Source organism: Colossoma macropomum, unplaced genomic scaffold, assembly GCF_904425465.1.
Source record: "Colossoma macropomum unplaced genomic scaffold, Colossoma_macropomum, whole genome shotgun sequence".
In the NCBI taxonomy this organism is placed as follows: domain Eukaryota; kingdom Metazoa; phylum Chordata; class Actinopteri; order Characiformes; family Serrasalmidae; genus Colossoma; species Colossoma macropomum.
In genome coordinates, this window is record NW_023494795.1 from 16,662,604 (window position 1) to 16,784,720 (window position 122,117).

The window sequence follows — 122,117 nt, forward strand, 5'->3', positions numbered from 1 at the left end:
TTTGGGATTAGGATGTGCACATGCAGGTCCTTTCAGGACACAGGTTCATTCACATTCATGACAGATTTGAGTGACATGCCTACACTAATGTGAACCATCAAATTAGAAAGATCAGATCTGAGCAAAAAATCTGAATTGAGCAATGAGGTTTATAATGTGAGCATAGCCAAAGTAGGTCAAATCTGAATGAAAAAAAATCAGATTTTTGTGTTCACACTGCACTGAAAAAATCAGATCTCTGTCACAACTAGGCCAAAAAATTAAAAGTTTGTCCTTTTGATGTGAATGTAAGCTAAGAAAAGCACGACCAGTTGGCTGTGTAGGTTTTGGACAGCCTGCTACTATGAACAGTCATACCTGCTTTGCAGGCAATGTCTTTGTTAAGCCAGAAAAGACAAGCACTTAACATTTTCTAAACTATTTAATGTTTTCTCATTGCAGTATAACTCTCAGTTCCTTCTTCCTTTCCAATCTCTCTACTGCCCCCTGCAGGTGAATGCTGGTATCTCCACTGGCCATGCCCTGGTGATTGAACTCCTTATTACCTTTGAGCTGGTCTTCACTGTCTTTGCCACCTGTGACCCTAAGCGCAGTGACCTGAAGGGTTCAGCAGCGCTGGCTATCGGCTTGTCTGTGTGCATCGGTCACCTATTCGCAGTGAGTCACTTTCCCATTTAGTTTCTACCTCAGCTAACAGGATCAGCAAACACAGAGAGAATTACAATTAATAATCTAATGAATTACAGTCCCAGCAACTCCAGACGTAGCCAACACTGCAGAACATGGCTGGTTTCCTGAGTCTAATCACTTTAGAAAGATTTGTTATGTAAAACTTTTGTGTGAACAAATGGTTTGATTAAAGCATGTCAGGTGGATTAGCTGCCATATCACTTCATCCAATTACATTAAGACCTTCCAGACACAGGGGAATGAGCCTCAGCAGGTGTGATATTCAGGTCTCGGAGAAGGGCGACCTAGCTATGGTGCCAAGTGATGATGTCAGGTTTATGCCAACAGCCCCCGCCGTCTACAGGGTGTTTTTGGAGCTGCTCTCCTGTTGCTAAGGAAGTAAAGTGTCCTCATTTTGCCCTTCGTGCTGTTTAGACAGCATTAGAGACTTCACAAAAGACTCTTCTCTTCTCTTCTCTTGCCATACCATTTTGCTTATGCATGCTTGTCCATGTGTTTGAGAAAAGCTCTACATAAATCAAAAATTCAAACATTTAACTTCTGTTATGTGTGTCTTCTAACAGATCCCATATACTGGAGCCAGCATGAATCCTGCTCGCTCATTTGGGCCTGCGGTCATCATGGGACACTGGGAAAACCACTGGGTCTGTCAAATATTTGCATTTCCTATTCCTGTCAGCATGAGGTCATTCACAACACCAGGGAGTAATAAAATAGAAAGACTTGAGTTAAACATATGTGCAAACTTTGAGCACAAATTTTGAGTTCATAGCTGTTTGTGCTTGGATGTTTTTATGTATGATTACAGTGGCAGTGGAACTGAGGCCTTGAGTGTTTAAAGAATAACCACTTGACCTTATTCCACTATTATGTAAGGATGTCTACAGCAGCAGTAGCCTTTCATGACCACCCTTTTGGTGCTGAGGATCAGTAATACTAAAGACTTGATGACTCACTTCCCCAAACAGATTCATGCTTTATAAATGTTCTAGAGCAGGGGTCATCAGTTCTGCTCCTGTAGAGTCCTGCAGAGTTTTGTGATTTCTCTGCTCTAACTTACTTAAACCTGGTATCTGACTGCTGGCAACTAATACTGCTTACTCACCTAGTTCCGTTGCTAAAAATCACAGAATATTCCTTTTCCTATGTTGGATCCCTTATGAGTGCACTTGTTCAGAATATCTCATAGTGAGTGATATACAGTCATGTGAAGAAGTAAGTATACTCCATGAAATGTTTCATTTTTCTTCTTTCATTTCTTCTTTTTACATACCAGTATTTGATCTTGAGTTAAACAGTATGTATAGATAAATGTTATGTAAAAGAAACAAAAACAATGGAAATTTGACTTTGTCATCATTTGTTTTAAAATAAAATACTAAGATGCCATTTTAGTCTGTTGAAAAAGTAATTACACCCCTGGCTTTAGTAACTAGTACTGCTCCCTTTGGGCATTTTATGTAGGCTTTTCCTATAACTGTCTACCAGTTTATGACATCTACAGGGAGAAAATTTTGCACATTCCTCAAAAATCTTTCAACTGTGCAATGTTTGAGGAGTTTTATGCATGTACAGCCATGTAAACCTATACTTGTAGATGATCTTTTGGAAAGTGTAGTCCAATATTTTGGATATCTTCTTAAACCCCTTCTCAGACGCATAGACATCTACAACTGAGACAAATTCCTCCAAGATATTCTCTAAGGGTGCCCCTGATTTCAAATTGACATGTTTGAAGTAGTGATTTATACAGGGGTGTACTTACTTTTTCCACATAAGAAATCTTAATAGCTGTTTAATTAAATAAAGGTTGATAAAAACGTTTACATCACTTGTTAAATTATATCACATTTATCTATCAACACTGTTTAAATGAAGAATTGATATCTGTATCTCCAATTATGTTGAAAAAGTCGAAACTTTGCATGGGATGTTCCTCACATGACTGTCTACACACATGTTGCTGTAGGATGTAGGACATAATGCTAGTATGGCCGCAACCTGTTTGTGACCTTTCATGACAGAATGTGTGTGTGTTCTTGTATTGTTACACTTGTGAGGACATGTCCTCGCTATGATATTAAATTTTTGCTCAAGTGAGGACATTTTGCTGGTCCTCATTTGAGCATGTGTTGTTTTCACCACAATTACTTTTTTTATTTGAAAACTAAAAGAGCAGAAAAATTGCCATTTGGATACTGAGGGTTAAGGTTAGAGTTAGGTTTAGGTGTAGTATTATTTAGCTACGGTAACACAAAAATCAATAGAAACCTACGGACATCCTCATATGTATAGCAAGACAAACGTGTGTGTGTGCGAAGGTGGGTGTGGGACAAATTTTACTGCAAAAGTTTTCCTGTTTGTCAGGATCACTTTGTGGACACAAATGACCTTTTCAGAGTAATAACAGAGCACCACTTACCACTCGAAACTCAAACTCTCAATAAAAGAGTCTCTCTCTATCTCTCTATCTCTCTCGCTCTCTCTCTCTCTCTCTCTCTCTTCTCGCTCTCTCTCAGGTGTACTGGTTGGGTCCTCTAATAGGCGCTGTTATAGCTGCAGCTCTGTATGAGTACCTGTTCTGTCCTGACCTTGACCTGAAGAGACGCTACACCAGCGTTCTATCCAAAAGCTCCTTCCCCCGAGGCCAGTACGAAGGCATGGAGCCGGCCGCTTTCCCTAGTGAGCAAGCTCAGCTGGTGGTCAAGCAGCCGGCCTTTACTGTGCTGGACGTGGAGCGGGCGGAGAGGAAGGAGAGGGAGGCGGCTGGTGAGGTGCTGTCCTCTGTATGACTAGTGAGGAGCACTGAGGAGGAAGAACAAAGATCTGGACACTACTCCAGAGCCCAGCTTAAAGAGACTGACCTGATCTAGAGGTGTAGTTTGTGTGTTTGTGGGTGTTTAAGAACTCGTGAGTGATTTCGGTATCAGCTGTCTAGGACATAGACTGACTTTACATTCAGACAAATCTAGAAGGTTGTAGGTTGCAGACTGGGACGATGCTTTAACCTTTAGAAGTTGAGAGTTATTACTATTGTTTTGCTAGATTATTCAAAGAAAATTAACTAACTACATATTTAACTACATATTGACGTGTTGTTCTGTTTTAACGTCAAGAACTGACAAATAAGGCAGAAACATAAAGGTGTATTTTCTTTCCAACAATAACAACTTTTCATCTAAATATCATAATTTCCTATTCTGCTTATGAACACAAATATGGTGTCGAAGGTCTGAACTCACACTGAACTTCACAGAATGTTTCACTTGTTTTCAGTAGTGAGTAATATATTACAACATGCTTTGTCGCTGGCAATAATCACGACTTCTAAAGGTTAATTTGATTGTCTTTACCTACAGCTAAACAGAACTTCTCAAATGACATCACAACAGACATACACAACCACCAACAAATTTCACTGTTTTCTGTTTGCAGATGTATAGGATTTGCTGGTAAAGGTTGTACAGCCCCATTTCCAAAGAGGTTGGGATGCTGTGCAGAATGTAAATAAAAATAAAATGCAATCATGTAAACCATATTTTTAAAGGAAAATACTACAAAGACAACAAATCAAATGTTTTTAGAAAAATATATGCCCATTTTAAATTTCATGCAAACAACACGTTCCAAAAAAGTTGGGACGGGGGCATATTTACTGCTGTGTTTCATCACCTCTTCTTTTAGCAACACTCTGTAAGCGTTTGGGAACTGAGGAGACACTGCTGTAGTTTTGAAAGTGATATGTTTTCCCATTCTTGTTTGATACAAGATTTCAGCTCAACAGCAGGCAGGCCAGTTTAGCACCCAGACTCTTTTGATACGGAGCACTGCTGTTGTAATATATGCAGAATGTGGTTTGACATTGTCTTGCCTAAATAATCAAGGCCTTCCCTGAAAAAGACATCGTCTGGATGGCAGCATATGTTGCCTAAATATGTATATATCGTTCAGCACTAATGGTGCCTTCACGGATGTGCACGTCACCCATGCCATGTGCACTAATGCACCCCTATACCATCATGAATACTGGCTTTTAAACAGTGCGCCGATAACAAGCTGAGTGGTCTATAGCACAGTGTCCATAATTTCCAAAAAGAATATCAAATGTTGATTTGGTGGCCCACTTCACCTCAGTCCATTTTAAATGAGCTCGAGCCCAGAGAAGGTGGCAGATTTCTTCTTTCCATTTGTGGATGCAGCGACAAACTGTGTTTACAGACAGTGTTTTTCAGAAGTCTTTCTGAGCCCATGCAGTGATTTCCATTACAGAACCATGTCTGTTTTTATGTAGTGCCACCTTAGGGCCTGAAGATCAAGGCCAGCAAATCCTGTTTTTTTGGCCTTGTCCCTTGCATACAGAGATTTCTCTAGATTCTCAGAATCTTTTAATGATATGATGTACTGTAGATGATTAAAAGCAAAAGTTCTTTGCTATTTTATGTTGAGAAACTTTATTCTTGAATTGTTGCACTGTTTGATCTGTCTTTCACAGAGTGGTGAACCCCTACCCATCTTAACTTCTGAAAGACTCAGGCTTTCTGGGATGCTCTTTTTATACACAGGTCATGTTACTGACCTGTTGCCAATCAACCACCATGTGTTTTTTTAGCATTACACAACTTTACCAGTCTTTTGTTGCCCCCGTCCCAACTTTTTTGGAATGTGATGTTGGCATCAAATTCAAAATGGGCATATATTTTTCAAAACACAATCAAATTTCTCAGTTTCAACATTTGATATGTTGTCTTCGTACTATTTTCAATTAAATATAGGGTTTAAATGATCTGCACATTATTGCATTTTGTTTTCATTTATATTTTGCACAGCGTCACAACTTCTTTGGAAAAAAAGTTTCCATTTTTTGGGAAATGGGGTAGTATATATACATACACCGATCAGGCATAACATTATGACCACCTCCTTGTTTCTATGCTCATTGTCCATTTTATCAGCTCCACTTACTATATAGGTGCACTTTGTAGTTCTACAATTACAGACTGTAGTCCATCTGTTTCTCTGCATACCTTATTAGCCCCCTTTTACCCTGTTCTTCAGTGGTCAGGACCCCCTGGACAATGAGCGTAGAAACAAGGAGGTGGTCATAATGTTATGCCTGATCGGTGTATATTGTTGCTGTCAGAACAAAACTTTGTATCTCCATTTTTGTCATTTTTTTAGTTTTTGACACAATTTGAAAATGTGAAATGAAACTTTTACCCTTTACATTGTGTGTAAATTTCATGATGAAAGGAGATACAAGGTTTTGCCCTGACAGTGACGATATGTATAATGCCTTGCTGCTCCTCTTCCACTCAGATTTAGATTCACCTTAGAGTCAGTGCTAGGAAAGGCAGACTGATGTTGACTGTTATAAGCTGGGACAGACTTGCAGAGTAGACACACACACACACACACACACACACACACACACACACAGACCAAGCGCTCTGTAAAACAACAGACCTTTATACCAGTATCTGACCATAGAGAGCACCTATTAAACAGCACCTATGCTCTTTTTTTGTACAGTATTACACTGTACTGCAATATTGCACCACTGAGCAATTGTGTAAAAGACATAACAGATTTCCACCAGTGTTTGTGTAAATTAGATTTTCCAGTGGACTATTCCTTTAGTTTTTTGATGAACATCAAATATACATCAGAGTTAAATCAAATAACAGGAAATAATGTGGCATTTATGTTTTAAAAACTTTAGTGTTATAGAAAAGTGTTTTAAACCTAAATATTTGGACTTCCAGTGTACTGGAATTCACTTAAAGGTGATTTTTTACTAAATCTGTTCAGTCTCTCACTGGTGAATGTGTTTGGTCATGGGGTCAAAAGGTAACACTGATAGTACTTATTACTTGATTTTCTTCCTCAGTGCACCATCTCTGAAATACCTCCTACCTCTCTTTCCCTCTTTATCTCTTTCTGACTCCACCACCTCTCTGTGGTAGAGATTTTAAGTTGTTGATGTGAAGACTGTGTGTAGCTTTGTTGGAGGAGTTTACAGGAACTCTGGACCGTTCTCTCTGCTGGTTTGTGCTGACTGTCAGTGACTGATGGCTGGTAACTGAAAGCAGGTGAAGGTCAGGAGAGCTATGTTAGTGAAGAGCTGACAGATGTATACATCACAGCTGTCTAACTGTACATCAACAGCTCTATTTGGACCAAAATGTCAAGTGTATGGAAGATTATGTATTATAACATTATAACCTTGAAATCTTTAAAGTACACATAAACAATGATTCATTGTACTATTTATTAGTGTTATGCTTAAATCAATGTTTAATATATATATACAAATGAAATAACTTGTGTAAACTTAAATTATTTTTACTGTTCACATGTTCCCAGTTCACAGATAAGATATTATCTTTTATTTGTAGTTTTTGTTATGTTTTCTTTTCTTTTTTTCCTTTCTTTCTTTTTTGAGCATAAGCTATTGATATCAATGTGGTTAGTACCTCACAACCTAATATATTTCTCAGTTACGATTAATAAACCTATGAAACCTTGTCTTTGACTCCTTGTCAGATACCTTAATTCTTGTCATGTCTAGATAATTTCATTCAGTACTGACACAGTGTGTGTGTGTGTGTGTGTGTGTGTGTGTGTGTGTGTGTGTGTGTGTGCTTGTCTTGCTATCCTTTTGAGGACTACATGTCCTCATAATGATAGGACAACATGACATTTTGCTGGTCCTCACTTGAGCATGTTGTTTTCACCAAAGAGCACAAAAAATACTTTTTGGATACTGAGGTTAAGGTTAGGGTTAGTTTTAGGTTTAGGTTTAGGTGTAGGTGTACTATTACTTGGCTACAGTAATACAAAAATCAATAGAAATCAATGGAGGTCCTCACTAATACTATAAAATAAACCAGTGTGTGTGTGTGTGTGTGTGTGTGTGTGTGTGTGAGCGGGCGCTTTTCTCTGCATTGCTGTTGCAATTTACCATGTTTACCAGCAGAGGGCAGACATTACTAACCCATGTATTATTATGGTGCCATATTTTTTCCAAAAAAATAAAATGCAAAATGCGGTCTAATCACATTTATCTTTTTTCCTTTCCTTTCTTAACAAATCTTTTTTTGAATTTGTCTACATGTCATTTTCACCTTTCAGGCCTGACTGCCTGTTTGTGTATGTGTGTGTGTTTAGTCCCAAGGCCCTCCTCAGCCATGGTGGTGGCCTCCGCTCTTCATTCTCTCCCTCAGCTACTTATTAAAATTTAAATCTTAATTGCTCCATTTAAATTAATTGGAAAGAAAAAAAACTCAGCAGTTAGTCTGCTGAAATATTCATTTTCCCTCTTGACTACAGAAGAAATTCTTCACCGCAGTGCACAAAGAAAGCTGTCCAGCTGTCCAAAAGAAGCTGTTCAAACTACAGACAGAATACAAACTACAGACAGTGTGTGTGAGTGTATGTGCATACAGACAGTGGCATTTATAAATATATATATATATATATATATATATATATAGAGAGAGAGAGGAGAGAGAGAGAGAGAGAGAGTTGGAGATAGTTATAGTGATAGTTGGAGGCAGAGCCTGGAGCAAAGCCTCTGAGCAAAGCCACTATGAACAATCTCATTCAGGTGAAATGAATATTCATACAAGCTCATACTGTGGTTTTATTTAATATTAAGCAGCTCAATGAATATTCGTTGAGACAAATCAAAGAGAGCGTGTGGGAGAAGGCTGAATCTACAGGCTTGCATATGCCTATTCACAATACAGTTCTCAAGGACTCTTGAAAATTCCACAGTTATTTCAAGTTCCAGCACACCTGACCAAGCTAATCACCTTTTGAGTCAGTAGACACAGTAGAGACAATAAATAACTAACTGAGAAAAGCATTGCAAGGCCTGAAATCTTTGTTCTGTGGTGATGAGTCAGAAAGATGGCACTTAGCATACAAAGTGAAAAAAAAAAAAACTTTTATTAAATGAACTTATGCTATGATATTGCATTCTGCTTTGAATGCTGGGTGCCAATATCCATTCTTTACACTATATACTCTCTATCAATCAACCTTTATTTACAGAACATTGTATCCATCGATCAACCTTTATTTACAGTACATTGTATCCATCCAACTTTGTCATTCTTTTAGTGCACATTAAAAGCACAATCAATCAACCTTTATTTACAGTACATTGTACACTGCACTGTAAATAATAGTTACATTCAAGGGTCTCCTATTTGCAATGCAGTCAAGCACAACAACACAAATCAATGGAAAAATTTCTGAAATCTCTATAAAAGTTATTTGGGAAAACTATAGACTTTGTTTTAAATTCTACAAAAATAACACATGCAACGTTAACACAATGCAACGTTTAATAAAAAAAAAGATTTAATGTACAAGTAAATGCATTAGACAAAATGCATGATACTATCCCTGAAATGGTCAATATATGAGTCTGAGTCAGTGAGCTGGCAGGTTGCTGTTGCGAGTTGAGCCAGTATTTTAGTATCTGTGAAGTGTAGATAGTACAGTGTAACCCTGCAAGTCAGGGTTAGTGATGCACAGGCCCTGATGCACCGTAGCTCTTCCACCGATGAGTAAATGTGACCTGTGGTTGTGTACATTGACTTTCACAGCAATAACTACAATGTGTTAGAATTACAGTTATGTATATAGTTTACTACAGCTTCACACTTTCTGTATTGTATAGCTATTAAAAAAAGATATATAGGAGCACAAGAATGACACTTAAAGCTTGGTCTTAAGCCTGACATTGTGGCATGTGGCATGCTAATTCATCATTAGCATCATCATTAGCAATGCAATTAAGTCCAAGACTAGACTTAGTCCATGACTGGGAAATGCATTCTAGCCTGTAATTTGTGACAGACAGCCCAACATACCATGTAACTCTCTTTTTTTAAGATCAACTTCTTGTTTGAGATGAAAGCATCAAAGTCATGGAAACTAACTTTGTCATTCTTTTAGTGCACATTAAAAGCTCAGCTCCTCAGAGTAACATACATCCTGTACTGACTGGGAGAAAAGAAGCTGGGAAGCTGTTATTTTTAGGAAAGTTCTTGTACCACTGGGCTACGTGTATGGCATACTGTATGTACACAACTGTTTTACTGTATCACATCTGAAGTGTTCAACCCCTTAGCAAACCACGGGCCCCAAAGTTTTATTACACACTTCTATAACCTAAGAATAGCTCCATTAGTTTGCAGTGAAATCCCTGTAGTTACTAAATAATAAGCCTTTGTATTAAATAAACCTGGATTGTTAAGGGGTTAATGCCTCTCCAGCTAACAGAAAAACATGAAATGGCAGAAAACATGAAGTGGCTATGACAGCACATGGCTATGTTGTTGGCGATAAGGTTTTAAGATAAGATTTGGCTTTTTCATCCATTCACACCAAAGAGATACAAGCAGGGCACTGTACGGCAAAAAGTTCTTTTTTTTAAACCATTATTTTAGCTATATCAACATTATATATAAAGACCCATGTAGGCTGACTGGTGATTTAGGATAATAAATATAACATAAATATGCAGCGAGCGTGACCCCTGGTTCCTATCACCTCCACTGTAAAGAAATCTGAGCTGGTAATTTTCTCTGCAATGAACCATTTTGCCGTCACTGTCCAAAACATGTACATCCATTTCTGTCAATTTTTATTTTTCTATATCATCTGAACACAGTGACCGCCCTTTACATTGCGTGAAAATGTCATAATGAAATGACCAACAGAAAGTCTCTTGAAATAAAATCTCTTTTCTTTAGCTTACGTTAAAAATGAAGAATGTTTTGCCTTCTACTGTCAAGTTATTCTTCTGGAGACACAGGTTTCAGTGATGACATGTTCCCTTATAATTGGCAATATTGATACCATTTTATATTCAATATAATCAATAGTTTTTTCCTCAGTGGTTGGCAGGTAAGGCATTTGGCTTTGAATGATCACAGAGTAAACCAATGTGTTGGTGGCATACTGAGAGTAGTCAATGTCTCATCAACACTTCAGTGATTCCTCTAACGTAACATTACTTTGACCTCATGATACCAAAATTCTTCACCTGATAGCCTCCAAGCAATCAGCTTATACAGCAGTTTTCATTAAGAATATTCAACTATTACAGAGTTCAGAGCTAGAATAAACAAAAATGTGGCTAGTTGAGAGTCTGTTAGGATTGGATTGAAACGTCTACCATGAAATGTTACATCAACGCAGATTAGTCTTTCAGTACACTGACTGCTAGCAATGATGGTGCTGATGTAACATATTTCGCTATTACAGAAAACACTTTTAATGCGACATCTAAATCAAGTCAATCCAATGGAATACTTGGTTTTATCAGTGCACACGTATATATATTCAGGCATATACATATTTAGGGAATTGTGTATTGTGTATAAAGAGGAACGTGAGCATTTAACACTTTTACCCCTCCAATAATTTATACAATAAACAGGAGCCTAAGTCACTTCCTTAATAATTTAGATGTAAGCTAATGTTGATTTATTCAGGAGGGCTAGAGCCGGCAGGCAGCCCCACGGAGCTGAAATGTGTATTAAAGTAGGACAGAAGCAGCCGGCGCCGTAATAACATTTGGATAATTTTATTATGGCTCACGGCTCAGTTCATTTCCTCCTCCACTCGCTGCATGAAATTGTTTGATTCTCGGAGTGCCTTGAGTGAGCCGAGAAGGTGACACAAACACATGTGCACACACACTTGCAGCAGACACACACGATTCACGTTCACACACAAGCATGCAAATTTACCCTCTCCTCACACTTTCTGTCTGTTACACGTGCCAAAACACATATACAGTAATATGGCAGTTTAAAACATGCACAAACACTCAAAGCAACACTTGATGCATCGCACACAGGAGGAGGTGATGCATCTCGTTATTGACGAATGTTTTAAATCTGACACTCAGAATGGAGCCTGACTGTGATTAATGCCCTCAATCATTCCTTCTACTGTCAGACTGACAGAGAGAGAGAGAGATAGAGAGAGCTGTAAGACTGAAAAGAAAAGCTTTCTGGCTTGTTTAAATGCTTGTAAAGTGACAATGGTGGATCATTCTATCACTGCAGTGGCAAATGGTGTCCAACAACTTTAAAGCCATTACAATAAGAATAAACCATTAATGTAACGTTTGGTGGAGGAGGAATAATAGTCTGGTATCATTTTTCATGGTTTGGGCTGGACGTTTAGTTCCAGTGGAGGGAAATCTTAATGCTCTGGCATACCGTCACATTTTAGAGAAATTTGTGCAAGCTCCATAAAGAAATGCTGTGCTGAGATTGGTGTGGACGAACTTGACTGACCTGCACAGAGCCCTGACCCTCAACCCCATCAAACACATTTGAGATCAACTGGAACGCCGATTGCAAGCCAGGCCTCACTAATGCTCTTGTTGCTGAATAGAAGTGAATCCCTACAGCCATGTTGTGAATTTTTCATATTTCAGACACTGTTGTAGTTCTTAGCATTATATATATTCACTGGTTATGCCTGTGTGCCTATGCTGACAGGGGGACCTTTATTCTCTCATGTTGCGGTGGTAGCCTGGTGGTACTTGTGAAGATGATTTAGTTTATATTCTATATTTAAGCTGTTAATGTGAGAAGTAAAGTTAATCATTCAAGGCTGATTCAGTCCTGACCTCCCCGGGGGCCTTAAGCAAAATTTTGCAAAGGGGCCCTCCTACTTGACCCATGAGCGACGTAAACCTTTTGCAATTGTCACAAAGTCACACCTGACACCCCAGTGCTCCCACTACAATTCTCCCTAGATAATCACTGTCTTGTTTTAAAATGATGGATTTTAAAACTGAAGAGTGTGCTATCCTGCCAACGTATTGTCTGGACTAGGCTGGTCTCCACAGAGGTTGCTGCTGCAAAGCAACGTTTAAGTGCGACATGGTCTTTTCCAAGTAGCATTTTTGAAACACTGTTGCCCGTTGGCATTCATCAAATATAATAAACAGTTAAATAGTAAGTAGAAAGTACTTCACTCTCACTTTTGTCAGGCATAAAGTCAAAAACACAGCCCTGGAAGTGCTTGGCAAGCGAACACGACACAAACAGACCAAGAGATGCACTGCCCAGCATCAACTTTTATTTGTGAAACTTTACTATTCTTTGCTGACATCAAACTTGAAGAGAACACAAGTTTACCTGGTTGCTGTCCTGCAATTCACTCTCTTTCTTTTCATGAGCAGATGGATTGTTCTATTTTGTCATATTATAATTTGCAGGGCCCTACGCAATGTGCCAAATGAACATGAAGGGCCGATCAGCTCTGCTTTGAGGCTTCGGTAAATGGAGACAGGAACTAAATGTTATGTGTGTTTTTGAGGATTATTTCATATGGAAATATATTTTTGCACATGCTGGTTGGTGAGCTGATCTCCCGAGTGTAATACTGTTTAGCTGGCTAGTCCTGCAGCAGCCACTACCAATTTAGTAGTACCAGTTCAGTTGGTCAAATCAAAACAAGTCAAAATCTATCAGAGAGCCTTTAGAGAAGAGAGTGGAGGCTGTTCTAGCAGCAAAGAGGGACCAAGTCCAAGGTAGAATGAGATGTTCAACAAGCATATACATGTGCTGTCCACATACTTTTGGCCATGTAGTGTACATTCATATAGAAGTCAATTGAAACACACCACAAAGACAGGAATACAAACTCGACTGTGTGCGCGCGCGTGTGTATGTGTGTGTGTGTGTGTGTGTACTGTAATATCTTCGCGCATCACATATAATCAACCATCTCTGTTTATTCATTTATTTTCTTCGCTAATAATGAACATAAATCACACCAAACTCCCAGCACAGCGACATGCCGAGTGTGTGCGTGTGAGGAATAAAAGCCTCCCTCTCGATGCCTCCCTTTCGCTGTGCGCGCTCCCTCCCGCGCGCCCCCGGTCCATCCATTTGCAGGAAGCGCCCGGGGCAGCGCTCCATTCGCGCGCTAAAATCACAGCGATCATCAGCGGCTCCACAGCAGCTCAGAGCCAGCGGAGCCTCAGCGGAGCCTAAGCGGAAACAGCGCGCGCAGGCTGGCCGCACGAGCAGCAGCTGCAGCTTCGCCGCTCTCATCGCTTCGTTCCGCGGCACGGGTGCTGAGAGCCGAGTGCGACGGAGGCGGCAGGGCGCGCGGATACCCGGCGGCCCACACACACACACACACACACACACATATATATATATATACACACACACACATAAACCCCGGAGCTGAAGCACTCAGCGCTGGAGCGGAGCGAGGAGAAGAAGAAAGAGGAGAGAGGAGAGAGGGGGCGCGTGGTCCAGGTGAGGGGTGCGAGATTTGGGCGCGCGCGCGTTTGTGTGTGTGTGTGTGTGTGTGTGTGTGTGTACGTGTTTACTCCTATCACCCACCCAAACAAGCAGGCAGTGACTTGGACAGCTGCGTTTGCGCATGTGCCTGAAAACGGGTGGGTTTGGGGGAACAAACATCGATTCGGTCCGTGCTGGTGTGTGTTTAAGGGCAGGACGCAACTAGGCGAGAGAGAGAGAGAGAGAGAGAGAGAGAGAGAGAGACAGAGAGATCGTGCTCTATCCACAAATGACACTATGTCACTGTAGCCCGTTCAGCCATCTCTTCCAAAAGTAATGGCACTCCAGCACTCGACCTCGAGACTGAGGAGCAGAAACGCGGTCAATGAACTGGACGCTTGAGCGGGCTGCTCTGCTGGAATTGCTGTGATAGTCTAGCTGTTAGGTACTGAGTTGCCGCTGGGGCTTTTTATACCCGAGATAGAATAACATTTAGTTATTTCGTTCAGCGTTTTCCTCGTGGTTTTACTGTATTGTTTGTGCCTGCTGTCCGGTTAATGTGCTTTATTAACTGGACATCTATCTCTCAGCACTCCAGCACCAACGACAGACAGGAGCTGCTCATATTAGACAGATTACTGCTTTGTTATTTAGCCTGCTAATGTTTTCACAGGGCACTAGTATTTCCATATATTTTGATATCTTTTTTTAATTGTATTATTTATTTTATGCTAATTAACTCATTAATTCCTTTTTTCAGTAGTGTAATGTGCACCTACTGATCTGGTAAATTTATGTCAACATGAGCCAAAATTCATTTGCAAAGCCCCAGACTGGCCAAGGTCAGCACCTGGAATCTAAACCAGGATGATAGATTTGTGGTTTCTGCTGCAGAACAATTCATACTGAAGAACAAAGATGTGCTAATGCTTGTGGCTTTTTAGATGGATGTGTTGTTCATGCTATTGATTATCAACCCTTAATTCTCAGTCTCATAACTCAAATGGTGCACATTTTTGTAGGGTGCGTGTGTAGTGGTGCCACACTAGCGTGAGTGGGTCACACACATGTCGTAGTCTTCTGGCATCTGTGACTGAGTCTCTGGTCGCCATGCCAGCTGGCCGAGCGCGGGCCACTGTAGTGAAGCAGAGTGTTCACCAGAGGCTGCTTTTCCGGCTCTGTGAATAGCACTCATGTTGTAGCATATTGTTCTCTGGCACTGTGCTCAGCCTGATGGGTGCTGTTATCTGGCCTGAGCATCAGACTCTGTGTTTAGCAGCTTTACGCTCTTAAAAATAGGATGGTTCTTTAAAGAGACATTTTTACCTTAATGGTTCTATCACAATTAAAGGTTTTTACTAGGCTCATAAAAATGAAGGTTTCTAAATAGTTGTTGGCTTGGACGCCTGGTTCCAGGGGAAAAAAATTCATGTGAAAATAGGTGAGAACCTTTACATTGTCTGGAGATTCTTTATCTTTTAAAAAGGTTCTTCACACCCTCACATCTGATTTACAGAAATGGCTCTTTAAGGACCAGAGGTTCTTTTAAAGAACCAAAAGGTTGTTATTGTATGGCATCACTCCAATATAAGGGTGATAAGAAACCTCTCACTCTGAAATACATCAGGTGTTTAATACTGGGTGATTCAAAAAGATTCATCCAATTTCAAAATGATTTATTTTACTTGTTAATCATTACAGAGCAATGCAGTAAATTGTAAATGGTTTAAGTGAGCATAAAGTTTATTATGTAATTTTACAAGTGCTCAATATGAACCTCCTCCAGCTGTACGGACAACATCAACACGATGGTCAAACTCATCCCATACTCGATTGAGCATGTCGGGTGTCACTGTACTCACAGTTCTTTCAGTGTGATTTAGGAGATCATCCAGTGTTGTGGAACCAACGACGAATGCTCTGAGTTGTTGGAGGTTCACTGCCCAAGAAAATCACGTTGCACAGTTAGGACGGATTCACTCTTATTGAAGTGGAGAATGCAAAATGCTTTGTGCTCAGGGGTCTCCATCCCCTCACAGACTGAAGGGAGCCATCTTCCAGTGACAGAAACTCTATGACCCCCTCTTTCAATTGGTATGTGATTGGTTCCTAGGCACCTCACTGCCACTTTGAAATCAGATGAATCTTTTTGAATCACACTGTACATGGTCTTGAAATGTTAAGAAAAAGCATCACAGTCCTCCAACTAGGATGATTTTGATTCAAGTATTTTGGTTCTCCTAACATTTTCAGATGGTAAAATTTAGACCACTGGTTCAGTGGTTCCCAAACAGATCCTGGAGGCCCACTGCTCTGCACATCTTAGAGCTTTTTCCTGCTCTGTCACTGGCTGCAGTGCAGGAAGAGCTTGTTAATAAGCAGATCAGTTGGATTAGGTGTATGGAGGTAGGGCTCCTGCAGGACCAGGGTTAGGAAACACTGCATTAGTTCATTACTTTGCTGTGCTCAACACGCTGTCCTTTGTAACGCTACCATTGCAGTAAAAGTGTTCGTCACGGCTCTTACCAGAGCGGTCAGTGACCTGGCTAAGCTGACATGCATGTGTTAGTGGCTGTGTGGAATAAGATGAAGGAGAAAAAGCTAAAGCTCACCCACTGTCTTCTCTCCAGGTCAGTGCATAAAAGGCTACAATAATGACCTCAAAAGCATGTTTACTGCATGATGTATCATAGGTGTTGATAATAATGCATGTTCATTTGGATACAAAGTTTGAACATCCTCTGTCAAAATGTTTGGTTGATTTCATAAGAGCGAATAGGTTAACACATCCTTTACATTAAATATGCAATTTCTCAGCAAATGTTGAAAACATACGATGTAAATTGTGCCATAACTTTGGCAAATAACTTTTAATGTTTCACAGTATGTTAAATGTAACAAATAAACAGTAATTGTGTATGAAAATGTGCAGACGTGTTTTCTGTAGAGGATATGTTAACTTAATTCACTTAGAAAATCAACAAAAAGTATAATCTGACCACAAACTTTTACATTTAACTGTGTGTGTGTGTGTGTGTGTGTGTGTGTGTGTGTTTGTATGGGTGGGCTTGTGTTTGTGACTGCAGCCTGTGGCTGATGATCCATTTGTTTGATGTGTTATTAATATTGTATCATACACTCATTAAGGAAAGAGTGACAGGCTGTTCCTTACCTGAGGAAACAAACTTCTATTGAGATGGGTATCTGTATCCTGTTTTAAAGTGTGTGTGTGTGTGTATGTGCGTGTGTGTGTGTGTGTGTGTGTGTGTGGTAGGAGAGAATGTAACAGAGTATCAACTCAATTTTCTTTTTCTGTTTGGAGATACAAAATTCTCTTTACTAAACTATAAAGGAAAACTCCAGCATTTTCAACCCCATCTCCATCTGCCGCATCTGCAGTGCAGTCAATTACCACAGAGGATAATTGACCATTTGCAAAACTCTTACACGCCGCGGCTCCCTTAGTTATTGTTGCTAAGTCCATCAAACATCCAGCTCAGACTGCCTTGTAGTAGATTTGCACCGATCATGAATGTTAATGGCTGATTCCAATTTCTTTATAGCCAAATTATCCCACTGTGTGGGGCAAATGAACACATGAAAAACACTAGCACATTTCCAGTACTATTTTATTAGCCAAACTTGCAATATAAACAGCTTTAGTTGCTATTTAATGGGCCAAACTGGCTTTTTTTCTAATTTAAATAACATGAATCAAATAAAGCCACTTTTAGCCACTAGGTGTTAAAATGTTTAATAAGGAGGAGGTTTGAGTGAAGCAAGCTACCCCTTTAGATGAGCCAGTGCTAACATCAAAGCTAATGCAGGAGATAGCTGAGGAGGACATCAGATGATGAAGAGGACTCTTGTACCATGTTTTTTTTAGCAAACTTTTTTAAACTTTACAGAGTATTTTAATCACAAATGTGCTGTAGTCCGGTATAATCTGACTCAGACTCAGCTAATTGTCAGCAGCTAAGGAAAGAAGGCATAACTCAGCTAGCTTACTAGCTTCACAATGTTAGCTAGCTAGCTTCACATTGCTGTGCAACGTTATTTATCATTAGACAACATATTAAAATTATGTTTAGCAACCTACAGTAACCTGGATAAAGGTTAGTTTACCTGTTGACATTAAGCTGTGGTTTTCCACTTACACCAAGTGGCCACTTCATTAAGTACATCTACCTTGTATCTACACTCACTGTCCATTTTATCAGCTCCAGTTACCATATAGGTGCTGCTGAAACTGTGTCCATTTACTGTCCACTCTTTTAGACACACCTACCTTGTTGAGCCACCTTGTAGATGCACAGTCACCTGTTGCTTCACAGGTTGTATTAATCATTCTCTATTCACTGTTGGCTTGATAATTTTGTTTGGTGGACTATTTTCAGTCCAGCAGTGACACTGCTGTGTCTGATCTACTCGTACCAGCGTAACACACACTAACACGTCACCACCATGTTAATGTCACTGCGGTGCTAAGAATAATCCACCACCCAGATAATACCTGCTCTGTGGTGATCCTGTGGGGGTCCTGACTGTTGAAGAACAGAGTGAAAGAGAGCTAACAAAGTATGCAGAGAAACAGATGGACTACAGTCTGTAATTGTAGAACTACAGAGTGCATCTATATAGTAAGTGGAGCTGATAAAATGGACAATGAGTGTAGAAACAGAAGAAGGTGTACTCAATGAAGTGGCCAGGCAGTGTATAGTTTGATCCATCTTCAATAATGAATCAAAAAGTTACAACCATCCAAATGATCAGGATAGTGTCCGTCAGAATGATATGCTTTCATAACTCTTTAAAAAATGATAAAGCTTAATAATTCTGACTAATTTACTGGCACCGCCGTTCTCACTGCAGGTTTGTTCCTTTTGTTTTTCCTTAGCTTGAAGGAGGAAGTAGTGCTTAGTGACAGATGTGACTGGTCGAGAGGCGCGTCAAACATTATTTTGCAAACAGTCAACTTTGATGTGTTTCTCTCTACTATAAAAGAACAGAAAGAGTGTTCATTCAAGACAACTAAACAAAGTGCCCATAGACTTCTATTATAAGTATGTTTTGAGACATTGGATTCTGTGCTTTTCTGCTCTGTATCCATGTCATTGCATATGGTAGTTAACCATGTACTACAGATGTGCTAAATGCTGAAGAATTTCTTTTAACTGAACTAGAATTCTCTTAGCTGAACCATACGCTCTGAATCTTCTTGCAGAGGGCACAAGCTTACCTGCTCAATTAAAACCACCCACCCACACACACACACACAATGTTTTTTCAGAGCCGGCTCCTCATCCTCCATACACACTCCGTTTTAAGTATCGTTCAGTGAGGAGTAGTTGTTGAAGTGCTTCCCACAGTCTGGGCTTTAGTTGCTGAGTTTTCTGACTCACACATCTAGAATATTCAACGTGTTGATGTGAGCTTGGAAACATCTCAAACCCAGGTTACTAATCTCCCTCTCTCTTTCTACCTTTTTTTCACACTAGCACTCATACATATGCATCCATATGAATATGTATAAGATTAAGTTTTAGAAAGCGTAAGATGTCAAGAGTGCTTTTCTGTGTTCCTATCTTCTTTAACTCTTTATGGCTTATAAGTGGGATATGCGTAGTTATGGCAGGTTTAAACGAGCAGGTCAGATATTCATGTTGAGTGAAGCCGAATGAAGCGCAGGACAGCTGTGGCAGTGTGTGTTGCGTTCCGTAAAGGGCTGTGAAGTTGCTCATTAAAGCTCAAAAGCCTGAGAAAGCCTGGCTCTATCAGTAATGAGATGGGATCATGAGCTGTGGGCAGTTACAGTGGACGGCGATATGGCAGAAGCAAGAGGTCGACATTATCCTCTTTCATCCACTATGTCGCTGTTGTAAAAAAACTCATATCTCAAAATTGCTAACTTTATAGTAGAAGGAAATAACTTTAAAACTTTATTGTAGACTACAGTGCAAAAGTCAGAGACCACACTTCATTAATTTAACTTCCAGTCAAAAAGGCCATTAAGTTTTTAATTTTACATGGTCAGAAAAAAAAAACAAAAAACATTTAACAGAATCTCACAGAAATGTCTAAACAAGTAAATATAATATCAGGTTATTCAGTATTTAGTGTGTCCAGCCTTTGTCTTATTACAACTTCCTTTCATTTCAGGCCAGATATTTCAAAGAAATCTGCAGGGATAATTATAGACTTCCAGTTCAGTCTTAGAAGTTGGTTGCATTTTCAGCTTTTTCCATTTATTTTCCTTCGACTTTCTCCTTTCTTATCTTACATCTAATTGTCTCAGAAACATTTCCTGAAAAACAAATAACTCGTACTTAATGGCCACTTTTGACTGGAAATCAAATAAATTAAAGATGGCCTCTGACTGTACTGTATGAAATAATCTTGGACCATTTCTATCATCCATCATAAAATGTTCTTACTTCTTCTGTCAACATGCAGAGATTTACACACTTCTGTGACAACTACCATCATCTACCATGCCAGTTAAAATTTTAATGCAGTTTTAATACAAATGAGCATGTTTTATAGGTTGGTTTGCAGTAATGTAACATATAAATGACTTATTAGGTATAAGTATCAAAACAAATATCGGATGTGTCAAAAAAAAAAGACAATATTTATGAAAGTGCTAACTTTGGGATAGTGGCAAAACTGAAGCCCTTGTTTTGGTGTCAGCACCCATCAGCACCCAAACCGGTCAAGTGTTTAAATCACCTTTGAGCCAATAGATTTCAAATATGTCGTTTTAACAATAGTGTGGGTAGTGAAAAACGGTCATATTATGATTTATACCACTATGAAGACATTTTGAAGACTGTAAAGCTGATGGTGCATTCAGACCTCGTCATCAGATTGTAAAGTCAGAAACTTGTCTTGTAACTACCAATTGATTGTGTTTGAGTGATCATCAGGAAGTAGGTCAAAAAATACTGCAAGAAAAAAGACTGTTGGCTGATAAGTGATGGGGCCTGGCAATGCACCACAGGTACACTTAAGATTATAATAATTTAAAACCCGTTATGATGTAGGTTATTATGATTATGGTTTGAAAGAATATGGAAGAGAATAGAAATATATGGAGTAGGCTAGATGAAGAATGATGTGTCATCAGTATCAGTGTCTTACTGATGACTTGTTCTGTTATGATGCCATAAATATAGCACTGAAACCAATCCACTGCTTATACTTGGGCTGAGGGCAGAGTGAAACTCCAGGGTGCCAATGCTTACTCCAGTCCCCTACTAGTGAAATCAAATTTCAAAAGACAGCAAGGTGTCCCTAAACTTTCGGCAGGCCATGCAGGCCTGTGTTTTTCATGCGCGTCCTCTACAGTCTCTCTGTCGCCCTTTTCCACACACATACACGTACACATACACACTTAAGTGTTACCCTTTCATGATAGCCCAGGGCTCTGGCAGTGGCTGCAGCTCTATCGCACCTTGGTGTTCATTTCCGCAGTGCTCGGCGCCGGGCCTCGGAGGGAGAGGCGATTTGTGACGCTGCGCTCTGCTATGTGCTTTTTTTTTTTTTTTAAGTGCTTCTTCTGAACTTCTCTATCACTGCAGATTAGTCAGGGAACACATTACCTGCCTGAGCATAAAAAAAAGCCTCCTCCAATCCTCCACACAGCCATGTAACGAGCCTGATGTGCCTTTTGAAGAGCGGGCATGTTATTTTCCCTCATGCCCGCGGGCCACCCTGCCATGCAAATGATTATGAAATTAAATTTAAAACTATACATGTATTCTGCCTCGCTCCCTTATCACCATCTGCACAAAGCGCATACAAATCAGGCCCGGATCAGGGCCCCGGCTCAGGACTGCACTTTAAAGCTCGGCTAATTGCTAATTGGGTATCTAGGTGTGAAATGGGCTCCACTAACGAGAATTTCTAATGTGTGGAAGAGGAGTTCTTTTTTTCCCTTTTCCCTCTGCCTCTCTGTCTTCTCTTTCCTTTGAGAGATGTCATAGCCGTTTCTGGTGACATGCCTGCGGGCAGAAACGACAGAACGAGACAAAAGAAAAGAGGCTTCCATTTTAAAATGGAAGCTCATCCACACAGGAAGATCTCTGTATTACAGAGGAGTCAAATGAGAGTCTACTGCTACTCTGCTTAAGGTGCGAGAGGAAGGGAGAGCGAGTGAGGTAGACATATACAAGGACCCCACATGTATGTGCTTCATAAACACAGAGCCTTGTGGAGGCATTCAGAGCCCTTCAAAGTTGTCAGCTTTTTTGGATCATGAATGATAACTTGGATGTATTTCTCCAATCGGTGTTTGATTGTGAACTCATACGTTCTAACACAGAAGGCAAAATATGTTACGTGTCTTCAAAAATTAAAGGTTGAAGGGCCAGAAGATGGCACATATTGTTTATGGGCTATAGTCTCTAACTGTACACCTACAAGGTAACAGCAAAGCCCTATATGCCCGTCACCCTCATATCAGCACAATCAGTGTCACTGCAGCGTTTAGTATGGCCACCGCCCAAAAAATACCTTCTCAACGGAAGTCCTGTGGTGGTCTTTTCCTCTTATTGATAGGGTGAAAAGTGGCTATGACCTATGCAGCAAGCAGAGTACACCTGATAAAATGGCCAATAAATTAGGTCCAAATGGCAATGCAGCTTACTTTAAAGCAGCATTATGTTAGATTTTTGGTTAAAATTGAAAGAAATAGTATTACTAAATAGGAGGGAGAAAATGCTAAAATACGGACTTCGCAGCAGTTTTTTGGACTACGTCCAGGGGCATAGCCAAGAGGTGGCCAGTGCCACCTTAGCATGACATGTGGCCACCCTTCTGGCCACACCAGTTTTGCAAGGTGAGACAGCTATCAATAAAGCAGTCACCATAGAAATTTGCTACCTGCTCTGTTTGCCATCAAATGTGTCATCATGGCAGTTACCGATAAGCTAAAAGAGTCGGATGAAGGTGCCTGCAATAATCGGCTTGTTATTGCTCTGACAGGCTACTTTACTGAGCAAACAGATAAGTGAACGCTGGTCAAAACCTTAACGTTAGCCTTGTTCATTTTGCTTAAAGAAGCAGTTAATAGTGGACAGATTATGGAAACAGTTGAAGGCACCTAAATAAATTTCAACATCAATACAGTGCAGTATTTTTGTGGATTTTCTGTGGATCACAATTATAACCAGTGATACAGTATCAGGCAGTAAACAAAACAACCAATATTTTTCACTGAATCTGGTCAAAAACAGGAACAAAATCGGTTTCAGCTGTTTTTAAAAATGTTAACCAGTTTATTTAAAAAAAGCTATTTTAGTAATGTAGCCCTAACATAACTGTGGAAGAATGTTATTAACTGCTATTTCATTTTATTGATACCAAAAGGTGACGTGGAAAAACTGCAGACTACTGATTGGTCAGAAAGAATTGTCACTATCGCCCTAAACACATATGCTAAAGTTAGTTACCGGGTACCCTCATGCGGCGCCTTTGAGCAATAAAAATCATCTCGTCATCTGATTTAGTATTTCCCAAACTTTTCTGTTTTGTCTACTGTCTTGCTGCCGTCAGCCTCTTCTGAACAAAATTAGTCTCCTTCACGTCACAGCAGTTTCATGTGATGTTGCTATGACAACCAAATACATTAAGGGAGTACTATACCTGCAGTGAAAAACGAAGTAACCGGTACCAAAAGCGAGTAGAGTCAAGTCGAGTTGAGCCGTACCATGTGGTGGAAAAGCATCATAAGGTCACCACGCCCAATACCAAGCGTCAGCTAGAGGGGAATAAAGCTCCCCAGCACTGGGCTGTGAAACAGTGGAACTGTGTTCTCTGGGGTGATGGAGCACTTATGTGGCTGAATGCAATCAAATCCTCACAGATTCTCTTGTAAGAATCTGTTGTCCTTCAGCAATAAGCAATTCTTAGGGAATGCCCTCCAAGAATGCTTAGAGACACAGAGAAAGCAAGAAAGAAGATCACTTTGTAGACACATTATACTCTTAAAGTTACTGGCACTGTACCTGTTGTAATCTGACTGCAGTAATCTTCAGAGCTGCAATCGTTCACTTAAAGAGGATTATTTCAGAATTTCTGCATAAATCAATGGCTGAGAAGTACACAAAGTCATTCAGAGTGGTTTGATGTGAAATGCACAATTCTAGAGAAACTTAACAACTCAGATTTTCTTTACAGTGGTGGTGATTTTTGTTTTTGTATGTAGCAGTGATCATGATATACATGATCTACATGAATTTATAAAAAGTCCTCTTTAACAGAAAGCATAGCCTCTCTTTGACACTTAACACTTGAATGTCCAGTGGGTCATGGCAGGACAATTCAGTGTCAATACACTCTTCTATTGGACAACATAAATTATAGCAAAAGAGGTTTCAGAAGAGATTCAGTTTTTTTCCAGTGTAAGCCATCTGAACAGGTCACTACTGTACACAAAAGAGAATGATGAAGCATGATATTGTTATGCACAGTAGAAAGATAAAGCAAGCACTAATAACCGAGCCCAAGCAATATAAACTTACGCATGGAAGACTGATGTAGAGTTTGACCAATGCGTTTACCGAGACCTCTACTGCTGCTGGAAACCTCTGATCTACTCAGGCTGTATAAGAGCGCTTTAGTAATAAACAGCCATGTTCGTGTGTACGTTTATGTTCACTCAAAAAAATTAAATGTTGGATTTACTTAAAAATGTTATGTCAGGTGGTTCCATGCAACTAAGTCACTTTTGCTCAGTTTAATGATGTGATATTGTTAAAGTAGACAACAGAACAAAGTTCATAGGTTTAAGCTAGACTTGGATAGTTTTGTCATTACTGTGATATTAAGCTATTATAAAACCATATTCCACTGAAAGTTATATGGTAACGTACACTTACAACCAACAAAATTGTGAAGAATATAATGTACATATGCACAATAAAAGGTAGGCCAGCGGGAAAGACAACACGAGGAGGGTGACTAAAACAGGTTAAACAGTATGCAAATAGAGGATGCCAGGAGCCAATGGGAAATACGCTGAGTTTTACTCGAGAAGATTTCACTGACCAAACAAACACATATGAAGTAAATCTCTTCATTTCGTTGTAACAGCACAACTGTCTTGGTGTTGCTGACTTACATGCAAGTGATATCAAAAGAAAACTGATTAAAACCAACATGTTCGTACTCATTTTGAGTGTAGGTTTCCGTCAGTGTGTGCGTATACGTGTATCAGTGTTTGCTGTCTAAATATGAAGCGGTCCGATACAGACGCGAGCCCCCTTTCTTCATCTCTCTGGCATTGTGTATTCAAGTGTGCGCGTGTGTAGGGGGAGGGGGGTGGATTTAATTTTGGGAATACTCACTCACTTCTCTCTGCACCTTTAAGAGCGCGTGCCTGAGCTCGTAGCTGAAGGTCACTAAAACACACACACACACACAAAAGCTCTCAGCTCTGCGGTCCAATATAGCGCATGCGCAGTGCCCCGGGACTCATACAGTCTCAGACTGCAATATGGCGAGAATGCCTGGCAGCGGGGAGCGCTGCTCGAGCGACGGGGAGAGAGAGAGGGACGGAGGCGACGGAGAGGAGGAAGAGGAGGAGGAGGGAGAGAAGGGGGAGATCCGGGCCATCCGCATCACAGCGGCGGGAGAGTGCGAGGAAGAGGAGGACGCCGAGGAGCTCGCGTGGGGGCAGCGCGCGGAGCCGCGGGACGCGCGGACCGAGCTGGAGCCCGAGCCGGACTCAGATCCCGAGGGGGAGGCGCGCTCCCGCTCCCCGTCCGCGCGCTGCAGGCTGAGCGAGAACACGCGTCTGGCCACGCGCTACGCCGTGCGCATCTTCCGCGAGTACCTGAGCGAGCGGGCGCAGAGCACGGACTTCGAGAGCATGGACAAGCACGCGCTGTGCCGCGCGCTGCGCTCCTTCTACGCCGAGGCGCGCTCCAAGAGCGGCCAGCTGTACAGCAAGTCGTCGCTCATCAGCATCCGCAGCTCGCTCAACCGCTACCTGAACGAGCCGCCCTTCTGCCGCGCGCTCGACCTCACCAAGGACCCGGAGCTGCGCGCTGCCAATCTGGCGCTCGCGGCCGCGCTACGCCGCCTCGAGGAACAGGGTGCCGGGCCCGTGGTGCAGAAGCAGGCGATCGCGCGCGCCGACCTGCGGCGCCTGTACGCGTCGGCGGCGCTGAGCGCGAGTTCCCCGTTCGGCCTGCTCAACAAAGTGTGGTTCGAGACGTGCATGTACTTCTGCACGCGCGGCCGCGAGAACCAGCGCGAGCTCGAGGAGGACTCGTTCGGGCTGGCGGCTGACGAGGACGGCCGCCGCTTCGTTTACTTCAAGGCGCTCGGCGGCCCCTACCACCGGTCGCGTGGCACCAGCGGCGGCGGCGGCGGCGGCGGCACCACGTGGGGCAAGAGGCGTGCGGACGCGGACGACGAGGAGAGCGCGCCGCGCATGTACGAGACGGGCACGGCGCTCTGCCCGTACGCGAGCTTCGTCAAGTACCTGGCCAAGCGCAACCCGGCGTGCCGCGCCTTCTTCCAGCGGCCGCGCGAGCACTGCGGCGAGGCGGACGCCACGTGGTACGAGAATAAGGCCGTGGGCAAGAACCTGCTGGGCACGCGCATGCAGATGCTGTCGCGTGCCGCGCAGCTCTCCAAGACCTATACCAACCACTGCATCGGCGCCGTCTCCATAGCGACGCTGCACAGCGTCGCGGGCTTCGGCTCCAAAGCTCCGCCGCCGCCTCAACAGCCGCAGTCGCCGCCGCTAGCGCGCGACCGCGACCACGTGCAGCTAGAGACGCGCAAAGTGGGAAAACGGCCGCCGCGCGCTCCCGTCCCAGGCCCAGAGCTCGGCTCTCCCGCCAAAAGACTCTGCGCCGAGCCTCCGGCGATCATCGCGGTCAGCGCGCGCGAGCACAACGGAGAGGCCACGCACGTGCCACCAGCGCAGGTAAAAAAAAAAAGAAGGCAAAACCTCTTTAAATCTGACGGGCTATTGATGTCACGTCACGTCTCTGTCACGGCTCGCTCGCGCCCACGTCCATCAGCAGTTTCTCAGCGTGGCCTTGCTCTCCATCAAACTTCGCGACACCAGTCGAGTCATCATAAATCCACTTTCTCACGCTCAACTCAATAAAGCAAACACTTCTGCCGCTGTGTCCTGTTTGACTCATCTCTGCACATCATCTAAAATATTTGTCTGCTGGCAAATATTTTCAAGCCTCCATTTGGTTAGGGGCTTCACTGTGTGGCTTTGGACGGTGTTCCAGTCCGGCTTCAGATTAAACCCTGAGCTGGACCGATCAGAGCTCACCTGGACCTACAGGTCATTAATGTTATGTAGCTAAAGGTGGGCCGTGTCCCAAACCACATACTACAGCACTAAATAATGTGTAAAAAAAAAATAGTGCATTCATTAGAGTATATAAAGTACAGAAGTGTGTGGAAGCTGAGGTTTCTGATAGGTTAAGGTAGAAGGTATGGTTGCTCATGTTCTCCTGAAATGAGGGAGCTCTGTGTGGCAGGAACAGGAGTGTTCATCATTCAGACATGAAAACGGTACTAAGAACACCCTGTTCAGGACGCTCAGTAACAGAACTAACAGAAAACTGAAAGTTTATGAGGAGAAATGTGTAGTAGTATCGTTCTGGCACCTGTTCTGGCTATACAACAACACTGCAGTGTAGCAACACAACAGTTGGAGGAATGTAATAGACCCCTCTACACACATTTCTCTCCATCACACACACAAACACACTGATTACTGACTCAGCTCAGCATGTGTGTCAGTCTGCACACTCTTATTTATACACATGCCTCACCAATACGTTTTCATCATAGGTGTTACCTCCTGAGGCTACACCTAAAAGCATGAACCCTTCCATTGGTATGTTGAATCTCAGCTGTGCCATATCATGCCTGTTCCATTAGAGTTCAGTCATCATCAGAACAGAGTCATCATTCCCTGCCCCTTTGCTATTCAATGTTCATATTAACAGTTCTGTGCAAAAGTCAGAGACCCCCTACATTCAATTTCCAGTCAAACTAACTATGATATTACTTTTTTGCCTTTATTACAGCTTCTGCTCTTTTCAGGACACTTGCTCTCAGTTATTTTAAAGAAATATGCAGAAATTTGGATTTCTGCTTCTCACAGGCCAAGTAATCCCAAACACATTCAGTGATGTTGATGTCTGGACTCTGGGGTGGTCAGTCCATTGTTCTGAGAATACCAGCAGCCTCTTTGTTTGACTTGCAGATTCACTTTTCGTTTTTCAGTAACAGCTTCTTGACAGCTGCACATTCTTTCAGCCCCATAATACTGAGCTGTCTTCTCACAGTGGAAGGATGGACAGAAACATCTGTGGATAATTCAGATATGAATCAAGAGTGGAGCTTGATTTTCTTTCAAAGATGAAATCTTTAAGTACTGTTTATCTGGTGGTGACAGTTTTGGTGGTCTACTAGGTCTTGCACAGTTGTTCGGAGTCGCATTTTCTCTGATTTGAATTGCAATTTTGAAAACTCCAATCTCCACATACATATCTCTAAAAATGAATAACTTGTGCTTAATGGTAATTTTGACTGGAAAGTAAATAAATATAAGGCGGCCTCTGACTTTTGCACAGACTTGTCCAGTCATTCTCAATGATGGTCTTTAACTCTCCCTGCCGTCTGTGTATCCCTCTCTAGTGTTACCTTGATTACCAAATGCTTTCCTTTGTAGAAACTGTTGAGAGGTTGGTCAAACTTTACAGAACATTGGAAAAACAATTCCACTGATTTTTTTTAACTTTTCTTCAGAATTCAATCATTGAGTTGTGACTGATGTCAGTTTGAGTGGCTTTATGTGAAACGGTGCACTACAGAGGAAGTTTGTAAGACTAGTATTAGTCTTACAACACCCTGTATGCACCTGTCCACCATGAATGACATTTAAAGCGTCCATATTCTGAAAAAAAAGTTTTCTTAGTTTTAAATAAGAGTTTAATATAGTATGTAAACATTGTTGAAGTCCCCTCCCCACTTCATACAAAAATATATGGAAGCCAAGCCTGTTTTGAATTGTTTTTATGATGTCACAAACCCAAAACATTTGCATAAATCCATCTATTCAGCCTATCCATTCTCACTGAACTTGTAAGGAATGATTTGGCTTGGACTGCTGTTTGAATGAGGCTTGACCCAAGGCAGCAAATGATTTAATTATGCAGAAATGTAGAGTTTGTTGCCAATTTTAAATTTTATTTATTTTTTATGCATATGAATTTTTCATTTTTTCATTAAAAGTTAGCATGAAGGTGAAATCATTACTGTCATTTCAAAGTTAGTTTCAAATAGCTCAAGCAACGTAGTCCAGCATTTTAAACTGGATACCTGACTCTAAACAAAATGTGCTAAAATGTTTCATTAATGCAAGCCGCATTTTTGTCAATGGTGAGTAAGGCATCCTCAGCCTTGCAAAAGTTGCTCTGAAGGACTGTGTGGGCGGAGCATAAATCACATAGGTCAATTAACAAGCCGTACCTGAATTAAACTCAGTGCCAGTTCTAATTACAGGTGACAGCAATCAATGGATTCCACCTAATAATCCTGATTCCAAAATCCAAGATTTAGAAAAGGACATCTGGCAAAAATAAAGAATACAGTCTTAAAAAAGATGGTTCTTCAAGGGTTCTTTAGTAAAGACACTGATTCTGTATAAAAGAATAAACACTCATATAGAACCATTTGCATGCTTAAAAGGTTCTTTGCATCATGAAAAGGTTCTTCAGATTGATGGCAGTTATAAGCTTGACATTGTAACAATAGAAGAAATCTTTTTGGTGCTATACAGAACCTTTTTAAAAAAAGGTTTCTATATAGAACCATATACAACACATTCTCCATCTCTACCAAAGAACTCTTGAAGAACCATCTTCTTTAAGAGTGCACAATGTTAATTACATTTATTCTTAGCCAGGAAACTTGGAGAGCTAATGCTAGCTAAATTAACTTCACTAACACTGGCTGGATAAGCTGTACCTGATTCTCCATTTCTTCAGGTGGGTAGATGTTTGACTGTCAGCCAATTTTTGGTTACAAAGATTATATACACCTGGACTATCGATGTATGTTTGGCAGCCTGCATTCTGTGTACACTGTCTAGACAGTGACAGCAGAATATTTCACACTCTGGATGTACTCGGGTGCGGGCAAACTTGAACATCGCCGTGTGGAGCCCAAAGCTTTGAAGATAACTCTAGATTCCCAAATGCCTGGAATTAAGGAATTGATTCTTTTTTGGATCGACTCCCAGCCCAAGTGCCAGTTAGAGCAGGCTAAACACTAAACTCTGCAGGGCCAGCACTTTACAAGCTAGTCTAACATCTGCACTGTCCAAGCCTGCTGAGGCTGTGGACCGTGCTACATGGTTAATGGCATGGTTAAAAATGCTTTGTGTGTGTTGGAGGCAGTGGGTGGACACAGACTTTCACTCTCAGACAGGTGGCTTATTACTATTGTGTCAGAAACAAGCAAAAGCCTCATAAATGCAGATATATACAGAAATAAACATAAAATGTCAAAGAAATATGATGCTAACGTCCTTAATGACTAATTCGATTTGTCCACTAAGCATATTTTAAGGCTCCAAATCATGTCATTTTAAATAGGATGCACCAAAAGCCAGCAGAATGAACTGCTTCATTATGGAAAATGTCTTTCAAAGCCTTGAAAACAGATCAATGGTCTGAGTTACTTCTACCAAAAGCTTTAAGCAAAGCCCTGCGTACACCCTGTTTTGCAGTTCACTTATCAGTGCTGTACTGTGGCAGCCTGACTCGAGCACACAGTGTGCATGATTACAGAGGGTTAATGCTTGTTTTTTTCAGGTCAGTATATAAGCCAGCCCGTAGAATTCATCTTCTCCGCACGGCTCATCCTGCAAGACAGTCCGCCTCAGATAAGATTACTCTGCTCTCGGCTAAATGGGCACAGAGACAGGCTCGCACTAGCAACACTTATGCTTTGTTTTTTGTTTGCTTTCTTCATCTTTAAAAGAGCGAGAGTTTGCCGGTGGCTGTTGCATTGCGCTTCGCTAAATGCTGACCGCTGAGATTCGGCGAGCAGCTTTTTTTCACAGCACAAGCAGATGATATGATCTCTGAGAATGCTGGAGTAGCCTTGCAGATGCTAATGAGAACAATTATAGCACAAGCACAGTAATGACTGTAATTACCTGCTGACAGCAAAATTAGTGACAGCAATTTTTTTGACCGTTGGTGTGGTCATTGCTATACTATGAGTTTTTGTACGAATGCACAACTGTGTGATTGTCTGGCTCTTGACAGGATATGGTTTGTGTTGCTGAATTATTTTGTTTTATTTTATTTTTTGAAATCATTTTCACCTCTCTTGCCCGTCAGTGCCATGGCCTAAATTCAGTACTGTCCTCTCGTCACATGGTCACATGAGCCATTAAGGGGACTGGACATTCACTGCAGTCCCACAGGGACACATTTGCTGCCTCCAGGGTGTCTGTCCAACTGTTCTGCTCTCTCTGCTTGTCTCCTCTCTTTCGCTCGCTCTCCCTGTCACACACACACACACACATACATACCCACATCCTCAAGCTCGAGCTAGCAGTGTGTGCAAGAAGGTGTGTGTCGCCTCCACTCAACTATCAGCCCATCTTCTTTTCCTGTTTTTGCTCTGGACTCTGCCCTGTCCATTTAATTCTATTTCGTAAGACACTAAGAGCAAAGGAAAAAAGAAATATGGAAAGTTCTTCAATATTTTGTTTGCCAAATGACCCCAAATCTTTCATACAGATAATGACTTGTGCACCATACTCATAAAAATGGTCTTCACTAATGTCCTGCTGTATGTGTGACAGGAGCATCGCAGCAGCAGTGTGGCAATGTCGACTCGGCCACTGTTGGCTCGCTCACCGGCCTCCCCGCTGGGCACAGCTGGCATCCCCACGCCCGCTCAGCTCACCAAGGCCAATGCGCCAGTGCACATCGACGTGGGTGGACACATGTATACCAGCAGCCTCGCCACACTCACCAAATACCCTGAATCCAGGTAAAACACAACATAGCACACTATTAATAACGGAACAGAACCGTGAGTTTAGCTGGCACGCTCTAGGCCGATGTGCTCCGAGCTGTATATTTTGGGTTTTAGGTTATGTCTGTTCCATTGTGCATTCCTTTGTGACTCAACTCCATATCCCATCTAGCTGTTTTTTCATTAGTCATGATGCCACTGTTCTTTGTTCTTTCACCCTTTCTTCATCGTGACACCCCTGTCATCCATAATTGCTTATTAGCCTTGCTTTTCTAAAACTGATGTCATGCTGTCTGCGTTCGTATGTGTGCTTCATGTATGAGTCGTTTGTCCTTTACATTGCTTATATGTCTGAGGGAGCTTGCCCCTTCTGTGGTAGTGTGTGTCTGTCTGTCTTGTCTATGCTCATTAGCTCGCTGACCGGTACATTTCTGCAGTGCCAGGGAGCATTAATGTCTTGTGGCTGCTGACTGAGTCAAACATCAGAGGGGAGGCAGAGAAGCCTGCAGCACTGAGTCTCCGGCCAGCACAGTGTCTGTCTTACTGCCATTTACTAAGTCTCTCCTTCATACAGTCTCGCTTGGTCTCATTAAATCTCACACACTCATATAGTCTCATAGGGTCTCAAATGCTCTCATATAATCTCACACAGTCACATAAAAGCACATACAGTCTCACACTCTCAAACAATCTCAGTTTTATAAACACAAAATCACATTCTCATGTAGTCTCACACAGTCTCACATAATATCAGTCTCATACGCTCATATTATCATACACAGTCCCCTTAACACCTCAACACAATCTCATACAGTCTCACACAGATGTACAGTCTCACAAAATCTCATACAGTCTTACGCAGACTTAGTCTCATACAGACTCAAAATCTCAGTCTCACAGATTTACACAAATCTCATGCAGTCTCACAGAGATTTACAGACTCACACAATCCCATACAGCCTCAGTCTCATAGTCTCAGACTCTCAGTCTTGCACTCTCTCACTCAGTCTCACAGTCTCATACAGTTTCAGTCTCACATGTTCTCATGCTTGTATAGTCTCATAAAAATCTCACACAGATTACTTAGCCAGACACAGTCTTTGTCTTACACATTCTCATACTCAGTCTCATAAAATCTCACCCATTCTCACAATCTCATAAAATCTCAGTCTCACACAACCTCATACTGTCTCACACAACCTCATACAGTCTTACAAACTCTCACACAAACCTGCACAGTCTAAATCATGAAATCTTTTTTTCACAAAAAACAACTAAATTTATTAATTAAGACAACTTTTTGCTAATGAATATATTCACACTCTATGGGATTTATTGCAAACTCTAGATTAACAACGTTCATCTGAAACTTGTAACGGCCATTTAGGTTGCATATTCCTCAACTTGTATGTTTGTAGTTTTACAGTGGCTCTTTTATTAAAAACTAAAGATTAAAGCTTGTTTCTAAATACAGTATCATTGGTGGAGTCTGTTTGTCTATTAGCTACCTTCTAAGCAGTTCAACCTGCTTCAGTCTGACAAAGGCAGAATATGTACAGAGAGCCTGCTATCAGCATCTAGTAATCTTACATTACCTCAAAATATGTCTTTTGGGTATGACTGGGAAATAATGAAGCTATTTAACATGAGCAGACGTATGTTGGACGAAAATCAAATGTTTATGATAACCAAAGGATTTTCACAGAATACATTTTACATATATATGTTAATTATGTTATATTTCTTTTAAAATTTCCACATATGTATTATCAAAGCCAGTTTCTCTCTTAAAGTGTCATACAGTCTCAGTCTCACAAAGTTTGGCAAGCTTGAGGTCTCACAGACACTAATGCACTTCCAGTTTCACAGGTCTTTCAGACAGTCTCATAATATTAATCATACCTTCTCTAACAGTCTTACACATCTCCAGTTTTGGCTAAAGGATTAGGAGAAAATATCTAATTGTGGTTTTTCTTACCAATATTGTGATTGTGACTTTCTCTCTATAAAATAAGTTCACGGCCTGTTTATTTGGACAAGAACACCTGCAAATCCAGTTTATCTGGCTTGAAATTTGAACGCTAAATGTAGTGCGCCAGACTGACAGTTAGGTGCAGTTGTGATTTCACATTTGGTTGCTTCTTGGAGCTCCATGTTATTGGGCTATATTTTCCCACTTAAAATTTGTTACAACAACACTAATAATAATATGAGCTATAACAGAAAATTGCACTCTTTCAAATTGTGATTTCAATATACAAATGATTAATCTTTCAGCCCTACCTCCAGTCTCAATATAGAGCAGTCTCAAGCATTCACACCGCAACTTATTAACTCAATATCATGGTGTCCAAGAAGATCTCAGATTTAAGATAAACAAACAGCAAAAAAGAATTATGCTATCAATCTGTCAAATCATCTTAGATATATAATCATAATAGCATTCGCATAATGATCCTCAGCTTCCCCAAATCCATACAGCAAACAGTGTTTTACCCACAGTGCTTCGCTACATCTGTGTTCTGTCTTCATACTTGCGCTTCATGTCCTGGGTGTGGTCTACAGAGGTGTGGTTAGAGGTAATGAGTGATACATGCAGCTGTGGTCCATTTCACCCCTGGCTATGGCCACATCTTAGCTATGACGGCATCATCACAGCATTGCACATGACAGTGACATCTGCATCAGCAGACGCAAAGTTGCCTCCAGTCATGCCCATTCTGATGTTGATCTCTGATAATGATGTTGGTGCATATGTGTGTGTGTGTGTGTGTCCACAGAGCCTGTGATGAACTAGAATCACTATCAAACTGGCATGTAGTTAAGAGACATGCGGCACACATAAGGACACAGATGCACTTGAACATACAGCAGCTCCCTCATGTGGCATGTTCCTGTGTCTATCCATCTCTCAAAAGTCTGAATGTTACACAAGTTCTCAAAATTTTAGTGTGCTGAATCCCTCCTATATATCACTCTGTACTCACGTTATTTTTATAATGCTTCTAACAACAGTTATGGTTGCAAAGCACCTGCTGAGCAAGCCAAAAGCAACACTGGCAATGAAAAACCCTCTAAGAGCATGAAGTAAAAACCTTGAGAGAAACCAAGACTTTCTGTAATTCCCTCTCAGGATTGGCCGCTTGTTTGATGGAACAGAGCCCATAGTGCTAGACAGTCTGAAGCAGCACTATTTCATCGATCGTGATGGTCACATGTTCCGCTACATCCTCAACTTCCTCAGGACATCCAAGCTACTTATCCCAGATGACTTTAAGGTGAGTCTGGCCCCTTCCCCAAATCTTGGACCTATCCAATCAGTACATCTACTGGAGAACCTATTACAGTTCACACAGTTACAGACTTGATAGTCTAATTTAAAGCAATAGCAAAAATCACATTTACACTATTTTCCTGACATATCGAACATACTAGACAAAAGTACAGACAAAACTGAAGGCTGTGAATAGGTGCATTTAACTATGCAGCATATTTTAGAGAATTTTTAGAAACAACAATTTGTCATAGTGTGTCAGAAACCACATAAGCAAGCACATAAGGTGGTGTACAAGCTTCCCTTTTTGTTGGCTACATTAGTCTCATAGCTCCACTGCAAAACTAAAGAAAAAACACAAAAACAAAACTTTGGACAACAAACATGTCTTAACTGATCGAGTACATTTGAAGTGGGTAAATTTTTTGCCAAATCAATGCTTTAAATAAAAAATTCCACAGATTTTTCAAGAGTTCTGTGTAACTTGTTTGCACAGATGTAAGCGAAGTCATTCAGAAGGGTTTGATACAAAATGGTGCACTGTAGATAAACTTATCAACTCTAATCTTCTTAACAATGATGACGATAGGAACCAGGGGTCATGATGTCTACAGTGCAAATATAGACGTTTTATTTACTATCCAAAATGACCAGTGTCTTGTTGATAATGGCAAAATATTGGTTACCAAAAAAAAAAAAAAGTTTGGGTACCATTTTGTCTCTCGTCATGTACCACTCTGTCATGAATTACTTAAAAGCATATTTCATGCCTCAACTTTATCTCAAACAAACTATCGCAAAACAATGTATTGGGTACCTTAACAATTTCTTTATGCAAACATCTTAAAAAGTATTAAAATTTACTTGTTACTTGACCATTATCCAACACACATCTTCAGACAGAGGCACTAACACACAAACATCAGTCAGACTTATTGTTCTCTATGTGTTTATATCTGATTTATCCTTTTGTGTGTGTGTGTTTGTTTGTTTGTTTGTTTGTATGTGTGTTTGTGTATGTGCAGGACTATTCTCTGCTGTATGAGGAGGCGCGGTATTTCCAGCTGCAGCCGCTGCAGACTGAGCTGGAGCGATGGCGCTCAGAGCGAGACTCGGGGAGTGTGTCGCGGCTGTGTGAGTGTGTGGTGGTTCGAGTGGCCCCTGAGTTAGGTGAAAGGATCACGCTGAGCGGGGATAAGGCTCTCATTGAGGACATCTTCCCTGAAATTGGAGACGTCATGTGTAATTCAGTGAACGCAGGATGGAACCATGACTCCACTCACGTCATCCGCTTTCCTCTAAATGGGTACTGCCATCTCAACTCTGTGCAGGTAGGTCACTGCACCACCAGGTGATAGTATTGTGGGGGGAACAAACACGCTGTGCTGCCAAACCTAACAAGACATGTGCTAAAGCAACAATCAAGATTAGAAGTGCTTTTTCAAAATGGAGAGAATTATTTCATGTGAAGGGGATAAAGTTTAGTGACGTTCTGCCAGGACAGGTATGTAAACACAATATGTATAAAGCACTTAGCTGTTTGAATGGATGACTTCACATAACAAATCAAATACATAAATCTTACCACTCAGAGAGCCTGGTGAAGTAATTTGGATTAACCACCTTCTTACAGATGTATGCAATGCTAGCCAACTGCTCCAAACATGCATCACGAAGCAAACCATACGAGACTGAAATTGGCTTCTTGCGTGATAATCTTTGGTAATGCTGGCAAACTCTAAATTAACTCTGCTTGGCATCATTCTAGGGATGTGCTTTGTGTTGGTGAGTGGGAATATGAGGCGTAACGAAAGAGTAAAAATAAAAAAAAAGTTCCAGTATAGTTGTAGTTCACCTATTTAACCTCAAGAGGTTGAGTATCTACAATTTTGACTAATGCAACTTTAAAGATGGAGTAACTTGCAGAACGGCAGCAGACGTTTATAGCACATTCAGCACAGGAACTTAATTTAGGAATAGGAAGTTTGTTGGCACTATTCTTCTCTATTTGATGCACTTTTGGTGTAAAATAAAACAATGTACCTCAAAAGTCAGAACTGTGACCAGTTGCCAAGCAATACAGATGCTGTCAATTTCAATCATAGCATTAAACATAATAAAATTAGTAACTAAATGTTGTTGACTAACAGACTAAAAGACAGATTCCTTTCCTCACAAACATGAGTAGGATACATATCATCATTTGAAAATAATCACACCCATCAAAATTTTACTTGAGTACATGTAACTGCTTATTACTACAGCATTTAGCAGATACATTTACCAAGAGTGACTCTCTAAACAGGCTCTCAGCAACTGGCAAATACAAGTACACAGAAACCAGGCTTACTCAATACAAGTGCAATGTGAGTGTTTGCCACAGGGCTATTACAGTTTTGAAATTTTCATTTTCTTTGTAAATTAGTTTTTAATTTCCATGTGGTTTCAGTTATTTTATGACTCCGTAATAAATTTTGTTGGCATGGAAGCGACAGGCTTACTTTTAGTTTAGCTTTCATATAGTTTCATGTACCTTTCAGTATTGCTCCACGAACGGTGGCATTGACAAGACGCTCGTCAGAAATGAGGTCAAACTCAGAGTAATCCCTAACTGGACTTGAGTGTTTTGTCCTAATTAGTTTCACAATTTCACATAACAGTAGGTTATGGCGCAACTAAAAGCAGCATCAGGCCTTGGCTAGTTTGCAGGCATTACTTAGGTCATTGCCCAAAGCCTTTATGGTTTAGTCAATTCTTCATGAATTGAAATTAGTTTATTGTCACTATAATTTTATTTCATTTTGGTCAATTTTTTATTTAATTTTTGTTTTAGTTTCATTTAATTTCACTTGGTTTGCTAGATAAAGAGCATTTACTGTGTACAGCTACAGTGTGTGTGTCTTTGCGGAGGGTGTCTAATCCCATTCGGTTATTAAATCTTTTGGCCCCTGGCACCTGCGGTCACACTAATGGAATACGGAGGAAGGGAAGAGGACAGGAAGAAAAAGAGAGAAGAACAGAAAGACAAGAGGTTATAAGATAAACGGACAAAAATGAGCAGAGACAGAAAAGACAAGGAGGAAAAGGGACAGTCATAGAGAAGCATATAGAGTTGTAAGGAAGGAGGAAGATACAGAGAGAGAGAGCTGGAGAAAAAGGGAAAGGGGGGTGAGGGAACAGAGGGACCCTGGGGGCGCTCTAATGGAATACGATCTCACAGCCCTGTGGAGCGAATATCTGGAGGACTGAGAAATGAACGTGTATGTGTGTGTTCATATGAGAAAAAGGGTTTTGAATTTATTGGGTCAGTACAATCTGCTCAGACACATTTTATTACTTCCACTGTGCATGCAGTGCGTCTTTTATTCACAGCTGAATGGTTGTGTAATTCTAAGATATCACCAGCTATTTTTTTTTCAATTTTTTGCACAAACTGCAAGTGATAAAATGAAAATGCTGGGCAGTAAAAAATGTTTGTGATTTTGGCTACCTATCCGCTTGTTTCCTTTAAACTGACTTTAAGCAATTAAAATGCTTTATGTGATGACATCAGATCCTGTAAAAAACCTGCTGCTGCTTAAGTTTTGATTTATGGATTTAAAAATTGTTGACGTTTCCATCTCTAATTTCATACTTTTGGCTTCCCTGAATTCCCCGTAACCTAGCGATAAAAAAAAATTGTAAATGTATTTTATTTTTTTCCCCCATTGGAAACATTACATGAGAGATCTCCTTTCTCTGCGATACAGAGCTGTTTATATAGAGCTCTTTATTTTGCTATATAAGGCTATTTATTCTCTGCTATATAGAGCTCTTTACTTTTAGAAATTTTTAGAAGATTCCTGTCAAAACCAGATTAACCGTGTGTGTGCACGCATGTGTGTGTCAGGTACTGGAGCGGCTCCAGCAGAGGGGCTTCGAGATTGCAGGCTCGTGTGGAGGTGGTGTGGACTCGTCTCAGTTCAGTGAATACGTTCTGCGGAGGGAGGTCAAGCGAGGTCAGCGTGGAGTCACAACCTCTGTGATCCGAATAAAACAGGAGCCACTGGACTAGAGGCCAACATGATGCAGAAAAAGGAACAACTTTTTAACAGGATAAGCAAGACAACAAGATGTTCCTGCTTCAGCCCTTCAAGTATATACAATGGGTATATACAATACTCAACAAGCAACATTTCAAATTTAAAAGTGAAAGGATGTTAGATAAGTTTTTTTTTTTTTTCTGGTATTTTGGATGGCCATATACTTATTAACACAGCCCTTCATTCATCAGTTTACTACAACAAGGCAAAGGTTTGTTTTAAAACTTTTTGACTTGGGCTCATCTTTATTGGTGAAATCAATAGAAAAAAAAAGTGATCCAATCAAGGGCCCTGTATCCTGTACACAATCATGGACCAGCAGACATTTATCTGTTGTAATGATGGGAAGCATAAACATGATACTAACAATTCAGAAACGTGAGGATAGGAGAGAAAGAGACACGTTTAACGAGTATGATGGATAGTATTTCTAGTTAAATGATTATTCAGCTTCATATTGTCTCTTTCACTCCTAGCCTTTCCGTCATGCTAGGTCACTCTCTCTCTCAGTGGGAGATCTGCTCACACTAAATGAAACAGATTAAGAAAAACACAGGTGTTTTTGTCTTATTTTCCCCTCATACATTAAATGTAAATCAAAATCGATTGTATGGACTGTACAACAATCTGTATGAACAATATGACATTTTTTTTTAACCTGAATGGTATTCTAGCTCAACTGAATGAAAAACTAAAACGTTAGCTTTCACAGCCCTTCGTCATCCTCAGATGAGAACTAGAAGTCATTTACATTCTGGATTTGAATATGATGAATACTGTCACTGAAATGGAGATGATTATAAAATAAGCCCAGGTTATATTTCTATTATGGAGTTAAAAAACAAGGGCATAATCAGGATTTTTATACATGTTGGTCTTAAAAATAAAGCTGGAAACTACGTCTGGATACTCTCATTTCCTAAGAATCTACTGAGAATCTTTTCTGCAGAGTAATGTAATGATGTAGTGACATCATTAAAGGAGCACTATGTATTTATTTTAAACTAAAAGAAGTACCGTTACTATGTATGGAGAAAAAAAGAACACACTAAAATATGGTGTGTGTGCGCCACTGTGAGAGACCCTGTAAAACCTGAAATAATCATTTAAAAGGTACCGGGATGGCATTTTTTCAGACCACGCAATATGTCTTTACGTGTTAACGTCACATGCACAGGATCAAAAAGGTCTGACTTGATGTTTAGGTCTTAAATGCAAAATCAACATTATACTGATGAAGATATGATGCCAATAGTAGATAATTCACTCACATCCCCGAAGACACGTCCTTGACCAACTTTTGCTTAAGCTCTCTTCCAATACTCTTTCAACTCAGACTCATCCACTTGTGGGGGTCCGAAGCACAATCGACGTTACAAAACGTTCTTCATGTTGCGTGCAATTACAAATTTCCATCATAGAGGTCTCCAAGTTCCCAACTCCTACAAAGAATCACATAAAACATCATCATACAGCTACTCTTCATGTATAGGTTTAACAAGTTAACACTGTTCATTGTCTGTGGATAATCTTGAGTCTGCTTAACATGAGTGAGTATAAGTTACAAGCCAGGAGGTGCTTTGCTTATCAAAATGCAAACTGTTTTGTGAATGTTATGCATTCAAAGCAGAATGGAAAACACACTGAGAATGTGGCAAAAAAGCTGGGCAGCATGTGTTATCAGCATCAAGTAGCCTACATCCAAATACAGATAAACAGCGCAGCAACACCAGCTGAACACAATCACAACCAGTCTGTTCAAAATCACAATCAGCACAGCACTTATCACCACTGAATACATGAAATCTCCAAAAAAGGGACTGAAAGTCTAGCAAAATAACACATGAGATATAGTAGTCCATCTGTTTCTCTGCATACTTTTTAGCCCCCTTTTACCCTGTTATTTAATGATCAGGGCCACCACAGAGCAGGTCTTATTTAAGTGGTGGATCATTCTCAGCACTGCAGTGACACTGACACTGACAGTAAGTGTTGCACTGGTACAAGTGGATCAGGCACAGCAATGCTCATGTAGGTTTTAAACACTTCACTGTCACAGCTGGAATGAGAATAGGCCACCAACCAAAAATATCCAACCAACAGCATCCTGTGGGAAGCATCCTGTGACCACTGATGAAGGACTAGAGGATGATTAACACAAACTGTGCAGCAACAGATGAGCTGCTGTCTCTGACTTTACATCTACAAGATGAACCAACAAGGTAGGAGTGTCTAATAGAGTGGACAGTGAGTGGATAAAGTGTTTAAAAACTCCAGCAGCACTGCTGTGTTTGATCCACTCGTACCAGCACAACACACACTAACACACTGCCACCACCACCTGCAGTGCTGACAATGATCCACCATCCAAATAATACCAATACCTGCTCTGTGATGGTCATGTGGGGGTCCTGACCATTGAAGGAAAGGGTAAAAGGGGACTAACAAAGTATGCAGAGAAACAGATGGACTACAGTCTGTAATTATGTAGAACTACAACGTGCTCCTATTAGGTAAGTGGAGCTGATAAAATGGCCAATGAGTGTAAATAAGGAGATTAAAGAAGTGGCTGGTCGGTATATATATCCATCAACACAAAAACCTACTGCTAAAGAGCTCAAACGTCACATCACACAACATCTAGAAATGAAGTACATTAAAGCGGATACACCAGACGGATATGAAGCCAAAAGGCTACAAGTGAAATGAGGCCATGAAAAAAATACATAGGATATAATTCTAAAACACCTTTGGGGATACTTACCAAAACTGATCTCTGCTCTATAAATTAATTTTGTCAGCTTAACTTCTAACTATTCAAAAAGAGTCGTTTCAAATGGATTTTAAATTGGCACCTCAACTGCTATGATTACGAACATGGCGTCAGAAGCTTTTGATTGGAGAAAATGTGGCCAATCGTTTTAAGTGAACGTGTTAATTTTGCCTAGCAACGGCCATTCGATTGGCCGAGACAGCGACAGTTTGAAACTGTTGTAAATATGATTCATAACCTGGCCTTCATTTTTTCGACTTTCTCCTGAAATTCACAGATAAACAAATGTTGTGTTTAGTATTTAGCGCCCTATATACTCCAAACGCCCTGGATTTGTGAGCTGTCCTTTATCTGAAGCAGCTAAAGCGAAGAGACGGTAACTTCAGGAGAGAAACCGTTTAATTTTAACTGTTTAAACCAAACAGCAGACCTGTTCAAGAAAAGGTAAAATAGCTTCCAAGCAAAAAAAAGTACTAGCCATGAATGTAAGCAGGCTCTGTCCCGTTCAGATGGAAATTTGACCTAAGCAACTAAGAAACTGAAAAGAACTCAATATATAACATCATTAGGCTGTTACATTTATACCCGTATTAACAGATAAAAAATACAGCTAGGTGAAAGGAAGCAACGCGTTATTGGACTTAATGTGAAAACCTTGTTTGAGTTTGAGCTGTATAACAGTCAGCAGGTGGGAACTTATTTTGCACCTGTTGTGCAAGCGGCGTGGTTTTGATAACAGCTGACAATGAAGAGGTGGGTGTCTGTTTGAAACGTCATGTCTGAGTCGATAAGAGTCAATGCACAGGTAACGTTAGTCATCTTAAACTGCACGAGACGTCTGTTCCCGTATATGTGTGACACTGGCAGCATGTAGCGGATTGCTAGACCATACAGCTTATGTTCTGAGCACAGCATAAAGTTCTACCATGTCTAAAAACGAAACTGCAAATAATTTTAGTATAGTACAGGATGAGTCTGAAGTGTCCAGTAACGAAGCCGCCGCGGCTGGAGCGAAAGCAGCAAAGCCACAAACATCTCAAGTATCAGGTGAACGCAGTGTAGGGTCAGAGTGCACAGCCAACGTGACTAACGCGTCTCATACTTCAACCAAAGCGTCAGCACTTCCAGGTGAAAACAAAAATCCATCATCAGAGCCGCGCGAGGCACTTAAAAAGGAACCTGCCAAAGCCGATTTACTCTCCATGCCCTCCAGTATGCTCTCAAAGTCAGCTGTAGCCGTGGCACCTGTGAGCTCCACTGTGTCCTCTTCCTCTCTGCCTTCTGCTCCAAAGATCATAGTGAGCACTGCAGCTGTCAGATCCAGCGCGCCACTGGTGGTGGGGGCAAGAGTCTTGCCATCGGCTACCGCACCAGCCGTGACCAGTTTGCAGGGGTTGGGGGCACTGGCTGCACATCCTGGAGGGACCCCAAACCAGACCGGAGGCCCAGCTATGACTCCAGCTCCAGTCCAAGGGGCAATAATGGCATTTCCAAGGACATCTACTCCACAGCAGACTGTACCAGTGGCACGCGGCCCTCAGACCACCTCTATCCAACTGCCTGCCAACTTCCACATCCCACAAGGTTTCTGGTCTTGCTATTTCACACATGCAAACTGTATTGTCTGTCTCTAATCTGTTCATCCTAGAAGCCTCTCGTTTGTTTTCCAAATGTTTTGTCTTGCCCTTTTTCAAATGTCCAAATATGGCTTTGTCTAGGTATGGTTTTAATTCGCAGTGACAGTGGGCAGTTGATGTTGGTTTCCCAGCAGGCTTTGGCTCAAGTGCAGGCTCAGGGATTAGTGCCCAGACAGCCTGGTGTCACAACAACTGTAAGACCACAATCCTCCCAGGTGTGTGTGAGTATATACAGTGCATCAGAAGTATTATTAATTTTTCCAGAATTAAAGACTAATAGATCATTACTTTGTTTAACTGATCTAACATTCATTAAAAAAACTTTTTAACATCCTTATAAGGGTCACTTAATCATTTAATCATTTAATATTCAAGAAAACATATCCTAAAAAAGAGATATCTGTGGGTGTATGGTAATTTTTTGTTAATTTTCATTGTGAACATACAGTCACTACCACTTCTTAAGATAAAGCTCCTTAAAAGTTAATGAGAATAAGTGGCATCACTCAGAAACATACTCTTCGTTAGATATGCTGAATTCTGAAGTCATGTGAGAACACCTCCTCTTATTCATAGGCAACTGCGACAGCCACATCGATCATTAGAGTCTCTATCCCACCATCACCTGCAAATGTAGCCACCATAATAAATCCAGCCCCCAGTACAGGAACAGCTGTTCTGAAACCCACCTCCACCCCAGGGACTACCATAATCAAAGCCACGTCCATGCCAGGGAGCACAATCATTAAACCAACCACTGTCTTAGGCACTACTGGTCTTAAGCCAAGCTCCACCACAGGGACCACCGTCATTAAAGCCACTGCTTCCCAAAAGCTTCCAAGCAACACCTCTTCGGGGAGCATAAATCAGAGCACCATGAGTGGAACCACTGTTATCAGTACATCAGTGGTGAAGGTAGGATTGGGTCTGCACAGATCACAATAACCACTGATTTATGAGAAGCTTAAATACTGGTTTCAAATCTTTGTTTTTTTATTTTTCTTCGTAGTCTATTGGCAAGGCATCTCTTTCCCCATCAGTGACTCAAATCATTCGGCCAGGTGGCAGTGCCCCTCGAAATATCTCTCCGAATATTCCTACTAGACACAGCACCACCAAATCCTGCGCCCCCATCCCTGTCACAGCTGTGAGTGATGACCTCTATGGAGAGACACATTATACTACTGCTCATGCATAAATAGTTGCTTAATTTGTTTAAATGTTTTTATTCAAAAAATAATGTTTTGCATTCACTGCAGGAGACACTCGAGAATGTTAAGAAATGCAAGAACTTCCTGGTCACTCTGATGAAGCTGGCATCCAGTGGTACCCGCTCAGCCAACATGGCACAGAACGTTCGAGCTCTTGTCAAGGACCTCCTGGTGTGACGTTACATCATGTTCACATGATCATGTTCCTTCTGTAAAACACGTACATTATGCAGCAGTTTTATTAATAATAATTTATTTCGATTCATGTAGTTTTTTTTTTTTATTTTAGTCATACAATGTCAACAATTTTGCAGAGGAGGCAAATCAATGGGAAGATAAAACATTACAGTTTAAATAAACTAAAAGTACAGTTGAACATGCTTAACAGAAATGTATATTCCCTGTTTTCTTTATTCTTTTAAGGATGGGCAACTAGAGGCAGAAGAGTTTACAGAAAAACTCTACATGGAGCTTAAATCGTCCCCTCAGCCATACCTGGTGCCTTTTCTTAAGGTAAGACTTGTTTGCTTGACATTGACATTAAAATAAGTATGATACTGAGGTTAAAATTGCATAGAGAATACAGCATTTAGGCTGTGAGCTTCTTGTGTTCTCCAGAGGAGTCTACCTGCTGTGCGTCAGCTCACGCCCAACTCGCAGCTCTTCATTCAGCAGTGTGACCAGCCTAAACCCCTGTCTTCTTCTTCAGGACTCGGCAACACTAGCCAGAAACATAATGTGACTTCCTCTAACAGCTCTCAGCCTCTCAGAGGAAGTCTGCCAGTGAGACCCTCTCAATTGGTAAGCCCAGGTTACGTCAGAGTTCAGACGTATAAGGTGTACTGTTTTCCAATCAAATCCCATGTTAGAATGTTTTGTGCCTATAACCTGTTAATTCAGAGGTATTCTTGAGTCCAGCAAGTGTCTGGTTCAGTGTCTATGTCTAAATGTTATATATTGTCACTTTCCACTGCTGCCCACTCATGGCTCCTCCAAATGTTTATCCCTTTTACCTTTTTAAGGAGAACCTTTACATCATGTGGAGGTTCTTCAAACTTTAACAGGGTTCTTTAAACTCAAACACCTCATCTACAAAAATATTTTTATTGTATTTGAGACATGCTCCCTTGCCCCCAAGATGACAAGGTTGATTTCTAGTATACTCTCAGCAAAAAAGTGTTCTATATAGTACCAAGAAAAGTTTTTTTGACTTGTGGAACCCTGTTTGGTGCTATATTACACCATTTTAAAAGGTTCTTTAAAGAACAATATACAACAGTGTCTTCGTTATAGAGAGGAACTATTTAAGTGTGCATAGAAACATTTATGCATTCAGCAGATCTTTGAGTTGGCATGGGCCCATATCTAACCATTGCCTTTATTAAAAAACCCTTCAGGAACCCCTTTTTAGGGGCGTATGGTGGTACAATAAGTATCCAGAAATCAAAACTAAATAAAACATTAGAGATTACTACATATTTGGGGCTTTAATGCCTTGTGAGTATAGATGTGCACCAGCTAGATACGCCAGTGAGGTTTTTCTCACTGTGTGTGGGGGAAAAAATAGAACGAAAGCCCCCTTCCTGAAGTATGACTCATTTTTATGACATTTTTTCTTCAATTTGTCTTCATTGTCTGGTTAAGTCCCTGCCACCCATGCTTCACTCTAATTCACTTAAAGCGCACCAGTATCCCATCAGCTTCCTTTTTCTCGCACACTTCATGTGTCATTTTTACATAATGTCATTTGTTTTCTCATAATCTAATATCCAAATTGTGTTTGTTGCATTTGAATGTATTGAAGAATCTCTGCAGGAATGTCGCAGCTCATTTTTCTTATACCTGAGAATCACTCAAAAGTTTTAGGCTGCTTCAGAGTCGACATACGCATCAAGCCTTTCCCTCCAGGCTCCTGAATTTGTAATGAAGTATGACTGTCTATGATATCCTCTTCAGCTGTCTCATTCTATATTTTCTGGGCATGCTGTAATTGGTATTACAACTTATATGTTTAAGTATTTCTACTTGGTTAGGTGATCCAGCAGTCGAAAGGAGTGACTGTCAGACACCCTGTGACAACCTCGTCCTGTGGTGATGCGCCTGTGCAGAAGCCTAAGCAGTTGATCATTCAGACTAATACTCAACCTGGAGGTAAAAGTTCTCTACATTTATTTTCACCCATAACATGTGCAGTCATATGTTCAGATGTATTCAGTGCTAGCCTATTCACAGACCAAGTTGTTCAGTCTCTTGGATTTTATTGCAAGGAACTAAAAGTACACACTGACCTCTCTACTGCAGTGTTTATGTGTGTTCCTCACAGGGGCTTTGGGGATGCAGTACTCGCTTCAGGGATCTAAAGCCCCCTCTACTGTGCCACCTCCAGCAATGCGCATGCACAGCTTCAAGGACAGCACCTCAGGCTCTTTCCGGTAATGACTCTGACACACTGCTATCCTCTGCTCCACTGAGGATGTGCATACACTTGCATGTGTGTCTGTTTAGGTCAAGATGAGTATAAGCAGCAGTGTACTGGAGGGTAAATGACATTTACTCACTTTTTAAATTATTTACCCACCATTTTATAGTTTACTCAATTATGTTTAGAGTTTACTCACTTATTGGGATTTCTGTAAAAGTCATGAGTTTGACCCCTGGTGACTCCAGAGCCGTCCATGGCTGGAAGTTCAAGGGAGCATAATTAACCTCACTCTTTCTGGGTGGGTAAGATGGCCCTCACTCTCCCCCTTAACTTTGTGTGATGCCAGCCAGTGTGGGTGTCTATCAGCTGATGTAACAGAATTGACAGTTGGTGTTCTCTTCTAAACGTGTTGAGCTGTGCAGTGATGTTGCAGTTCGAAAAGATGCAGTGGTGCTTCACATGACTCAGAGGAAGCACATGCTAGCCTTCACTCTCCCAGCTTGGTAGCATCATGTGATCGGGAGAGAACTAGCTAGCGGTTGGAATTTAGCCATGACTAATTTGGGGAGAAAAATTGGGTTAAACCCCCTCACAAAAATTAAACAAATGAAAATAAAATCTACATTGACGTACCTCTTTTTCACTGAACATGGCTGCAGACAGATCCGTTCTGTTTATACATTTATCCCATCTCCTCCCTCTTCTACTTCCAAGTTCCATTCACAAAATGTGAAAAAAGCCCAGAGGACCATATAACTTATATATAGGCTTGCACTATACATTTCACAACCTCCACTAAAGAAACAGTGTCAAACCCACAGATGAGTGTGTTCTTTAATACCAGCCATATGCTGCGCAAATTCTTCTTTCTTGTCACAAGTATCATGCCACTGGAAAGATGCACTAAACACAGCTGTGGCGTTTTTTTTATCCACAAATTCAGAGCATCACAGAAACATTTCACTGTGCGCACAGCACTGCGCTGCTTTCAGTGTTAGTAGAAGTTGTACAACTTGAAAGTATACACATGCAAAAAATGAAAACGTGGCATCGGAATGTGTGACAATTTGGTTTTTGTAGGAGAGAAAATGCTCTCTCGATTCCTCCCAATTCGTTTTACCACAACATCCCTGAGTATAAGCCCACCTCTAATTGGCTCTTCATAAATGCAGTTTATTTACAAATATTTGAATAGTCTTTTTAATTCTGTTTTTGTATTTGCATTCTTGTTTTTTGTTGATTAGGGACGATGACGACATTAACGACGTGGCCTCCATGGCAGGGGTGAACGTGAATGAGGAAAATGCTCGCATTCTTGCCTCCAGTGCAGAGCTGGTGGGCTCGGTGGTCCACTCGTGCAGGGATGAGCCCTTCCTACAGACACCAGCACTGCAACAGAGGGTGCAACATATTGGTAACTGTGCCATCACATTTAGTCATACTCAAATAAATGCACACAAGACCACCATGAGGACGACTGAACAGCTGCTTACTGAAATTTGCTTCCTTTCTGTCATATACGTGAACTTTATTCCTTATTGAGTCTTGCCCCCCTTCATTGATTTCCTCTAGGTATCCTTCTTCCCCACCTCTCTCTCTCTCCTCTCTCTTCTCCCTCCCATCATTTTTGGCACATTTTGAGGAGCTGTTCTGAGAGACAGAGGGGAGAGGCTCTCTCTTTGATCAGCAGTATCTCTGACGAGGCTGTTCTGCTTAATCAGTATGCTAATGACTGTGGAGCGGCGCAAAGTTGCCAGAGTGGCAGGAATCCACTCTGCTGTGCTGATCAAAATAAGCATCAGAACAAGGGAGAGAAAGTGCGAAAGATGGAGGGGGGGGGCGGAGCGAGGTAGCCGGGAGGTAGAGGAGCCGTGAGGAGGAGGAGGCGGAGGAGACAGAACGAGAGAATGTGGAAATGAAAGAGACAGGCTTGGCCTCGCAGGAACTCAGCCTGCATCAGCAGAAAAGGCCAAACGAGATGATCACAGAGTGTTTGCAGATGTCTGTCTACTCAGCAAGCATAACAAAAAGCAACAGCAACACTTAACGTCTGGCCCTGTGGAAAAAATGAGCACAGCAAACACATGCAAATATCAGTGTAGAAAAACAGTAAGAGATAAATGACTAGGTTTCTCTCATTTCTTATTTCCTTTTTTGCTGAAATGGAGTTATAAGGTAAAACTTGGATAGTCATTTGGATATTCTTATGCAGTCATGTGAAGTAAGTACATCCTATGTAATGTTTCTTTTTTTGACGTGGACATGTCAATATTCGATCCTCAGTTAAACTGTATGTATAGATAAATGTTACATAATGTAAATTTAATTTCAAAGTAATTAAAAAAGTATTTAAAAAAAAAAAAACTAAGATGTGCTTTTCTATTGAAACAGTAAGTAAACCCCTGGTATAAGTAACTGGAAATGCCCCTTTGGCAGAAAAAACTTTATGGAGGCATTTCCTGTAACTGACTATCAATTTGAAATCTACTGGGAGGATTTTTTTGCCCATTCCTTCATGCAGAACTCTTTCAACTAAACAATGTTTGAGGGGTTTCTTGTATATACAGCCTCCAATCCCCTCTTGTATGTTTGGGATCATTTGTACAGTGCCAACTTCTTGACAGATGGCCTCACAGTCTCCCCAAGCACTCTGGTATTAAAGAGAATTCACGGTCAATTCTATGATTGCAAGTTGGCCAGGCCCTAAACCAGCAAAACCATAACATTTCCACCATCATGCTTTACAGTTGGTCTGCCGTCTTTGGTTTTTGCCAAACACGGTGTTGCGGCCAAACAACTCTATCATTGACTCGTCTGTCCATAGCACATTGTTTCAGAAGTCTTGGTCCTTGATTAGAGATTTTTTTGCAAACTTCAATCTTGAACTAATGTTCTTTAGACAGCAAAGGCTTCCTCCTGCCACACGTCCCATGAAGGTCAAGTTTGTTCAGTCTCCTCCTGATGGTAGATGCATGTTCTTTGACATCAACAGTGGCAAGAGAAACCTGCAGATTAAGTAATGAGGTTTTAGGGTTCTTAGAGACTTCGTTTAGCACCTTACAGTCTGCTTTTGGGTTAAATTTTCTGGGGCAGTCTGGCTTGGACAAGTCGAAAGTGGTTTTAAATCTTCTATACTTGTAGATGATCTTCTGGACAGTGGAATGATTGATTTCCAGTATTTTGGAAATCTTCTTAAACCCCTCCCCTGGAGGCCTCAGAGAGCTCTTTTGATATAGGCATGATCATACCACACACCCCAAAAACAAAGAGCAAACCAGACCAGTTCCTCTAAGATGTTTTCAAACAGCGTTTTAATTATTAGCAACTAAAGGGTACACCTGATTTCAATTCGACACATTTGAAGTAGTGATGTATGTAGAATTGTGTGTATATGTGTATATATATATATACATATATATATATATATATATATATATATATATATATATTAGATTTACCTGTTAGCTTGACAGTCAGTATTCTTGCCATATAGTTTCAGTTACCCATCTCTCTTCACTATAAGATGATGCATTTTGTTCTTGATCAGATTTTATCATATGGAAATGATTGCATAGAGAATTTTGCTTATTTGCATTGCTAAAAGCAGAGTTGCTGTCTGTTTTTGTGCCAGTAGAAAGCCATTTTTGTGCAGTTTAACAAAAAAAACTCACTATCATGATTTTAACACTCCATGTCAAAAAAGCCTATCTATATATATATATATATATATATATATATATATATATATATATATATATATATATATAACAAACTAATCCTGTATTTTTGTATAGGTAGTTCCCTGGGTGTCATAGAGGCGAGCCCAGATGTGCTTGGGTTACTTTCTCATGCCACACAGGAGAGACTCCGAGGTCTGCTGGAGAAGCTCACTGCCATAGCACAACATCGCAGTATCTCATATAGGGTACATGCCAACATACACAAGCCACAGCACCGCATACAGTAATCTTGGTCAGTTTCATACATTCAAAAACATCGAACACCGCCAGCCTTTCTCTGAATCACATCATCATGATACACTAAATCTTTAATTTGGTTTGTTCTTCTAGTTTAAACCATGGCTGTACAAAGGACACAAGATAAAGTGTTTGTAGCCCCTAAAAAATGCTAATTATTGGGCTCACTGCTGCATGCTTTTTTGTGGTTAGAATGACTGGCGACACATTCAGACCAACGACACACGCTCTCAGCTGAAGTTTCTGGAGCAGCTGGAGAAAGTGGAGAAGCGAAGGAGAGAAGAAGAGGAGAGAGAGACACTTCTGCGCATCGCTAAGGTGACAAATGTTTGTGTGAGAGATGAAAAAGCGAGCAAACTAGTCATCCTTTGTGTCGTCTTTCTCTTTTGCCTTTAGACTCGCTCCAGTAGTGAAGACCCTGAGCAGCTTAGACTCAAACAGAGAGCAAAAGAGGTCAGTTAGATTTGTATCTCTCTCTCTCTCTCTGTGTTAATGTTCCTTTTCTACCTGTGTTTGAGCTGTTGGGTTCCCCTAGGACAGTTGTAACATGTCTAACCATATGTGTGCCACACACACACACACACACCACAGACCCTAGAGACAAGTTTTTTTTCTTATTGGGGGCTAATTTTAATTGAGTTTAATTGGAGCAGAAATTGAGGCCTGAGGCAGTACAGGGAGCAGAATGTAATGAAAGGCCCCTAGACCTCTGTGTGTGTGTGTGTGTGTGGACCAGTATGGATGAGATTTGGTTTGCTCTGCTCATGGAGGACAAAACGCAAAGTCACAATGTTTCAAGGGTTTCATGATTCTTAAATTTGAGCTACTGCCAATGAAAAGCTATACAAAAGTGCAGCTTTTTTTGGCTATGATTTTTTTTATGTTATTTTAGCTTTGTACTTCAGCACATAGGGATTGAAATAAATAGTGTTAATGAGGTTAAAGTGAAGACTGACAGCTTTTTTGGAACTGTAATATAAGAATCACATCTGTTTTTGTATTCCTGTTTTAGAAAAATGAATGTCTTGGACAATTTGCTGCTCTGTTGTCTTTTGGCCAAGAGTGTGATTGCATGGAATGCACAAAAAGACTTAACAAAAGATCCATGTTTGATTCTAGATGGGACATTTACACATACTTTCAACACATAGATCAAAGAAAAGATAGGGGTCCACATTTTTATTTCATCCTTATGTGTTTCAAGCTGGGTTGGAGCAAAAATGTGGACAGTCTGGGGTTCCTGAGGACTGCATCAGGAACCACTGCTCTAAAGCATAGCACCTCATGTCTGACACATGGAGGTTGTGTCATGGCTTGGGGATGTGGGCCTGTCAGTAGAACTTACTCATCTTTATTGATGCTCGTACCAACAGAATAAATTCCAAAGTGTTCAAAAGCATCAAAACAGGGGTGCCCAATCCTGGTCCTGGAGCTCCAACCCTAATCTATCATATCTGAACCAGATAAATAAGGCCTTCAGGGGCATCCGAATAATAAAGCCAGGTGTGCCAAGTACAAAGTGGTAGATCTCCAGGACCAAGATTCAGCACCCCTGATCTAAACCATTCATATTCAACCGTATGCCTAAAAACTGTGGCCAGTGCCTCATCTTGCAGCAGGAAAGGACCTAAAACATACTACTAAAGCAACTGTGAATGCTTTTTGGGCCAAAAAGTGAAACATCCCCCCCAAAAATATGGGCCAAAGCATGGTCCCAAAAAAGGCAGTGTAGGTTGTGGGTCAACTGCTATTACTGATAATTAATGACAATTTTATTCAGATTTGTTCATTTATCCAGTTACTTTTTGTCCTGATGAGTAGACCACATATAAAAAGGGCTGTGATTTCTGTATGGTTCAGTCAGCATGGATTAAATTTCTGTATACCCTAAATTCTGCTCTCAGCTCAGTAGTCTTAGTTTTAGATCCAGTGTATCGCTTTGTACTTATGGACTGCACTTTATTTAACCTTCTGTATTCTGTTTGTTATAAATAGACGGTTGTTTTCTTAGTGCTTCTCAAACATCTCTCTCTATCTGTTTCTCTTGCTCAGATGCAGCAGCTGGAGCTGGCTCAGATGCAGCACAGAGAAGCTAACTTGGCAGCACTAGCAGCTCTGGGGCCCCGTAAGAGGAAACCTCTGGAGGCTTCTGGCCCTGGGGCTAACCAGGTACTGATGTGTTTACACAACCACCTCTCTGCGAAAAGTGTGTTTGTAAGAGGGAAAGAGAGTGGAGTGGAGAGGATGTTTAGATTGTTGAGTATGACTGGAAATGTTCAGATCTTTCATTGCATCTAAAGACCAGCACAGTTATTTACAAACCATGTAAGCATCATTCATTAGAATAGCGAGATTGCTTTCAGCGCATGGTTTGTGTGCCTGCGGTAGCTAGTCAGTAACTTCAGCTATCTACAGTTACAGTGTGTGCGTGTGTGTTTCACAGGGGTTGAGTGTCTCTCTTATCTAATATAAAATGTCCATGTATCCACAAAATATTGTACTGCAATGTATAAAGGGAATAATGGGTTCTGTAGTCTTAACATACTTGTTTGAAGCTGTCATTTACCCACAATGCCTATGGACTCAGACTACCCTTCATTTATTTAATTTCCAGCCAAAAATGCATATTTAACAAAACATTACACAGAAGCCTCAACAAGTAAATGCCATGTCTAATTTTTATGTAGTGTGTCCACCCCATTCTTTTTTGGAGACTCGCTTTCAGTTTTATTTAAAGAAATCTGAAGACTTTCCCCTTTGTTATGCAAGTGGATTCCTTTATATCTAATCTTCTCAGAGATATCTCTTAAAAATTGAATACATTGTATTTCATGGCCTATTTGACTGGAAATAAAATAAGTGTGGTCTCTGACTTCTATATATATCTGCAGGTGGGGAAGTAGATTGTTTATCTACATAATACCAGTATCTCTTTTCCAGGGAAAGAAAGTTGTAATGAAGGAGTGACTTAACAAAATAGTAAAGGATTGTGTATTTAGTTCAGTTTAATTCGTTTTTAATTTGTGGTTTAATTCTGCTTCCCTCAGGCAAAGGGGTATGTTAATGAACGAAGGAAAGAGAGAGTGAGTGTGTGAGTGTGTGAGTGAGTGTGTGTGTGTGTGTGTGTGTGTGTGTGTGTGTGTTTGCATTGCAGATAATACCCATAAGCCTTTGAACAAGATTACCCAAATGGCCTTGAATCTTCTCTGCCTGGGGAGTTTTTACTTTATCTTCAGTGGAATATGCATCTCTCTCTATAGAGCTACCAGCATAACCCAGCAGCAAGTGCAGAAGAGACCATTTCTTTAGTGCAAGACATTTGGTTGGTACTGGTTATGTTCAGTAGTGTCACCTTTCTTCGTCTCTATCTCAGGTGCTGGCTTCATATGCACAGAGAACTGGACAGAGGGTTCCAACACGTGTGACTTTCAGAGATTTGATCTTCTGCATGGAACAGGACCTGACACTTAGACACTCCCTTGTACTCTATAACGCTTTCCTACGATAGAGGATAGGAGCACATACAAACACCACGTCCACCAGTTCTATTATATGTTATGTAAAGTGGTCAATTTATGTTGTGTATTATTCTGAGAAATACTTTTTTTTTCTTCCTTTACTTGTTTTAGTTGTGAAGACACAATTTCAGAATCCTTAGTTTGATCTTTAGAAATATTCTTTGACTACTGAAATGACACTTTGTCACATTTACATTACCTTGCTAAATGGATTTGTAAGGAAAACAATGTGGCATCATTAAAAAAACACTGCAACGCAAAATGCGTATGGTGTTTCTATTGAAAAGTTTGCCTGGAATGGGCCCTGTTTGAGGAAAATAACTGCACTCTGGTTGAATCTGCAAAAGTTTATTAAAACAATTTATCTTAATTTCCTAAAATAACCTTTTCTTCTTCCTGGTTATACAACCATGCTAATATTATTTTAATTAAGTCCTTTAATGACATTATTTATGATAACTTCGTTTCTTAAATAGGTGAGGAGTTGGGACTGGGGTTTTAGAATAAGCCCCAAGGGCAGCGCATCCCCTTAGGGACCAAGTGTAACCGTCCAGAACAAGAAACTGCCTCAGGGGCTTGGACCACCCAATCAGAGTAGGCCAGTGCTGCAGGCAAAAAGGCTGACCAATCAGGGCATGATACAGCCTGGGGGGGCAGGAACAACCAATCGGAGCAGGATGTTGCTTCAGGGGCTAGAGCTAACCAATCAGAACTGTATGCACCCACAGGGTCCAGAGGGGGGCAAACAGGGCAACATCGCCTGAGGGAGTTAAGCAACCACCATCAAGACCAAACCACCTGAGGAGAAAAATCAAGCAGCATGAGGCCAGGCACCAAATCACCTCTAAGAACACAGCTGTTCAACAGGGTCTGAAACCGTTACTGGCCATGTAAGAGTACCAAAGTAAAATGCTCACTCTGCTACCCTACATGATGATATACAGTCCTGTGCAGAAGTTCCACCCTTGATTTATTTAACTTCCAGTCAAAACAGCTGTTAAAACTAAATTATTAATATTCTGATGGCTTCTTGACAGCTACACATCCTTTCAGACTCAGTGTTGAGCTGTCTTACTGTGGAAGGACGGACAGAAACACCTGTGAATTTTTTTCAGATCTGCAGCAAGAACAGAGCTTTTCATCTATCACTCAAAGATTAAAGCTTTGAGTGCTGTTTATCTAATGGTGACAGTTTTGGTGGTTTCCCAGGTCTTGCAGTTATGAAGAGTCCCATGTTTTCTATACACCATATTGACAAAAGTCTCGGGATACACCTCTTAATCATTGAATTCAGGTGTTTCATTCAGTCCCATTGCCACTGAGCCTTATGAGATGGGTTTCCATGACCAAGCAGCTGTATGCAAGCCTTACATTACCAAGCATCGGATGAAGTGGTGTAAAGCACGCCGCCACTGGACTCTGGAGCAGTGGACATGTATTCTGTGGAGTGAAGAATCATGCTTCTCTATCTGGCAGTCTGATGGACGAGTCTGGAATGCCAGAAGAACATTACCTGCCTGACTGCATTGTGCTAATTGTAAAGTTTGGTAGAGGAGGGATAATACTATGGGGTTGTTTTTCAGGGGTTAGATACCAATCCTGAATATCAGATTGGTCCCATCTCTAGTGTAGCCTTTTCTTCATTGAAGATGATCATAATATGCATTAAAATTTTAAGCCACACTGCATTTTGCAGAACCTGTTTATATATTTTTTCCTGTAACTGTGTTCAAGTTCTCTGCATTGAAGGCTTTTTCATAGAAATACTGTTCTGTTTGCCTGGCCTCAGCTACAGAAACTTCAATTCTCAATGTGCCTTGCCTGAGGCCCAGGATTCTAAAATATTCTATTAGCTCTGAATAAGCAGAAATGAGCTGCTGGAAGCTATGTACAGTAAATGCCTGCAGCACCTCCAGCCCCAGCTACACCTACAGTGTGTGTGTTGGTGAAAAGTACAGAATGGCACACAGCTGAGCCATAACTTCTTTAAAGCTTTTGCCCTGCAGTAACCCGTGTGCATTCTAAACACATTCCTTCACTAATGAACACATTTTAATCATTCAAACAGCATGAAGTAATTCAGTTAATCAGTACTTTGTCCCATTATTGACATGTTGTGTACAAGCTCTGTTTGTTACATCACTTTAACGTATTGTGGCAACTGAGGCTTTTTTTTTGTTTAAAGGGGAATTCCACTGATTTTTAGAATTTCTGCATACTTAAATCTGCACTATAGAAGAATTTTTGGTTAAAATCGAAAGACTTAGCATTACGTTATAACAAATGATGGTGTGCGTGTGCTGCTGCAAGCCACCCTGTAAAGTCAGAGGTGACGGGCCAGACTACTCAGGACTTTTTTTGGAACAAGTCTTTACATACTGACGCCACATGCACAGTGTCAAACAGAAGGTCCAGCTTGATGTTTAGGTTTCAAATGCAAAATCAACATTATTTACATTTTCAATAATAGATAATTCACATACATCATATTCATCCACTCAGGGAAGGGGTCCAAAGCACAACCCATGTTATAAAATGTTCTTCCCTACACTGCATGCAATTACACATTTCTGTCAGAGGGGTCTCCAAATCCCTAAATCTTACATAGTGCAGCTTAAACCGTTAGAATGTAAACAGTTATTCAGAGTGGTTTGATGTGGAATGCTTGGTTCTAGAGAAACCTACCAAGTTAGAAATTTTTATAGTGGTGGTGACAGGAAACAGATGTCTGAGGAGTTTTAACATATTAAAAATCTCTCACAGAAAGTTATTTCATGACAAGGTTATGAGTGTGCCGTCTGATATCTGAGATGATGGTTTTGAGAGGTTTTTGCTCATTCATGGCAGAGAGGTACATGGAGGGTGTCGTAATGCAAAACAGTCCCCAAACTTTGCACTCTTTTACTGTCATCAACATTATATCGCTTTTGTCGGAAGAAAACCTTGTATCTCCATTTTTGACATAATTTGAAAATACCTGTTACCCTCTACATTGTATGTAAAATTTAAGATGAATGGACTAAAAGAAAAAATCTGGTTCCATTGACTTACATTAAAAATAAAGCACCTTTTTTCCTTCTCCTGTAAAGTTTTCATTTTGGAAATACAAGGTTTTCTTCTGACAACAGCGATATATAAACAGTGATACATGTAGAGTCAATGGTGGTTTTGGATAGTTAATAAAATGGCTATGTTTGTGTTGTACACATTGTGACTCCTGATTCCAATCTGATTGTGGGTAAGTTTCTCTACAATAATTTAATATCAACTGTTGAAACAGATTCCTCTTACACTGCAAATATCAAGCTATGGGACCAAAAACTGAAAAAAGCTAAAAGAGAAAAAAACATGTGTTTATATAAACCCCTATCAAACTTTTGCAAGTGATGAACACTCTTTTTAACAGAAAACCTCAAAATAGTTTAGACAAAATGATAAATCTATGGTATATTAAAATCAGGTACATAAGCAAAACGTACATCTTTAAAGATCCTAAGAAATTTTAAGAAATGTTAAATAATTTTTTTTTAAATTCCCATCGAAAAAAATGTCCCTCTTTGTCCCAGAACCCTCCCACCCACACTTCATGTTGACTACTGCATAAACACCCAATGAAAATTTTACTCAATGAGGGGGTGTCAAAATTGTTTTGGACTAGAATGCTTAAATTTAATTAATTATTGATCGTATCTTCAGCCTGGCTTGAGAGTTTCTTGTCGGCTGTGCATTTCAGTTCCCTGCACAGATCAAAGGCAGAGGGAATGAGAGCGCTCTAGGTTTCCGGCCCACTGACGAGACGTCAAATGGAGGAAGACAAAGGCAATTTATCCCATATAAATATTCATCAGCGCAATCATGAATACAAAGACAGAAACTTTTAACATCATCAGTGGCCTATTCTCTATTCGCTTACAGATACACACATTTTACAAAGTCTTTTCTGTGACAATCATGGCAAAGGAAGCAAGCCATGAAAGTAACGTTTCCCAATTCGCAGATATTTTTTCTAGACAACAAGTATCCAGCCAGAGAATACAAACCACAATACTTTATTTGCGCATGTCAGTTTGAGCACATCCTCACAAAATCCTCAACTGCAGTAGAGACTCAAACAGTGCATCTAACCAGGTTTTTACACTGTAAAGAAAAAAGGGGGGAATGCTTTCCATATTGTAGTCACTGCATTATATCCAATTCCACTGAAGAGTCCACCAAAAACATGCTTTACGTACACAGGAAACGTTTGAGGAAGAACATTTGAAAAAATGGGCTTGTCAAAAATTCAGTGATAAATATTGCATTTAAAGTTGAACTGGATGAAATACTCCCAGTGAGGTTCATAGGAAATAGAGATGTGCTCTTAACTAACAGGGGAGGGGAAAGGAGGCCTGGGTCTGAGCCAAGTGCTTCTGCCCATATAAACAAAACTGAACGGCGTAAAGGACTTAGTGTGAGCGTGCTTTAACCTATGAGGATTTCTTCTGCTTCTTCTTCTCAGCTTCCTCCTCTTTCTCTTTCTCAATTTCAGCAACCAGAGTCTCGATCTCCTTGGACTCCAGAATCTGATGAACAGAGAGAAGAGTTGTCACTTTCACTAAGAATGTAACTGAAAGAGCTGAGATGGTATAGTCTTAAAACAAACAGCAGTAGTAACCCCTTGTGTACAGTACACCTGAATGCCATGCACAGCTACTTCATTTCATTTCATACATATTATGTACATTTCATTCAACTATAACTTTAAAATGCCACCTACTTAAGTCTGCAGAGAACTTAGAACACACTAAATCTGAATGTACAAATCTACCATTTCACATTCAGTTGGGAGGCCTGTATCTTAGAAATGGGTTTCAGACTCAGCTACACCTCTGCATTAAAAAAAAGAGCTTCAATCAAATGAGGCTCTCTTTAAAAGACAGACAGTACAAAAAGATAGCTGTGAAATAAAATATTTAAAAAATGCACCAGGTATTACATTAACAAGATAAATTAATCATATAACTCACTATTGCTTTACTTCAATAGTCCCCAACCCTCCTCCTGAAGATCTACTTTCCTGTGGATTTTTACTACAACTCAAACCTGACAAACATCATTTAGCTAATCAAGTACCTCTGAAGGCAGTAATTAGAAGGCTTAAGGGGAATAATTAAAGTTGGAGCTAAAGTGTGCAGGAAGGTAGATTTCCAGGAGGAGGGTTGATGATCACTGCTTTTTGAAACAGCACACACCAAAATGCCTTCATATGAAACTGATTTAGAAATTAACATTATTACACCTAAAATGCTAAGCAGTTTTCACTTAATAAGATGAACAAAAGGTCATTTGGAGGACCCACCCTTTTGTATGTCGGCACTTGACATTGTGGGCGAAATGACATTTTGTTAATTTTTTAAAGACTTCTGCAGCAAACTATTTTAAAAATAGCATTTTCTGCAAATGTTAATGCACAGTTATATTCTATTTGATTACCTGAAATAAAAAGAAAAGCCTACTAATTTAGTCCCCAGTAACACAGTCTTTGGTAAATATCACAGCTTGCAAATGCTTTTTGTAGACAGCTAGGAGTTTCTGTCCTTTCTGTGAGAATTTTTACCCACTCTTCCTTGCAGACCACTTCCAGTTCTGTGATATTCTTAGGTTTGTCTTGCATGCACAGATCTACCCACACATTTTCGATACTCTTTAAGTCAGGAGACTGTGAGGGCCATTCTAAAAGCTTTAGCTTGCATTTCTTGAAGTAGTTGGAGATGGTTTCTAAGAAATGTTTTGCATCATTGTCCTGCTGTAGAAGCCAGCATCTTTTCAGCTTCAATTTCTTGATTTGTCATATTTGTGTCTAGAATTAGAAGCTAATATTTAGTGGAATCCATTCTTCCATCTATCTGTGCAATGTTTTCTGTGCCACTGGCTGCTACAGAAACCCAATGCATAACAGATCCACACCCATGCTTAAGCTGTCAAGGCATTCTTTTCATCAAATGCTGCTCCTTTTTTCCTCTAAACGTACTTCTGGTGATTGTGGCCAAAAAGTTCTATTTTTACTTCGCTAGGCCACAGTACCTACATAAATGTTGACTTTTGTGATAAAGTCATAGGTAAGGTTTTTTGATGACTTCTATGCAGATCATGTTTCTGCAAGTAATGCTGCACAGTAGAAGAGTGTACCACCACTCCTGTGTCAGCTCAACCTTCCTACAGGTCCTCTGCAGTCACATGGGGGTTTTGTGTTGTCTTTCTGGCCAGCATTCGAGCAGTTCTACAGACAGTTTTCTTGGTCTTCCAGATCCAGACTACCACAGTTCACCTTAACTGATATTGCTTCATTTTGGACAGGCGAAATTACAAACTGGAAGCGCTTTGATAATTTTATAGGCCTTCCCTGCTTTGTAGACATCAATCAGTTTAATTTAAAATTAAAAACCACTATGCGGTACATATATAAATAATAATAAACAAACAAGGCATAAATAATCAAAAATCAGAAAAAAATGTTAAAACACCCAACACTATCAAATTAATGAATGGACAGACTTTTACCTTGAGGGGCTGGTTTCTCCTGATCACAGCCAGCTCAATGTTCTTACCACCAGACTGGACAACCTAAGTAAGAGAATTCAAACAGTTTTAAAGAAAATGCAAACATATGATCCTGTCTGAAAAATCAATGTGTTTTGAGCAGGTTTGTTTATAGAATGATGGATGATTATGATATTTGTACCTCTAGCAGGGCTTTAATAGCCAGTTTGATGGCATCATTGTCACTAGCAATGGCTTCATCTGTGTAGTTCTTCTCCAGAAACTCCCTCACAGTCTTAGCACTGCGTCCAATTGCATTTGCCTGGTAACAAATGAGGAAAGGATGGAAAATTATTTAAGAATCATAATTGGAGATAATTATACAGATGAACACATAAGTAGCATGTTAATGATACAGTTCTGCTTACAGACCTGCTCTTCCTTACCTTCCATGCGTGGTATGTTCCTGAAGGGTCTGTCTGATACAGCCGTGGGGTCCCATCATAGTCAAAACCCACAATCAAAGCAGAGATACCAAAGGGACGCCGTCCATTGCTTTGTGTATAACGCTAACAAAGGAATTTAAACAGCATTATGAATGAACGAAACCAAGTAACATTAGGGAGACAATATACACTCAAAGTAGTTAAGAAAAAAAAAAGCATAACAATTTCAACACGGTATCCCAAAAACAAACAAACAAACAAACAAACAAACAAACAACACTTCAAAACAGTGCATCACAGATACACCTCTCTCAGTCTCTCCTGAGGGTCCCTTATTTGCTATTTGCCATGAAAACCACAGTCAGTCATCAAAACTAGGGAACTGTGTGCATCCTAAAAGAGGAAAGTGGAAGTGGCGTGGCTTAGGTTATGCACATACCCACACTCAAATGTGCATTTTTCTGAAGCTGCCTATAACTTCTCGAGGTTGTGACTGTTGGGGCTTTTTTGTTAGGTGGCTGGCATGACAGGAATTTTTTAAAAGTTCTGTTTAAAAATTATTTGGGACCATTTATCTGAACCATGCCAATCTGTATAGAACATAACTAGAGAGAATCTAATCTCATCGTATCAAATTTTGACCTCAGAACAGCAAATTGTTTTCAATCTGAAAACATATGTATTGTTACACCCCTTGGTTGTTTGTTTACATTTGACAGGAACTAAAGAAAATCCAATCTGTATAAATACTAACAAAGCTCCTTGCATTATGTAATGTGCAAAAGTCTGGGTTTCATAAAGACTGGTACCTGTTTAAGGGTTGCAATGTATCGAGTGATGTATTCTACAGTAACAGGGTCCTCCACTGTAAGTCTGTGGCTCTGGCACTCCACCCTTGCTCTGTTAATGACAATCCTTGCATCAGCTGTAAGACCTGTGAGGGAACAAAGTATACAGTTCACTTTTACTACTATTACATTAAAGCTTTATTGTTAATGCCAATAAAAAGAGTATATTGTCTTGGCTTCCCTTTCAGAGCATAATCTAACAACAAGCATCATATTAGACTACACAGACTGACTCAAAAAGCTTAATGTGACAAAGTGAGTCTGACCATGCAAACGCTTTGCTTGGATTTTGAGAAAGTAAAGAATTACCTGCAAAGGCCATACAAACATGTTCGTCAAGGGCACAGATCTTCCTAACAGTTCTCTCTTCCTGTAGCTTTGCCACAGACTTCTTCTCTACACCTAGCACAACAATGTCTTTCCCCCGGATTCCAACCTTAAGGAAAAACAAAATAAAGAAAACATTAGGGCAATTTCTGTTAGTAGCTCTGTCAACGTATCAGTCTCACTTCTTACATAACTTGCAAACCTGTATCTGACTTGTAAACAAAGGCAGCTTTTCCATTCAATCCAAACGTTGGTAAAGTAACAATAAAAAAATCTCCAAGCCAGAACTCAGTTATAATCCTACGTTGCCCTCCACAGGTGCGTGGCTATATCACACCTAATTCAGCTCTGTGTCCGGTCTTACCATTATTCAACAAGAATAATATCTAGCGGTACCATAGATATCATCACAGTGCAGACTTGTTTATGCTGAACTAGTCCTGCTACTTTTAATTTATTATGCAATCTATAAACACAATAAATCGTTTAATGCAGCTAGCTACCTATGTTAGCCTGCTAGCGTCAAAGCTAGCACACCGCTCCATAACATGCAAGTCACGCTTAGCGGACTTCTCATTCAAAGGGTGCTAACGCTAGGCTAACAGTTAGCACAGCCAGCGGCGATGCGTTAGTCAGCTTGTTGGCTGGAGGTTTTGATAATTTATTGGACCAATTTCAGCAGTTCGGTATTTAATAGTTATCCGCGACACGCCAGTCACTTCAGTTACCTATCATTTTAACCAGAGTAGCTAGCTAGTTAGCTGGAGTAGAAGCTAGCCTTCTTGTTAGCCAAAGCTACTGAAAACACAGCTAGCTGTACGGCAGAATACTCACAGCTGTAGAACCCTTCTTCACCGCTTCTTGAGCATATTCTACTTGAAACAGATGACCATCAGGAGAGAAGACAGTTATAGCTCTATCATATCTAGCAGCCATCTTTCCCAACTAGATCCGAAACGGACATATACGTTAGCTAAACACAAGGAACCAACTTTCACCAGCTTTTCCAATTCGAGGATTCCAATACGCATGCGTGGAGATGTGTAACAATTGCATCCTGGGGCTTGTAGTGTTTGGGCTTGTTTGGCAGAAAACCGCTACAGCGAATTCTACATAATCTACGCTATATAGGGGGAGAGGTATACTTTTGTTTAAAATAATGTTAGTGAGAGAAAACAATCTGTACTACAGATGAAACTGTAGAGCTTTTGAAGGAGGACATACAACTCCTGCTCCAACTGTATGCCTTATTTAAGGCTGTCTCTGGAACTTGTCACAATACTTTTATTATCAAACATTTGTGTTTGAAATGTAGCACATGCAGCACTTTACTATACAGTTAGCTTTCCATTACCTGAATAGTTAATAATTCATCATCATCCATTTGTTCCATATTTTGTCTTTTTCAATCTTGCTCTCATTTACACTGTCCTCAATTGACCTGGCCAAGAAGTCAATGCAGAACTTATTCAGATATGAATATGGAGTGTAAGTTTACTTTATCAGATTGTAAAAAACCTTCTCCTGTAAACACAGTGTCTTCTCAGTGTCCTTTTTATTGCTCTTTAAGGCATTTTCCATCACATATGTAAAACATATTGTCAAGTCATCCAGGATTTTGATCGTCAGAGTACATCAGTACAAATTTAGAAGAATATAAAACAATGTGTTTTCAAAGTTCTGAAAATACACACAGACGCACATACATGACTCAAACAAATGTAAATAAAAAGTGAGATAAACAGAAAATACCAATATCTAAAACTGTAATAAAACCTGATGAAAAATGAACACCAGTTTGTGGTTCTTCATAAACACATCACTGCTTTCTAAGTTGGTGGCTCAGGTGCAGGTGTCCTGCTGAAGCATCTGGAGCAGCTGTCTGGTGTGTTCAGTCTGCTGCTGAACTCTGTTCAGTTCCCTTTCCAGCTCCAACCCACACGTCATTCCATCCAGCCCTCCACCTGCACACCCACAATCTTATCATTCAGCTGCCAACCGACATTCAAAGGCTTCACCTGGGCTCAGAGGTATTTTTGCTCTTACTTCTCATTTGACTGAGAATGAGTGAGTTTGTGTACTTATAGGCTGAAACATTGTGGAAAACACATAGTAATTTGGAAAAAGTGCCGACTCACCTTTTTTTAGATTATACACGCTGGCAATTGCAAGCTGTTGAAATCTCACTTCTTGATTGCGAAGGAATCTCATCAAGTATCCTACAATGGCTCTGTGGTGAGGTTTAAGCAGTTTATCTGTATAAAATACCACAACATGAGGAGTGCAGCGATGGTTAATCAGTGAACAATAACACAATAAAGCAATATCATTAAAGTCGAACATTTACCATTCATGTCTAATTTGCTGATTACAGAACCAGCAGCAAAAGACAAGTCAGAGTTTTCACTTTCGCTGGAGATGCTCACAAGTCTGCCAACATGAGAAGCAGTCATTTTCTCAATAAGACGTGATCTGAGGGAGTCTGAAAATAACATGGCAATAGCTGATTATCAGATAAAGAATGAGGCAATCAACTGAGTGTGCATGCAGGAAAATATGTTTGGTAGCGTAAAGCATTAAGATCTTATAAAAACCAATCAAATGGTAATCAAGTGCATTGTTTCTCAAAGACAGACTGGCACTAACTCTCTTTCAAGTGCATAAAGCAATGAAATATATCCATGCTACTTAGTATGTAACTGTAAATGCTTCTTGTACTGGTGAGATATTATTCTTACCAAAAGAAGCCAGTGAATGGAGGCAGGCTAGTATACTTAAAACATTGTCATTTTCATTCCAATCAAACCCAAGAGCCAGAAGAAGCCCAGTTAGACACTCTGTCTCCAGTACAGTCTAAACAATGACAAATAATATAACATTAGACACATTCTGTACTTAGAACATACAGAGACTTATGGAGAAAGTCACATAAATAGAGGTGTAATGACCCAGTTATATGCAAAAGTTTGGACACCCCTGCTCAAATGACATGTTTTGTTCATTCTTTAAGTGAAAATTAAGTACAGATCCTCTACAGATAACACACTTCTGCACATTTTAATGCACTGATAACTGCTGAAAATTAAACATAAAATGTGACCTGTGCAAAAGGTATGGCACATTTTAAATTTATGTTTTCATTCCCCAATATGTTAAACTCAGCAAATAAATTGAAATTATGCACTAAAATTTGCACACTATATTTAAATCTGTTCTGTAGAGGAGGTGTAAACTTATTTTCACTTCAACAAAACATGTCATTTTCTCAAGGTTTTGCACATGACTGTATATATATTTTTAAGTTTGATGTGATTTATAATTTGAGACAAGATTCAACTCAGTTTTTGGTATTTTATGTGAATGTAATGTCTTGATTCAGTGCTCTAATTGTATATGCAGATGAACTTAGCTCAGATATAAAAGATTTCAAATAGAACTTGAGGAATGCCTGCCCTCAACAACATAAGCCCAAAAAACAACCCACCCAAGTCATTTGAACATGGGTAAGTGAATTGCATAAGCCCTCCCACTTTACGCTGATAGGATGCACCTGATGCCTAGATTTGATCACTGACAGTGGTTTCCATGAAACATAGCAGATCACAGACTCTTAAAAGAGAAAGATACATTATAAATTTTACTACGCAGAATGTTTGATCTTTTTAATTTTTTCAAACTGTATTAAAATTATTGCCCCCTTACTTAGAAATGTCATTATTTTACACAAAGGCAAATTAGATATTTGAGTTTAAATAAGAGCCCTTAAAGGATAATTCCACCAATTTCTCTAAATATCTAATTTAATAGTCATTCAGCTGATGTGAGCATTGTAGAGAGACTTAGCCAGTCAGATTTCTTTAGAGTAATGGTGAAAGAGACATTAAACTCTTAAGTTATCTGGTTCCTTTAAGCACAAGTGTGATTCTTTTTCGGATTTACTAGGTTTTTCTATGTCCAGGAATTCATATCAAACCACTCTGACTGTCTTGGTTTACATCCTAATAATTTATGATCTAACACAAGAACTTTAAATGTTTCAAAACCTGTTTTAAACCTCACTGGTGTGATTGAGAGATTGTGTAAGTATTTGTACCTCCTGGCTCGCCACAATATCCCAGAGGTGTGTGAGGGTGATGGCACAGTGAGTTACTAAAGTAGAGTTAGGCAGATACATTAGAAGTAGCTCCCCTAAAATGGGTACCACACCCTGATTCACCAGAGACTCCTGAAATGCAAGAAGTATTAATTAGAGAAAATGAAAATAACATTATCTGCAGGGAACACACTTCTGCAGATTTGAATGCACAATTACTGTTTTCTTTGCTGTATTTCACATACTGGGGGAAAATAAAACATACAATGCATTATGTGCAAAGATAATGTTACATTTTATATTTTATGTTTCCTTTTTTCCATTATGTTCAAATCAACAAATAAATAGAAAAGGTGCACTAAAATTTGCAAAAAAAAGCCATATTTAAGCTTGTTCTTCATAGAGGATGTGTTAACTTATTTTCATTCAGAAAATCAACAAAACTGGGTGTGTTCAAACTTGTGCATATGACTGCAGATGACTGTACGGATCAGTTTTGGGCAGTGAGATAAGTTACAGTTCATGAGCTGAACAAATTAATAAAAGAAAGAACCCCAGCACTGGTGTACAGTGACTTACTTTGTTGAGTGGATGGGCAGAGAGCTCAGAAAGCAGCATTACGGCAGCCTCGGAGGAGCTGAGCTCTGGGGCCTTCAGCAGGGTCAGCAGTGGGTATACCCAGTCCAGCCCAACCAGTTGCCGCTGTGCCTCACCTGCAACCAAGAAGTATAATAAATCCAGGGGCTGAGGAACACACACAGTTTTCAAGTCATCAATCACCAGACGCTGCCTGCAAAAAAAACACTTTTACTCAAAGGTATCCATTCATCAATAGTCAATAGTTAAGCACTGAATAGTAGAGGATCAGCACCTTAGGAGTCAAGATGTTCAGACAATCCATTTTGGGGAGTGGCCTTGAGGACCGGACTGTTAAATCTTAACAATTCCCAGAGCAGGGTGACTGAAAATGTTACGGAAGTTCTATGAGAAATCTAATCTCTAAACTTTGAGTAGGTCTTTGAGTAGGTTTACTTATAGTAGCCTTACAGCCATTCTGACATGCTGATTTGGCTTTAAATAATATATCTAAATTATATTAAAATTATCTTTACACAAATTACCATTTCCAATGAGGCTCCTGAGACACCCACAGGCCTGAGTAGAATTCTGATAAAACATGAAAATATAATTATCAATTAGTGGACAATGGAACAAACATAGAAGACCAATCACAGAATGTGATATATCACTATAGACAGATTTCTACCCTGACCAGTTTCTCCCTACCTTGAGTACAGATGAGCCCATAAGTGAGACCAGGGATTTCAGCAGGAAACGGTCACCAATTTGGAGCAATTTTGAATGATGCTTTGGAGCTGCAGCAATGTTACTCAATGCAGAACAGCTGTAGAACTGAGAAAAGACCATAATGTAAGGTTACATGTAGAGCTTGGTTTCATGTTAGTGAATCATCACCATGCATGGACTTAACTCTAGCATCATTTGAAATTCTTTTTTGTCTAGGCTTAGGCCTAATCTGGGTCTGGAAAACTGGTTCTATATGTGTGAAAGTATCAACACAGCCTTTCTATTTAGTGAATTCAGCTATTTTAAGGTGCACCAATTTCAGGCACAGCCATTCAATTGCACACAGACACAGCTTGTATAATCTCCAAAGAAAAGCACTGCCAATTGACTGGGATGCTCTGGAGCAGCTAGTCACCATGCCCAATGCTAAGTATCGGGTAGAGGGATATAAAGCTCTCCAGCATTGCATTCTTGGAAACACAACTCAATACCTCCGGAATGAGTTGGAGTGGTGTTTGTAATCCAGACCGAATCATCCAACATCAGAACCTGACCTCACTAATACTGTTGTGGCTGAATGCAATCAAATCCTCATAGCAGTGTTCAACAGTAAAGCCTTCCCAGAAGAAAATACATAACTAAGCCAAAGGGGGTAACCAGAAGTTACTATGGGAAATGGGGAACATTCCCTATCAATACCCTTTATTTCAGTAGAAATTTTGGACAAGCAGGTATCTACAAACATGAGGATGACAGAATGGCATCATTGGAGTACCTGGACGTCAGAATCAGCTGACTGTAACAGAAGAGCCAGCACAGGTATAACCCCCTCCTCACACAGCACACACATTGCTTTCTCTAGAGAAGATTAACAGCACAGTCAATTCTGAGGCTTGTAATGTGAACCAATGAGTGTATTACACTATTGATTTGGACCTCATGAACAATTCAGCGACGTGCAACCACTGCAAATTCACTTGGTCACAAGGCCTGTTAAAACCTTACCAGATTTGGTGAGATTATGAAGAGCTCTGACAGCATTTTGTTGAACTTTTGGATCAAAGGCCCTTGCCAAAACAAGCAGAGGTAGCACAGCATCAGAGGACACAATAGCCTCTCGGTTTGAATCTGAATGAAAAGGATGAAATCACGGAATCTTTGTCAGAATATATAGTGGATGCGGTCGGAGCATTTGTCCGTAGCGTCAGTCTATAAACATAAACTACACTCTTAGCAAAAAGGGTTATATATACAGGACAATATGGGACAACACAGAGATTTGTTGACGATGCGAAAAAAAAAGCAAAAAAATGATGCATTTAAAAGGTTCTTTGAGCATTTATGGTGTTACATAGAACTATGGCCTTTACTAAAGAACCTTTGATTGACCTTTTGACAGGGTAAAATCTCCAAGAGAACAAAACTAAATTCACCTGAAGCAGGAAAGCTCACATGAAACAGCAGCCATTTGTGAGAGGTCATTTTGCAGGAAACAACTTTGAAAATTGGTCCAGGATTCGAAAATCACTCAAAATAAATGAGAAAATACACACCTGAGGAGGCTAGCAAAGCAATACAGGCACTGGAGTTACACTGAACTGTACGATCACCCGACTGCAGCAGATCAACAAGTGGCTCCAGAACGCCCATCTCAATGACATGCTCTTCTTTTACTGAGAAAAATAAATACAAAAACATTAAATCAACAGCTCTGGATATGTGACACAGTGTGCTTTCTGCAGTTTTTGTTAAACCATACAAGCTACAAAACTTGTACTACAGACCAATCAGATCCAAATCTACAACATTATATTGTCATAATAAAGCTTGAGTGGCACTGCATAGAACAGACTGTGAGACTTTTATTGTGGTTTTGGTTGTTTTGGGTACTGGAAAGCTTTTCTCATTAGGGCTCACTTACTTTTGCTGTCTGTGAGAAGATTGAGCATGGACAGAGAGACTGTCCTCTGAACCTCCATGTCCTCTGACTGCAGGAGAGTACAGCATGTCTCCAGAAATGCAGCGGGGACACGACTCTGTGCTGTGAAAGTAACATAGTATAAAGATCCAAGACATTATATTTATAATATTGGTAACAACTGGTCTGATATGTCACTGTAGCTAACTGCTGAACCATATGCTGAAAGATCCTTCCATACAAAAGACACAGACTATAAATAACCAGAGTCTTTTGTGTTTATGCAAATGAGACATTTTCATATTACTGGTCTCTTAACTGTGACCTAACCAATCACTGTAACTAAAGAAACAAATGGCATCCCAAACAGTGATCAGCTTAAAGCAGGTGTGGAAGACATTGCTTGGCCATATTTAGGGCAAAACAACAACAACAATAAAAAAATAAAATAAAAAAAACAAAAATATGTTCTGATGACAACAATATTCATTTCCAGTAAGTATAAAAGATCTGTAGCAATACTGCAAGAAACTGTAAGACTTATAGTGATGTATGCTGTTTTTATAATTATGTACACTGGTGCAAATGCAGGGGAGGCTGACAGGGACATGCCCCCTCTACTTTCTGAAATCATGCAAAATAATTTCGAGGGATGGTTGTCAAAAAAATGCATTGCTGATTTGCAACACAGCTGTCAGATATCAACTATAATACAGCTGTCAATACACTTTAAAAACTGTAATTAAGGCAAAAAGTAGGTAGCTGTTTTGTTTAGTTAAAGTCAGTAACGACAAAAAGAAAGAAGCTCTAATCTGTCCTGGATTTGTTTTCACTTTTTTACTGTACAATGATTGTTGACTTACATCATAACAGTTATTAATAGTCTTTCCTTTTTCTTCTTAATTTTCATCATATTTGTCATTATTAGGGTATTTTGCATACCACTGTAAAAGGCAATTTATGTATTAAATATTTTATTTAGGCAATGTATATTAGTAATATTACACCTTTCTGTTTTGTGCCTGCCTTCCGACCGATGACCGCTGGGATAGGCTCCAGCAGCCCCCTTGACCCAAAGAATGAATGGTTTTGAAAATATGTGTGTGTGTGTTTTGTGCCACAATATTGACATATAAAAGCTATAAGACATAATTATGGTAAGTGTAATTGCAGCCATACATTGTTTACCAATTTTTATGTTTGAACTGCTGTACGTAGGCTATAGCCTCCTGACGGCCTCTCTCCGAGTTATTAGACCAAACTTGCACCCTAATTTTTTGCAAAATATTAATCCTGTGTCATAGTAATTTCCAACACTTGTGTAATTTCTTTTCAGAATCCTGCTGGTGACATCCCAAATAAATAATAATGGGTGGTCACGCTGTGTTAATACGTGAGAACGAGATCCTAATACGAGGCCACGACTTAATTATCTCGTTCCCACGCGCTAGGTTCTCGTTCACACGCGTTAATACGGCGTGGCCACGCATTGTTTTTATTTTTACAGGCTGTTATAAGCGGGGCTCGGTAATTCTCTGTAGTAAACTGTTTAATTGTCTTAATGTACTTTTAGATTCTTACAGGAGCCCTGCAGAAAATGTCTGTAGCATCGCTGTAGATTCTCTTCATTTTAAGGCTGTAGATAAAACAAACCTTTAATTTGAGGTTTTGAGTACCGACCTGTGGTCAAGTGAGAAGGTCTGCTTTTCACATCGTGTCGACGGAGGAGCTCATGAAGTTTTTCTTGAGATGCCAAAGCTTTTTTCGAACAGCAGCATTCCGAGATCCTATTTACAACATCCTTGAGTTTCTGCACAAAAATCGCCGCCTTCGCTTTCACCAGACTTTTAAAGTCGTCCAGAAGTCGCGCGCATCTGTCACACAACCCCATCTGGAAGTTTTAAGGGGTTCTAAGCGAAAGTTTTAAGTAGTCGGGGAACAGACTACTACAGAATGTGTCTATTTTAGGCTTTTAGGCTTTCTAATACATCTGCACACAGCAGATCTCGCTGTTCCTAGACTCTCCAGCAGCCTGTAAAAGCAGTGGACTGATAACAGAGCTTATCCACATGCAAGACTCGCAGGTCTTGAGCTCCTCCTCTCTCAGATGGCTTCAAGAAAAAAAAAACATGAATGGAACTGACCTGATTAACGTATTATGTTCTATCCATGTAGAAATACTGTACACATCTCAAACAAGTCAATTCACCGTACTTTTCATTTTATCTTCAGGATTTTCTTCTAAATGCCTTTAAAGTGGATCAGAGCAAACGAGTTTACTGCCTGTTGCATCAGTAATAGACTCTTCAGTCATACATACTTGTCAATGTATCTAAGCTATTGGTTTTAACTTCATAGCTTGAAAGAAAACCTGGCTACTTACTGGCTTAAAGGGGAATTTCGCAGATTTTTAGAATAATCTACATAATTAAACAGTTAATATGTTAATAAGGTCATTCAGAGTGGTTTGGTGTGAAATGCTCTATTCTAGAGAAACTTGCCGAGACAGAACTATTCACATTGGTGGTGATAGGAACCAGACGTCTGAAAAGGTTAATGAGTCTGAAACCTCCCTTGCACTACATAAAATAATTAGATATATGCTGTCTGATGTCTGACATCTTGTTTTATGATAGTTTCGAAGACATTTTTGGGCTTAAAGTGTATTTTGCTCCCTTTATTTTAATCCATTCACGGAGGAAGGGTACATGCAATCCCCAAAGAAACCTTTTTTTTTTTTAGATTTATGACTGTTTTATCATCATCAACATTACATATAAACACTCAAAAGACATGTGAAGGTTCACTAGTGGTTAATAAAATGTAGTAGTAATATAAAATGTAAAATATAAAATGTAGATAGTAAATAAATGGCTTTACTTGTATTATAGACATCGTGACCCCTCCTATCACCACCACTGTAAGTGTGTCCACAATGAACCACTTCACATCAAACTATTCTAAATGATCATGTTTACACCTAAAGGACTGAATTATTCAGACATTGATCAAAATTGGTGGAGTTCCCCTTTGAGGTCTACTTAGGGATACAATGCTAATAAACCGAGAAGACAGCTAGAACAATGTTTAACAGCTTACAAGGAACAAAAAGAGAGACTTATTGAGTTACTATAGGCCACCACACCTAATGAATTCAAAGAATCTGCATCTCTGTGAAAGTGGGCTAAATTAAAGAGCTTCAGGCATCATGAGATTAGCCAATGTAGATAGCCCTGACCTTTTACCACTTAAACACACACGGCCACAGATTATACATGCATACTTGCAAAAAAAATCTTTAATAATGAAAACACAAGCAGCACATCAGCACAGAAGTGCAGCTCTTTAATGGAGTCACTATTGAGGGTGCTACACGTTTGTTCATGTGACACCTCTCGTCCAATGAGCGCACAGCAGCCGTGGCGCTCGCCTCTCTGTATGTGCCTGGAATAGGTGGACTTTGTAACCTTGCTGGTAGACCTAACCCTAAATCTGCAAAAGAATAGGGAGCAAAAGCCTCCTGCAAACACAAATCTACATCACAGACTGCATATAGGAGTGAAGGCAAAATGTCTCTCACGCCCTCTGGTGGCTGGCTGCAGTGCAGCTTTTAATCCCGCCCACTCCCATGAAAGTGAACGCGACTGAAACCTTAATTGAAACTTTAATTGAAGTTTACACATTAGGTAATTTTTGCCAGTGGTGACACTTACACAAGCTTCTGTACGTGCCTTTAAAACATACCCCAATATTTTTCACGATAAATTCTTCTAGAAGTTATTCGGTGATACTGAAAAAAAAGTGTGAGAACGAGGTGATTGACAGCTGGGCGTTGAGTTGATTGACAGGTTCGTGAGCGCGCAGGGTCTCTCCGTTTCTCTATAGCACGGACCACCGCGGACACGGCACGACGCTTTCCTACATTTTTACAGTATTGATAACCTGGAGTGTTCATTCAGAGCATTTTGAAGAAAAGCTATGTCTGATTGGACAGGAAACTGTTGAGTGGGCCTGCCAAATGAGTAGGAGTACCTGACTTAAACTCTCCTCTCTACTGCGCAAACTCTGGTTCCAGATTTGACAACATGGCAGAGGAAATTTGGCTTCAGAGCGGAAGGGCATGGAGCCACGTCGCCCTTGCTTCCCGCAGTCACAGCTTATTTACCAGACTGTAGTTGACCATTCAAAGGTGTAGCAGTCACAGAAACACACACACACACACACACACACACTATGTAAGCTGTTTATTCTTCTGGAGGATCCTGCTGGAGCCTATCCCAGCTGTCACTGGATGGAAAGCAGGAAACGCTCTGGACAGGTCGCCAGTCCATCACAGGGCAGACACACAGACATATACAATCATACCTAGGGACAGTTTAGCTTCTCCAAAAAAAAAAAAACAGGCTGAATCACTGGATTGGTGGCCTATTCAGATTCACAATTGGATTTCCAGTTTACCAAGACTGAGGGTAGAACTAGTCATCCTGCAGTAGTAACATTTAGAAATAGAGCACTATATGACGTAACAATAGATGAACTGACATCACTTCACAGTTTTTAAACACCTCACTGTCACTGCTGGACTGAGAATAGTCCACCAACCAAAAATATCCAGTCAACAGTGTCCTGTGGGCAGCGTCCTGTGACCACTGATGAAGGACTAGAGGATGACCAACACAAACTGTGCAGCAGCGGATGAGCTATCATCTCTGACTGGTGGACCGACAAAGTAGGAGTGTCTAATAGAGTGGACAGTGAGTGGACACAGTGTTTAAAAACTCCAGCAGCACTGCTGTGTCTGATCCACTTGTACCAGCAGAACACAGTCTAACACACCACCACCATGTCAGTGTTACTACAGTGCTGAGAATGATCCACCACCCAAATAGTACCTGCTCTGTGAGGGTCCATGGGGGTCCTGACCACTGAAGAACAGGGTAAAAGGGGACTAACAAAGTATGCAGAGAAACAGATGGACTACAGTCTGTAATTGTAGCACTACAAAGTGCACCTATATAGCAAGTGATAACCCTGATAAAATGTGCATATATATATATATAATATATATATATATATATCATAGCGACTTCTCTTTCGCAGCAGTTTAACATTTTTCAGTTCAGGCGATTTGACATTTATTGAACGATGGCTTGAAAATTGTTTTCGTAACCGCGTAAAGCAAACAACTTTTTTCGATTTTGACATTACACTGGATGAGATGGCAAAAAAGTATTGTAAGTGACTTCTATCACCATCAGCTCAGCAGGTTTTTTTTCATATGTTAATGCCTTCCTAACATTTCACGTTAGAAAGTTATTAAGGTATGAAAAATAGGTACCACCCAAGCCCACACACAAGCACACCATGCTACACCAATAGGCGTCCTTGTGCATCTGTAACATGATTAAATTCTAAGTTTCTCTGGAGAAGAGTATCTGCTAAATATGTATGTAATATACCATTACAGTTTTTAAGTTGCACACTACTCACTCTTCCCTGAATTTGAGTCACTATGGTGGACCCCCTGTTCCATTAGTTGCTTGGGTTCCTCTTTACTGGAAGATGTGGGTTTGGTTTCTGTGCTCATCCACTTAGAGAGAGATGCATTATCTACATCAGTTTGGATACATAGACGTTCTAGATCTCCTTTACACTTAGACTTAAATTCATGAGTGCCATGTTTCTTTTTTCCCAACATTTTTTCAACATTTCACAGGACACCTCCCATCCCAAACAGCTACTGCACAGTAGTGCCAGGCTGTGTGGAATTATGGCTACTGCATGCATTAGACAGGAGAACAGAGAACTGCTTGCATTTAGCTATCTTGCTTAAGAGATGGGATCATGCATCAAGTCTTTAACACAAGAAAAAAAAAAGATTCACTCACAATGAATGGATTATAATTTATTAAAAAGCCTAAAAGATACAGAAAAGTCACATTATGATTTAAACAAATGTAAAATCTAAAATAATGCACTTTAACGTATCTTTGGTACCAAATCACATGAGTCTGAGGGTGGAAACAAAGGCCAGGATGAAAATGATGGCAAGGTGTGGACCCACAGCACCGGCACCTAAAACACAGAGACAGTAGACTAAGATCAAGTAAACATGGACAATAACTCTGTCCAACAAGTAATTTCACCAATCATACTCTGAAGCAGCTGTCTCACCTGTTCCAGATCTGATGGTGTAGGTGGTCTCCATGCCAGCTTCAATGTGATCAGATACATGACAGTGGAGCAGCCATGTGCCCTCAGTATCTGGCACTATCTGTAGTGTCTGAAACACGCCCGGAAACAGGTCAAGCACATCAGCCCGGTGAGACAGGTCAGTCTGTTTCAAAGAGAAAAAAAAATAGAGGAAAGGCTTACAATCACATTGTTCATATTCTGCTCCCTAATTAAAAAGAAATTCTTTGGGATTATGCACAAGATTTACTGAAAGAGGTGCTAATTACTGACAGTCTATTGAGCCAGTGCCAATTTAGCAGGTTGTCTACTAAGAACTTCCATGCAAATGAACACAGGTGCAACTTTGTAATTAACATGACCAGCGCAGTATTATTCTCTGTTTGGCTCATGTGGAAGCCCGTTTCCGCCAGGTGGGCAAAGAAAAATGTTGAATTTATGACTCATTAGCTCAAACTAATAACATATCATCTCAAGATTTTAAATTAGTAAATAATGACTAGGTGAAAAAAGTTATTACTCTTCGAGAAAGAACTATTTCGACATAAGTAATTGTTTTAAGAAAACAAGACATTTCATTATTAGACATTATTGGAGATTTACATTTTTCATTTCTGCGACAGTGCACACAAAGTAACGGCTAGCTTCAGCAGTACAGAGTTACAGTTTGTGCTTTTAACAATTGTTAACTGACAAATTTTTATTTAGGCTAAACTTGCTTGTTGAGTGTAAAATATACCTGAAGTATTAGAAAATGGTAATATTGTTTTATAAAACATTGTATTTCCAAAATTATTTTAGTTTTTTGTTTCCTTCCTGAAATTAAAAATAATGTGACATGGCAGGTAATTTTCTCACTCTTGGTAAATCACAATAAGTCCTTATTATAATGAACTCCTCCCAGTATTTTGCACATTAAGAGGGAAACTCCTATGAATGCATAAGCAATAAGGCAAAGCACTACAGAGAATCAATTGGCACTCAAGGACTGTTTGCTTTATGGCAAAATAGGGTTTATATTTTGATAGGGTTATATATTTAATAGGGTTTATGTTTTATGAATGTGGGAAAGAATATGATAACATGTTATGATAACACGAGCTGTGCTGTCACCTTGTAGATGAAGGTCTGGCCGTGAAGGTGGACAGTGTGCATGTCCACTTCACTTCCCATCCCCAGCACATACCAGTTTACCCTCTCCCCTTTCATCATCTCCAGTCCACGAAGGTTGCCATACAGCTTGCCATTGATAGCTGCCAGAAGAAGGAGAAGAGCATGAGGGATTTCTGATAAAACACATTGGATACACTGGTTACAGTACAGTCTTACTCTACTGCTGATCCTGCCCAGCTCTGACTTTGCTCCCTAATGAGAGGTGGACTGATAAGATCCGATTCAGAGATGTATTACTGATCTTTTATACTTGAAGAGTGAAGGTTACTCTTGTAAAATCTCACCATGCATTTTGTTGCTCTCCTGGAAGTCATCATTTCTGAGCAGAGGGAGGGAGCTGTTGTAGTAGGTTTGGATATTTTCTTCAAGGTACCATGACTTATTTTCATCGAAGATAAAGAAGAGAAGAGCAAATTCCTGATCCACATCCAGCCTCTGTCTGTTTTGGCTCAGCGTCCCTTTCCTGCAGACCACTAGTGGTCCAATTAGCCCACTGACAGTGTCCTATAACAGTACATCATCCAACAACAACCTCCTGTCACTTGTGGCTTAACTTTACTTTTCTGAATGAAAAAAAATATCAGTAGTAGTGATGCATCAGTGTGGTATAGTAAGGCAAGGCATGTCATCCTATATATTGTTCAGCTTGATCAGCTTAATAATATCAGCCACACCTATATTGTTCCTTTGACAACCACAGACAATAGTATTGATATATTTCCCTGTACTTTGAAAAAAAAACCAGAAAATCTATCAACCCTAAAATAATTTATAATCCACTGGGCAGTCACTGAATTCTGACGGTTATCATTTTGAATTTTTGGCACAATTAAGTACACATCCTCTACAGGGAACACACTTCTGCACATTTTACTGCACACTTACTGCTTATTTGCTGAATTTAACATATAGGGAAAAAATAAAGCATAAAATGTGACACTTTATGTGTTATGTTTTTTTTTTTCCCAATATGATAAACTCAGCTAATGAATAGAAATTATGCACTAAAATTGGCCAAAAATTAAGTTTGTCACCTAGAGGATGTGTGTACCATGCGCCCAACCCATGGGCAGGATGGGAAGACAGTGCCCGAGCCTTGCATGCTGATGAAGGCCGCGAGTGATGGGAGGAGGACGTCAGCCACGAGAAGCATGAATGCGGCACACGAGTCCCAAACTCCATCTCAGGGCTTCGCCTCCTGTTCCTTAGCGAGGCTGCTAGACTATGCCTTACATTCAATTCCAGCGGCCAAGCTGTGGAGCTGGGGCAGTGACAGGGAGGAAGAGCTATGAGCTTTTTTCCCTGTTTGCTCAGGAGCACAAGCACCTTTAAAAAGAGTTCTTCTGTACCCGAAGTAGCACAAGACGTGTTACAATGTCTTAACTTATTTTCTCTTAGAAAATCAACAAACACCAGGGGTGTTCAAACTTTTGCAAACAACTGCATGACAATAATGCAAATACAAAACTAAAGCTGTTAAGGTCTAAAAATACAGGTCTTTTAATGCTTTTAGCTTTTAATGCTAACTAAAAAAAACTCATGAAAGTTTCTCATAAACATTTACTGACTGAATTCAGCACTTCCCAATGGCTTCTATTGCAAGTGTGTTTGAGTCATCAGGTAGAGGGAAACAGGTCAAAATCATTGCCTGTGGTAACTGACCATATGCTACAGATGCAGCAGATAGATTTCAGATTGAAAAACAATGGAGTTTTCCTTTAAGAGCAACTCAATGAGAAACCAAAAAACAGTCTGACACTGTTCATGAGAGATCACCTTAATGAAGTCTACAGCAGAGTAGTAGGCAAAAGTGATGCAGTTTGGATCAGACGTGCCTGGGCCAGATCTCTCTGGAACACTCCACAGGAAACTACTCGTGTTTCCTACAGACAAAGGTTACAGGTTATTATTAACAAACATCTCTAAACCTGATATTTTCATTTAGAATTCCTTACCAACTCTTAGTTGCTTATATATTTAAAGTCACAATATACACCAGGCCAAAACATTATGACAGAGCTGTTTTGGCAGCATGCAATGACCAACAGCATATCAGGCCGGTGATCACAAAGTTTTGGCTTGGACTCAAGTCCTGTAAGTTGTGAGGCGGAGCTGCTGTGAGTCAGACTTGTTATCCCAGAACATCCCACAGATGTTCAAAAGTATTGAGATCCAGGAAATTTGGAGGCCAGGGCAACACCTTGAATGTCGTGTTCCTCAAACCATTCCTGAACAACGTGTGCAATGTGATTATCCTGCTGAAATAGGCCACTGCCATCAGGGAATACCATTTGCATAAAATGGTTTACCTGGTTCTCAAGAATGTTTAGGTGGCATATGTCAAATTTATGTCCACATGACTGCCTGGAATCAGGGTTTCCCAGCAGAACGTTGCCCAGAGCATCACACTTCCTCTACCGGCTCCATATGGGATAGCCTTCGTTGCCCTCACGCATCATTGAGCCTTTTGCAGCAAACACCCTGTTGTTGGTTCGTAATCTGTCCTTCCTCGGACTACTGTTGGTAGATACTTACCACTTCTGACTGGGAGCAAACCACAAGCCTTAATGTTTTGGAGTTGCTCCCACCCTGTTGTCTGACCATAAAGATTCGGCTCTTGTCAAAGTCACCTGGGTCTTCTTGCTTGCCATTTCTCCGGGATCCAACTCATCAAATACTGGAAACGACTGTCCGCTTACTATTTAATATATCCCAAACCTTAACATGCACCATTGTTAAGGTGATAATCAATATTTTTTACTCCAATCTGTGAGTTTTTTCACTTCAATCTGTGAGTGCTCATAATGTTTTGGCTCATCAGTGAAAATGTTTAACAGATTATTCATTGGGCTATTTTCAGGCTTGCCATAGACAAACTGATTTCCACTTTTGTTACAGTGACTGTAAGGGACTGGTGGTCATGATCCTCACCAGGCAACACTGGAAGTAGGGTAGAGGTCTTCAGTCCATGAGGCTGTATGGAGTATGGTCGACTGGCATTATTCCAGAATGTGATTTGAAGAACCTCTCCAACCTCTGCCCTGATTATTGGGCCTAACAAAACACACACACACACACACACACACACATTCAGTAGCTGATTAGTTTTAAGATGGTATTCATATTATAATGATTAGTAATGATATCGATAAATAAAAGTTAAAACTCTACCCAGTATTTCCAGATGTTTCTCTGCAGACTGCCGTTGTTTCCTGATCTTAAAGGTGGCATCAGTGTACTCCCTGTAAACTACTTTCTTGTACTTGGAGCCGAGCCTGTTCTCACCTGTCCCCACAAATATACTGCCTGGACTGAGAAGCAGAGTATCAATTAAAACTTTAGAGAGAGAGTTCAACATTAACAAAAACATCAACACAAAGTCATTGACTCAACTGATAAACACTAAAAATTTATACTTACATTTAGTATGTATTTTTTAATTGCAGTATTCTGTATATAGTATGTAAAGTAATATATTACATACATTATAATATATAGTACAACTGATCAATTGATACTGATGACTCGTGGTTTTATCACAGATAACATGCTGACAGTTAACAATTTTTTGGCCATGACCTTCAGACAATATGAAAAGCATTTGTTGTGTCACTGGAATCCAATGCAAGTCACCTTGTGTTTAACTATATTGCAACAGTAAAGACAAAACTGATGAATCTGAACACAAAATAACATCATGATTAACCACATTTTAAAGTAGCCATAAAATAAAATTTCTGTTTTAGAGGGGGTCATCCTGTTAAACTGTGCATTTTTTGTTGTGGAATGTATTTTGATAGAAATGTGTATGACCAAAACCAGAGGTAAACCGGATTTTCTTCTTCATAGGTGAGCAAACATTTATAAAACCTTTATAAAAGTGCTTTTATTCTGTTTAAATGCTATTTTTATTGAAGCACACTTTTTTGATATCAAGAAAGCTGCAGTTTGTAGCTGTCCGTTTTGTCTCTTCACAGCTGTCTTTGTGGAGAGATGTGACTTGTTTGCACAACAGGAGGTTCTCACCCCAAACAGACATGTTTACAACAGATGTAGTTATGGATAAGTTTCTTTATAGGTTAGAGTGTTGCTTTAAGTCCTGTTTAGACTGGGACACTCTGTATTGTGCTACATCTGCCTAGTTGAGCTTTGCTCTGCTTGTATATTTACCTTTCATCCTCTGTGGTGTTGAAGTTCTGAAGCTCCCAGGTGCGCGTGGGTGAGTAGTCCCACTCGACCTCCTCTGCAGAGATGAAGTATTGCACTGTGGGCACAACAGGAGTAGCAGTCGAGCTCTCATTGCACTTCCTCACTCTGTACTGTAACTTCATCCCTCCCATGTAATGTTCACTCACTCGGCAGCTCACCTCAAACAGCCCTGCACACATGAAACACATTAACCATAGCCTTGAGTTCCCACGGCAGTGATTTAATAGAGAGGTGATTCCACAGTTGGGGTGCCATTTGTGTCCTACTGATATTACATTTACAAATATATATGTAAGTACATACAGGTAATAAGTAGAGGCAGAAAGAGGCAGAAAGAGAGGTAAGAGGTAAAAGACATTTCAAATAAAGTTGTCCTTTACAACAACATACATGCATGTTTCAGATAAATAACTTAAAACCTTAATAAAGCCTATCTACAACACTTAGAGTCTAAATAAAAAAAAAAAATTATCATTAAAACTTTTTTTTATATTTGTGCATTAATGTGTGAATCGCTTTAACATTTCATGCTTCAAACATCCTTTTTCATAAGTCAATCATCACTGATTATGGAAAATATACATTTTGGTTTAGTGTCCCACAGGATTTACTCAACCCACTTTTCACCCCTATGAAATATCTAGAATATTCCACCATTCACATGTTCAGTGGGAAGTTGCATTATCCAATTTTCTCGAGATTGTGGGAGGAAGAAAAATAGATTCTCTTATTCTTCTTGCTTCTTTATTTTTAATGATATTGTGATTTTGACTAACAATGTTGTTTTGAAAGTACAGCCATGTTGCTCAAAGTATAACATGAAGGTAAATGATTCATATTAAAAAATAATTTTGTGTAAACTTAATAAGATGTTTGTTCTACTAGCTAATGATTGTAGTTAACTTAGCTAGCTTCCTTGATAACGAGCTATCATTTCTACCATGCTATTGGTATCTTAGGGAACATTACAGCTAGCTTAGCTCATGTTAAAGTTGTTTGGACAGTGTCTTTCCATGGTTGGCCTACCCATAATTTTGACCAATGGCAAAAGCTCATTGGCTGTGTTAAGAAACAGTGTAATATGCAACAGCATCACTGACCGACTGTATCTGGCTGCATGAGTACGCTCAGACTGGTGTGTGGGAAGAGTGTGACGGTGTCACGGGTGGTGCCCTCTTTGAGAAAGGTGTTTCCTTGGAAGTGAACCCCGTGCACATCCACCTCCGTGCCAAGCCCCAGAAAATGCCACCTGACCCGGGCGCTCTCGCAAACCTCCAGACCTGGCAGGTTTCCATACATGTAGCCGTTTACAGCTACATGCACGCACACAGACACACGCATACACCAACAGACCAAACACACATTGGTGCCCATGTTAGCAGAGTTTTGCAAACTTCTATAGTTACATGATATTTATGCTGTAGACATCAAGTGTTTTATTGCAGTCACTTAAAAAGTATAAAACTTAAGGAACATCTTCAGATTTTACATTGTGAATGAAATTTAGAAGCCTGCTGTGTATCAATTCATGAGATTTTGGTGGGGTACATCTTACCATGCATCTTATTGCTTTCCACAAAAGCATCATCCTGTGGGTCTGATTCATTTGTCCCATATATCTGGATGTTCTTATCCAGATACCAGCTCAGGTTTTCATCCAAAATAGAGAAGAGCAGGAAGAACTCATTGTCTACATCACTCTTAGAATATAAAACAACAATAATTAATTCAGAATTAAGGGTTAAAATCCATCAGCTACCTATTTGAGGTAAGTAACTTCTCATGAAACACAAAAACAAGTACAAAATCCATATGGAAATGTTTACAGCAGTTATTATTACACATAAAAATACACACACAAGTTAAAACAAATCATACCTCGGTGTTATTGGAGCTCAGCGCACCTCTCTTACACACCAGCAGGGGGCCTATGAGGCCTGAGTTCGTGTCTCTGATGGGGTCGCTGGAGGAAAAGTACAGATAGGAGATGCAAGGCGGGTCGCTGTCAGAAGGCCCTTCCCTGACCTGCCACCTGTAGGTGAAAGTGTCTCCTGGCTGCACATGAGATCCATTTTTCACTGTGCCTGTGACCCAAAAATAATAACACTGAAATGTAGATATTTAACTTAATGAAGAAGAGGAAAAGCAACTATGGGTAGCTGCTGCTTTCTGGCAGTGTATCTTCATTGACTAATAAAAGATTCATTGGCGGTGGCAAACTGTAATATTATGATACTAATGAAGTTTTACACAATGTGTCATGATTTTTTATGACATCTGATAAGTTAGATCAGACAAAGTAGTGCCATATTTTAAAAATACTATCAAAAACTATCAATCCAAATACTGTTCTGAACTAAATCTGATTAATCAGGACTAATTATGTTCTCTTTTTATTCAAACATGCAGTTGGGAAGTGATTCTTTTTAAGTACTAATGATATCTATGATATTATGACATATTTTGGTGTCATTCATCATGATAATGATAAATATTGTCATATGGGCTGCTTTATTGAATACCTTGGTTAATACACAAAGGCTGTTCTAAATGTGTACGCTATTCCATTAGCCTGGCTACGCTACAGTTACAAAGGTCAGTGCTTTCTATCCCTGGTTCTAGGGTGTCACTGCCCTGTACATTTTAGGGTTTGTCTATCAGGGGAGGACAAATTACAATACTTCTGGACTTGAGTAAGTAGAGGTCCACTTGTTAAAATACCCTACCTACATTTCTACTTTAGAACAAATATCTATATTTCTACTTTTAGTGAAAGTACTTACTTGTGAATGTATTTAAGCATCAAAAGTAAAATTACTATTATTATAGATGTTGTACAAAATAGATTATTATAGATGTTGTACAATATTATTTTTATTACATTAAATACTAAGATAGTTGTCTGAACCAGGCCTCCTTAATCATCAAAATAATATAAAACATGATCTACAAAAACACAAAGTACCTTTACTCAGAGTACTACAGCTACTTCAACTCAGGAATGGCTGGTTAATTAGCTGATTAACTTAATCATTTGCATTAGTGTAAGAAACACACCAAAACATGCAGGGCAGGGTTACTCTAGGACCAGAGGAAACACTGATATAGACAACTTCGCAATCTAATTACCACCCTGAAATGGAACTGGGCAATGGAACTAGCACTTTCTGTGTATGTTGGTTTTGCATCATTGCCCTCTCACCATCCTCATACTGGGCTCCCTCAGATGCCTTCATGTATTGGAGGCCGTGGGGCTGGATACTGTAATTTCTGTCAGCCTTGTTCAGAAACGTGACCTGCAAAATGTCCCCAACCTCTGCACGCAGAACAGGACCTAAAGCAGAACAGCACCAAACAGGTAAGTGTTGCTTTTTTGATCTACAGGATGAATACAAACAGTTATCAATAAAAGAATCTGACAACATCCCTCTGTACATTTCGTGAAAAGTATGATAAGGCATACAATATCCTGCAAAAGTCCGAGACCACCATTCATTTACTTAATTTCCAATCAAAAGAAGTATAAAGTACAGTGGAAAAAAACAGAAAACATATATTTAAATTACACAGAAGCCTCAACAACTAAATATAATAATTCAGTATTTTCTTCTATCTTTTATCTCATATCTCATGTGAAAGGTGACAGTTTAGGTGGTCTTTCAGGTTTTACACAATTGAAAAAAAGATATTCTTTCTCTAATAATTCTTGAGCTCCAGTTTTAGAAACTCCTTTTTCTGTTTTACATTTATTTTCTTTTCACTTTCCCTTTCTTTATGCAAGTGGATTATCTTACATCTAATCCTTAGAAAAGAAAAATCCTAAAAAAAAATGAATAGTTTGTACTAATGGCTGACTCGACTGTAAATTAAATAAATGAAGGGGGCCCTATCCTTTGCACAGTACTGTATGCATTGGTAAAAACATTATAGGTTTTACTTAAATGCACATCACTGTTCTTAATAACAATAACAAAAAATATTCAAGAATAACTAGTTAACAGTTTATCAGTGCCTCTGGTTACTGCTTATCCCTCATATGAACATTGTTGTTGTTGTTGTATAACAGTACCATTTTAACTTATGGCTATATCTCCTGTAACTAACATACGTACTGAATAAACAATCCAAATTGAATTAATAAAGTGAAGAAAGTGACACCTACCCAAAATGCCAAGGTGGGCGTCTGTGCTAGTTTGCTCTGTCTTGTTGGTAAAAGTGTGATCAGTGTAAGCTCTGAATACCACCTTCACATATTCCCCACCGAGACGACCACCATCCCTCCCAAAATACACCTCTGAGGGCCTGAGGATTAGAGTACAGAGTACAGGACATTTTTAAAGACAAAACTATCTTTAAAGCCCCTTCAACACAAATGTTTCAAATGTTTCATTTTTTGTTTTAATAGTGATAATAAGCTGTGGAAAATACATTTATTAGTGTTTTACTCGAGAAACACATGTAAATTAATACAATAGGAAATAAATGCTTCAAAAAATTCAAGCTGCTGCCAGCTCATAACTGTGTCGGTGTTTCAGAATGCAAAATGATTGACAGCTGTGTTTTCCAGGCAACATAAACAACCCAGTTCCAGTAGCAGTGGTAAAGACCAGAGCTGGTTTACGGAGAGCACAGGCATTTCCTGTTTCTCCCATTACATCAAAAACATGACTGCAAAATGCCACAGGGCAACTCTCAGCCCTCAATGAATGAGGGTGAATGAAGCCAGATGTCTAACAACAAACAACAAAAAGTTCAAATAGTTTCTAACCACTTGTCTAGGACCTTCCTTTAATTCTGGAAAGTAAAAGGATGTATTTCACTAAAAACACAATGAAAACCAGTATATTTCCTTTCTTTTAATAACAAATGAGTTTTGGGCAGTAGGATGCTAGCATTACTGTTACTGAGTGCTGATTGACTGGCATTACTGCTACTGAGTGCTGATTAGTTGGCATTACTTCTACTGAGTGCTGATTGGTTGGTGGGCTGATTAGATTATTGGCAGAGTGAAGCGGTTTGCGCTTACTGACGTCATGAACGTACATGAGGCGCCATTAAAAATTCAAAGTTCAAAAGCTCTCAAAAATAAGTGTTAAAAATTGTGCTCAGGAAAAAATGCATTCTTCTATATAAAAATTGTTTAAGCATTTACAAACTATGATTTTGCTCAACTGCTCCATATTAACCCATTAATTCTGGACTCACTCGATAGAGCCCTCTAGTGTTTGATAAACCTGGACGATATTACTGAGTGGATATTATTCCCACTACATATTCTCTGTTTCAGCCCTACACATTTTAGCCACCCTCCCCTGCAGAAAAATAGACCACTTCCCACCACGCAACTGCTTTCTAAATGGTGAAATGGAGAACAAGATGTCCACTGGTCATTTTAGAGATCACATTTTACAGATAATGATGAAGAACCCAGGCTTTTATCTTATGACAGATAAATCACGGACATACCATGTCCGATATTTGAATGCTCAGCACTAATGTTATATCCCTAACTGGCTAACTGCTGGACGGTGCTTCTAAAACAGAAGTGACGCAAGCTCCCATTACGAGTCAGCACAGTCAGTAGCGAAACTTCTCGCGGGCCTTATTGTGCGACATGTCTGTAAAGTACAATTGTGAGGAAACACAGTAAGCCTTGATGTTAGGGGAGTAGCCAATGGAATAACTTTTTATTTCTACATTTAAGGTGGATGAGTATCTATCACACTTTCATGAATAAAGTTAATTGCTTATAGTAGGACCCTGCAACAAGTGGCTAACAAAAGTAGGGAGCAGCATCTAGCTGTGCTACAAACAACTGTGTAATTAACCTTCATAACATCACTGTTAAAAAAATTCAGAAAGGCTTGAATAACCTACTTGCTGGGAGTTTTGCCTGTGACTCTGAGCAGTGGGAGAGGAATGTGAGTAGGAGTTACACATTGCTAACTCTGATTAGTACTTTGGCAGATTTGACGTCATCTGCACCCAGCTTAAATCGAACAGAAGAAAATGGCAGAATAAGTATTTTCAAAAATCTCTCAGAAGGGAAGACCAACAGCATCTTTTTCTGCCAGTTCATAGTAAAAACACAACAAAAACTATAGTTAACAGCTAGGAGAAAATCATGAAAATGAGTGGACAGGGACTTTAAGCAATGACAAAATTATCACAACGGCATAATAACCTCAGTACCTTTGGCTTTCAGTCAGCAAAACATTGGTCAGATTGTCTATTCCTGATGGGGCATAATTCCACTGAACCAGTTCAGCAGCAATGTAGTACCTCCTCTCTGTCCCATTCAGGGAAGCCAAGGTGTCTTCCTGCATTCCACAGGTTGAAACGCGGAACAGCGCCTGCATACCATCTGCATACCATTATCATGAAAGTAGAAAACATCAAAACCATTTCGAGGAAATGCATGCTCTTCCTGTCTGATCACATTCTTTAATTTCTCAGACCATATTAAACGATCTTCAATCGTTAATAAACATGTTTTTCTCCTATCAATCAGTGGAAAATAATATGATTAAACTCTCCATTTTCAGTATACCTCCACTTCTAAAAAAAAAAAAAAACCTTTCTAAAATCTACCTTGTATGTGAGCGTTGACCTGACAGTTGAGCAGCCATATTCCTGTGGTCAAGGGAGTCATTTCTGCCGTGAGGAAGGTGGCAGGAAACAGGCTTACAGCGTCTACACGGTGTCCACGCATCAGTAGTGTGTGCCCGTGGAAATACGCCGAGTGGACGTCCACCTCATTGCCCATGCTGAAGAGATGCCAAGACACTGTTCGGTTTTGGCACAACTCAATCCCAGGGAGGTTGCCATACATATACCCATTAATAGCTTTAAGACAAAATGAAGGAAGTTATTAAATATTAGGGGTATTCAGATCAGATTCTGTGGTGGGTAATTCAGGCTGTTAATTTCAACTCTTCTCAAATGTGTTTACATTACTCTGAGATTTTCTTGTTTTCTTGTTCTTACAAACAGCAAATGCTGCTCTTGAGAGATTGAAAATGTCTACTGAAAATGTTTAGAAAAACATCTTGGGTGCAGGTGAACACCTACTATTCTTCTTGTTGGAAAACTGGAAGTCTGGATCATTGATGTCCACACCGGCAGGATCAGAACAGAATGTCTGGATGTTCTCCTCTAGGTACCAGCTCAGGTTCTCATCCACCACACTAAACATAAGGAGGATGTCCTGGTCTACATCTGTTCTTTGTACCTGTGTGTAGTTGCCCCCCCCTCCAGTTACAGTCTGCAGAGTTCCTATGAGAAACAGATCATAAGATTCAGTGTGGAAGACCAGACAACACAGAGGATGCTACAGTTATTAATGTTAGTGTTGGTTTGGCCAAAAACCAAATTTACATAATTTTTCTATTACTCCAAATATATTTGATCAGCTAAGGTATGTGTGGTGTTCAATGTGTGTTATCTCCATTTTTGTTGTTTTTCAGTTTTTGACATAATTTGAAAGTGCCTGTTGCCCTTTACATTGTGGGTAAATTTCATGATAAATGGACCAAAAGAAAAGGGCCAAAATTACTTGGAAGAAGGTCTGGTTTTATTGACTTACATTAACAGTAAAATATGTTTTTCCTTCTCCTGTAAAGTTACCATTTTGGTGATACAAGTTTTTTTTTCCAACAACAGAAATATGTAAAAAGTATTCCTGAAGAGTGTTTAAAGTAATAATTCTTCTAAAAATCAAATTTACATAATCTTCCCCTTTCACCTTACCCCATATACAGTCATTCATCCAAGACATGCATGTTGACCAAAGCTTTTTAATGTCGCACTGGAGCTATGGGGGCAAATACAGCTAACAAATAACAGAAGCTTACACCAATTTAGTGTCAAGCACATTGCACACCTAAATTGTCACCCACTTTTATCTATCATCTATAAAAATGGACAAAGGTACAAAATTTAGTCTTGAAGATGGCTGCTGTAACAGTATAACAGTATGCTATAAAGAACATAAAGTACATCAGTGCTACAAGTCACTGTCTATTGATAGCTGTCTGACACACCTTTCTTGCAAGTCAGCAGAGCTCCTATGAGTCCAGTAGAGATGTCTCTGGAGGCAACCACATGTGAGTGGTAGGCCCAAGTTAAGCAGTTGGCATCTCCCTGAGTGGGAGCGTATTCTGGCTTCACCGTCCAATTAAAGGTATGCGTTTCACCAGGTGGAACGCCATCATCCTGCTTCTGCTCTCCAGAGGTTCCATCTGGATATAACGCCCCTAATACACAGAACAGATGATCAAACCCAGCACATATTCACAATACACATGAATGCAGTCAATAATACTAAACAGATCGATATTGACTAAGTCTTTATTACTGTTACAACGTTTATTGAGGTGATCAAAATGATGTGTTTACTTGCCAGTCTATACAGGCCATATATGGAAACTAGGCAGCAATTTTAAAGGGTTGGAACATGGTTATGAAAAATTCTGAAAAATGTTTTTTGCACATAAACCCACACAAATGTCATACTTTGTGGATTAAATGAACAACTATTAAGATGTTACTTTTTGAATTTGCAGCACATAATTTAGAAGACACAAATCAATTTGGTATTGTATTTATTAACTCGTTTAACACCTACAGACATTGTCTTATGTGAGTTTCATTGTTACTCATACACATTGTTGCTGTTGAAAAAGTCCCTGTATCTCTATTTTTGTCACTTTACATTGTGTTACAATTTTATGATAAATAGACAAACAGAAATATTTTTTAAATTCCCTGGAAACAAAATTACATTGTTCTATAAACTTGCATTCAAAATTTTTTCCAAGATACAAGGTTTTGTTTTGCAGCAACGACACAGTATCATTTTAAGATGCACACAGTATTTTAAAATGATAATACTAAAATGCACCAAGCCTGTAAAACACTGCTCTTGTGTTTTGTTGGTTGGTTTTGGCACTGACTTGAGTGACTTCTACAGCACTCTATTGGAAGCCTATTGGGTTTCTTACAGTGTGTGCCCAGTGCTGATTGTAGTGCCAGCCTTTATCTGCCTCTGATACTTAGTCTAACACCACTGATCATCTTAACAAAGCTGCAATTCTTTTAATTCACACTAATGCATGCTAATAGTTTTATTTTCTGTGGTTTTAGGTGCCAGACATCTACTTGGTCCCAAAGTTATTATTTGCACATGCAGATATCCCAGAATTCAGAAATCACAGAATGTCCATGGCTTTCAGGCTCTAAATAACAAACAACAGTCTCAGAGACATTACCACAGTGCTCACATATGATAAAATACTAAGTAATTTTATGTTTTGTTTTGTTTTTTTTTAATTAAACTGCTTCACAAAACTCCAAGACTCAGATTAGCCAGTTTGGAATGTGGACGTTTTATCAATCTGGCATCACTGCAGCATCCCACTGCCAAAAGGACTAACAATGACACTAAGAGGACCCTACTGTACAGTGAGAAATCGTACTCCATTTAAGTGTCAAACAACATTATTGACAAAGAGGGCAAAAGAAAAAGGCTAGCCAAACCAAGGCATCATGTTGATGAAGGATCAGACATTAGGATTAAAGGTTGTTTTTCATTTTCCTCTAAACATTTGTATACATAAATACCTGTACACTGCTACCCTCTACTTCCTCATTCATGGACATTATACCAGATAAATTCTGTTCATTCTCATGATTTTAGACACAAGTATGTCAAAATCTACTGAATGAATGTTTATTAATACTCAATAATTGAAAGGTCACACACTGTTTTACCCATATAAACAACACTTTAGAGTATTTTGAGCTGAAAGAATTCAACGTAAGGTTTACCTTCTGAGTTTTTGTCATAGAAGACTCCATGTGGGTGCATTGAATATCTTCTAGACGCGAGGTTTTTCATGTGGATCACTATGACATCTCCGACCTCAGCCCTTATCAGAGGCCCCAGGTAGCCGAGCCAGGCAGGTTTTGGGATCTCCTGGGTGTAAGACTCGTCAGTGTACTGCCTGTACACGGCTTTCTTATACACATGGCCAATCCGATGAGGGCCTTGTTGCAGGAACACAGAAGCATGCCTAGAACATGAAAACAACACACGTTTCTAATGTGAGTTGTCTCTGTTACTCATTATGATGGTGAAAGAGTGTCAGCGAAAAACCTGTGTGAGACAAAATTACGTGGATAATACAACTCACATTTTATTACACAATGATTTGGATTAAATCACTTGGATAATATATACTAATTTATGACATGAAAAACAATTTTATATATGATTCTTTGGATTAAATTAACATAGGAACTCACCTATATGATATTGTTCATATTATTTTTGTTATATTAGGTGAAGTCAAATGTCTTGGAATAAGAACACTGATCTAAAACTGGGCTGGCGTTTCCACACAGCTTTTGAATGTAGGGCAAAATCTGATTCTAAAGAGACCTGATCTTAGACCTTATCTTTTGAGAAGACCTGGACCTTATCTTTTAGAAGTCACACTGTGCTCGGAACTACTGTTACTTATCCACTGAAAATATGTGAACAATGCACTGCTAGTTGAGATTCACGCTTCACTGCACGCAAACTGGGAGGCTAGTTTGGCCAGGCTAAAATCTGCCCTTTTTTCATTTAATTTGTTCTTTAGTTATCCTGACTATATGTTGGGTCATTGTCTTGTTGCATTGTCTTGTCTTTAATCACAACTTAAAGAAGGCTTTTAATTTTTTAACCGTTGAAGTCTTCATGCTAGGTCTTTATTTTCATCGTCAACAAATATGGGTGAACAAACTTCAGATGCTGCCTGCGTGCAAACGGCGCAAAATGACCTCTAACGTGTTCCACAGTGCTTGAGTACTCAGTCTTGGATAATCTAAAAGGTTATTTCCTCTATGTCTGAACCTTTTGACCTCATTGACATATATTTACAGTCATATCTTCTGTCCATGAATGCTCACAGATCCACAACTTTAATCTTTATATTTTCTGTATGAAAGCTTTTCTGCTGCTGATATTAACAATTCATGATTAAAGAATTTACAAATGATTTATTTATTAAGTCTGTTGAGTAATATTTAATTAAGTCTGTTGAATATGGTTGATTGGTCCTGCACCTTGGAGGCGATCAGTGACATCAGTGACAGTAATTGAAGTGTTTGTCTTCACCTCTGATTATTGTTCTACTCTCTGCTGCAGTTATTTCCCTCAGTAAATCTGCTCTTTTGCCAATTGCTAAGTACACAAGAGTCATTCTCTTTTTTCGCGATCCAAATTGTTCATTCTGAAATGGCCAGCTTGCTGCTGTAGTTCTGATGTTAATGATTTTCTCTCAAGCCTTCACACAGTCTGGGAAGGCTTTATACTATGTGTTGGATTGTATTTAGCCACAAGAGCATTAGTGAGGTCAGGTACTGACGTTAGATGTTTAGTTTTGGGTCACTCTACTTATTTGTCGGTGTGCCATCACTCCAAAGCTCCACAGCCTAATGCTGGGGGACTTTATACCCTTCCAGCTGACACTTGGGTATGGGTATGATGGTCTTAGGCTCATTTAGTTGTAGGTGTACAATAAACCACTTTAATTCACTAATTAGAAGGGGTGTTTACACCCCTTTGGATATTTAGTGCAAATAAGCAATGGAGACGAGGTCTTCTCAAATTCCAAGTTTACCATTTTTATAATTATTATCATTATTATTATTTGTAGTTGTAGTAGTTGTCAGTTTATCTCACAGGACAAGTTTAAAAAGCCCTTTTAAATTAAAATACATCTAAAAAATCAGATTACATTAAATTCCAAATAATCTGTACATGTAGTTTATTTTTTGCTTATTTGGTTTGTTCAGAGAGTCTAATATGATCTAATCTCTCTCATGACCTACTATCGGATAAAGTGTTACATAATCTGTCCCTGCGTTCATCTATGACACACGTTTTAACTGTTCTTCACAAACAGCCTTTTGTTAAAAGGTCTGTATTAGTGTCATTCCTGCTCTGAGATTTCTACTGTGATGAAATCGCCCTGCTAAAAAAAAAGACCATTAGAATCATTAGGATTAAAACTATTAGGATTAAATGGTTACCAACAGAAACCACTAGTGTCCTGCAGGACACCTTTAGATCCCATTAGGAAACCATCAAATTCACCTGAAATTAGTCACAGTCACATCTATTTTTATTTTTATAGAATGTCACTAGCAGGGCTCTGTAAGATAGTTATCTTGAGATCATGACCTAATTATGTTGTTATCTTCAGATCACAAATTTATGTTGTGTTGTGATCTCAAGATAACTTTTAAACGGTTTCTGTGATTTTGTCAGCAGGGCGGTTTAACTCACTCATCCTCTGCAGCAGTTTTGCCGTTGACACGGTTCAAGCCTCCCGGACAGTAATCCCAGATCTCCTCTCGTATGCCGATGTAGAAAGTTCTGTTGACGCCAGTATTTTGTCCAGTAACACAGCAAAAGCTCAGCAGACACGAAAGCCACCAGCCGCTCACACGAACCTCCATCGTGCTCCGCTCCCGGAGCTGAACAGCGCAGCGCTGAAACGGCTGAAAGCTATAAAAGATACACTCTACAGTTTTAGCTACGAGGCTGATGCTCGTGTGTTGAAGTTGGTTGTATTATAATTATAAATGTCCTTTAGAACTGAGGCGGGCAGTCTGACTCCGTTCTGACAGTGTAAGCACGAGCTGGACTTTTCTCAGGTAGTTACCACTGAAGCTTCTACTGCACGCGACTGAAAAGCGACCAATAGGAGCGCGGCATGGTCTGCATTACTGAGCCTACTGAAAGAAGAAGTGTCAGCTGTGAAGGTGAAAGCGAAACGAATCTTGTGGAATTTAAAAGAAGAGATGTCTGAGGAATGAAGTTTTCAGTTCAGCTAGGTAGACCTGTCTAGAGATGTCACAATCATTTGTCTGTGTCTCACTTGACGGACATATCATTGGCCTACTTACCTCTTGCTCTCATTAGAAAGTAGTCCATTGGTATTGCACTCCTTTACCAGCCAAGAAAAGCTCCAAATTATCCTCGTGTTCAATCAATCTGGAGTGCAGAACAGATTAACAAACCCTGAATGCAACAAGTTCATGATCACAATATAATTGTTTAATCCATATTGAAACTCATGCTTGTTGATAAATGTTTGAAATCATATCAAGTTGAGTTACAGCCCAGAATAAACATATATAAATAAATAATAGAAAATATAGAAAGTAAAACAAACAGAGCTACTAGAGATAAGCCCCGTTTCAGTTGGCCCACTTGTGGTCTTGTTGTCCTCGACTGCGTATTCACATAAGGCTGTAGTGCAGTGGTCACCATCCTGGAGATCTACTGTCCTGCAGAGTTCAGTTCTAGCCTGCATCTAACATGCAGCCCTCACTAACCCTAATGCTCTGATCTAGACAGGGACCTCTGAAGAAGTTAATTAGCTGGAGCAGGTGTGTCAGATCGTGGTTGGAACTAGACTCTGCAGGACCAGGGTGATGACCACTGCTGTAGGGAGCCTTATCATTAGTCCTGAGTGTCCCCTCTAGTGCAATACCAACTGCCTGTTTTAGTTTTGTTTAAAAAATTACTTCTTGAAGACAGATTTCATTTTCTCAGACTAAATTTACTTAAAGACTGAATTTTTCTCATTTTTTCAGCATGAGTTTAAGCTAATTCATCAAAATTTCTTATAACCCTTATAACCCTCACTCATCTTTACCAGGGGCGCCAATAATTGTGGAGAGGATTGTACATTACATTTTACATTTACATTTACAGCATTTAGCAGATACTAAATGCTAAATACATAGTGACATCAGCAATGAAGAAAATGCAGCAAAAAATAGCACTTTATGCAAATGCTCTTTTATTGAAGCTGATACAGATGGTAAGCAGGCAGGTCACCAACAGCCACACACTGTCCGTCCACGGTTGACACAAAGACCCTCATTTCCTTTCCTCTCCCTCAGATAGATTTGGAAGTCGCCACAGTGTGTTGGTCAGAACACAAAAGGGCACATCTTATGGTTGTTTAGGTCTTTACTAAGGAGGAAATACAACCCCATTTCCAAAAAAAGTTGGGACACTGTGCAAAATGTAAATAAAAACAAAATGCAATGATGTGCAAATCATTTAAACCCTATATTTAATTGAAAATAGCACAAAGACAACAAATCAAATGTTGACACAGAGAAATTTTATTGTTTTTTGATAAATAAATGCTGCCACCTTCTCTAGGCCTGAGCTCATTTAAAATGGACTGAGGGGAAGTGGAAAAGTGTCCTGTGGTCTGACGAATCAACATTTGAAATTCTTTTTGGAAATCATGGACACTGCATCCTCCAGGCTAAAGACCACTCAGCTTGTTTTCAGTGTACAGTTCAAAAGCTAGTATTCATGATGGTATAGGGGGCATTAGTGCACGTGGTATGGGTGATGTGCACATCTGTGAAGGGACCATTAATGCTGAACGATATATACATGTTTTGGCAACATATGCTGCCATTCAGATGATTTTCAGGGAAGTCCTTGCTTATTTCAGCAAGACAATGTCAAACCACATTCTGCATATATTACAACAGCATTGCTCCGTATTAAAAGAGTCCGGGTGCTAAACTGGCCTGCCTGCAGTTCAGACCTGTCACCACTGATAACATTTAGCACATTATTAAATGAAAAATACGACAAAGGAGACCCCAAACTGTTGAGCAGCTGAAATCCTACATCAAGTAAGAATGGGAAACATTTCTCTTTCAAAACTACAGCAATTGGTCCTCCTTAGTTCCCAAATGCTTACAGAGTGTTGTTAGAAGAAGAGGTGATGAAACACAGTGGTAAACATGCCCCCGTCACAACTTTTTTGGAACGTGATGTTGGCATCAAATTCAAAATGGGCATATATTTTTCAAAACACAATCAAATTTCTCAGTTTCAACATTTGATTTGTTGTCTTTGTAGTATTTTCCATTAAAAATATGGTTTACATTATAAATGAAAGAACATTTGAAACAGCTCCTCTGCTCCTCAGAGTGGATGGATGATATCAGTTTGATTGTAGTCTAGACGGTCATCTGAAACCTACTGTGAGTATTTTCACAGCAATTCGGTGGCTGGTTAGAGAGTAAAGCAATTTTACTCAGAATAACAAAAACTGAACAGATCAAGAACTCATATACTTTATTTTGCCCTGTGTCTCTCCATGGGCTACATCAAACACATTCACTGTCCATTACCCTACATCAAACTCATTCACTGTCCATTACCCTACATCAAACTCATCCACTGTCCATTGACCCTAGTCTTGTGTAGAACACGCTATCAGAATCAGGATCTATTCTCCTAAACCTGTGTTGAGAGATTTACCAGATAATCATAACACCCTTTTCTTAAACCTGAAAACATCTGGCTTGTCACTTTACATATAACCTCTCATCAGAACAATTTCTTACTTTGAGTCCTGGGCACTGGCGTCCAGAAATTAAAGAATTTGTTATGAGTAAAGCGTATGACACACGTCTCATCTTGCTGCAGGGCTACGAAAAAGTTAAATCAATCTAAGATCTCATTCTGGTTCATTTTACATCTGCATCTGTATTTGCTACCTTTTGCATCTTATATATCATGCAGTGTCACTGAAGTGAAGCACCCCTCCTATGAAACATGAAAAGTTGCTTGCGTGTTAATAGTGCCACCTTGTGGAGAATCAACTTGCCAGGGTTCGTACACTTTGTAAACAGTGGAATGACTTGACATGACATGATATGAAATTTCCATGCCACACATTTATCACAGTGCTGGGAAATATATTATCTATACTGATATGCTGTAATATCGACATATCATATGATCCTGATTCCAAGTTTACCAAGTTAATCACAACAGCATACCACACGGTCAAAATAGAAAGACCTTTCACTGACTACCCACATGAGATGGACCTTCAAATTAAAAACAGACTGGAACTTGGTAGCCAGTATTGTACTGGCATGGCTTGCAGAAGGTATGGTAATATTTGCTAACTTTACGTTAAGATTATTGGTAACTTTAATATGAATTTATTTATAACAAAATAGAAATACAAATCAGTGGTAGGAATTTGAGCTGTGCACTTTTGTGAGAAGAGATCCCTCATTTGGTAAATATACAGTGTCTTGGCTATGGTTTTGAACTGGCTGCCATGGATGGTCTGAAGGATTTTGAGAACATTTAGCAAATTAGTTCCAAACGTATCTGTCTTGTAAGGTAAGAGTTACTGAAAGGTCTGCACAAGCAGTACCACTTCTCCCCCAAAGCCTGGAGAGAGCTTACAAATCTCGGCGAGTTATTTGGGTCAAAATTTTGGAAGCCAACAAACCTTGAAGGTACCTGACGGCCCCCACACCTAGAACGAGCTCTATGTGCCCTGTTAAAAGACAGTGGTTGTCACCCAAATGCAAAACACTACTGAAACAAGGAAAGGCTTGCAGTGGAGTTCAGGGATGAGTTTGACATGTGTGTGTTGAAGATACTTGGCTCACTATGGGACAGAGGTCAAGGAGGCTGTAAACTGTCTCACTCTCTGGACATAAACTCTCTGCTTAGCATAATTTACACAAAAACAACAGTTCATTAATTAATATTACCAAATGTTCATTAAATAAAGTTAATTAATTAAAGTTACCCAACATTTGATTTATAATGTAAAGTCATTTAAGGTGAATGTTGTGTTTGTTATGAATCCTTTATAAAACCTTTGCTTATTGACAGCAAAAAGTATATGAAAAGTGACTTATTTTAAAAGAAAATGAAAAGTGCACTTACTTTAAGAATAAATAACCTTACCTAAATATATTAGTTTATGTGTGCTTATTTATAATACCTTAAAATACAAGATTTGTTCAGGACAGTAGGAATTTGGCTCAGGACAGTAAACTTTGTTAGTTGGAAGAAAAGTTAACATCGAACCCTGCTAATCTTCTCTCACCTAATGAAAACTAATGTTACTTAAGTCCATATAGTAGATTCTATACTACTTAATGCTTAATGTCCTTACACTACAAATAGAGCCCACACAGACACATAAAAAAAAAAAAAAACATTTAAAGTTGATAAAATGAGGAACGGTTATATTGAAGAAATTACAAAAAGGGGTGTGGCTAATCAGGGAAAGGGAAGAGAATAATTAATAAGGGATGGAGGTCAGTTGGCTTGTTAAACAGCCTCAAATATCTCCAGAGCTGCCCGGATGTGAAAGTCCACAAAGTTCCACACTGCAGCAGCCAGAGATTCAGGTGCCGCATAAACATCTTCATCTCCAGCAAAGAGATCTTCCAGAAGGAGCAGTGCCTGAGTCTGAGAGAAAGAGAGTGAACAAAACAGTTAAAATCTAAAAAAAATTCTAACTCCTTCTCTCAGAACGGTTAGAATAAATTTCTGATGTGAGTGCTGTTCATGTGCATTTCACCTGGAGCAGGAAGAAGCAGTGCTCAGCCCTGGGATTTCTGAACTTGCTGGTGGGGGTGAAGGTGAAGAGCATGGCCATTAAGTGGTCAAGAAACCCTCCTGGACTCTGGAACAGCAAATGAGAAAATACAAGGAGTGTTTCCTGTATCAGATCTGGCTTTTGTGGAAATGGAAGGATAGAGAATCTAATTAAATCTAAGTATGTGGAATCAAGGTGCTGATACTACATCAGTACTCTGAGATGCTTCATACTGTGTGAGTCTCTAACATACAACACAAATCCACACTTTATTTTAAAACAGAGTCTCTTACCAGAAAAATCAGAGGCCTCGCTCCTCCTAGAACGCTCAGCACAACCAATTCAAAAACAACATCGATGACGTTGAAGTAATTAATCTGGAAACATGAGAAGCATTAGTGTCCTGGTTCATTTATGGTAAAAGCGTTGCCAAGCTGAAAGACCAAGGTATTGTGAACTCCAATCTGCACCAGCTCAGCAGAAATGACTCCACGAAGTGATGGGTTCTGAGTGAATGCCAGCAGTTGGTCGTAGGCCTGCTGGAACAGGGTCTGATCCTAGAATAGGAAGACATATGTCCTTTACTAATTCACAACATAATTCAGATGGGAGCATTTAAAAAAAACATTTTTTTTTATAATTCATATCTATAAAGCATACTAGATATACTGTACACCAGGGTTCTTCCAATTCCAGTCCTGGAGGGCAGCAAAGTTTGGTGATTTCCCTGTTCAAACATTCTTACTAAAATTGATAAGTTGAACAGATGAGTTGAACCAGGTGGGTTTGAGCAGGTAAATAATCACCAACCTGTGCTGGACACTGGCCCTCCACGACTAGAATTGAAAACCATGTCTATGAGTAATATGTGTTACCCTGGCATTCAGATGGGCCAGTTCACCAAGAATCCTTCTGCTTGCCTCACTGATATAACTGCAGCACTGACTGTCACTCAGGATGATCTATAAATCAGAGAAAAGGGTATCATCAACAAAGGGAAAGATGGTAGCGACACTAGTTTATGAAAAGAGAGTCACTGAGAAGTAAAAAAATCAAATTTTGGCTTACAGCAAAGGCCTGCCGCAGGGCATTCAATTTAAGAGGAATGCTACAAATCCTCTTGATGGTGCAGTAGTTACTGTGGCAGCAGAACAAATTTAACTTATGAGAACACATTGGATAAATGTCTTTAAAAATCATATTTAAATACACTAGAAACATTCAATGCAATAAATGTTAAAAGATACAGTACTTACTATAAAGCTGGCACCTTTATAGTCTCTATATTCAGTATTATATTAATTGTATAAGCATATTATCTATTCATATTGCTCTTGTCATTGTTTAGCTATCTTTAGTCTTGGCTCCTGTCATGGTTTCTTCCTCTTGTTCTTCACTTGTAGCCTGATTGTGCCACGGTAATTATGATAAAGATCACGTATACACTAATATAAAGTGGTGCATGCCTATTCCAGTCAATAGGGCAAAAAGGGGTGCAATTCCTGCCCACTTAAGTCTTGTGTCATCCAGTTAACAGCAGCAACATGTTTATTCTTAAAATAAGCTCACAGAAAAATGCGTTTTTAGGCAAAAAATAGTTACAAGACCCTGACAATCACAAAAATGGCCACAGGTTTTCTGTAATCCTAAAGGGGAAAATAATTTAGTGAAATTGGCAAAATGTTTCTGCTGATTTAAATGAGGCTTGGGCGAAAACCACACAACCAAGTCGGCATAAGATTAACTGAAACATCCAGTCTTTAGATTTGTTTATTTTCAAATTGTGTAGCGACCCAACTAGCACGTTAGCTTGCTAGCAACACAGCTAACCCTTAACTTTTTAGCTAGGACATTCGATGTGAACCTGATAACGTTATCTCACTTAATCTGTCATTTATTTATCGTTAAACAGACTTTATTTAAAGCTGTTCAAACCTACCTGTGCTGTGTTTGGGTGCACAGCCTACCGTCGGTGGTGGTCTGGACCTCCGCGTCCACGGTGGTGCTCTGCTGTCGATCTCGGCACCTGCGAAAAAAATAAACGGCTCCCGCGGTGGCGGCCGCAGCCCCAGCTGCGTACAGCAGGGGGCGCCAACAAAGCCCAGACGGGGCAGCACACATCCAAAGCGTCATCGTGAGTAAAGATAGAAACGCTGTGAGAGCTCGGGTTTGTCGCAGCTTCACCCTCGAGGGGTCGGTAAACCACTGAAGCTCCGTGTTCGATTTCACCCGTTTGTAGCGCTGACCGAACCCCGCCGTGCTCCGTTTACGGGCGTCACAATATGGCGCTCCAACGTTTCAATGTAAACCAGTTTTTACCCGTGAACGGTGTTTGGTCTCCATGGTAACGGAGAACCGAGCAAGATCGTGAAGTATCAGTAACATTTTAGTAAAATATCACAACAAAAAAGATGACATAGATATATAAATATATCAGATATATAGAAGTCCCACCCTCCTTTTATAAGTTAGCTTAAATAAAAAAGGCTGTATAAAATACGTCATACTGCATCTTACTAATTTATGATTCATCTTTCCCCATTTCTCTTTCATATATTGTTTCATACATTGCAGGCAGCATTCTAATATTGTTAGCTATCTATCTGTGTCCTTTATAAACCATCATCACTGTGACAAAAGTTGCGGTGACTCACATTGTTAATGTCCACTATATTGTGGTTTGTGAAGATTTGTTTGGACAGACGGTCATAAAGAGGATATTTTAGGGCACTCTGATGGGCTTCTCGGGTTCTACAGTACTACAATTACAGACTGTAGTCCATCTGTTTCTCTGCATATTTTGTTAGCCCCCTTTTACCCTGTTCTTTAGTGGTCAGGACCCCCATGGACCCTCACAGAGCAGGTACTATTTGGGTAGTGGATCATTCTCAGCACTGCAGTAACATTGACGTGGTGGTGGTGTGTTAGTGTGTGTTGTGCTGGTACGAGTGGATCAGACACAGCAGTGCTGCTGGAGTTTTTGAACACTGTGTCCACTCACTGTCCACTCTATTAGACACTCCTACCTTGTCAGTCCACCTTGTAGATGTAAAGTCAGAGATGATAGCTCATCTGCTGCTGCACAGTTTGTGTTGGTCATCCTCTAGTCCTTCATCAGTGGCCACAGGACGCTGCCCACAGGACGCTGTTGGCTGGATATTTTTCTGGACTATTCTCAGTCCAGCAGTGACACTGAGGTGTTTAAAAACTCCAGCAGCAATGCTGTGTCTGATCCACTCAGACCAGCGCAACACACACTAACACACCACCACCACATCAGTGTTACTGCAGTGCTGAGAATGATCCACCACTCAAATAATACCTGTTCTGTGAGGGTCCATGGGGGGCCTGACCACTGAAGAACAGGGTAAAAGGGGGCTAACAAAGAGCTGATAAATGGACAATGAGCGTAAAAACAAGGAGGTGGTCATATCGTCATGCCTGATCGGGGTAAATACTAGTACACTTTATTACAAACAACGCCTAAATTATTAAAACCACTGATTAGATAAAAAAAAAGCAATGGAAAAAATCTTTGCTGTTTTCATCAGACTGAAATTCAGAGATAAATCAATGTTTATATGTGATCAGTGTTTATATGCAAATCAAAAACAAATCCACAAGTAAGCAAATCCATAAGCATAAGTAAAAAACACATAAAGCTAGTCTATAATAAAGTGATTATTTAATTCATTAATAGTAGCCTAGTTGTCTGGATATTTAACCAGTAGCTTACATTATATTACTACTATTTATTAATTTATATTACTACTGCTCTCAAGCTGTAATTGGTTTATTATTTACATTTTTACATCCTGGAAAAGTGATCTCGCTTCACTGTTTAGTGTCACTAAAATCCATGCAAATCTGTACCAATTAGGAAGAACAAAGGAAATTCAATACTTTTGTAGTTTTATTTAGCATTTATTTATGCTTTATAGTTATTATAGCTCTATTTAAATAAATCAGTAACTTGATCTTATTTCCTTTAATGTGTTTGTGGATGATTTTTTTTGCAGGAAACATGTCTTCCCTTAAGGGGGCGTTTGTCTCCCCTGAACCCCTGTGAGAGAGAAAAGACCGCCCACCGCACCATGGCGACTAGCCATTAGGAACCGACTGGAACCATTAAATACCATTAGTGTACCATTACAGAGCATCCGGAAAACACAGAACTGCATTAGAAACCCCGTAGAGATTTCTGGGCTGTGAGTGGGGGTGGGGAGGGTGTGTTTTGTGGTTTGGGGGGCTGTGCTTGTTACGATTACATCGTGTAGACGGACTATCAGGAGCGGACAAGCTTGTACGGAGAAAATCCAGAGACTTTTTTAACCTTTTTACTTGGTTCCCTGCCCTACAGGACACAACACTGAGGGCTGCCTGACAGCAAACTCAGGACCAGCAGGCTGTATCTGCCCTGAAGATGTCTCGTCGGAAGCAGACAAAGCCAAACCCTCTGGAAGCTCTGGAAGGTAAGAGGGACAGCGGGCAGGCTACGGCTCCGCTCGCCGCTCCGAACAAATTACGAAAGGAACCCGTGCGGATATCTGGTAATGCAGACGAATATGTAGTGTCCGTTATCCGGTAACGCTACTTAAACCTCGGAAAATGTAAGAATCGCGTTTGTGTGTTTGCTGAAACAGTTTCCGTCGCGCGAGGAGTTTTCCTGTTGGAAAGTTTTAGCTAGTGGTCTTCCTTTGTTCAGCTAGCACACTGACTGCTGCTCCTGAGGGGATCACTAAACTCAGAGAGGGTAAGATAGTCTGACGGCACCTGGTTTCATACACATTACTTCCTGATACTAGGGGTGGGCCGAAGTCTCCTGATGAATTATGCTAAATTATGTCACAGTATGCTTGTGGATATTGTGAATATCGTCAGTACTTAAACACTGACTTAACTACATGTTTCACTGGACAGGGTTAGGATGTAAACAAGTATTGACAATACATATTCAGAATACAGAAACTTAGTATACTTTTAGAATACTTACCCACTACATATATATGTATGTATGTATATATGTATATATATGTATATACCATCTTTCAAAGAAGCACCATCACTGCTTATGTAACTTTTAAAATCAGTATGTAAAGACTTATTCTAAACAAGGACTCAAAAATGGCTTCTTTGCAAACACTGCAGTTCCTACTAAAGCCTGAGTAGACTGATAAATCTCTGTTATGAGCCAGTTAGTAAGCTCTTCTGAGGAAAGACTTAACTGAGTAGTGGACATATTCTCAAGTGATAAGCTCTGCTTTGGCATTGTACTGGACTTGTGCATGCATTGCGTGGCAGGTTACGTACATGTTATTAAATGAAACTCACAGCTACTCATAGTGAAATTGGCAAGATTTTGTTATTGGGATGTGGCGAATTGTTGGCTTAGGTCATGAAAGGGCAGTGAGATTGTGGGAGCAGCAGTGGACTGAAGCAGGCAAAAAGAGCCAAAATAACATTGAGAATTTTGCATTTATTTTTGTATTAATTTGGATAATTGAATTTTTCATGAATCATATTATGCCAACCAGTAACAGCAAAGAACAGTTTGAAGCAAATAAAAATGACAGCGTTTTTCCATGTACTTTATCAATATGTATTCTAAATGTATTTGGAATATGTTACTTTATGTATTGTAGTTGAATATATTACTCAATACATTTAGGACAGTATTCAGCCATCACTACTTTTTTGAAGTATTTTGCCCAAACCCTGATGTTTCATTACAAAGTAAGCATATTTAGGCCTGTTTAACTGGATTTAGTGGAGCTCAGTTTGTAAAACAATAAATAAAAAGCATTGTAGTTGTAGGTTTATCATTATTAGTATTGTTGTTGTTGTTGTTGTTACTGTTTTTTATAACCAACTTATTAAATCCAATTTTGTACAACATATTAAAGGTCACGAAAACTAAATATTATGATGCATATTGCGTATTGTGAAAACGTCTTGAAGTTTTGTGATATAGTATTTTTTGCCATGTCACCCACCCCTACCTGAAATGCGCAAGTAGTTTGTCATCGTGTTTGTTGAATTACATGACACGCAACAGCTGATGTCAGTGTTCTGTAGCTTGGATATGAGTGGCTTGTTGATAACTTTAGTGTGGTGGTTCTTACTACATTCTGAAGAGGACAGCCATTCAGCTTTTTCTGACTGCATCATGTTGCCATATATTACATTTTACAATTGCTTGCGGCTCTATTTTGTAAGTCCTTTTGAGCAGCAGATCAATGCCATGGCTACCTAAATGTGTTAATGTCATGTATAGCATCATTGGGCATTATAACCAGCACATTAGATGTGCTGGATGTTTTATTTAGGATAATGTCACTGCATCTCTCCAGCATATTTTCCTGATTGCTGCTCTAAGATCATTATAATAAAACGACTAATGGATCATGCATTAAAAAGCAGGAAATCCTCTAATGGTTTCCATCTGCTCAGAAAACCTTCCCTAATGGTTTCCATTAAGGTTTTTCCATCAGGATGTGGGCTAATGGATCCTACAGAGCTCCATTAAAGGCTTGCCATCAGGTTATGGTGCTTAATAGCGTGGCTGATGGCTGGGTTCCCCCGCTGTTGTTTTCCATTAGCCTTGTTTGCCATTAGAGAGTCTTTCCATTAGGATAGGCTGATGGCTCCTACAGGATGGCAGTGCTCTCAACCTCTTAATTCTATTAGATAGGGATTTCTGTATTAACCAGCGTACAATTTGTTGGTCTGTTTGTTTGAAAGGTTTTAATATGGACTTTGAGAAATCAAGAATTCTGTATCCTTACCTCGAAAGTGAGGAGAAAGAAACACCACTGCAGGGACACAGTGGATACTCAGTGGTAAGACCTTTGAATTAACTTTATAACATAATACAGGATAATATCATACAAAAAAGTTGGGACGTTGTGCAAAATGTAAATAAAAACAAAATTCAATGATGTGCAAATCATTAAAACCCTGCATTTAATTGAAAATAGTACAAAGACAACAAATCCAATGTTGAAACTAAGAAATGTTTCTTGTTTTTTGAAAAATATATGCCCATTTTGAATTTGATGCCAACAACATGTTCCAAAAAAGTTGGGACGGGGGCATGTTTACCACTGTTTTTCATCACCTCTTCTTTAACGACACAAGTGGTTGGGAACTGAGGAGACCAACTGCTGTAGTTTTGAAAGTGAAATGTTTTCCCATTCTTGATATAGGATTACAGCTGCTTATCAGTTCAGGGTCTCCTTTATCGGATTTTTCATTTAATAATGTGACAAATGATTTCAGTGGTGACTGAGTGGTCTAGACTGCAGGCAGGCCAGTTTAGCACCCAGTCTCTTTTAATACAGAGCCATGCTGTTGTAATACATGCAGAATGTGGTTTGGCATTGTCTTGCTGAAAAAATCAAGGCTTTCCCTGAAAAGGACGTCATCTGAATGGCAGCATATGTTGCCAAAACATGTATATATCTTTCAGCATTAATGGTCCCTTCACAGATGTGCCAGTCACTGATGCCATGTGCACTAATGCACCCCTATACCATCATGAATACTGGCTTTTGAACTGTGCACTGATAACAAGCTGAGTGGTCTTTAGCTTGGAGGACACAGCGTCCATGATTTCCACAGAAAAGTGGCCCACAGGACACTTTTCCACTTCCCCTCAGTCCATTTTAAATGAGCTCGGGCCCAGAGAAGGTGGCAGCATTCCTGGGTCCTGTTTATATATTCTTTGTGTTTAAGAGTTTTAATTAGCATTTGTGGATGCAGCGACTAACTCTTTTCATAGACAGTGGTTTCCAAAAGTGTTTCTGAGCCCAAGCAATGCAGAACTCAACTACAGAATCATGTTTGTTTTTAATGCAGTGCCGCCTGAGGCTCCCAAAGATCATGGCCAGCCAATACTGGTTTTTCGCCTTGTCCCTTGCATACAGAGTTTTCTTCAGATTCTCTGAATCTTTTAATGATATTATGTACCGTAGATGATGAAAAGCAAAAGTTCTTTGTTATTTTACGTTGGTAAACGTTATTCTTAAATTGTTGCACTATTTGCTCGTTCAGTTTTTTACTTCTGAAAGATTCAGCCTCTCTGGGATGCTCTTTTCATGCCCTAGTCATGGTACTGACCTGTTGCCAATTAACCTCCAGGTGTTTTTTTTTAAGCATTTTACAACTTTACCAGCCTTTTGTTGCCCCCATCCCATGGAATGTGTTGTTGGCATTAAATTCAAAATGGGCATATATTTTTCAAAAAAGCAAGAAAATTTCTCAGTTTCTACATTTGATTTGTTGTCATTGTACTATTTTCAATGAAATATTAGGTTTAAATGATTTGCACATCATTGAATTTTGTTTTTATTTACATTTTTGCACAGCGTTTCAACTTCTTTGGAAATGGGGTTGTAGATCATAACTATAGTGTTTCATTGAAATGGAGTAATGCATGCTGGAAAACTGTTCATTGTTTGTTTATTAGTTGACTGGTGATCTTGTGGCAACTTTTTAAATGAGGAAACTCACCATTTGTCAACCATTTGTAACACCATTTGTCAATTTGACAAATGAAATATGGAGTTGCTGAATATGTAATGTAGACGAGTTGCTCCAATAAGTTAAGTTAGGAGTTTACTGTTCTTTTTCAACCCTGACAGAAAGAAAAGAGCTCAACAGAATCAACATCTTATCTGGAGATCATGAAGAAGCAAATTGCTGAAAAAAGACAGAGGGATTTCTCAGACAGTGAAGAAGAATCTGTTGTGCCCTACAAACTTTACCAGGAACTTCAGGATAGCTATGTAATGCTGAAAAGGCGTCTCAGAGAGAAGGACATGGTTATCGCGGGGAAGGACGCTGTCATTAGGAAGCAGAGGCAGAAGTGTAAAAGGATGTCAGTGGAGCTGGAGAAAATAAGGAAACTGAATATATGCCTTCAAGAGCAACTTCTTTTGAAAGAAACAGGTTATTTATTTTTTTGACATATGAAAAAAAGTAGAAAAGAGTGATCTTAAATCATGACAGATCATTTAAATACATTCAATACATTTTATATTTATTTTTGGGCACATTGAGTCATTTTGTTGGGGCACTTCATATTTATCAGTTTGATAAAGACATAAATGTATTATATAGATGTGTACCTCACTATTGTCACAGGAACCCTTAGGACACAAACAATTGCCACAGAGACCACAGAACCCTCGTGGGACCCCACAGGAAATCTAATGTTTTCTGAAGTGGAACCCAAAATAGAACCCCCAGCTGAGACTCTAGAAGAAAATAACTGTGGCCAGGTAATTGCCATCAGCTCATCTTTTTCTCGGTAACATTGTCAGAAATCTCATACATTCTCAATATCATGCGAGCTGCATGTTTCTCTTGGTAGTAGGTTATGGCAAGAGAACATGCCTTATATTTAATTCTAATTCTCTGCTTATTTTTTAAGGTCAGCCTTGGATGTGGGGTTTTTTTGGACAAACAAAAGTGGAACGTTATTCAAAGAATGGACTCTCATTCTAAGTTCTGTAAGTCCTTGGCCGTAGCGATCTGGGGCATCGAGACGCTGAAGGAAAGGACTGTGACTGGCTCCAAATCCAACGCTGTCAAAGGGTCTGTGGCAAAACCGCCATTATCTCCAGAGAAAGTTGGTGTCATCAGAGGTATTAACATGTTAATAAGGAATACTGAGATCTTTTCTAATTATTTGGTGAGCACTGGTAGGTTGCATAATTTATTGTTTTATCTCTTAAAACTCACTGTTTTCCCAACTATCAGCCAGGACAATTACTAACCACTTACTGTTAGTACTGCTGTGACTGTTACTGGCTCTGTCAGTGGTATAGTTTGATAAATTAGTTTGATATTTCAACTGTAAATCATCACGTCTTCAGTAATGTTTATAATTATTTCTCAAACCAAGACTGCCTGAAGGAGCGTCTTCAGCGGCGCGGCTATCAGAAGGAAGCAGTTGACGGGCAGCTGCGTTTGGTGCGACGTTTTCTCTCTGAGAAAATTTGCGATATCAAACGAAAAGCTGGTATAATTCCAGAGGTGAGATTTCTTTGATGTAATGTTTGGTTTCTCATTTTACAAAAATCAGAGAAGTGTGCTGATGACCTGTTTTACTGTTGTAGGGAACCAGCTCCAGTCCCTCCATTGATTTACAGAAGTGACCTTTTCCCTCCCTGAAGTCCTCCTTTGGTTCTACTATTAAGCACTACAAGCGCAACTATTCCAAAGAAGGTAAAATCAGGAGTTACAAATGTTTGTAAACATAAACAAAAAAATAAATAAAAATAAAACCCTATGGTTTTATTTGATCGATGGAACAACATTTCTGTGTCTTACAGTGTCTGTCTGTTTGCCTGTCTGTCTGTCTGTCTATTTATCCATCTGTCCATCCATCTATCCATCCATCCATCCATCCATCCATCCATCCATCTCTTTGTTTGAAAAGTAGTCAGTATCTTCCACAATACCATGATGTTTTAGCCTGGCTATGTGATATATGTTCAAGACTGGCCTTGTGTACTTCTTTCTCTAGACCAGGGGTCTGCATTGCCAGGTGGTCTTCTCCAGTGGGGAGCCAGCTGAACAATCGCATAAAATGTGTTTGTCCTGTGTTTATTCAGCTATGAATTTCTAGCTGTATATATTTAAGAAAGTTTTTGACTTCTTTGTCAAAGAGAGGCTAGCATTTGCCATCAATGGCAAGCTAGCACATATCCAGGCTTCCTTTGTTGATATACTGTACAAAGTCTAGTTTGTGTTTTAGGCCTATAATTAGTCAATTGGAAAAACATTTTATGCCCATGTACTGCAACTATTTAAGAAAACCAAGTTTCATTAAAGGTAATACCAAAACACAGAAAAGCCTAAATTGATTTGAGGGCTGTATTTAAGAGTAAAGTTAAGGACTTTATAAACCTGCAAGCTCTGCCAGATGTGGGCTGGTTGTTTGAGACCCCTGCTCTAGACTCCTGGACTGAAGTGTAGTGTAAAGATCTTATGTGCATTTTTTTATACACAGTAGTACTGTAAGAACAGTCAGTGGGTAGCAAGTAATCTCAGCTGACATGGTAAATTCCAGTTCCCAATGTATCTTCAGTATATGTTCCACAAAAGGCCAGTTTGATTCCTCTACTCAGGATTACATATAGTAATAATTATTGACCTTTTTCATTTCAGAGTCTATTGTTGCAAAACTAAGGACAGACGTGGCCAGCACACTGGACACTATATTAGTTGCAGAGACGGGCAGTATTTCATGTACAAGTGAATTTTGTTGTGTGTTTTGCATTTCAGTTACATGTAAATCTGAATTGTGTTGTTTTGTATTTTATTAATACAAATGATTATTTACCACACAGTCAGTGGTATAAAAACAAATGTGTCTGTACATATGAGCCAATATGCATTTGTGTGCCTTTCTCTTTATTTATAAAACTCATGATGTAATTTTTAAGGTATTACACTCATTATTTTGATAATTACTTTTTGCTTTATGTTGTTTTCCAAAAAAAAAGGATTAGGAGCTGTTTCTGAACATTCTACTTGAAGAGCTCATCACCTGTCTCTGTCATGTTATTTTGTGTGCATGAATGAATATTTAATTAATTTTTATCAGTGTAAAAGGCTAATACAATTAAATATGCCATGCAATCAAACAGTATTTCAATATTTTAGAAATAGAATCAGTAAACTGAATGTGCAATTTAAATAAATGAAATGATGACAAACAAAATAAATTACATGTCTTTAAGTGGCAAGCGCCCCCGGCTTGGGGCTCTAATCGACTGCTAATACAGCGAGAAATTTCCCTGATTAGAGGTTTCAGTACATTTGTGAGTGGGAGTGTAAGATTATGACAGATTTCCCTCACTAATGATGACCTCACATACTTTGTACCTGACACTACAAACAAAACACACACAAAAAAAACATTATGAAACAGAATGCTAAATGCTTTTGCTGAAAAACCTTAATTTTGTAAAACCAGTTTGGTTATACCCACTTTGTTATAATCCCACATTATTTTTCAGATATTATCTACAGTGAGCTGAAGCAGTGAATCTGCTTGAAAATGAAAATATTAATAAACCATTTAGAGCTCTAAAATGTGCAGTGCAAATGTCTTTACTGCTGCGAGTAAGATGAATACTGGATATGATAGTGGGATTTTTTGGAGTAAGGTTGTTTTACAAAGTATAAATTCCATAAACAAATCGAATACTGGTGCCACAAACAATTTTTTACAATTCTTAGTAGAAGACCTGTACAGGCAGTACTCTGATGTGGCCAGTAGATGGTATTAAAGGCACCGAAATAAGGCAACACCAAAGTAAACAGAAGGTGCTGGGGAGATAAATTCAGATGTATATTTAATCAGGCATTAACTGCAGAAGGTACACAACAATACCATAATAATAACAAAAATACACAGCACTGCAACATACAACACAGTTTATCTCCATCAAATCTTCTTTAAACCACAAAATAATATATGGATTTAGGGCTCTACATCTTTTTATGGAATACCTGAATAACATCATCATCTCTTTCTTTCTCCCTCTCTCTGTCTCTCTCTCATTTTAAGGTGATGTTTTACATTTTCAAAGCATTAGACAAGTGAGATGAAGCACAGTCAGTGATCCAAATAGTCCTTAGGCAGCTAATCCTGAATGAGAATGGAAATTGTGTGAATAAACTGACCCATATTTGAATACAACATATGCGGCATTTTATTTTGCATGAGAATTCCATGACTATGGAATGATAAACATTTGGGAGATGATCTCTTTTAGTGGGGGAGGGAAAAAGAGAGAGAGAAAAGGGGGGCTTCCTAAGACTACAACCAGTGGGAGTCTGCCTTTGTTTGTGCATTAATTATTTAAAAAAAGAGACTAAAATATATGGACAGCTCTGTTAAAAAAACAGTCCTCACCGTGAAGAATACTGGATTTTGGATTCAGTCGTGGAGATAGTTCAGCATGCAAACCTTAGTTTTGGCTGAAACGAAACCAAAAATGATTCTTGAATGTGAGTGGTCACAAATATAATTCATTAATAATGGAAGAAATAGACAGGAAATGTTGTAAACATTTGTTTATAAGCATGTATCAGCTGTTATCCAGCATTTTCAGAGATATGGATCAAGCAGACAGTTAAAGGTATATTCACACATTCCCAAAATTTTTACTGCTTTAGATTTTAAAAATGACTGTTTGCTTAATGTGAGCCAAAGTACTTGGTTTGATTCTGTTCTTTACAAATGATAAAAATTTTAGGATGCTTAATCTACAAAGACAATTCCAAAAAAGTTAAAACAGTAGCAATGATTTGCAAATCCTTTTTGACCTGAATTCCAATGAAAACAGTACAAAGACAAGATATTTAAAGTTTCAACTAATTACCTTTGTTGTTTTTTGAATATATATGTGTATTCTAAATTTGATGTCTGCGAAATGTTTCCAAAACATTGGGACAGGGGCGTGTTCACCACTGTGTTACATCACCTTTCCTTCTAACAGTGTCCTGTAATCGTTTGAACTGAGGACACCAATTGTTGTAGTTGTGAAAGTGACTTTTTTCCCATTCTTGCTTGATATAACACGTCAGCTGCTCAGCAGTCCAAAGTCTTTGTTGTCATATATTGCACTTCCTAATGCACCACATGTTTCAATGGGGGACAGGTCTGAACATCAGACAGGCCAGTCTAGCACCTGCACTCTCCTACTACAGAGCCATGCTTTTGAACATGAGCAGAATGTGGCTTCACATTGTCTTGCTGAAACAAGCAGGAATGTCCCTGAAAAAGAAGTTGTCTAGATGGAAGCTTATGTTGCTCAAAAATGTGCATGTACCCCTCAGCATTAGTGGTGCCTTCAGAGATGTACATGTTACCCAGGCCATTGGCACTAACACCCTCATATCATGACAAATGCTAGCTTTTGAACTTTGTGTTCACCTTCTGTTTTTTTTTTTTAAACAGTTCAAAAGGTGGGCTCATCAGTCCACAGCACTCATTTCCATTGTCAGCACTCACTCTCACTCATCTCTGATGAACTTTAGCCCAGAGAAGTCAGCAGCGTTTCTGGATGCTGTTGGTAAATGGCTTCCGCTTTGTTTAAAGGAGTCTTAACTTGCATTTGTAAATGTAGTGATGACCTGTGTTTGCTGACAAGGGGTTTCCGAAGAATTCCTGAGCTCATATGGTTATATTCATTACAGGATCATGTCGGTTTTTAATGCATTGTCATCTGAGAGATCGAAGGTCACAGGCATTTGATAATGGTTTTTCGGCCGTACCCTGAAAGATTACTCTGGATTCTCTGAATCTTTTAATAATTTTATGGAGTGTCGATGGTGAAATCACTAAATTCTTTGCAAATGTTGTTCTTAAACTGTTGGACTATTAGCTCAGTGGCGACTGAGCCTTTTGTGATTGCTCTTTTATATCCTATTATATAAAATTTTCCTATTATTTTATATCCTGTTACAGTAACTATTACCTGTTACTTACTCACCTGTTTTCCTTTTTGATCATTCCTCAAACTTGCCAGTCTTACGTTGCTCCTGTCCCAATTTTTTTGGAATGTGTCATATGCATCAAATTTAGAATTAGTGTATATTTACAACAATCAGTAAAGTTGATATGGTAAAATGTTAAACAAATCCCTGCTTTCTGTTTTATTTGCATTTTACCTTCTGTCCAATTTTTTTTGCATTTGGGTTTGTACTGTTATCTTTTTAATATAGACTACAAAAGTATGTAGACATCTGGACTTCACAGTGATTTGTGCTTGTTGAACACTTCATTCTAAAACAGCCTCCACTCTTCTGGAAATGCTTTTCACTACATTGTGGATCATGGCTTCAGATTGACTTCTATTCAGCCACAGGAGCATTAGTGAGGTTAGCACCAGTGTCAGGTGATAAAGTCTGGCTCACAGTTGGCATTATGGTTCATCCCAAAGGTGTTGGAAGGGGTTGAGGTCAGGCCTCTGCATAAGCCAGGCGAGTACTTCCACACCAAACTTAGCGAATAATTTCTTTATGGACCTTGTTTTGTTCCCAGGGGGCACTGTCACGCTGACACAAGAAGGAATCTTCCCCAAACTGTTACCACAAAATTGGAAGCAGACAAATCTCTAGGATGTAATTCTGTGCTGTATAGCATTAAGATTTCCCTTCATGGGAATTAAGGGGCCTAAACCATGAACAACAGACCATTATTCCACCTCCACCAAACTTTACAGCTGGCACTATGCATTCAGGCAGGCAGGTACATGTTTCTACTGCTGCAGAATACAGTGATTGTGTGCTCTACATCACTCCAGCTGACATCTGACATTGCACCTGGTGATCTTAGGGTGGTATGCAGCTGCTTGGCCTCTGAGACCTAATTCATGAAGCTCCACACAATGCTAACATTGGTTCCAGAAGCAATTTGCACCTCATTAGTGACTTTTGCAAATGAGTTTACAAACCTTAACACTTGGCAGTCCTGTTCTGTGAGCTTGTGTGTGTCCGACTGCTCCGCGACTGAGCTGTTATTGCTCTGTGACCTTTGCACTTTACAATAATATAATTTACAGTTGACCTGGCCAGCTCTAAGAGGACAAAAAGATCACTTTTTGGAAAGGTGGCACCCTATGACAGTGCCATATTGAAAGTCACTTCAGTATGACCCATTGAGATTGCATGACTATATGCTTGATTTTATGTAGATGTTAGTAATGGAGGTCGCTGAAATATCTGAACACAATAATACATGTGGCCATGTAGTGTATGTGAGGAGAACCTTTGAATGTGTTAATGTGCTCATATTAGAAAAATATATTAATATACAAGATGTGAAAACTTTCTCTTTCACAAGTGATTTTTGTAAAAGATGAAAGTGCAACAACATGTCGCTAAATTCTTTGCATACTTTCTATGTGAGAGTACCTGCAAAACATGATGCTCTTTGCAAAATACACCTTGTGTTTTCCTTCAGCTGCTTCAGTGTGTTGCTTCCAGCAATTAGCAAAGATACACTAAAATATATTCTGATACAAACGAGAAAATACATTTTTTTAAAAAGCATTACTTTTGCAGAGCCAGCTTGTTTACAGTAGCACATTGTGGCACATAACCACTGACTGACATTGCAGTGCTTAAATTGCGAAACAGGACTAATGAGCTCTCCACAAATCCAGGGAAAACTTCATTCTTCAGTCCTCCACTTCCTGCTTTTGACACAGTGAACCACCAGATAAACTTTCAGATGTGGGCATCATCTGCTCTTGTTTGGTTTTCATCTTATCTTCAGGATCAGTCCTACCAGGTAGCCTGAAATGGCTCATTTCCAGGGGTCAGTTCTTGGACCAGTTCTGTTTTTATAAGTCAAGTCTCTGGAATGTGTGATAAGAAATGTCTTTTCTTCTCACTGCTACACTGATGACACCCAGCTGTACTTCTCATTACCACCAACCACTTCAGACATCTCACAGAATATATCCAACTGTCTTTCTGTAATCTCCTCATGAATGGAGACCTACTACCATGGACAAGTCCTTGTTCTTCTACCTGCAAAGCACCCACAGGACCTCTCTGTCACTCCTGATTCTTTCACCGTCTATCCATCATGCAGGAGTGGATCATCTCAATTTCTCAGATTACATAATATCTACCACTATATCCTGCACATTCTTACTTAACAGCTTCAGGAAAATCCAACCCTTCTTGCAAAGGCTGCTCAAGTCCTTGACCAAGCTCCAGTCACTTCTGCACTTTTGCAATTTCCTCCTTGTGGTACTTCCTTCAAAGGCCATTTCTCCTCTACATTCAGAATGTTACAGCTTATCTGGTCCATAACTGCACTTTGCACTTTAGTTCAGAACTACACACCTGCAACCCAGCGTAGACCTTAGACTTCTCAGATCTTGCCATGTCCTTTGTTAAAATTAAAAACATGTCTGTAGTCTAGGTCTCACTGCTTTAGTGTCTATGCCTTTAGGTGAGGAAGCAAACATCCCTTTGAACTTCACACAGGCACTCAGTTCCTTCCGCTGTGGTCTAAAGACTGAAAGCTCTTCAGGCACCACCTAGGTTGACCTTTTGCTGCACTTATTTGCAATTGATTTCTCAATCACTGCATCAATTGTCCTCAATCCTCTGCACTTCTGTATTTAATGTTTCAGTTTATACTCATTCTCCTCAAAGTCTACACTTGTGTTTATTTAGTTACATCAAGCTTTGCTATGGTCTTACATCATAGTTTCCTGCAGTATCTCTAGGATAAGAGCATTTGCTAAATGACGTAATGTTGGTGTAATGATCTACAATGAGCCGTTTTAGGTTAATGTAAAAATAATGAGTTTGATTCCTTTACAGATTAAATTGTTAACAAACCATTTAGAGCCTTTAAATGTGCATGTGTCATTTTAATGTTTTGCATTACTGCTATCATTAATACAGTGAGGGGAAACAAGCATTTAGACACTTTTTTTGTCATTAAATATACTTCCAGTGCATATGCATCAAATTTTTTTGTCATTAAATATACTTCCAGTGCATATGCATCAAATTTTTTTGTCATTAAATATACTTCCAGTGCATATATCTACTTCAAATTTGCAAACTTGGTATCTTTTGAATTTGTACTCATATAAAGTATGTATTAATCTGCATAAACAAACATGTTTAAAATTAAAAAGATATGGAAAGAAAGTATTCGGACACTATATTAAAATATACATATGCAAAGGTTAATATTAAAATATTCACATGTAAATTGCACCTGCAATTATTATCAAAGATGTTGCCACTAGTTGGAAAGATCCATGCAATCATAGTGAAGCTGAAGGAGCTTCCTTAAATTCTCAGGGACAGCATTGTTAAACAAATACTCAGGTGGAAAAAACTGCAGAGTCAAAACAAAGACTCTAAATATCTCTGTCAGTACAATTGGTTCGATAATATGCAAGAGGAAAGTTCACTGAATTGCAACTACTCTCCCTGGACAGGTCTGCCATGCAAGATTTCTCACAGACTAATCTTAAAAAAGGTAAGAGAGAAGCCAGCAGTCACTTGAAAAGAGTTGCAAGATGAACTGGCAGTGGCAGCAACAACAGTTACACAGAAAACAATAAGCGATGAACTGGACTACAATCATGCACGTCTAAAATTTGCACACAAGCATTTAGACAAACCAGTACCCTTTTAAAACTACGGACTCTGGTCACATGAAACAAAAATAAAACTCTTTGGCAGTAATTCATCTCGTCACGCTTAGAGCAAGAAGAGTTGTGCATATGATCCAATATGACACCATATGCAGAGTGAAGTACGGAGGTGGGAGCATCATGATATGGGGCTACTTCTCTACAAACAGTACTGGGGCGTTACACATCACTGAAGGAAACATGACAGCAGTGCTGTTTTGTGACATAGAGGACAATTTAATCTCATCAGCCAAGATAGAGGAGAAGATGGATGTTTAAACAAGACAGCAATCCCAAACAGACAGCCAAAATTCCAAACGCAGGGCCAAAATAACTCCCACTAAAAATTTATTGGGGATTTTGGAATGGCAAGTCCATCAGAGGGACTCTTGGGGATTGATTTGCGAAGAGGAATGGGCCAAAATTGAACCCCAATGCTACAAAAAAGCTAATTACTTCCTTCATTACTATAGTTATATACTATATTGCTATATTAACAGCACTATTATTCATACAGTAGTATGCTAACTATAGTCCAGTTTAGAGTATGACAAGGTAAATGGACAAATATCTTCATGTACAAGCTCAGACACAAACCCATTATTTCATTTGTTTATATTAGTATTTGGGCTGGTGTTAATACATTGTCCCTGTAATCTGACTGAATTCAATCAGTATGGATTGTGTTCAATTCTCCTTTTAAAACTTCTAAGAAAGATATTTGCATTCTTAGCTGGATATCCTTCACAAAAAGAGTGTACAGGCATCCATAGTCCCCCCACTGTCTTCTCCACAACCCTCCACCTCCCACCTCCCCACCCCTACTGTCCTGCCTGGAGACAGGGTGAGTGAAGTCAGGTGTATAATGTGCTAACGACCACCAACTGAGCTAAGGCTCTGGTCAACTGTCAGGCGTCAGACAGGGCTGCCATTAGAACGTCCAGACAGTGTCCGTCTGCCTGCACCTCTACGACAGGGGTGGGCACATGCAGGAAAAGTTTCCTATTGGCTGTGGACAGTTTCTGCTCTCTTAACGATTGGTTGCAGGGCAGAGCTTTGCTCCATGATTAATTATTCAGGAGGTTTACAGTAGAGGAGCAGGGCAGACACAGCAGATGACTATGCGTCAATCCAGTCTATAAAGTTCTGCTTGAGAGATTTCTGAGTGTGTCAACAACAGTTCATGTCACGTGGTGTTGACTTTGTTCTTATTCCATCTCCACTTCCTTAATTTCTTATCTTACAAGGGAATTTTTTTTCTTTGTGTCTTTTTTTATTCACAGACAAAATAAGTTCTAGGCCTGATTGCTGATGAAGATAAAAAATAAATAAATAAATTAAATAGACTTTTCAGGTCTAACACTGAGTGAACATATGTTTTGAATCTGATAAAGCCTTGGAAGGAAGCTAAGAATGAAACCAGTTGTTTGTGGTTAAGGTATAAATGAGAAATAAAAATGGGGTGTAAAACTTTCTCCTGCACAAGTGACATCTGCAGATGATCAATGTGTAACAGTATGTAATATTTGCATACTATTTAATAGTTTTTTACAGCGAGGAAACAATATACAGTATGCAGAGGTTTGAACACTCCAGGTCAGATTACATGTTTTGTTAAATATCTAAGTGAAAATGAGTTAACATCCTCTACAGGGAGCAAACTTTAAAACATTTTTCTGCTAATTTTAGTGCACAATTTCTACAACCCCATTTCCAAAAAAGTTGGGACGCTGTGCGGAATGTAAATAAAAATAGGATGCAATTAAATATGTAAACCATATTTTTAAAGGAAAATATTACAAAGACAATATATCAGATGTTGAAACTGAGAAACGTTATTGTTTTTGCTCATTTTGAATTTGATGACAACAACACGTTCCAAAAAAGTTGGGACGGGGGCATGTTTACCACTGTGTTTCATCACCTCTTCTTTTAACAACACTCTGTAAGTGTTTGGGAACTAAGGAGACACTGCTGTAGTTTTGAAAGTGAAATGTTTTCTCATTCTTGTTTGATATAGGATTTCAGCTGCTCAACATTTAAAGGGCTCATTTATCGTATTTTTCATTTCATAATGGCCAAATGTTATCAGTGGGTGATGTGTCTGCACTGCAGGTAGGTTAGTTTAGCACCCAGACTCTTTTAATACGGAGCAATGCTGTTGTAATACATGCAAAATGTGGTTTGACATTGTCTTGCTGAAATAATCAAGGCCTCCCCTGAAAATCATCTGGATGGCAGCATATGTTGCCAAAACATGTATATATCGTTCAGCATTATTGGTGCCTTCACCAATGTGTATCCCCTATACCATCATGAATACTGGCTTTTGAACTGTGCACTGAAAACAAGCTGAGTCGTCTTTAGCCCAAAGGACACAGTGTCCATGATTTCCAAAAAGAATTTTGAATGTTGATTTGTTGGACCACAGGACACTTTTCCACTTCCCCTCAGTCCATTTTAAATGAGCTTGGGCCCAGAGAAGGTGGTGGAGTTTCTGGATTCTGTTTATGTACAGTTTCTTCTTTTCATTTTAGAGTTTTAACTTGCATTTGTGGATGCAGCAACAAACTGTGTTCACAGACAGTGGTTTTCAGAAGTGTTTCTGAGCCCATGCAGTGATTTCCACTATAGTATCATGTCTTTTTTTAATGCAGTGCCGCCTGAGGCTCCCAAAGATCATGGCCAGCCAATACTGGTTTTTCGCCTTGTCCCTTGCATACAGAGTTTTCTCCAGATTCTCTGAATCTTTTAATGATATTATGTACCGTAGATGATGAAAAGCATACCCAATCATGTTACTGACCTGTTGTCAATCAACCACCAGGTGTTTTTTTAGCATTACACAACTTTAGCAGCCTTTTGTTGCCTCTGTCCCAACGTTTTTGGAAGGTGTTGGCATCAAATTCAAAATGGGCAAATATTAAAAAAAAAAACAATAACATTTCTCAGTTTCAACATTTGATATGTTGACTTTGTACTAATTTCACTGAAATATAGGGTTTAAATGATTAAATATCATTGCATTTTGTTTTTGTTTTTTTACATTTTGCACAGCGTCCCAACATTTTTGGAAATAGGGTTGTATTTATTCACTATTTATTAACATATTAGAAAGTTTGCAATTTTTGCACATGCCACAGTTTATGTTGTTTTTTCCAATATACTAAATTCAGAAAATAAACAGTAATTGTGCAATAAAATGTGCTGAACTTTGTTCTCTGTTGAGGATGTGTTAACTTATTTTCACCTAGAAAATCAACACAACATGTAATTTGACCAGGGGAGCCAGAATTTTTGCATTCGTCTGTATCTAACCAGCCAGTTTGGCAATTTAGGCTGGAACATCAGATGCATACAGTAAAGAAAAAGACAGTTAAATCATTAATCGTAATTATTTAAATGTCAATCAATTGTCAGCTGAAATTTCATATTCATGAAAAGCCTTCTTAGATGGGGGTTTAGAACAATAAAGTGACCGTCCTGCTATGACTCTCACAAATCTAAAGCATTTGGCCTGATAAAATTCACAGATAAAGGGTTGAATACATGAACTAACAGTAAACGTTGTTATTGCTTTGTAATGTACATTGTTTGTAAACAAAGGTAAATTTTGGCCCAAAGAGGGAGACTGGTTTCAACTGGGTAATAAAACACATAAAAGATGCTTTTCTCAGTAATACTTGGGACTGTAACATATGTTTACTGTAAACAAATATAGTTTTGAGCATAAATTAGCTCAGTACATTATCCACACTGAATGTAAAGTGGTCAGACGTGATACACATCAGTTAAAATAAAACTGAAAACTGTTTTTTTTTCTTCTTTTCATTGATTCATAATGTTTTATTCAGGATCTGTGGTCTTATCACCAAAGCACATGTCAGAACGAGCATAAAAATTCTCATTTTGCATGCATGACAAGTCACATCGCTCCAATGGCTGACAGTAAGGAGGTGTTTTTATGTATTTTAATACCCATTTCTTTGTGTTCTCCTGGAATACAACAGAGAAAGTTCTCTGACAGCATAGATTAAATTCTGTCATTTCATATTTCATTTGTTATGTTTGTTGGTTTATACCTAACCGCTCGAAGAGTTTTCTCTTTTAAATACCTTGTTGAGATTTCATATCCAAGCAGCTCACATTTCACTACCCTTGAAAGCTTTATCTTCTGCCTTTGGCCCCCACATCAGCTCTGAAATGATTAGCATTTTTCTATTAATCCAGTCAGACTCCACAGCAGGAGCTTCAACCCAACATGGCCTGATGTTTCTTCTTTAGAAGTTTCTTCTCCCTCGGCCTGCTTCAGCATATTTTCTACACATACCATCCCCACATCAGTCTTTTTCAGCTCAGGGGGTCTTAGTGGTTGGAACTGGTTACATGCTTGAATACACGTGGGAATACAGGTTTTCTATGACCACAATCTATGACCACAATAAAAGCCTACTATGTCCAAATGAAAGCTATTCTATTTATGGAAATAAAGACTTAGACTTCATTTTGCTACAAA

At 39.5% G+C, this 122,117-nt stretch overlaps 7 protein-coding genes across 8 annotated transcripts in view; 4 read left to right on the top strand and 3 right to left on the bottom strand.

The window, feature by feature from the left end:
- aqp4 (aquaporin 4) overlaps positions 1–3,867 on the top strand; it is a 7,325-nt gene extending 3,458 nt beyond the window's left edge. Inside the window, exons 3-5 of the mRNA XM_036582662.1 lie at positions 493–657; positions 1,254–1,334; positions 3,210–3,867. Coding sequence (XP_036438555.1) covers positions 493–657; positions 1,254–1,334; positions 3,210–3,482 — 519 coding nt within the window. The 3' untranslated portion in view covers positions 3,483–3,867. The remainder of the gene's footprint in view (positions 1–492; positions 658–1,253; positions 1,335–3,209) is intronic.
- A 10,040-nt stretch (positions 3,868–13,907) lies between these two features.
- kctd1 (potassium channel tetramerization domain containing 1) lies at positions 13,908–39,770 on the top strand. Its single transcript, XM_036582663.1, has 5 exons — positions 13,908–14,000; positions 31,852–32,042; positions 35,161–35,305; positions 36,327–36,632; positions 39,191–39,770. Exons 2-5 carry the CDS (start codon positions 31,876–31,878, stop codon positions 39,353–39,355), a joined length of 783 nt encoding a protein of 260 aa, XP_036438556.1. The 5' UTR covers positions 13,908–14,000; positions 31,852–31,875; the 3' UTR covers positions 39,356–39,770.
- Positions 39,771–43,082: 3,312 nt separating this feature from the next.
- On the top strand, positions 43,083–54,911 carry taf4b (TAF4B RNA polymerase II, TATA box binding protein (TBP)-associated factor). The gene is made up of 15 exons (XM_036582609.1): positions 43,083–43,740; positions 43,875–44,008; positions 44,370–44,708; positions 44,803–44,940; positions 45,053–45,175; positions 45,428–45,517; positions 45,623–45,805; positions 47,038–47,155; positions 47,328–47,436; positions 48,671–48,840; positions 51,221–51,351; positions 51,596–51,721; positions 51,800–51,856; positions 53,456–53,572; positions 54,777–54,911. Exons 1-15 carry the CDS (start codon positions 43,083–43,085, stop codon positions 54,909–54,911), a joined length of 2,628 nt encoding a protein of 875 aa, XP_036438502.1.
- Positions 54,912–58,954: 4,043 nt separating this feature from the next.
- Positions 58,955–64,102, bottom strand: psma8 (proteasome 20S subunit alpha 8). The gene is made up of 7 exons (XM_036581639.1): positions 63,896–64,102; positions 63,044–63,170; positions 62,696–62,820; positions 61,887–62,009; positions 61,643–61,762; positions 61,462–61,524; positions 58,955–59,483 (listed from the first exon to the last, which is right to left on the bottom strand). Exons 1-7 carry the CDS (start codon positions 63,995–63,997, stop codon positions 59,388–59,390), a joined length of 756 nt encoding a protein of 251 aa, XP_036437532.1. The 5' UTR covers positions 63,998–64,102; the 3' UTR covers positions 58,955–59,387.
- An 801-nt stretch (positions 64,103–64,903) lies between these two features.
- Positions 64,904–72,409, bottom strand: LOC118816100 (vacuolar protein 8-like). The gene is made up of 13 exons (XM_036582610.1): positions 72,061–72,409; positions 70,384–70,503; positions 70,016–70,135; positions 69,468–69,590; positions 69,238–69,320; positions 68,442–68,567; positions 68,276–68,321; positions 67,734–67,867; positions 67,155–67,286; positions 65,800–65,914; positions 65,409–65,543; positions 65,200–65,316; positions 64,904–65,025 (listed from the first exon to the last, which is right to left on the bottom strand). The coding sequence occupies exons 1-13, from the start codon at positions 72,269–72,271 to the stop codon at positions 64,904–64,906; spliced, it is 1,584 nt and encodes a 527-aa protein (XP_036438503.1). The 5' UTR covers positions 72,272–72,409.
- Positions 72,410–76,354: 3,945 nt separating this feature from the next.
- On the bottom strand, positions 76,355–94,516 carry LOC118816156 (ferroxidase HEPHL1-like). The gene is made up of 19 exons (XM_036582664.1): positions 94,289–94,516; positions 91,783–92,027; positions 89,997–90,209; positions 89,026–89,229; positions 88,546–88,800; positions 88,147–88,318; positions 86,117–86,256; positions 85,157–85,288; positions 83,833–84,038; positions 83,510–83,654; positions 83,055–83,267; positions 81,916–82,123; positions 80,917–81,056; positions 80,677–80,799; positions 79,522–79,628; positions 78,030–78,249; positions 77,686–77,825; positions 76,555–76,717; positions 76,355–76,455 (listed from the first exon to the last, which is right to left on the bottom strand). Exons 1-19 carry the CDS (start codon positions 94,459–94,461, stop codon positions 76,382–76,384), a joined length of 3,273 nt encoding a protein of 1,090 aa, XP_036438557.1. The 5' UTR covers positions 94,462–94,516; the 3' UTR covers positions 76,355–76,381.
- Positions 94,517–103,483: 8,967 nt separating this feature from the next.
- LOC118816157 (BEN domain-containing protein 5-like) lies at positions 103,484–110,852 on the top strand. 2 transcript variants are annotated; one of them, XM_036582667.1, is made up of 9 exons: positions 103,484–103,615; positions 103,768–103,879; positions 106,149–106,246; positions 108,050–108,356; positions 108,552–108,688; positions 108,841–109,054; positions 109,315–109,445; positions 109,529–109,637; positions 110,583–110,852. In XM_036582667.1, the coding sequence occupies exons 2-8, from the start codon at positions 103,831–103,833 to the stop codon at positions 109,565–109,567; spliced, it is 975 nt and encodes a 324-aa protein (XP_036438560.1). In that variant the 5' UTR covers positions 103,484–103,615; positions 103,768–103,830; the 3' UTR covers positions 109,568–109,637; positions 110,583–110,852. The 2 variants fall into 2 exon arrangements, with proteins under 2 accessions (XP_036438560.1, XP_036438559.1); XM_036582666.1 differs by lacking the exon at positions 103,484–103,615 and having other exon boundaries at positions 103,641–103,879.
- The last annotated feature ends 11,265 nt before the right edge of the window (positions 110,853–122,117 follow it).

What these genes read in the sequence shown, in the direction of transcription:
- kctd1 (XM_036582663.1), top strand. Translation starts at nt 31,876, where the DNA reads ATGTCGACTCGGCCACTGTTGGCTCGCTCACCGGCCTCCCCGCTGGGC. An exon ending in ACCAAATACCCTGAATCCAG is followed by an intron (nt 32,043 to 35,160) that starts GTAAAACACAAC and finishes ATTCCCTCTCAG; the next exon opens with GATTGGCCGCTTGTTTGATG. An exon ending in TTATCCCAGATGACTTTAAG is followed by an intron (nt 35,306 to 36,326) that starts GTGAGTCTGGCC and finishes GTGTATGTGCAG; the next exon opens with GACTATTCTCTGCTGTATGA.
- taf4b (XM_036582609.1), top strand. Translation starts at nt 43,083, where the DNA reads ATGTCTAAAAACGAAACTGCAAATAATTTTAGTATAGTACAGGATGAG. An exon ending in TCAGTACATCAGTGGTGAAG is followed by an intron (nt 44,709 to 44,802) that starts GTAGGATTGGGT and finishes TTTTCTTCGTAG; the next exon opens with TCTATTGGCAAGGCATCTCT. An exon ending in CAGTGAGACCCTCTCAATTG is followed by an intron (nt 45,806 to 47,037) that starts GTAAGCCCAGGT and finishes CTACTTGGTTAG; the next exon opens with GTGATCCAGCAGTCGAAAGG.
- psma8 (XM_036581639.1), bottom strand. Translation starts at nt 63,997, where the DNA reads ATGGCTGCTAGATATGATAGAGCTATAACTGTCTTCTCTCCTGATGGT. An exon ending in TGTTTGTATGGCCTTTGCAG is followed by an intron (nt 62,821 to 63,043) that starts GTAATTCTTTAC and finishes GTTCCCTCACAG; the next exon opens with GTCTTACAGCTGATGCAAGG. An exon ending in GAACATACCACGCATGGAAG is followed by an intron (nt 61,763 to 61,886) that starts GTAAGGAAGAGC and finishes ATTTGTTACCAG; the next exon opens with GCAAATGCAATTGGACGCAG.
- LOC118816100 (XM_036582610.1), bottom strand. Translation starts at nt 72,271, where the DNA reads ATGGGGTTGTGTGACAGATGCGCGCGACTTCTGGACGACTTTAAAAGT. An exon ending in TGGGCTCATCTGTACTCAAG is followed by an intron (nt 68,322 to 68,441) that starts GTAGGGAGAAAC and finishes ATGTTTTATCAG; the next exon opens with AATTCTACTCAGGCCTGTGG. An exon ending in CAGGAGCCTCATTGGAAATG is followed by an intron (nt 67,868 to 68,275) that starts GTAATTTGTGTA and finishes TCTTGGTTGCAG; the next exon opens with GTGAGGCACAGCGGCAACTG.
- LOC118816156 (XM_036582664.1), bottom strand. Translation starts at nt 94,461, where the DNA reads ATGGAGGTTCGTGTGAGCGGCTGGTGGCTTTCGTGTCTGCTGAGCTTT. An exon ending in GTTTTCCAACAAGAAGAATA is followed by an intron (nt 88,801 to 89,025) that starts GTAGGTGTTCAC and finishes TTTGTCTTAAAG; the next exon opens with CTATTAATGGGTATATGTAT. An exon ending in CATGCAGCCAGATACAGTCG is followed by an intron (nt 82,124 to 83,054) that starts GTCAGTGATGCT and finishes TCATGTGTGCAG; the next exon opens with GGCTGTTTGAGGTGAGCTGC.
- LOC118816157 (XM_036582667.1), top strand. Translation starts at nt 103,831, where the DNA reads ATGTCTCGTCGGAAGCAGACAAAGCCAAACCCTCTGGAAGCTCTGGAA. An exon ending in CCCTCTGGAAGCTCTGGAAG is followed by an intron (nt 103,880 to 106,148) that starts GTAAGAGGGACA and finishes TTTGTTTGAAAG; the next exon opens with GTTTTAATATGGACTTTGAG. An exon ending in GACACAGTGGATACTCAGTG is followed by an intron (nt 106,247 to 108,049) that starts GTAAGACCTTTG and finishes CAACCCTGACAG; the next exon opens with AAAGAAAAGAGCTCAACAGA.